Source organism: Dendropsophus ebraccatus, chromosome 9, assembly GCF_027789765.1.
Source record: "Dendropsophus ebraccatus isolate aDenEbr1 chromosome 9, aDenEbr1.pat, whole genome shotgun sequence".
NCBI classification, from domain to species: Eukaryota; Metazoa; Chordata; class Amphibia; order Anura; family Hylidae; genus Dendropsophus; species Dendropsophus ebraccatus.
In genome coordinates, this window is record NC_091462.1 from 59,169,765 (window position 1) to 59,312,376 (window position 142,612).

General features: G+C 43.5%; 5 protein-coding genes across 5 annotated transcripts in view; 1 reads left to right on the forward strand and 4 right to left on the reverse strand.

The window, feature by feature from the left end:
- Window positions 1–10,420: 10,420 nt before the first annotated feature.
- On the reverse strand, window positions 10,421–13,953 carry LOC138802121 (gamma-crystallin 2-like). Its single transcript, XM_069985274.1, has 3 exons — window positions 13,945–13,953; window positions 11,162–11,404; window positions 10,421–10,696 (listed from the first exon to the last, which is right to left on the reverse strand). Exons 1-3 carry the CDS (start codon window positions 13,951–13,953, stop codon window positions 10,421–10,423), a joined length of 528 nt encoding a protein of 175 aa, XP_069841375.1.
- Window positions 13,954–47,311: 33,358 nt separating this feature from the next.
- LOC138802122 (gamma-crystallin-3-like) lies at window positions 47,312–55,928 on the reverse strand. Its single transcript, XM_069985275.1, has 3 exons — window positions 55,862–55,928; window positions 49,800–50,042; window positions 47,312–47,587 (listed from the first exon to the last, which is right to left on the reverse strand). The coding sequence occupies exons 1-3, from the start codon at window positions 55,868–55,870 to the stop codon at window positions 47,312–47,314; spliced, it is 528 nt and encodes a 175-aa protein (XP_069841376.1). The 5' UTR covers window positions 55,871–55,928.
- Window positions 55,929–74,205: 18,277 nt separating this feature from the next.
- On the reverse strand, window positions 74,206–87,814 carry LOC138802123 (gamma-crystallin-3-like). The gene is made up of 3 exons (XM_069985276.1): window positions 87,748–87,814; window positions 83,201–83,443; window positions 74,206–74,527 (listed from the first exon to the last, which is right to left on the reverse strand). The coding sequence occupies exons 1-3, from the start codon at window positions 87,754–87,756 to the stop codon at window positions 74,252–74,254; spliced, it is 528 nt and encodes a 175-aa protein (XP_069841377.1). The 5' UTR covers window positions 87,757–87,814; the 3' UTR covers window positions 74,206–74,251.
- Window positions 87,815–116,017: 28,203 nt separating this feature from the next.
- LOC138802124 (gamma-crystallin 1-like) lies at window positions 116,018–127,768 on the reverse strand. The gene is made up of 3 exons (XM_069985277.1): window positions 127,660–127,768; window positions 116,469–116,711; window positions 116,018–116,358 (listed from the first exon to the last, which is right to left on the reverse strand). The coding sequence occupies exons 1-3, from the start codon at window positions 127,678–127,680 to the stop codon at window positions 116,083–116,085; spliced, it is 540 nt and encodes a 179-aa protein (XP_069841378.1). The 5' UTR covers window positions 127,681–127,768; the 3' UTR covers window positions 116,018–116,082.
- Window positions 127,769–127,982: 214 nt separating this feature from the next.
- The window catches only part of LOC138802125 (uncharacterized), a 31,967-nt gene continuing 17,337 nt past the window's right edge, over window positions 127,983–142,612 (forward strand). Inside the window, exon 1 of the mRNA XM_069985279.1 lies at window positions 127,983–128,007. Within this exon, the coding sequence (XP_069841380.1) occupies window positions 128,005–128,007 (3 nt within the window). The 5' untranslated portion in view covers window positions 127,983–128,004. The remainder of the gene's footprint in view (window positions 128,008–142,612) is intronic.

Here is a 142,612-nt window from a genome sequence, read left to right on the forward strand (position 1 = left end):
TACTAGAAGTCCCCCAGGAAGGCTTCTAGTATAAGTGTAAAAAAAATAAAAAAAAGTGTCATTATTAATAAAAAGCCCCCTCCCCTAATAAAAGTTTGAATCACCCCCCTTTTCCCTTGTAATAAATAAAAGTAAACAAATAAATAAACATGTTTACTATCCCTGCGTGCATAATCGCCCATACTATTAATTTTTCATATTCCTGATCTCGCACGGTACAAGGGTAAGCGCAAAAATATCCCAAAGTGCTAAATTAGGCATTTTTGGTCGCATCAAATCCAGAAAAATTGTAATAAAAAGTTGCATATTCGCAATCAAGGTACCAATTGAAAGAAAACATCATGGCACAAAAAATGACACCTCACACAGTCCCATAGACCAAAGGATAAAAGCGCTATAAGCCTGGGAATAGAGCGATTTTAAGGAACATATATTTGTTAACAATGGTTTGAATTTTTTACAAGCCATCACATAATATAAAAGTTATACATGTTACATATTGTTGTAATCGGAACGACTTGCGGAACATATATAACATGTCAGTTTTACCCCAGGGTGAATGGCATAAAAACAAATACCCCCAAAATAAACAAAATGCGCTTTTGTTTTTCAATTTCACCATGTGTTTATTTTTTTTCTGGTTTTCCAGTGTACTTTATGCCTGTCATTGCAAAGTACAATTAGTGGCACAAAAAATAAGGGCTCATGTGGGTTTCTAGGTGGAAAAATGCAAGTGCTATGGCCTTTTAAGCACAAGGAGGGAAAAAACGAAAATGCAAAAATCTAAATTGGCCCGGTCCTTAAAGGGGTTGGCCATTTTATAGTAAAATTGCTCAGTGTACAGTATTGGTAACTGTGCTCACTGTATATACTGACAGCAGCTCCCTGTGTACCTCATAAAGCTAATATCAGAGTCCCCTCCTCCAGGCTGGGCTGCCCTGCTCTGTGGTGTTTTGGTCCATAAGATTGCTTACACAGAGGAGCATGTGACCAGGCCCCGCCCCCCAGTGTCCACCACTGTGCCTGTATATGTCTATGGAGAACACATTGGACAGGGCATGGTCACATGCTCCTCCATGTCAGCCATTTTGTGGACTGAAACAAAAGAGAGCAGCTCTATGAGGTACACAGGGAGCTGCTGTCAGTGTATACATTGAGCACACTTACTAATACTTTTACTAAAAAATTGGCCAACCCCTTTAAGGGTTTAAAGTCAATGGGAGATGTTCAGGTTAATTTTGAAACATATATGGATTAGTAGAGATGAGCGAACACGCTCGTCCGAGCTTGGTACTCGTTCAAGTATTAGGGTACTCGATGGTACTCGTTACTCGGACGAGCATCTCGCAACACTCGAGAAAATCTCATTATCCATTTCCTGTAAGTTTGGGCGCAATTTCTCAGCCAGTCAACATGCAGGAAACTCTTTGGTACATCCTGTGATCACGTGGGACCCATACATGTCAATAGCAGTGATTGGTTGGCCAGATCAGATGACCCTGCCATTTAAAAATCTCCGCCACTGAGGCTCGCTGCTTGTAAGGTAGAGCGTTAGGGAGGGAATTAGCGTTCCAGTAGGCAGGGAATACTAGACAAATAACCCAACAGTCCTTTTAAGGGCTTAAAATCTTAATTTTTTTTGTATGCTGGCTGGGACTTGCAGTGCAGCTACCACGATTTTAGCAGCACACTGTGGTGATCGGCTGCTTCCAGAAAGGGGACAGCGGGTGTTGCAAACAGACCCTAAGAAGTCCTCACTACTGTTATATTATTTTGTGGCTGGTGCTGCTGCTGTTGTACATTATATTGCTGTGATTTGTAGTACAGCTGCATAGAACCTCACTGCTCATTGTCCTGTGTAACAGGTGGCACAGACCATTTACCACCACTTACACACAGACTATACGACAACCTCCAAAAAACTAGTGTGACCAGTATATGTTCTTATTTCTTAGTGCTGCCATATTGAATCTCACTGCTAGTTGCCCTGTCTAAGAGGGTGGCATCCACTATATACACCTCCATTTTCCAACAGATTGTATACCACAGCCTCCAATAAACTCGTGTGAACAGTATATGATCTAATTTCTAAGTGCTGCCATATCGAATCTCACTGCTAATTCCACTGTCTAAGAGGGTGGCATCCACTATATACCTCCATTTACCAACAGACTGTATATCAAAGCCTCCAAAATACTAGTGTGAACAGTATATGTTCTTATTTCTTAGTGCTGCCATATCGAATCTCACTGCATATTGCCCTGTTTAAGAGGGTGGCATCTACTATATACCTCCATTTACCAACAGATTGTATACCACAGCCTCCAAAAAACTAGTGTAAACAGTATATGATCTCATTTCTTAGTGCTGCCATATAGAATCTCACTGCTAATTGCCCTGTCTAAGAGGGTGGCATCCACTACATACCTCCATTTACCAAAAGATTGTAAACCACAGCCTCCAAAAAACTAGTGTGAACAGTATATGATCTAATTTCTTAGTGCTGCCATATCGAATCTCACTGCTAATTCCCCTAAGAGGGTGGCATCCACTATATACACCTCCATTTTCCAACAGATTGTATACCACAGCCTCCAATAAACTTGTGTGAACAGTATATGATCTAATTTCTAAGTGCTGCCATATCGAATCTCACTGCTAATTCCCCTGTCTAAGAGGGTGGCATCCACTATATACCTCCATTTACCAACAGACTGTATACCAAAGCCTCCAAAATACTAGTGTGAACAGTATATGTTCTTATTTCTTAGTGCTGCCATATTGAATCTCACTGCTAATTGCCCTGTTTAAGAGGGTGGCATCCACTACATACCTCCATTTACCAAAAGATTGTATACCAAAGCCTCCAAAAAACTAGTGTGAACAGTATATGATCTAATTTCTTAGTGCTGCCATATCGAATCTCACTGCTAATTGCCCTGTCTAAGAGGGTGGCATCCACTATATACACCTCCATTTTCCAACAGATTGTATACCACAGCCTCCAAAAAACTTGTGTGAACAGTAAATGATCTCATTTCTTAGTGCTGCCATATCGAATCTCACTGCTAATTGCCCTGTTTAAGAGGGTGGCATCCACTATATACCTCCATTTACCAACAGATTGTATACCACAGCGTCCAAAAAACTAGTGTAAACGGTATATGATCTCATTTCTTAGTGCTGCCATATAGAATCTCACTGCTAATTGCCCTGTCTAAGAGGGTGGCATCCACTGTATACCTCCATTTAACAACAGATTGTATACCACAGCCTCTAAAAAACTAGTGTGAACAGTATATGATCTCATTTCTTAGTGCTGCCATATCGAATCTCACTAATTGCCCTGTCTAAGAGGGTGGCATCCACTATATACACACCTCCATTTACCAAAAGATTGTATACCACAGCCTCCAAAAAACTAGTGTGATCAGTATATGATCTCATTTTTTAGTGCTGCCATATCGAATCTCACTGCTAATTGCCCTGTCTAAGAGGGTGGCATCCACTATATACCTCCATTTACCAACAGATTGTATACCACAGCCTCCAAAAAACTAGTGTGAACAGTATATGATCTCATTTCTTAGTGCTGCCATATCGAATCTCACTGCTAATTGCCCTGTCTAAGAGGTTGGCACTAACTATATACCTCTAGTTATCAAAAGATTGTATACCACAGCCTCCAAAAAACTAGTTTGAACAGTATACGATCTTATTTCTTAGTGCTGCCATATCGAATCTCACTGCTAATTGCCCTGTCTAAGAGGGTGGCATACACTATATACCTCCATTTACCAAAAGATTGTATACCACAGCCTCCAAAAAACTAGTTTGAACAGTATACGATCTTATTTCTTAGTGCTGCCATATCGAATCTCACTGCTAATTGCCCTGTCTAAGAGGGTGGCATACACTATATACCTCCATTTACCAAAAGATTGTATACCACAGCCTCCAAAAAACTAGTGTGAACAGTATATGATCTCATTTCTTAGTGCTGCCAAGGAGCCCAGATCCTCCCACACCACTTCAAGTGATAAACGTAGACCCTAATGGTAGATGCAATTGTGGTAATCCTGGAGAGCCAGGTGTTATATAGCTGGTAAACATGGTGATGTACCTCTGAGGCACATGTCACGGGGCCAGGAGTGGTAGGCACCCCCTCCCCCCGCCTGAATATACTAACATACACTTTGTGTGGGTGATGTGTGAAGAAATTACAGAGTCTTTCGTGAACAGGGAAACAATTAACTGTAGATACTCAGCAATGCAATACATAGGTAACAGTTCTCTCTTTCCAATAGAAGTCCAATAAATAAAGAAAATTCAATCCCTTGAGCTGAGCACTTGGTTTAGATCTCAGCTTCTCGTTGGAAGAATATTAGTTATTTATGTTAACAGTCTCTGTGTTACTTTAGCTTTGCTTGATCGACTAGAACTTGTCTTGGTTGGATAGACTGGCTTTAGTAAGAGAGGAGTGGACTGGTGGCTACTTCAGGGATAGTAGGGGCTTTACTGTACCTTGACCCAAAGGTACTCAGCTGTGGAGGCTTTCAGAAAAAAATGTACCTACGCCCATGGGTATTAACTTTCACCTATTGCTGTCTATGGGCACAGAGTGACATAAAAACAGTAACGTAGGCCCCAGCTTTGTGGGTAGAGCTAGCCACCGGGGGCACCCCCTAAGGAACCCTAGCAATTGCCAGCTTTCATCGCTTTTCCTTTAGTCCCCGTTTTCCTCAGCCTCCTCTGTGTGCTTTTAGACAGACATAGCAAAGATGGGGTTGCTTGAGAAGAAATAAAGAAGAAAATCTTGTCTTGGAGTCCTGTATAGGGGACCCATAGCAGGGGCTCCCTCACAGAAAATAACACAGGTCAGTGATCAGCGTGATAACATGAGGTACCCAGCTCAGGGATTGGTCCGTTGATATCACTCCATACAACAGTGGCAGTTGGGCAGTTAACGCTTTCATTAAGCTGTTCATACAATACATCAAATACAGTGACATATAGTGATAGAAAATAGGAAGGGCAGGTAGAAATAGGAAATACAGGTATAAATAGGAAATGTAGGTAGAGTGCAGATTCCCTTCACTCAGAGGGTCCTGTACGAAGGTACATTATTACAGGTGGGCAAGAACATAGCAGGGACCAAACCTGCTCTGGGACACTGACCAATGTGCTACAGATGGACCTTCCTTCAACAATATATATGCTAATTTGTTCTGTTTTATGTTTCAGCACCAACCGTTATGGAGTCTCCGGGGGAATCTTCACCTGGGCCATTCCAAGATCAGCCATTATCTGTGTCCGGTACAAACAAACCCCTAATCCTACAAACTTATATATGTCCAAGCACTAAGGATCATTGACACATTGATGTACTGACTGGGAATATCAGCAGTTGACTTTTTTTCTTAACCAGTAGGAAGAGGAAGATTGTGATTACGCTGTATGGAGCTTTAGTGAGACCACGTCTGGAATACTGTTCCCAGTTCTTGAGAACTCCCCTAAACAAGGATATTGATGAAATAGAACGGGTCCAAAGATAACCGACAAAAATGGTGGAGGGTGTCAGGCATAACACCTACCAGGAAAGACTTAAAGCGTAACTGTCACATTTTTTTTTATTGCAGAAATCAGTAGTATAAGCAATTTTAAGAAACTCTGTAATAGGTTTTGTCAGCCAAAAAAGCCTCCTTCTGTACTCAAGAAGCAATTTCCCAGCCTCCCCCCCCCCTGATTTCTTATCTGTACATTATCAGGCAAAGAAGTCTTCATTACAGAGAAGCCAGTGAAGACGGGCTTTGCTCTCTCCATTCTATCCTTATGGAGGGGAGAGGGGCTGAGGGAGATGAGGGAGCAGGAAGAGGTGACATGAAGGTCAGCTGTTTGTAGACTCTCTGGGCACCTAAACCGCAGGATTCTGGGCTCAGAAAGGTCAGTGCTTATCTATGAACTTACTGAGAGAAGATTGCAGGGTGTTGTGCTTTGCAAGACTGCTCCGTGCTCAGTCACTCCTAACAGCCCCTCCCCTCTCCATAGCCACATAATGGACACAGAAATCCTGCTGCTTCTGATGTGAGGGGGGAGGCTGGGAGATTGCTTTTTCAGTCCAGAAGGAAACTCTTTTGGTTTATAAAACCTATTACAGAGTTTCTTAAAATCGCTTGTACTGTTGATATTTAATGTTTTCAAAAAAATGACCCTGAAATGACAGTTACGCTTTAAGGATGTGAATCTATATAGTCTGGAGGAAAGAAGGGCGTGGGGGGGACCTGATATGAAATCTTTATATATGTTAAAAGAGTAACTGAGATTCAAGAGGGAAGCTTTTTTTTTAGGAAACAACTGAACTCAAGAACAAGAGGTTAATTGGTTGAAAGATCAGAAGCAACGTGAGAAAATATAACTTTACGGAAAGAGTAGTAGATGCTTTGAGGAAACTTTCAGCAGATGTAGTTGGCAAATCTAAAATAGCCTGCCTGGTGTATACATATATGTATCCTAAGATAATAAAAAGGGAAATACTAATAGGGCAGACTAGATGGACCCAGTGGTCTTTTTCTGCTGACAATCTTCTATGTATATTTCTATATAAAGCCCACAAGAAGAGCAAGTTAAAAATTACATCCGCATGTTATTATTGGGTTAATCAAGGCAGTGAAAGAGTTGAAAAATATAGTTTATCATACTAATTATATAACTTTTTTGTACTTCAACAGAAATACCCACTGACTTTGAATTGGAGGCAGCATGCCGGCGCATGTCCACCCGCCTTTATGCAAGGAGTCACCTGCTGAAAGGCCTGCAACTTGATTTTGCAGAAATGCAGGCAATGCTGGCAAGGCAACGCCAAAGGCAGAGTTAATTTTTTTTTCTTTTCTTAAAAATTCTTTTTTTATTGTTAATTTGTCTTTATTTTTGCAGTCCTTTTTTCATCTACCTAGCTGCATGTTTTCCTCACATGCCCCAAATCATCCAAGCACATGTTAATAATTATTTAATCCTACAGTACCAGTTGGAGGGTTATAGGTGGGGAGGAGTCTAATAATGCACAGTTCCCATTTGAGCTTATAGGAATAGAGCTGGATTAACTAAGCAAATGCACGTACACAAACAAGATGTACGTTTAATCACTGTATAACAGAGGTCTACTATTTCTTATTTTTTCTGATGGACAGAGGACGTTTTTCAGCTTTTAGGAATACAGCTGTAATAACTGAACAGATGCACGTACACAAGTGAGATGTACGTTTAATTACTGTATACCAGATATCTACTATTTCGTATTTTTCCTGACGGACAGAGGACATTTTTCAGCTTATACGAATACAGCTGTAATCACTAAACAAATACACAAATGAGATGTACATTTAATTAATGTATAACAGATGTGAGCAGACCAAAATACACTTTTGGGCACTAAGTTTGAAATGGCAAATCCAATATGCAGCCTGCAATACCACGGCTAAGTATTGCTGTGACTGCAATGCTGACTATTGACAGGAAAATGCTTGTTTCAAATATGCTAGTGTAACCTTGATAAACACCCCACCAATCTCTCTAATCTCAATACCTATCTCTGTAATATCATTAATCTCACTACCTATCTGTGAGATAGCTGTCTGTACAGCACAATGAGTGAGGAGACAATGGCGTCCAAAATACAGCACAGTGACTAATCGAAATGGCTGCATACAGGGAGATGATGATACACTGTGATAGCAATCTGCACAGCACAGTGAGTGAGCAGACAATGGCGTCCAGAATGCAGCAGAGTGACTAATTGAAACAGTAGCATGCACACAGACGATGGTACACTGAGATTGCCATCTGTACAGCACAGTGAATGAGGAGAAAATGGCGCCCACAACGCAGCACAGTGATTTTTATATGAGATGGTCATGTGATTTTAGCAGCCAATGAGACCCCTACACCTCAGCAATGACGTTTCTGCTCTGCACTGATTGGCTGGCAAAAAAGGCGCTCGAATGCTAACTCGAACTCGAACGCTAAATTGAACGAACAGTAAAATGTTCGGTTCAGTTCGAGTTCGAGAAAATCGAGATGTTCGACTGAAACCTAACTTATCTCAAACAGTTCAATCAACACTAATCACACCATGCAAAATAGATTTTTAAAAAACAAACAATGTTATTTTCTGGAATTTTTAACTGTCAAACACAGTTAAAGTGTAGATATGATAAAAATCCTTTGTAGGTGGGAATACTTGAAAAATCGGCAGTGTACCTATTTTCTCTACTGTATGCCACATGAACATGTAACACGAAGGGCCATACTTATGGCTTCTTTAACATGTGGTGGGGACTAGAGGTAATGTCGATACATCTACATCCCGGGGGGGGGGGGGGGGTTTGGGGGGGAGTGATGGAAGGAATTACTGTACGGTATTATATATATATGTATATATATATATATATATATATATATATATATATATATATATATATATGAAAAAATAAGTATTTGGTATACTGCTGATTTTGCAAGGTTTTCCACCTTCAAAGAATGGTGAGGACTGTAATTTTTATTGTAGGTACCCTTCAACTATGACAGACACAATCTATTTAAAATAATCTCAGAATATTACATTGTTTTATTTTTATAATAATTATTTTGCATTTTATGGCGTGAAATAAGTATTTGATACAATAGAAAGACAAAGCTTGATATTTGGCACAGAAACCTTTGCAATTACAGAGGTCAGACTTTTCCTGTAGTTGTTAACCAAGTTTGCACACACTACAGCACTTATTTTGTCCCTCTCCTCTATACAGATCTGTTCCAGATCTTTCATATTTTGGGGTTGTTGCTGTACAACATTCAATTTTAACTCCCTCCAAAGATTTTCTATTGGGTTCAGGTCTGGAGACTGCTGAAATGCTTTTTACAGAGACACTCCTTAGTTGCCCTGGCTGTGTGTGTGTTTCAGGTCATTGTGTGTGGAAGACTAATTTTCAATGCTTTTACTGAGGAAAGGAGGTTATTGGCCAATTATTAATACATTGCCCCATACATTCTCCCTTTAAATCGTTGCAGTTGTCCTATCCCCTTTGCAGAAAGGCACTTCCCAAATATGATGTCTCTATCCCCATGCTTTACAGTTGGGACTGTGTTGTTGGGGTTGTACTTATTCTTTTTCTTCCTTGAAACACGGCGAGTGGAGTTGATGCTAAAAGGTTCTATTTTCTGTCTCATCAGATCACATGACTTTCTCTCATTCCTCTTGTGGATCATCCAGTTCGTCATCAGCAAACTTTAAACAGGCCTGGCCATGTGGTGTAATCCCTGATGGTGTAATGCGTTACCTACAGTAATCTTTGACTGTGGTCAAAGCTCTCTTCAATGAATTGACCAGGTTCTCCTGTGTAGTTCTGGGCTGATTCCTTACTTTTTGCAGAATCATCCTTACCCCACCAGATTTTGCATTTAGCCCCAGGCTGAGTAAGATTGACAGTCATCCTGGGGGCATCCTCTACGTCTAGAGGAAAGACGATTTTTTTGAAAAATATAATATTACAAGTTATGGGCATTAGATTTCCGATGATACGTTGTTCCAGAGATTATTCTGATTGCCATTGGAGTCAGGAAGGAATTTTCTCCCTGTGATGGGGCAATTGTCATCTGCCTCATAGGGGTTTTTGCCTTCCCCTGGAATAACTCAGTAGGGTTTCTCTAGATTGAACCTGAGTGATTCTTGTCTTCTTTCAACATTATTAACTATGTTACTATGTTACTATCTTGTGTTTCTTTCAGTTTCTAATAATTGCTGCAACAGTTGTTGCCTTCTCACTAAGCTGCCTGCCTATTGTCCTGTATTGTCTTTGTGCAGGTCTACAATTTTAACCTTAGTTTTCTTAGACTGCTCTTTGATCTTGGCCGTGGTGAGGAAGTTGGAATGTGATTGATTGAGTGCAGTGTTTTTTTTTATATAAATAAGTCCAATGTGTCCGACTGATAAATGTGGTCCAATATGTAAATAGAAACTTAAACACCTCCACTTGTAACATTTTCACATCCTATATGGTTTGGAATGATGCCATTTATAATGGACAATGGGGGAGATTTATCAAACATGGTGTAAAGTATTATTGGCTTAGTTGCCCCTAGTAACCAATCAGATTCCACCTTTTATTTTCCAAAGGATCTGTAAGGAATGTAAAGTGGAATCTGATTGGTTGCTAGGAGAAACTGAGCCAGTTTCACTTTACACCATGTTTGATAAATCTCCCCCAATGTCCCTAATAGAATGTATTATATTTAAGAGGTGATGTTGTGAAATATTTAATAGAAACAGAAGTCAATGGAAAAAAGAAAATGTAGGAAAGCAATTATGCAGTAACGTTTTATCAGCCTTTATACAGGGAAATACATAAATATATTATTTGAATGACTAGTAAAAATCCTGAACTCTTCTCATGGAGCCAATTCTTGCACTTGATGCACCCCAATCACTGAATCTTCTGTACTCTCCAGGTTTCAGGTAATATTGACGTCCTCTGTAGTTAGGTTCCTCATAAAAGATCCAATGACCCTCAAGAACATTGCAGGAGTTGATTTCATGGCGATTAAAATCTTTGTAGATGTGTGGACTATCTTCAGTAAGTTCAACCATCTGGCCTTTGAAGTCTTCTTTTTCATACAGCTTGATCCTAAAAGATCCAGTGTGCTGTAGGGTTAAAAGGACATGCTTAAAATTCTAAAACTACATTTTAAGGAGAACAGAAAAGAAAATTAAAAGTGTGTTGCTAGTAAAGGCTGTACCATAAAAAATAATGTTCATGGCTATGTTTACGCAACATCTTATTTTGGATGTTTTATGGCCGTTATTTGGACGGTGTTATTTTGAAGCGAGAATGCAGCTATATTATGCAAATTATGCCCATACTTTTTAAGGTTTTGGGATTATAGATGTTTGTCTATAAAACACTATGGGGGAGATTTATCAAAGGGTGTAAAATTTAGACTGGTGCAAACTACCCACAGCAACCAATCACAGCTCCTCTTTCCTTTCACCAGAGCTAGAAGCTGAGCTGTGATTGGCTGCTGTGGCCAATTTGCACCAGTCTAAATTTTACACCCTTTGATAAATGTCCCCCTATGTACTAATTGGAGAAAATGTCCTGTAACTAACCGGAGGAATCATGTGGCAGGAACTGATTGTGTCATTAAATCCCATCCAGTGCTGGTAGTCAGGATATTCTCCTTTTTTAAGAAAATATTGGTGACCCTTATTGTTAGCCCGCTCATAAATCATCCAAGAGCCATTGTCAACTTTGATGGAGTTGCAGCGGCTGACATGAGAGTGCAGGTCATTATTGTCACTGCTGCACTCATAGGAACGGCCCTTGAAATTCTTGTCCTCGAAAAAGGTGATCTGTAAAAAAAAAAATATATAAATTACAAGAATAATTAGGATTTAATCAATGTTTTAGCTTGCACAAAAAAGGAATATATAAATACATTGAAACCTCTCTGACTAAGATAACCAGTCAATATTGAAAAGTGGTTTTCTACAAGGTGGTCTTCTCTATGGGGAGTATACATTGTATTTTGGTGGAACTGAAAATATGTCAAATCTTGCCTGGATAAGTGGGTGATCTTCCCAAGAGGTAAACTTGAGAATTTTTTTTTATCAACTTTCTTTTTATTGATTTTTCAAATATAACAGAGAAGACAAGCGCTGACAAGGCATGTGATAGATAGGAAAGGTTAATAATGCTTTCAGGAATCATGTCTTATGAAGAGTATATCAAGAGAGTTTAGTATACTGGTATGACAATATAACAACAAGACAATAAAAAGTAGGGAATGTGCCTGATTATGCAATTCCCATTGTTTACTGAGATTTAAAGGACAAGTGCCATGAAAAACTTTTTCCCAGTAATTGAAGCACATTACAAAGTTATATAACTGTGTAATATGCTTCAGTCACCTATCTGCCTCCCTTCCCTGTCTTTTCCCCCCTCCACCCCCCACCAGGAAGTGTAAGAAACTCACACAGACCTGATGACTGCCGTCACTGTCACCTGCCTGGTGACAGTGACGGCAGTCATCAGGTCTGTGTGAGTTTCTTACAAGAAGGAGCTGCCTGCTCCTTCTTGTGAGGATGAGTCATCAGCAGGAGGGCTGCTCTAGGTCCTGTTACAGCAGCCCCCCCTCCCCAGTCCAAGTGATGGCTTGCAGTTGTTCAGCCAATGGGAGCTGAGCAAGCCTATCACCTGACAAGGCAGGGGAGGGGGGAGGCTAGTGTAACAGGAGAAGGAGCTGAGAGAAGAGCCTGGTGACGGTGACGACAGTAATCAGGTCTGTGTGATTTAGGACACTTCCTGGCGGGGGGTGGAGGGGGGAAAAGACAGGGAAGGGAGGCAGATAGGTGATTGAAGCATATTACAGAGTTATATAACTTTGTAATGTGCTTCAATTACTGGGAAAAAGTTTTTCATGGCATTTGTCCTTTAAGACTCCATGGGATAGCGATCAGTGATGGATTGCTTTCGGCAATGGAGTAAAGTTGTGAGTGGGGAATAACGGTTTAGGTAGTGGTGGGGTGGGGTGTAGCAGGATGTAGCAGGGTGGGGGGAGGGGGAGAAAAGAAAAGAAGAAAGATAGGGGAGAGGAGAGGATAGAAGGGGGGAGGGGGGAAAGTTGTGGGGGGAGTGAGGTCTGAGGAGTAGGGTGGGGTGGGAGGGTTGGCAGAGTATAACGTGGTGGGTCAGTGGTTGGGGCGTCGTACGAGGGAAGTTAGGGTGAGATCTGAGATTGTGAAGTACCCAGGGAAGAAGGAACTTCAGAAATGTTTTTAATGTTTAATTGTAGTTCATACATATTTTTCCTAAATGCTCGACTATGAAAGAGTCAACTGTTGTTATCACAATAGAAGTTATAATACTAGTGCAACCTGTCTACTGACATTTGATGTAATGTTTTATATAAAATCTAAACTAACTGGTGTTTGTTGGATTGAAAAATTTACGTTTTCCACAAATTTCTATTTTTTTTTTTACTGATGTTGCGATAACTCCTTCTGCTGTAAACCATGATGTCTGCATATGAAACTGAAATTTTAACAAGACAAGTTCACTTTAAATATATCTATCTATATTTAAATCTAAGCAGGTAGTAAAGAACTACAGTAAGTCAAATCTCCTACTACACTAATAGTAACATAGTGGGCAGCTTGCAAGTAATTGAAACTAAAGAACAACATCAAACACTCAAATTTTATTTCTAGATTACAAACTTTACACACTGAGCTGCATATCATTAGAGGTTTTAAGTGGGCCACCATAGATACACTTTAAGGCTATATTCATACAGCTTTTTAGACAAGAACGACCATTGTTGGTAATTAAAACAACAGCCATTCTTGCCTTAAAATAATGTACTACTGTATATTAAAGTCTATGGGGAACAGTGGCAGTTGTTCACACATCGTATTGAAAAATGGGCATTGTTCCCCTACAGCCACAAAAAATTGACTAAATGATTTGTGGACGCTAGTACAGGATTGCTGTTCCTGCTCGGTTCACACAATGTATGGCTGTTCTGATGGCCATAAATTGCATGGATCTTAAAGGTTAATTAGATTGCAAGGACAGAAAAATGTGCCCTCAATCCAAATAAAATAAAATAGTATTGGCCCCAGGAACATGTCAAACAGCAGCCGTTATTTATACGTAGTATGAACATAGCCTAATATTAATAATTATTCTAAAGTACATATTTATGAGAAGATAAACATATACTTATAGTAATATAAACATTTTCTAACAAAATATCACAATAAAAAAAGCTTAAATGGTCTAATATTTAAAAGGTTGTAAACTCAACAGCAAATGTTTTATCACCCTAACTTTCTAAATATATCTACAGTTTTTTTAGTCACAGCAGCTTCTACATTATAGTAATACTTACCTTTCCCATTTTGACTTCACGAAAGGCTCAGTGATCTGTAATAAGAGAGCTAAGAGCTTCTATATAAACATCCCTATTGCTAGGTCAGCAAATACTAAATGAAAAACGCTCTCTGGAAAAAGTATCTTTTAGTTTAATCTTTTTATCCAGATAGTTCATTATTTTTCAGTGGTGGGCAAAGCTTTTGTTCTCAAATTCTTGGCACTGCTACTGACTCACATGATTGTGTAGTGCAGCAGTGGGAATTTCAACCAAGCCAAGTGAGTGAATATGCTTCTAAACCCTCAGTGCGCTGTTAATATGCTGTTTTGGTAAAGTACTAATAAAAAAGTCAATCTCGATGGAATGATGGTAAATTGGGAAATGATTATCAATGAAGTTCTTCAGATTTAAAGTAAATATTACTATATTTCTCACAGAATTTTATTGATTAGCACATTTGCCATATTGAGGCTCTATATGTAAGAAATACATAATTCAAAAGGGCAATTTAGGTAGATTAATAAGGTCACATGTCCTTAGAAAGAAATGAACTAGTAAATTTGTAATATTGGCTAGAATCTAGCACAAACTATACATGCAAAAGGAACTATTCGATGGTTTCAAATTTTTCTGGAAAAAAAAAAACTTTGAAAAGAAAATTCTAGCAAAATTACTTTCCTTTCAAATCAACTGTCAGAAAGTTATATAGATTTTTAAAATATATATATATATATATATATACTGTATATATATATATATATATATATATATATATATATATATATATATCTTTACTTCTATTTAAAAGTCTTCCAGCACTTATCAGCTGCTGTATGTTCTGCAAAAAAAGGTATATGCTTTCTAGTCTGGCACAGTGCTCTCTGCTGCCACCTCTGTCTGTGGGAGAAACTGCAGGACATTTCACAGCTGGTATAAACTGGAAGACTTAATATTTTTAACCCCTTAACGACATAGGGCATATAATTACGCTCTGATGCCGTTAGGGACGTTCAGAGCGGGGCCGCGCGGCGTCCCGGGTGCCGCTTGTAGCCCTGGACCGCGAGTATTAGCGGGCACGGTCCGATCGTCGTGCCCGCCAAAGTTGACAGCTGCATCCGATTACCGGACGCAGCGTCATCCCTGGTGTCTAGTGGGGAGATCGCTCCCCCGGGATGTTATCCCGGAGGAGCGATCTCCGTTTCTGAAGCCGGCCGGGGACCGCTCCAAGATGGCGCCGTCCCCGGCTCGGCACTCGTTTACTTCCGAGTGCTGCAGAGATCTCTCTGAGAGATCAGTGCACTTATACTAGAAGTCCCCCAGGGGGGCTTCTAGTATAAGTGTAAAAGTAAAAAAAAAAGTGTTGTTAATAGTAAAAAGCCCCCTCCCCTAATAAAAGTCAGAATCACCCCCCTTTTCCCAGGTTATTAATAAAAGTAAACAAATAAATAAATAGATAAATAAACATGTTTGCTATCGCCGCGTGCGTAATCGCCCGAACTATTAATTAATCACATTCCTGATCTCGCACGGTAACCTGCGTCAGCGCCAAAAAATCCCAAAGTGCAAAATTGCGCATTTTTGGTCGCATCAAATCCAGAAAAATTGTAATAAAAAGCAATCAAAAAGTCGTATATGCGCAATCAAGGTACCGATAGAAAGAACACATCATGGCGCAAAAAATGACACCTCACACAGCCCCATAGACCAAAGGATAAAAGTGCTATAAGCCTGGGAATGGAGCAATTTTAAGTGACGTATATTTGTTGACAATGGTTTGAATTTTTTACAGGCCCTCAGATACAATATAAGTTATACATGTTATATATCGTTTTAATCGTAACGACTTGAGGAACATGCATAACAAGTCAGTTTTACCCCAGGGCGAATGGCGTAAAACACATTTCCCCCAAATAAACAAAATGCGTTTTTTTTTTCAATTTCACCACACTTTGAATTTTTTTCTGTTTTCGCAGTGTACTTTATGCAAAAATTCTTTTATGCCTTTTAAGCACAAGGAGGAAAAAACGAAAAAGCAAAAATCGAAATTGGCTCTGTCCTTAAGGGGTTAAATAGAAGTAAATTACAAATCTATATAACTTTTAGAGAAGAGCGAGTAGAAAAATGCTTGAATGCTCGTTAATTCAGTCAAGTATTTTCTAATGCTCGAGTGCTCGATTTGCGTAACGAACCCCATTAAAGTTAACAAAAGACATTCAGGGGCCTCCTATTTGGCACAGGGAAGGATGTCTGCTTCACCTAACAACCTCAAAAACACCACAAAAATGGAACTGGAACAGCAGTGGGAGACTCCCAGGGTGCTGTATTAAAAGGGCTTATGGATGAGAGGGGGAAATATTGTAGACCAGCCTGTGCTGCAGGACTGCGTAAGAGCTCTGCCCAGAACCAAATCAAACTATTAGTGCCAAGTCAGGGGCCACAAAGCTACTCTCAGAATACCTCCTGGCATTACTCCTGCAACACCTTCCAGCATTACTCCTTCAACACCTCTTGGCATTACTCTACAAAAAATCTCCAAAAAATATTCCAGCAACACCTCCTGATTATACTCCTGAACATCTCCTGATATTACTTTTACAACACTTCCTGGCATTACTCTTACAATTCCCCCTAGCATTAATCCTGCAACATCTCCTAGTATTACCCTTAAAACACCTCCTAACATTACTCCTACTACACCTCCTGGAAATACTACTACAATACTTCCTGGCATTACTCACAACATCTCCTAGCATTATTCCTACATTGATTCCTATTGATTATACTTATGAACACCTTCTGGTATAACTATTGCAACACCTCCTGGCATTACTTCTATTACACCTCCTGGTTTTACTTCTGCAACATCCCTAACTGACCACACTAAGCCCTACACTTACTCTGTCCCTGCTCCAGCAACTCTGCCTGTTAGCTAACAGACTGCAAGGGAATCAAGCATCAGGAGACTTGGGTCTATGTACCCCCAGGTCAACTGATGTGACTGGCCAGCAGAGGAACATGAGCCCTGAGCCTACCCCAACCTCTGTCCCTGCCTATTGCCCCACCCACGCTAGACTGCGGGGCGACAACCACGATGACTGCGATATACACTGACTAGGGTGCAGGGGATGGGAGATAAGAGACAGACAAAACAAACACAGAAGAATGGTCAATAAGGCTGAGTCAAAACCAGGAAGGTTCATCAGTACAAAATCACAAAGCTAAGGGTAGTCAAAAACTAGCCGAAGTCAAAAACTAACTGGTAGCGAAGTACAAAGGGATTAGGCAAAGGCAATGGTTAGAAACACAGAGCAAGGTCAGAGATGCAGAAAATAACCACTAGACTAGCTGGTGCAGAGAAACTCAAACACTGGCAACTAGCATGCTGTTTGCAGGTCTTAAAGGGGTTATCCAGTGCTACAAAAACATGGCCACTTTCTTCCAAAAACAGCCCCACTCTGGTCTCCAGCTTGGGCGGGGTTTTGCTGCTCAGTTCCATTAAAGTGAATGGAGCCTAATTGCAAACCGCATCTGAACTGGAGACAAGAGCCGTGTTGTCTCTGAAAGAAAGTGGCCATGTTTTTGTAGCAATGGATAACCCCTTTAAATGCAGCCTGGAATCCCCACCCCCACAGGTGAGGGGAGGAGAAGCTCCAGAAAACAATTAACAATTACAACATAGCAATGGATTAACATGCTTGTGCTCTCCGGCGTGCACCTAATGACTGAGAATGCGAGCAAGCATCCACATCACCTGCAGAATCAGAGGCAGGACCGGCGGCACGGACGCCATAACGGACGCCATAGTCCTGACAGCTATGCTTGCAGCCAACATGGCTGTGGCATAATAGGATGTGCCAACCCCTTCCCCACATATTCATTTGCTAACTAAAGCCGCTAAACATGTGGGGAGGAGACAATAATTTTTACACGTGCATCACACAGTACTCGGTCAAGTATTGAGTACTTCCGAGTTCCCCAAAACTCAAATGCGAATAGTGAGTTTCAATGAGCATGTCACGATTTTGAGCTCGTTTTCTCGTGACATGTTATACTTTATTTTTTTCTGTAAAATTGAGTCAATACTGGTAGCCTATCTTTATGAAAAAAAACACAAATAACGTGAAAATTTTTTCTAGCTTTGAAATTTTGTGCTGGTAAGGAAAATGGTTATGCCACATAAATTAGATATGAAATAGCATTAGCAACATGTCTACTTTATGTTGGCAGAATTTATTAAACTTGCCTTCAATTGTTTAAGACAATAGAAAGCTTCAAAGTTTAGCAGAGTTTTTCCAAATTTTCACAAGAATTTCACAATCAGGTTTTTCCAGGGACCAGTTCACGTTTGAAGTGTATTTGAGGGGGCTGTATATTATGAAGCCCCACAAAGCACCCCATTTCAGAAACTGCACCCCCAAACTGTTCAAAATCAATTCCAGAAAGTTTTTTTTACCCTTTAGGTGAGTCACAGAAATAAAAGCTAAGTGTGTGAGAAAATTGAAAATTTCAATTTTCTTTGCAGAAATTATACTGTGATCCAATATCTCTCATAATAGAAAACCTATTTCCAGAGAAATGCACCACAATTTTATTGGTAAAAAAGTATAGTGAGCATTATGGACCCCACTAGTGACAGACACAAATGTGGAACAATGTGCCGTGAAAATGAAAAATTTAATTTTTTACACTAAAACGTTGGTGTAACTTTGAATTTTTCATGTTCACAAGGGGTTAAAAGAAAAAATAAACACCCCCCCCCAATAATAGAAATGCATTACATTCCCCATACACTATCAAACGTGAAACAAAAAAGATCAAAAACACAAATCCTATTCATATTTGGTATCGCCACGTCCGTAACTACCCAATCTATAAAACTATATCAATAAATATACCGCACGACTCAAGCTGTAAAAAATAAATAAATAAAATAAAAATAAAAATAAATAAAAAAAAAACAGTACCAGAATAGCTGTATTTTATCAATCTGCTTTAGAAAATACGTCATAAAAGAGATCAAAAAGTCATATACATAAAAAACTTGGTATCAATAGAAACTACAGATGTTCCCACAAAAAATAAGCCCAAAAGAAGCTCTGTCGCACAAAAGATAAGAACACTATGGATCTTGCAATGTGGTGACAGTTTTTGTGGGTTTTTGCTAGGAAGATAGTTTCTATAGCGCCAAAGTGGTAATAGTTAAAAAAAAGAAAAAGAGGGAGGTCTGCTACACCTGTTCCATAGAGATGGGATCCACCCTTATCGAGTGCACTACTGTCCCGGCGCTGACGGGATAAAAATAGAAATCAAATGTATAACAGTGTAGTAGGCTCTCAAGAAGTGGGTGAAATAATACTATAGGTGTAGCTATAATGATTATATGTCAACAAAATTGAATGAAAATATTTAATGCTACAATTCATAAACGGCAATAATCTAAATGCATAGAGAAATAATTAAAAATACCATAAAAAAAAAAAAAAAAAAAAAAATGGATAAATACACGTATATATATATCTGATAAAACGTCCACATGGACAATAAAATATCCAATGAATGGTGGAATATATATATATAAAAATAAGAAGAGAGCCAAGTGATGAGCACCGCGCCGGGCCCAGCGCGGTCACCCCACTTAAATAATGGTAGTCCCGAATCACGGTTTTTAACCTAGGCTCGTATTGTTGTTGAGCCGGTGTACTTGTACTTTAGATAAATAATACTCCTTTTAGAATGAGATCATGCAAGGGAGAATTAAAAGACAAGTAAATGGTGGTGGGATATCCACCTCTCACCCTGCTGGTGATATCATCTGCAGTCAAATGCGGTATTGTGATGGTAATCCGTGAACCAGTCTCTGCGGTCAGCTTGGGAGCCGTGCAATCGCGGTCTAGTGCAACATATGCGTTGACTTGAGTTGTTGTGGCGTCCGCGTGGATGGGAGCGCGCGCTCCTTCCGGCTGCTGTTGTATAGGGTGCCAGAGGAATATGGCTCCGGTTCGGGATCTACGTTTGTAAACCTAGGTATAGTTTCTGAAAGGCTCTGTTATCCTGAGTTCCCGGGACGCGTTTCAGGAGATCTGCTCGCTCCTTTCCTCAGCAAAAGGAATCTGGATAACTCTAATGTCACTTGTATCCTGTCAGCTTTTATATCCATTCTGGACTAATCCACAAAACCTGTGATGGATCCTTCCAGGTAATTCTCCACACCTGTAGATCATTTGCTGCTGCATAGTTGTTACTACCTCATATGGAGTTACATAGATCGGCAACTTAGCAACATTTATTGGTCTACATCATTACATCTCTATTCTGTTTTGCATTACTCCCACCGTACAGTTTGAGTGGAAGAATGAAATTAGTTTAAACACAATAATAAGAATAATGAACAATAATAGAAAATGGTAAAAAATGTAACACTACATGGAGAAATATGTAATAGAATGTATATGTGTCTGCAACATATAAGGACAGAGTAAAATACAATACAATAAATGTGTGAAATTATAGTTGAATTCTCTCTGTATTGCCATCTGATCTTACTTAGTATATCTGAACATATGAGTGTTCTACGTATTTCACACTGGGTGTGGCTTCTTTCCTGTGTGAGTTCTTTGTGATCTGATCTTACTTAGTATATCTGAACATATAGGTGTTCTGAACATATGGGTGTTCTACGTGTTTCACACTGGGTGTGGCTTCTTCCCTGTGTGAGTTCTTTGTGATCTGATCTTACTTAGTATATCTGAACATATAGGTGTTCTACGTATTCCACATTGGATGTGGCTTCTTCCCTGTGTGGGTTCTTTGTGAGAGGTTTGCCGATGTGGCTTCTTTCTTATGTTGATTATATTTCAGGTGAGACAAAGTGCTGATGTTTCAGGCGATATGGTCTAGGTACTATGTTCACTAGGGCACCAAGGACTAACCAGTTGTGTTGTTTGGTAGTATCATAGATTTACATATACGTAAAAATATGCCCATGTCCAAAAGACAAATGTATATATACACCAACAGATATGAGGAAATAAACTGGGAAAGAATAAATGGGTCAGGTAACAGATGAATAGAATAAAATGAAATGAATATGAAATATATGAATATAAAAATATATAGAATGTAGAGAAATATAGAGAAATATAGAAGGATGCCGGGAGTCACCAAGGGGCGGTCCAGGCACTGATGAAACAGTCTGGCACTGTACCGTCCATCGGTCACACCCCCACCATCCCTAGCCTGGCAGGTTTAACAGAATCCAACCAAATAATATCCCTTTCACATTTACCACTCACAGGAACCCAAAGATTTCTAGTTCAGCATTGAGGCCATAGGGTGTGATTGTCTGTAGTTCAAAAATGAATCTGGACTCCTGTCTTGACATTTTAGATATAAAATCACCTCCTCTCCACTCGTTCTCCACTTTTTGAATGGCTGCAAAAGTGGTGCCTCTCAGTCTACTCTGATGGACTTCTTTATAGTGGGCTGAGAGTGTATGTTTTTCATATCCCCTTTTTATATTGTATAGATGCTCTGTTATTCTTTTTTTTTTTTTTCAGTGTTCTAGAGGTCCTCCCTATATATTGCTTATGGCATGGACATTCAATAACATATATAATATTTTCTGAATTGCATGAGAGTGTGTCTCTGATCTTATGCTCATGTCCATTTGCTGTTGATATTATTGTTTCCGTGCGTCTTGGAAATTGTGTGGCTTTACAGTTATTACACATGCCACACCTAAAAAAACCATTTATTTCAGGACAGATAGTCGGTTGGGAACTACCAGTTCTTTTTCTTACAGTCTGAGCTATCTGTAGACCAAGGTTGGGTGCCTTAGAGTATACTATGGGGGGTCTCAGGGGTAATATGGGGCCAATCAATCTGTCGTCTTGTAAATGGTGCCAGTGTTTGGTAATGATTTTGCCTATGTGTTTATGGTTAGAGTTGAATGGGAGAACCAGTTTCACCTCCTGATGTGTATCTTCCTTATTTTCTGTATTTGATGGTTCCAGAAAAAAGGAACTCCTGTCTAACTCCCTCGCTTTATTAAGAGCCTTCTCCAGAACTGCTTCTGGATATTTCTTTTCCTTAAATTTTCCTTTTAGTACAGATGCCTCCTGTTCGAATCGGGCATCTGAGGTACAATTCCTCTTGAGCCTCCGGAATTGACCAAAGGGGACATTGAGTAGCCATTGGGGTAAATGACAACTATCAAATAGTATAAATCCATTTCTGGAGGAAGGTTTATGGAAGGTACTACATTGTAGTCTGGATTCATGAGTTGTGATTTGTAAGTCTAAATATTCTATGGAAACCTGGCTGAAATGTGATGTGAAGGTGAGGTTATATAGATTCTGATTGAGTTGGTTAACAAATAGTGAAAGATTATCTACTGTCCCTTTCCAAAAAATTAGTATATCATCGATATACCTTTTCCAGAGCACCAGGTCAGCTCCCAGCTGGGGCAAGATGTGATGTTCCTCCCAGTAGTTTCCTCTGGCACCCTATACAACAGCAGCCGGAAGGAGCGCGCGCTCCCATCCACGCGGACGCCACAACAACTCAAGTCAACGCATATGTTGCACTAGACCGCGATTGCACGGCTCCCAAGCTGACCGCAGAGACTGGTTCACGGATTACCATCACAATACCGCATTTGACTGCAGATGATATCACCAGCAGGGTGAGAGGTGGATATCCCACCACCATTTACTTGTCTTTTAATTCTCCCTTGCATGATCTCATTCTAAAAGGAGTATTATTTATCTAAAGTACAAGTACACCGGCTCAACAACAATACGAGCCTAGGTTAAAAACCGTGATTCGGGACTACCATTATTTAAGTGGGGTGACCGCGCTGGGCCCGGCGCGGTGCTCATCACTTGGCTCTCTTCTTATTTTTATATATATATATTCCACCATTCATTGGATATTTTATTGTCCATGTGGACGTTTTATCAGATATATATATACGTGTATTTATCCATTTTTTTTTTTTTTTTTTATGGTATTTTTAATTATTTCTCTATGCATTTAGATTATTGCCGTTTATGAATTGTAGCATTAAATATTTTCATTCAATTTTGTTGACATATAATCATTATAGCTACACCTATAGTATTATTTCACCCACTTCTTGAGAGCCTACTACACTGTTATACAATAGTTAAAAAAAACTACACAAATTTGGTATCGCTGTAACCGTAGCGACCCAGAGAATACATGTATGTATGTTATTAGTTACCGCCGATACAGATTTTTAAGGCGATCACTAATGGGCTCTATTCTGCTGCCATCAGCTCTTTATGGCGATGGCACAGAATAGTGCAGCAGCGCCGGTAAGGCCCGCAGCCCCTACTCTCAGCTATCAGAGGTAGCTGAGGGGTTGGGGCAGAATGTGGGGTCAGTCCCGGCCAGTCCCCTCACCGTTATTAACAGTATAACACCGGCCACCGGTAACGGACTTTGCCAGCGCAACTGAACGCTTTAATCTCTTCTCACTGTGAATCCACCGTGAGAAGAGATGAAAATATGTTCCCCCCTGTCCCCAGAATTAACCCTAGTGACCTGGTCACTGACCCTCCCCTCTGTTCACAGTGATGGATTTCTAAAAATGATCAAAGCTCCATTCTCTCCACCACCGGTATGGTCCCAGTACAAGCGATCAGCGGTATATACTATATACCGCTGATCGCTTGTTCGAAATGATGTCGGCACTTTTTTACTGTAACCACCCCAGATTACTCATAACCACCCCAAATTACCTGTAACGAAGCCAGATTACCCGTCACCACCCCAGATTGCCTGTAACCACCCTAGATTGCCTGTAACCACCCCAGATAGCCTGTAACCACCCCAGACAGCCCGTAACCACCACAGATTGCCCATAACCACCCCAGATTGCCACAGACTGCCCGTAGCTACCCCAAATTGCCTGTAACCACCGCAGATTGCTTGCAAACACCCCAGGTTGCTCGAAACCATTCCAGATTGCTCGAAACCACCCCAGATTGCCCATCGCCTCCTCAGATTGCCCGTCACCTCCCCAGATTTCCCGTCACCTCCCCAGATTGCCCGTCACCTCCCCAGATTGACGTCGCCACCCCAGATAGCCAGTGAGCACTATCAGATTGCCCATCATCACCCCAGATTGCCTGTAACCACCCCAGATTGCCCGTAACCACCACAGATTGCCCATAACAACACCAGATTGCCTGTCGCCACCTCAGATAGCCAGTAAACACCCCAAGATTGTCCATTACCACCCCAGATAGCCAGTAAACACCCACATATTGCCTGTAACTAAAAAAATGATACTCCTTCTCTTCTGATTTTATTTCTCCTATATAGACCACTATGATGATATAGAGGTATCTATACAACAATATATTCCTACAAAGATTGATAGCTTGCACAGCCATTAAATAATAATGTAAATTTTATTGAAACATGACATAACATACATAAAAACACATACTTTGATTAAAAATCTAGAGTGGTATTACAGATTTGCACGGATAACACAGGTAGGCCACAGAGATCACCAGAGCATATGTAGACAGTTTCTAAGGAAGCATGGTATAATGGCAAGGAGGGATGGACTTGCTGTGGCAGGCGACCCCCAGGTCGCTACCCCTGGCTTGGTTGCTAGTGACGGCAGGCGAGGCGTGGCAGGAGCAGTAGGCAGGAGATGGTGCTGGCAGAGGTCTGTAGGCGTAACCGCAGGTGACAGGCTGAACACAGGAGCAATAGCGTAACAGAGAGGCAGGAACCAGGAACAAGGACTAGGGACCAGGTAGCGGACAGGAATCAGGAACAAGGACTAGGGACCAGGTAGCGGACAGGAAACAGGAACAACAGGGAGCTGGGCCAAACGCTATGGGAAGCATGTAGAGGCTCTAACCCCTGGGAGTGTGATGTGCAGCAACCAATTAGGGGCGGACTGCCCCTTTAAACCTGAGACAGCCGGCGCGCCCCCTAGGAGGCGGGGACGCGCGCGCCGACAGGAGCGGGGCGAGGTAAGGCGCTCCCCGGGGCTGAACTAGTAGCAGCGCCGGGTCCCTGCACATGGACCCCGGCGGCTGCATGGAGAGGTCGCGGCGGCGGCCCGGAGCACGGGACGTGGACGCGGCCGTGACAATTAGCTATACTAAATAAATGGAGTAGAAATGAAGTACTAATTCCAACTTATAATTACCCCATTAAACAGGGAGTGTAGCATGTGCACATATAAGGACTACATAACCAACGAATATACAGTGCTGCACGGCTCTCATAGGTTCCCACGGTATCAGCCTCTATATCATCATTCGGGGTAGAGATCAGATGTTACGGCAGAGAATACATAAAATCTAAAAACGAAAAAAACAAACACACATATTAAAATAACTGAAAAATAAAAGCAACAACAGGAGTAATACCAACATCATATGGACTACCTCTGTTCTACAGAAAGGGGGCAAAGCTCAAAACTTCATTTAGACCTTTTGGACGTATACAGTCTATCCTCATGATCCACTTGGTTTCCAACTGGGCCAACCTTTTTTTCCAGTCACCTCCCCGATTTCCTATGAATACCTTGTCTATTCCACGAATCCACAGTCCGCCAGGGTCGCATTGGTGTGCCATCTTAAAATGTCTCGGTATGGGTTTTAAGTGTGGGTGTCAAGTCTTCCTCGTCTCGGGTCCTCATAATATCATGGACATGTTCTCTCACACGGACCTTCAATTGTCGTGAAGTGAGCCCAACATAAATGAAGTCGCAAGGACATTTGGCATAGTGGATGACTCCTTCAGACTTACAGGTTATGTGTTGGGTAATTTTAAAATTCTTCGTACCATCACTCAATGTAAATTCTTCTCCTTTTTAACATTTGGGCATGCCACGCACCTGCCACACGGTGAGCAGCCCCATTTGGGTCCTTTTGAGCCAAACACATAATGCTAACTGATGCCCCCCTGTGGTAGCTGTGGACTAATTCATCTCTCAAGTTTTTTGCCCGCTGATATGTAATGGTTGGATGATTCCCGATCCACCTCCTGAGAATAGGATCCGATTGTAAGATTGGCCAATGTCTTTCCAAGATACATTTCATTTGATGCCAATGAGCATTAAAAGGGGTAATGAATCTCACCACATTTTGTTGATCCGTCCTCTTCCTATTCGGACCCAATAGTTCTTTCCTTTGTACAGATTTGGCACGATCGAAGCCCTTTCTGACACTTCTTCTACTGTATCCTCTTTCATAGAATCTCTGTGACAGCTCATCGGCCTGTTGTAAGAAAGAGAGCCTTCGTGCCCGCAAGAACTGACCGACCGGGATCCCATGCTTGGTCGGCTCTGGATGAAATGAGGAGGCATGCAACAAGGAATTAACCGAAGTGCTTTTTCTGAAGAGATCAGTCTGTACATACCCACAGTTATCTCTCATAATTCGGATGTCAAGGAATTCCACACATTCTTGACTGTGTTTCATTGTAAGACGAATGTTCTTAGTATTCGTATTCAGTGCTGCCACAAACTAGTTATTCTTCCTCCGTGCCCTGCCAAATTAGGAGAATATCGTCAATAAACCGTGTCCAAAAATGGACCTTGTCAATATTGGCGACTGGATGTAACAGAAAAATATCTCTCTCCCACAGCCCCAGGAAGAGGTTGGCATATGAGGGCGCACAGGCCGCCCCCATAGCCGTCCCCTGGAGCTGTAGGTACAGGGATTCTTTAAAGAGGAAGAAATTGTGGGTTAGCACAAATTCCAAAGACCTCAGCAAAAATTCCACCACTGTAGTGTCCATCAAATTCATTCTCAGGAAGTACTCGGCTGCCTCCAAGCCATCTTTGTGTGATATGGAGGTATATAATGCCTCCACATCACACGTGACCAGCCACATATCCTTTTCCAAGTATACCTGATCCAGTTTTTTCAGTACATCACCAGAATCGCGAATGTACGAAGGTAAGTCTTCCACTAGTGGTTTAAGGTACGTATCCACGTACCTGCATAGGGGTTCACATAGGCTTTCGTTCCCCTTCTTTTCTGAGCCCGGCTGTGTGACCATACAGTGGTCTATGCCCACATATGGGGGACTATTGTACTCAGGAGAACCTGTTACAAATGTTTGGGTGCTTTTTCTCCCCTGTTTCTAGTGAAATTGAGAAATGTCAAACTAAGGGTATATTCACACGGACGGGCTCGCAGCGAGATTCTCGCTGCGAGTCCAGCAGGTCCTGGCAGTTCCCATACACTACATACTTGCTGCGGTCTAAACGACCGCAGCGAGTATGTAATTATACCGCCCTTAACCCCTTCTGCTCCCCCGCTGTGTATATACTTTACCTGTCCTCGCTGCACGGGTCCGGCGTCCTGCTCTCCTGTCCGGCCAATCAGTGTGTTGCCCAGCCGCAGCCACTGATTGGCCGGGCGGGAGAGCAGGACGCCGGACCCGTGCAGCGAGGACAGGTAAAGTATATACACAGCGGGGGAGCAGAAGGGGTTAAGGGCGGTATAATTACATACTCGCTGCGGTCGTTTAGACCGCAGCAAGTATGTAGTGTATGGGAACTGCCAGGACCTGCCGGGCTCGCAGCGAGAATCTCGCTGCGAGCCCGCCCGTGTGAATATACCCTAAACATGTTATTAGAAAAATTCTTTTTTTTTATTTTTACGGTCTAGTTTTGAATACTTTCCTCCAATACCTGTGGGGTCAAAATGCTCACCATACCCCAAGATGAATTCTTTGAGGGGTGCACTTTCCTAAATAGGGTTACTTTGGGGGCGGGGGGGGGTTCTGTTCTGCAGACATTACAGGGGCACTGCAAACGCACCTGGCGCTCAGAAACTTCTTCAGAAAAATCATGCACTGAAAATGCTAATTGGCGCTTCCTTCCTTCTGAGGCCTGCTGTGTGCCCATACAGTGGTTTATGCCCACATATGGGGTACCGTTCTACTCAGGAGAACCTGCGTTATATATATCGGGGTGAGTTTTTGCCTCTGTTCCTCATGAAATTGAGAAATTTCAAACTAAACAAACAAATTATTGGAAAAATTCTCTTTTTTCATTTTTACTGTCTTCTTTTGAATACTTTCCTCCTATACCTGTGGGGTCAAAATGGTCACACCACCCCAAGAAGAATTCTTTGAGGGGTGTACTTTCCAAAATGTATTCTGTAAACATTACAGGGGCTTTGCAAACGCACCTGGCGCTCAGAAACTTCTTCAGAAAAATCTGCACTGAAAATGCTAATTGGCGCTCCCTTCCTTCTGAGCCCTGCTGTTTGCCTACACAGTGGTTTATACCCACATAAGGGGTATCGTTCTACTCAGGAGAACCTGCTTTACATATATTGGGGTGAGTTTTCTCCCCTGTTCCTCATGAAATTGAGAAATTTCAAACTAAACAAACATATTATTGGAAAAATTCTATTTTTTCATTTTTACTGTCTTCTTTTGAATACTTTCCTCTAATACCTGTGGGGTCAAAATGCTCACCACACCCCAAGATGTATTCTTTGAGGGGTGTACTTACCAAAATGGGGTGATGTTTGGGGGGGTTCTATTCTGCTGACAGCAAAATCTGAACTGGAAATGCTAATAGGTACTCCTTCCATTCTGAGCCCCGATGTGTGCCCATGCAGTGGTTTACACCCACATATGGGAAGCTGTTGTACTCAGGAGAACCTGTGTTACAAAATTTGGGATGCATTTTCTCTCATGTTTATTATGAAAATGAGATACTTTAATCTTAAATATATTATTGGAAAATTTTTATTTTCCATTTTTTTCCGGCCTAATGGTGAATCCTTTCCTCCAGTCCCTGTAGGGTAAAAATGCTCAGTATACCCCTATATTAATTCCTTAGGGTGTATAGTTTCCAAATGGGGTCACTTATGGGGGTTTCCAGTATACAAGCCTCCTAAATCAACTTAAAAAAAGAACTGGTCCCTAAAAAAAAATCAGTTCTGGAAATATCATGAAAATTTCATAATTTGCTGATACATTTCTAAGCGCCGTAACACCCTAAAAAAATGAAATATGTTTACGAAATGAAATCTGAATAAAGAGGACATGTTGATAATGGGACGTACTAACTCATTTTTGTCATGTGACTTTCTTTTTTTTAGAAGCAAAGAATTTCAACGTTCGTGCAAATTTTTCATGATATTTTTATGTTTTTCACAAAAAAAACACACAAGACAGTGACCAAATTTTGCCACTAACATATATTGTACCATATGTTACGAAAAAACAATCTCAGAATCGCTAGTATATGTAAAAGCATTTCTGAGATATAAGCGCATAAAGTGAGAAAGGTCAGATTTTGAAAAATGAGCCTGGTCATTAAGGCCCAAATAGGCTTGGTCCCTAAGCTGTTAAGAGCGACTTGGGTCCCTTTAAGAGTGAAATGGGTCCCTTTAAGAGCGACCTGGGTTCCTTTAAGAGCGACTTGGGTTCCTCACCCAGGGGCCGTTCCTAGATGCCCCCCAAAGCGATCTCCCAGCGACCCCCATCCCCCTCCCTACAGCCCGCGGCACCCTCCCCCTACAGCGTGATCTCCCCCCCCCCCCCCCCCACAGGGGCAGACATCAGGTCCAGTCCCCAGCTGCCTGCCCCCACCACCCAGCAGCCCGCCGCATCTCACCCGGCCGGCCACACATTTGAGGGGCACTCCGAGATGGCATCACGTGTCCTCAGTCTCTTCAATGGGCCGGGTTAGCGCTTCTAACCCATCTCAATGAAGAGAGGGAGGACACTGAGACAGAGACAATGACAGCTGCTGCTGCTCTTCACTGTCTCCCCCTTTGACAGCACCCAGAGCTCACCCACCCCGCACCCTGTATCCCCCAACCCATAGCGTACCCCCCCTCACCCAGGGGCCGTTCCTAGATGCCCCCCAAAGCGATCTCCCAGCGACCCCCATCCCCCTCCCTACAGCCCGCGGCACCCTCCCCCTGCAGCCCCCCCGCATCTCACCCGGCCGACCACAGCTGCCCCCCCCGCCCCCCCCCCCACCCGCATCTCGCCCGGCCGGCCGCAGCACCCGGGTGGGGTGCAGACATGAGGTCCGGTCCCCAGCCGCCTGCCCCCACCACCCAGCACCCCCCGCATCTCACCCGGCCGGCCGCAGCAGCTCCCTTCCTCATCTTACCCGGTCGCCCACAATCGCCGGATCTCAGCACCACCATCTCAGCTTTGCTATATCCTCAGCATCACCATCTCAGCTCTGCTATATCCTCAGCATCACCATCTCAGCTCTGCTATATCCTCAGCATCACCATCTCAGCTCTGCTATATCCTCAGCATCACCATCTCAGCTCTGCTATATCCTCAGCATCACCATCTCAGCTCTGCTATATCCTCAACATCACCATCTCAGCTCTGCTATATCCTCAGCATTACCATCTCAGCTATGCTATATCCTCAGCATTACCATCTCAGCTCTGCTATATCCTCAGCATTACCACCATCTCAGCTGTGCTATATCCTCAGCATTACCACCATCTCAGCTCTGCTATATCCTCAGCATTTCCACCATCTCAGCTCTGCTATATCCTCAGCATTTCCACCATCTCAGCTCTGCTATATCCTCAGCATTTCCACCATCTCAGCTTTGCTATATCCTCAGCATCACCATCTCAGCTCTGCTATATCCTCAGCATTACCACCATCTCAGCTCTGCTATATCCTCAGCATTACCACCATCTCAGCTCTGCTATATCCTCAGCATTTCCACCATCTCAGCTCTGCTATATCCTCAGCATTTCCACCATCTCAGCTCTGCTATATCCTCAGCATTTCCACCATCTCAGCTTTGCTATATCCTCAGCATCACCATCTCAGCTCTGCTATATCCTCAGCATCACCATCTCAGCTCTGCTATATCCTCAGCATCACCATCTCAGCTCTGCTATATGCTCAACATCACCATATCAGCTCTGCTATATCCTCAGCATTACCATCTCAGCTCTGCTATATCCTCAGCATTACCACCATCTCAGCTCTGCTATATCCTCAGCATTACCACCATCTCAGCTCTGCTATATCCTCAGCATTACCACCATCTCAGCTCTGCTATATCCTCAGCATTTCCACCATCTCAGCTCTGCTATATCCTCATCATTACCATCTCAGTTCTGCTTACTTCACCATCTTTCAGGTAGAAGCATTGCATGATGGGAAATGTAGTTTTCTATCTTGATTATAGACCGGCTTTTAGAAAAACTTGTAACTCAGGAACGGCAGCAGCTAGAAAGACGAGAGATGGCTCAAAATACTCAGGGGGACTTGGTGAGTAAGACCAGATAGGTTTGGGAGCATTACATTTTTTTAGCTTTTGGGGGGAATACCCCTTTAAGGGTATGGGACCCAAGGGGCCAGCAGAATTACATACACGCAGCGGTCGTTCAGGAGTATGTAGTGACAGGGAACTGCCAGGACCTGACAGACTCGCAGGGAGATTTACGCTGCGAGTCTTTACGTGGGGACAGACCCTTGAAGGGAATCTGTGAGGTCCATACCAGGTTTAGGGCTGTAGATCTCAGCAGACAGTGTAAACTTTTATGATTGTCTTTTTCATTACCAACTAAAGTTTAACAACAGCAGCCACAGCACCACCCTGTACGTCCATCAGTCAGAACAGGCAGGGTGGGGGGCAGAAGGTGCTGCTGTGACTCCACCTCTGTGACATTTCAGTTGGTAATGAAAAGAATGATTATAAAAATTTACACTGAACTAAAGATCCAGTCCCTGACCTGTACGCTGGGATCTACAGCTGTGTACCTGGTATAGACTTTACAGGTTCTCTTTAAGGGCACGTTCATATTTAATCCATTGCGGTTTTGATGCTTCTGATCAGTGTTGGACTGGGATACCTGGGGCCCACCAGAGGAAATGATCTCTGGGGCCCACCAAAGAAGAATTGGTAAAAAGAGACATACTGACCAGGCCCTTTTCTGGATTCATCTGGATTTGTGACAACTCCCTTGTCCTCCACTCAGAGCAGGCTATAGAGATAGCACTCCAATGACTGACTGTATGTACTGGTAGTTTGTGCCCATATGATGCAGCTGCACCCCATATAATCATTTTATTCCCCCCCTTCATCCTCCTGCCCCTCTATCATCATACTACCACCTCATTCATCCTCCTGCCCTCCATCATCATACTACTACCCCTTTATCCTCATACTACTACCCCTTCATCCTCCTGCCGCCCATCATCATACTACTACCTACTTCACCCTCCTGCCCCTCTATCATCATACTACTACCTTCTTCATCTTCCTGCCCTCCATCATCATACTACTACCTCCTTCATCCTCCTGCCCTCCATCATCATACTACTCCCCCTTCATCCTCCTGCCCTCCATCATCATACTACTCCCTCCATCATCATACTACTACCTCCATCATTCTCCTGCACCTCCATCATCATACTACTACCTCCTTCCTCCTCCTGAACCTCCATCATCATAATACCATCTCCTTCATCCTTCTGCCCTCCATCCTCATACCACTCCCCCCCTTCATCCTCCTACCCTCCATCATCATACTACTACCTCCTTCTTCCTCCTGCCCTACCATCATCATACTACTCCCCCCTTTACCCTCCTGCACCTCCAAGATCATACTACTACCCCTTCATCATAATACTACCACCCCTTTTATCATCATACCACTACCCCCTTCATCCTCCTGCCCTTCCATCATAGTAGTTCCCCTCTAATCCTTTTGCCCTTCATCACCATACTACAGCCTCCTTCATCATTCTCCTGCCCCTCCATCTGTATTTAAAACAAAAAACAGCTATACTTACCTCACCAGTACAGTTCCACTTCCTCTAGTCCCCCAGCTACTCCTCTCCCTGCTCTGCATGAGAGAGATCAGTCACACCGACAGGGGGCGGGGCTCCCTGTGGCGGGGGGCGGGGCTCCCCACGGCGGGGGCAGAGCTTCCCGGGTGATACCCGGACATGGTTTTGCCGGGGCTTGAGTCCAGGAATCCTTGCAGGGCTGCTGAAGACCTGACAGCTGCAGTAGCATCCAACACTGGGACATCACTCTATGTCTGTCTGGGGGCCCCAGCTGCTGGACGGTCAGTAGTAGTGGGGGAGGGTCCCACCGGAGGATCCTCCGGTCCTCCGGTGGCCCAGTCCGACACTGTTCTGATTTAATCAGTTGAAATAAATGCATAAATATGCCGCATCAAATCCACAGCAGATCATGTTATAGTATTATTTTTAGGTGCTGATGGTGGGGTTCATTTGTTTAAGGGAGTAGTGGGGGAAACGGCTAAATGAAGCAGAATTTGCTACAGGGAATATTTTACACCGCTATCCATGATATGGTATGTGGGCTGCTGGGGTTTGACTGCCAGGGCTGATTTTAAGTCCCAGTCCGGCCCTGATATGAGTATTCTGTGGATTACATCAGATTTGTTGGACTACATGTATATCTAATTCTGTGCCCCCATATAGTAATAATGTCTCCCGCTGTACCCTTCATATAATAATAATTCCTCCTGCTGTGTACCAATATAGTATTAATGTCCCCTGCTGTGCCCTCCTCATAGTAATAATGGCTCCTGCTGTGCCTTCATTATAGTAATAATGTCTCCTGCTGTACCCCCATATAATAATAATGCCTCCTGCTGTGCCCTCCATATAGTAATAATGCCTCCTGCTGTGTCCTCCATATAGTAATAATGTCTCCTGCTGTGCCCCCATATAGTAATAATGCCCCCGCTGCTGTGCCCCCATATAGTAATAATGCCTCCTGCTGTTCCTCCATATAGCCCTTCAGTGGTGCTCTTGTAGCTGTTGTACCCCCCCCCCCCCCCCAAGTGATACCCTTGGTGGCCTTAGGGCTGATTTTAAGTCCCAGTCTGGCTCTGATATGAGTATTCTGTGAATTACATCAGATTCGTTGGACTACATCTATATCTAATTCTGTGCCCCCATATAGTAATAATGTCTCCTGCTGTACCCTTCATATAATAATAATAATTCCTCCTGCTGTGTCCCAATATAGTATTAATGTCCCCTGCTTTGCCCTCCTCATAGTAATAATGGCTCCTGCTGTGCCCTCATTATAGTAATAATGTCTCCTGCTGTACCCCCATATAATAATAATGCCTCCTACTGTGCCCTCCATATAGTAATAATGCCTCCTGCTGTGCCCCATATAGTAATAATGCCCCCTGCTGTGCCCTCCATATAGTAATAATGCCTCCTGCTGTGCCTCCATGTAGTTATAATATCCCCTGCTGTGCCCTCCATATAGTAATAATGTCTCCTGCTGTACCACCTTATAATAAAAATGCCTCCTGCTGTGCCCTCCATATAGTAATAATGCCTCCTGCTGTGTCGTCCCCCCCCCCCCCCCCCCCCCGCAGTGATGAGGGTAAAAAAACAAACAAACAAACATTCCACTCACCTTTCCTCGCTCCAGCACGGGCCGGGTCCTCTGCCATCTCCTGCAGGGCACACCTTCCCCGGCAGGCAGCTAATGAAATGACATCATTGCACAAGGCCCGCTGGAGAGAAAAGACATGCACCTTTCTGGCTTACAGAAGCTGGCAGGCACCGCACTCTCCTGTATCTATTGGCCACCGGACATAGGAAAGCGCTGTGCCTGAAGGCCGCATCAGGAGATCCCAGAGGGCGGGCGCAGCTTGTGGGCCAGAGTTTCCCCATCCCTGCCATAGATACACCAGCCTGAACCCGGAAACCTGCTTCCGGATTCGGGTGGTGGAGGCCCCTAAGTGGTGGAGGTCCCGGGGCACGTGCCCTCCCTTTAATTCGGTTCTGCATGTCATATTTGAAGATAGATGCTGACCTTCATGAACTTAAAATTGATATGAAAGTTAGCCTTCACCGCCAATGGACTGCAATAGTCCAGAGAAGTTCATTCCACCCAATTGTTAGTAACAGCTCTTGGACCATGTTACAAGCAGCACGTGAGAAGGCCCGGTGGGTGTCTGAGGCTAATTTGCATATCAGTAATGTACAGGTTTCGGGGTCAGAAGCCCTCTACAGGAGAGGTCTTAGCTTATACACAGTCTGCTTTAAAATACTACTACTAATAATCATCATAAATATCTACAGTAAGTTTAGGATCATAGATTAGGTTATAGATTTAACCCCTTCAGGATAATTAAAATTTTTGCGCTTTTATTTTTTTCTCTCCATGTTTATATGGCCATAGCTCTTGCATTTTCTCACCTACAGAGCCACATGAGTCCTTATTGTTTGCGCCACTAATTGTACTTTACAATGGAAGACTTAATTAATTTTTCCATAAAGTATGCTCTGAAACTTAGAAAAAAATTATTTGTGCAGTGAAAAAGAAAAAGAAAAGGATTTTTGTTTTCATTTTGGGGGTTTTTGTGTTTTTGCCATTTATTCTATAGTAAAACTGACATGTTATTTATGTTCCTCAAGTATGTACCATCAAGTATGTTGCTTTTATTTTATAGGACTCCTTTTAAAAAATTTTAAACCTTTAAAAAAAAAACACACAAAAAAAGCAAAACTAAATGTGTTTAAAATTGTTCTATTCCCATCCTTATAACACTTTTATCCTTTGGTCTATGGGGTTGTGTGAGAAATCATTTTTTGCGCCATGATCTGTACTTTCTATTGATACCTTGCTTGCGTATATGTGACATTTTGATCACATTTTATTACAATTTTTCTGGATTTGATGTAACAAAGAAATCTGCAATTTTGTACTTTGGCAGGTTTTTGTGCTTACGCTGTTTACTGTGTAAGATCAAGAATGTGATACTTTAATAGATCAGGTGATTACGCACGTGGCAATACCAAATATGTTCATTTATTTTAATTTATAAGGCTATGTTCACACTATGTAAAAGTATGGCCGTTGTTACCATCGGCAACAACGGCCGTACTTCCTGAGGCGTGGACATAGCCTGATCTTCTGTGGGATCCCGGCCGGAGCGTATACACATCGTATACGCTTTGGCCGGGATCCCATATGGGGCCGCAAATAACTGACATGTCAGTTTTCTGCGGCCGCAATTCAGTGAATTCCGGCCGCAGAAAGACCTGTCAGTTCACACAATGAAGTGAGCGGCTCTGGCACAGAACGTCCAGTCCCTTCACGTAGTGTGAACATAGCCTCAAATGGGAAAATGGGGCTGACTTAAACTTTTACTAGGGCAGAGGATTTTTTATTAATAACGTTTTTTATTTTACTGTATACTGTAACTTTTAGTCCCCCTAGGAGACTTTTATTATTACTGCAGTGTTCTCCCATAGAGATCACTGCAGTATACTTAATACAGCAATGATCGATTAGAGAGGTATCAGCTGCTGGAACGTCCTGAATGCAGCCCCATGGCCGGCAGTTTAACAGCGTCTGTTGCTATGCAATGGGAGCTGTTATACATAGTGTGGACATAGCCCAGAAATGAAAAGACAATCAATAGATTATATATCCTCAAAACCGGATTAAACTGGTATAAACTCCTAGGAGAATATCTGTACAGGTGGAACATTGTGCTTGGTGATGTCACAGGTGACAGATATAGGGAATATGATGACATCACCAAGCTGTAGACTAGATATCAGGGATCAGCAGCTCTAGCTGTCAGATTGAAGGAGAGACGCGGTTACTTGTGACCTCATCTTATTTCTTTACCTTTGGCTTGTGGTTTTTTTTAGGGGTGGTGGAAATGATTTTTAGAATCATCTTTTTTATTTTCTGGATTTCATTGGTCATTGGACGTCCCATATCTCCACCTGGGATGGAGGAAGATGACCAGTCATCAGATAAAGAACAGCAGCAGATCCTAGTCAGTAAGTATCCACCATATGTAATATAGGAATTAGATAAATGTATTACTAGCTGGGATGTTACTGCAGGCGGCTTATCCACTTATTACAGGTATTACAATGTTACGGTAAGGTGGGGTCTTTCATCTTCAGGGGAGTATTAGAAATACCTGTTTTAGTAATGAGATTTTGCCTTGTTATAGGAACACGCAGATCTTGGCTGCTCAATATGGAGGAGATGAAGGAACGCTGGAAGGACATCCCCAGAAGTGTGATCATTGGGTTCCCTTTCCTGATCCTCCTTTTCGCTCTGCTCTGCTTTTGTAAGTAAGTAATATTACATTCTTTTTCAGAACCAATAACCATGTGATGTCATGTTAATCTCTCTCTATATGTGTATACTAAAATGATAACATTGTGTTTATTACAGCATCTACCTGGATCTGGAGGAACCGGATGACATGACTGATGAAATTATGGATTGATCTCTTGGTTTGGACCTCGGCTTTGAAATACGGAAAACGATCTTGTCTCATCCTTCGGCCTAGTTCCTCTCTTTCCTGGTGATGAACCCTGACCTTTTTCCAGACTGTGATTTTGTCTCATCCTTCGGCTCTTCCTCTCCTGACTGATATTACGTGGATGACCCCGGCTACGTTCCTGAGTTCTTTGCTCCAGCACAACCACCACCAATCCCTGACTGTTCTAGGGACACAGAACTTCAGATTTTGATATATTTCTTTATTAAGGTTTTTTCCAGACCACAGAAATTATTGTCTTGATTGAATGGTATGGGGCCATAGGGGTGGTGGTGGTATACAAATGGTATGGGGGCACAGGGGGGGGGGTATACAAATGCTATGGGGGGCATAGGGAGGTTTATACAAACGATATGGGGGCACACGGCAGTTTATACAAACGGCATGGGGGCACAGGGACAGTTTACACAAACGGTATGGGGGCAAGAGGGGGGGTAATACAAATGCTATGGGGGCGCAGGGGGGTTATACGAACGCTATGGGGGCATAGAGGGGGTTTATATAAACAGTAATGGGTTTTTTGTTTTTTTTTACCAATAGTATGTGAGCACATAGGAAGCCAAAATAAAAAGCCGGCCTTAGGGTGAATGGCGCCCAGGGCCCTTCCCCCCCCCCCCGCCACAAACACACACCACCACCACACACACACACACACGCAGACGCTTACTACATCTTACCGCCTCCCACCCCTCAAGATGAACCACCTACCACCTCCGCCCGCACCCCCCCCCCCAGCTATACAAACAACTAGCCGTCCTCCTCTCAACAACTTTTAGCATGCTGGGAGCCACAGTTTCACAAAGCAGCATGCCTGGACAGCACTAATGCTAAATTACTACAACCCCCAGCATGCCTGGACAGCACTGATATAAAACTACTACAACCCCCAGCATGTCTGTATAGCACTGCTGGGAAGCTATTACAACACCCAGCATGCTTGGACAGCACTGCTGGGAGACTACATCAACCCCCAGCATGCCTGGACAGCACTGCAGCTGGGGGTGTAGTAGTTTCACAGCAGTGCTGTCCAGGCATGCTGGGGGTTATAGTAGTTTCACAGCAGTGCAAACAACTAGTTTCAAGCCAGCCCAGCCCAACCCTTCAGCCCAGCCAACACCCTCCCAGCCCTCCAAGCCCCAAAGTCCCTCCAGCCAGACTCCCCAACCCCTTTGCCCAGCCAGCCTGCCCTCCCAGCCCCCAAGCCCCTCCAGCCAGCCTCTCCAGCCCCCCAGCCCAGCCAACCCCCCACCAGACATACACTGGTTCTTACCACAGTGCACCAGGGGAACACATGGAAGACGACGTGCACTGCGGGTGCCAGGTGATGTCATGCTACGTCGCCGGCACCGCAGAGGAGCAAAGCAAACCCCTGCGGGAGGAGGGCGGCCAGGAGGACTCCAGAAGACAAGCGGCACACCTAGAAATAACTAAGTTAGATGTGCCGTCTGTCTGCCGGAAAGCCCAGAACAAAAAGCTATGGAAGGAGATTGAGGGGGGAGCTTTGGCAGACAGACGGCACATGTAACTTATTTATTTCTAAATGTGCCGCTTGTCTGCTGGAGCGCCCCTGCAGCTGGACGGGAGTTTTGCGCCCTGTGCAACCGCACAGGTCGCACACCCCAAAGGCCAGTCCTGTTGGCATCACATCGGGGTAGGGAGAGAGGGAAGAGAAGAAGCTGCAGCAACGTTGGCTGCAGTCGTGTCACAGGCATTTCCTGCATCAATCTTTCAATTTGTATATAAAAATGCCAAGAGAGCCCCAAGGGGACTCAGAGTGTATATGGATACATCTCAATACCAAGATGATGATGTTTTTTTTTTTTTTTTTTTAGTAGAATAGGCAAAATTGCAATTAGAAAGTTCATTTAAATTTCTGCTTCTGACACTACTGAAGAATGAGGAGAAGTATTAGAAAATAACCAGAGAATTATGCAAAACAAAACCTGGCATCAGAACAAGACAAACAGAACAACAGAATCAAGCGTTTTGTTGCTATAAAGAAGCAGTGTGTGTATTATGGCATAGAGCAGTGTTATTCAATCATTTTCAACTTGAGGCAAAAAACAAAAAAAAAGTAATTCAGTGACTAACAAGTGAAGTCTACTTTGACCTAGACCACCATGATGATTTCTTGCAGCTACAATGCATCTCTTCTGAACCTGCCACCAGCACCCCATAGCTGTCAGCCCCCCATGCGGTTGCCCAGCCTGCCCACTGCTAGAAACGGCCCAGGTCAAGAGACTGAAACTCACCCGCTTTTGTCGCTGAGTTTGTTCTTTTTGCATGTGAAGTTTCAATATAGACCAAATTTTGGATGTATCCCAGAATTGCCGGCTTTTATCCTATTCTTCGTTGGTGAAGCTTGTACTGCTGTGCACCAGGCAGGTGAGGCAAGTTGAATAATCCTTTAGGGTACAAATACACACAAGGCGAATTCCGCTGCAGATCCCTGGCCTGTAGTTTGAATGGGGAGATATACTAGCAGCGGGATGGACATCCCACTGCAAGTATGTAAGAAGACCGCCCCGTTAACCCCCCACCGGACGGAGCATACTGTACCTGCTCCCTGCTCCAGCTTGCTTTGGGGGTTCCCGGCTGGACATCCCACTGAGCAAATCAGGGGGCTGCCCTGCCGCAGCGCACTGATTGGCTGAGTGGGATGTCCAGCTGGGAATGTATGCTCTGTCCGGCGGAGGGTGGGGGGTTAACGGGGCGGTCTCCTTACATACTTGCAGCAGGCCAGAGATCCACAGATTTCGCTACAAATTCGCAGCGAGAAATCCGTTGCGGATCCGCCCTGTGTGTTTGTACCCTTACTTTGTATACTGCAATTATTGCAAATACATGCAGCCAGAAAAAAAACAGTACAACTGGGAGCATACAGAGTAGAAGTCCGCCAACTCATAAGCTGTAGAAGCGACTACCTGATATGCGACATTAGTGTGCCCATGTGAGAGATTCTACATCGGATCCACAATCTAGTTTTGTGTTTGTGTTCCAGGAGCACCTTAGGTTTACAAAAACAGGCACAGGGTGGCACAGATTCTGAGCACATAAACACCGCACATCAGGGGGACTCAAAAGCCCTGACGTTTGCCGGCATTGAAAGAATCGGCACTTGGGCAACAGGAACAGATAGACACGAACTTCTTCTGAAAAAGGAGGCAAAGTGGATAACTAGAAGTGATGCTCTAGGAGCTCGGTCACTGTCAGCTCACTTCTTCAGTCCAGGAGGGCTTGCTGCTACACACATTGTTATAATGTACAGAATGTGTATAGTAACACTGTGTCTCCTCTTCTTTACCTGTTTGTATCAGCAGCTCCACTAGATGTAAGGGAGACCAGGGCTTACTGCTGGAGCTTCTCACTGCATTAACTCATTCCTGCCAAAGGGCCAGTTCACATGGAGTAAAACTGGTGGAATTCCGCAACGGAACTCTCCGCTGTGGACTCCCACCAAACTCAGTGTAATACAGACTGTCTATGGGAGGGCTTGCGCACCTCCTCTCTTTCTGTTCGGAAGAATTGACATGTCAATTCTTCCGAGCGGGGAGAGGAGGCATGCGAGCCCTCCCATAGACAGCCTGTATTACACTGAGTTTGGTGGGATTCTGTTGCAGAATTCTGCATTTTACTCTGTGTGAACTGGCCCTAATACAGTGCTGTTTCTGTTACTCTTGAAAGCCTCAACATATCTGTAACTGCTAGTGGCCAGGTGAAGCTGGAAATGCCTGTGACACGGCTGTAGCCCACGTTCCTGCAGCTACTTCCCTTCCCTCTCTCCCTGCCCCGATGTGATGCCTAAGTAATGTACTGAAGACTCCACAATGAAGAATTGGTCCATTATTGTACATTGTAGTATGGATATCTTGTATATTGTACTAATTGGTCCCGTTTTTAAAACATTACCTGGTTGCTGTGATTGGTGCCGGTTTCTTCATGTACACTTTGGACGGTCTATGCACCGGAGGTGGGCCCAGCAACCCCAGTGTAATGATATCCCCTCCCTTCGGTGATCCGGTCAGACTTGATTCTGATGGAGGGGCGTCATAGGGGAGAGGATATTGTTACACTGGGGGCGCTGGGCCAACCTCCAGTGCGTAGACAGGAGTTTTGGAAAATGGACCACGCCACCAGGATCTCAATAATGTAAAAAATAACTAAACGAATTGGTACATTTGCTTTAAAAATAAATAGAATTAAATAAATTACTGTACAAAGTCAACACTGTCCCCTTTTCTGAGAGAAGCCTGTGCCCTATTTTATTCAAGAACACACTCAGCTTAAATACAGAATATTTATTACATGGAGCCGTATCCTCCACATATCACTCTACATAACGACAAGAGATTCACAGAATCCACATCACAAAATGCCATTGGATATGACAGCGACCACTGATGTCCAAGTCTTTTTACAAACTTAAAAACGTCTGACATTTTACTTAAAATTGGAATTAAAGTCGTAATCATCATTCGCTGCTTCGGCTGGTTTATCAAAGCTGATGGACTTCACCGTTTCCTGTTTTGATTCTAAAAGCAATTTAAAAAATCAAATAAGGAAGCAGCTATGTCAACAAAGCACACACACACGTCAGAGTGGTATTTACATAACAAGCAATCTTTTTCTCAACTGCTCAACTGCTTTATGTCCTGCAGGAAGTGTATTCTTTCCAGTCTGACACAGTGCTCTCTGCTGCCACATCTGTCCATGTCAGGAACTGTCCAGAGCAGGAGGGGTTTTCTATGGGAATTTGCTGCTGCTCTGGACAGTTCCTGACATAGACAGATGTGGCAGCAGAGTGCACTGTGCTAGACTGCTAAGAAAACAACATTTCCTGCAGGATATACAGTAGCTGATAAGTATGGGAAGACTTGTAATTTGCTTCTATTTAAAAAATGAAAAAATGAAATTCCACAGATAAAAAGCCCTTTAAAAAGAGCCCTAACTTGTGTGGATATCTTGTGCGGTTGCTGAGATATCCCCAGTTGTTCGGCTTAAACAAATAAATTAATTTTTCTCCTGGCTGACAGAAAGTGGGTGTGGCCTCCCCTCTCCCTCACATCACAGCTAGCTCTACTATGAATCACTGGGCTGCTGGTGGAGGATCAGTTGATGGAAGATGGGTGATCTGTGATGACAACTAGCTGGGATGACTTATTTATATACTCCAGGGTTCTCCAACCTGTGCCTCTCCATAACTACAGCTCCTAGCATGCCCTGCTAGCCTTCATATGGCAGGACGTGATGGGAATTGTAGGAACGCTGGTATAGTCAGTCACTATGACAGATACAATTCTACAAGACATGCAGGGATGTGTATACATCACTACAAAGATGGCTGCACAGTGATAGCGGAGAATAATGGCTGCACACATGTAGCGGTATGATGGTTGGATCAGGGCAACCTTACACCAGACCCAGGGGTGTAGCTAGGTGTTCAGCCTAGGGGGAGCGAGCGAGTCTGAGCGAGAACCTCAGCAGGCATCTATCTATCTATCTATCTATCTATCTATCTATCTATCTATCTATCTGTCAATTAATTATCTATCTACCTTCTATCACATATCTGTCTAATATCTATCAGGCAGCCCAAGGATCTTAGTAAAAGATGCTGGGAAAGCTGAGTGACCTCTATTATACTGGCTTTAGGGTTCTGGGAAAGCTGGGTGACCTCTATTATACTGGTTTTTCGGGTTCTGGGAAAGCTGGGTGACCTCTATCATACTGGCTTTCGGATACTGGGAAAGCTGGATGACCTCCATAATACTGGCTTTAGGGTGCTGGTAAAGCTGAGTGACCTCTATTATACTGGCTTTAGGGTTCTGGGAAAGCTGGGTTACCTCTAACTGGCAGAAAGAGTTAATACTACACGATGTACAGCCCCTTTGCATTCTGCCAGAATACTCACCCATCTAATTCATCCCCCCAAATCCATACAACCCGAATCGCTTTGCGCGTAGACTCAAACTGCGTTTCGAAGCCCTCGGCGGTGAGAGATGTCGCTCTTAAAGGGGCCCAGGTCACAATTAAAGGGACCCTAGTCACTCTAAAAGGGACGGGACCCATGTCGCTCTTAAAGGGACCAACGTCACTCTTAAAGGGACCCAAGTCGCTCTTAAAGGGACAGAACGCATGTCGCTCTTTAAGGGATTCATGTCGCTCTTAAAGGGACCCAGGTCGCTCTTAAAGGAACCCAGGTCACTCTTAAAGGGACCCATGTCGCTCTTAAAGGGACCCAGGTCGCTCTTAAAGGGACCCAGATCGCTCTTAAAGGGACCCGGGTTGCTCTTAAAGGGACCCAGATTGCTCTTAAAGGGACCCAGGTCGCTCCTAAAGGGACCCATGTCGCTCTTAAAGGGACAGGACCCAAGTCGCTCTTAAAGGGACGGGACCCATGTCGTTCTTAAAGTGGCGGGACTCATGTTGCTCTTAAAGGGACCCAAGTCGCTCTTAAAGGGACAGGACCCAAGTCGCTCTTAAAGGGACGGGACCCAAGTTGCTCTTAAAGGGACATGATCCAAGTTGCCCTTAAAGGGACGCGACCCAAGTTGCTCTTAAAGGGAAGCGACCCAAGTTGCTCTCAAAGGGACGGGACCCAAGTCACTCTTAATAGGACGGGACCCAGGGTTAAAGGTTCTATTAAAAGGAAGTCACTGGTAAAGGGGCGCTCTTTTCAAGCATTATGTATTTCCCTGGAAATGCAAATCTAGTTGGAAAGTGTTAAGACTCATTTTAACTCTCTGTATTGCTCTATGTTTAAGTGCCGAAATTGTCCAAAGAAGGGTCAAGAACCAGGTTTAGGTCTCCCCCAAGCACTACCATCCCCTCCAAAAAATCCTCGACTCCCCGTAGACAAGAGTCAAATACCTGTTGCTGACCCAAATTTGGCATATGTACCGTTCCCAGGGTAAATGAAGTACCCGCCAACTTTCCCTTCACAAAAAGATATCAGCCATTCGGATCCGCCATCTGGCCAATATACTCCAAATGGGCTGAACGTGCCAAAATTATTGTGACCCCTTTTGTCTTAGTGTCCTGTGAACAACTATAATAAACCTCTGAAAAGCGATAGTTAGCTAACTTCAGTACCTGGTCCGCCAGGGCCGGCTCCAGGGTTTTGTTGGCCCTTGGGCAACAGAGCCTCAGGGGGCCCCTTCATTGAGCAAATCACATGGCAACAGAACAACAGTAGGTCCCCCTCTGTGAAGCTCCCTTATAGATGCCCCCATCTGCCAGACAAACATCTTAGGCACTTCAGCACCTTCCTCTATAAAGGCTCCCAACAGTAACAGGACTCTCTTGGTGTCCCTAAAGTTATGTGCTTTCTTTATGCTTTATTCTTTAGTTGGGATCCCATCTGTAGTTGTGCCCCCTCTCTTTACGCCTAACTATATGTGTGCCCCCTCTTAATGCGCATATCAGTAGTCAGGCCTCCTTTGTGCCCCTTATCTGTAAGTGCCACTGTGCCACTACTCCCTCCAATAAACTGTGCCACTGCCCCCCCCTGATAAACTATGCCACTGCCCCCCCCCCCCATAAACTGTGCCACTGCCCCCCCCCCTCCATAAACCGTGCCACTGCCCCCTTGGTAAAATGTGCCATGGTCCCCCTAAATCAGGGTTTCCTAACCAGTGGCTCGACAGCTGTTGCCAAACTACAACTCCCATCATGTCCTGCAAGTAGTGGATGATGGAAGTTGTAGTTTTACAGCAATTGAAATGTGAGTCACATGTTGGAGAACACTGCACTAAATAAACTTTGTTTCCCAATCAGTTGCTTTTCAGCTGTAGCCAAACTATAACTCCCATTATGCCCTGCCAGCAATGCATGGTGGGAGTTGTCGTTTTTCAGCAACTGGAAAGTCACATGTTAGAGAACACTTCACTATTAAACTGTTCCACAAGTCACTGTTTCCCAACAAGTAACCCTTCAGTTGTTATCAAACAACAACTCCCATCATGTCCTGCTTGCAGTACATGGTTGTAGTTGTAGTTTTTCTGCGATTGGAAACTTATATGTCAGAGAACACCACACTAAATATACAGTCCCACAAATCACTGTTTCCCAATAAGTGACTCTTTAGTTGTTATCAAACTATAACTCCCATCATGTCCTGCTAGCAGAACATGATTGGAGTTGTAGTTTTGCAGCAATTGGAGAGTCACATGCCCCCCCCACCCCTTTCCCCTTTGTACACTCATCATCTCCTGGCCTGGAGCTGAGCTTCTCTGCTGCTCTGGCCTCCTCTAATCAGATCTGGGCGAGGGCAGTAAGGTGCATGGAGTGCAGAGCAGGCTGATCTACAGCACGGAGAGCCAGTCTGAGTGAGGAATGAAAGCAGCCCCTAGAGATGCTTTTGGCCCCGTCACTTGCCCAGGTAAGCCAGGTGCTGACGCTGGCCCTGTGGTCTGCCCTAAAATGCATCCCCTGAATGAAAGCAACTGTAACTTGTTTGCTCCATAGAAGATTTAACAATGAGGAGCGCTTCTCAGGGATATTAGGACCATGAGCATTTAGAGAGACGCATTTTACAGTGGCCAACGGGCGGGCGGCGGGGGGAGGCAGAAGGAGCCCGAGAAGGTCTCAAAAAGGAAAGAAACCCCCCCCCCAAAACAGTACATCAACCGGACGACCCATAGGTCACAGAAAAAAGACAAAAAAAAAGAAAAAAATAATTAAACCTTGTGTATATCTCCAGCGACCCCACCCCACCCCCACTGCATTTAAATGCAAACCCTAGTCAGTTCTCTGCCAAGAATCCGATCCAAGGAATCCAGAAAAAGGACTGCCAAAAACATCCCTATGTCCAACCCCGATCCTCCACATCCAGCATTTATGCAACATACACTAGGGAAAAAATCAATAAACAGTACACTTAGTGGGGTGCTTCAAACTCAAGCTAAAGGGACGTTCTATCAGCACTAGGCATCCCAAAAAGAACTTATCGCTTGGAATATAATCCCTTCACTCCCGTAGGTAGCACTGGGAGAGTCCAGTCTGGTATGTCCACAGCCTGGGTCCCAAGAAAACCGAAAGCACCAGGTAGATCTGCCAGGGTGCTGATCACATAAAAACTCCAGGATTGTCGCAATGTCAGATTAAAGGGATAGCCCCACTGGTGTGTAACTCCTTTCTCTTTGGCCACTTGTAATAATGGTTTTAACAATCTCCTCATAGTGAGAATCCAACGCGATAGATCTGCCAAAAGGCGATCAGGCGATCTGGGACCAGCAAGTCTATGCATTCTGTCAAGTTCAATACTCTGTATCTCTGAGGTAGCTTTTAAGAATAGTCCTCACCGTCTTTACCAGTTTCTCTGGGCCAATATCCTCAGAAATACCCCATATTTTAATATTATTTCTGCGGCCTCCATTTTCCAAGTCGTCAACCTGCAAAACTAATTGCCGCAATGTAGTCTCATGATGCGATACTTGCTCAGGTAATTTCACCATGACCGATTCTATGGACATTTGTCTAGATTCCAGAGCTGCTATTGCTGCAGCTGCTCCAGCAGAGGAGGCTTTGATATCTGCCAGATCCTAGTTGTACCTTGCTTCCATTAGCTCTAACTGAGCTGTTAAATCAGTTTGTGTAGGGAGCGCCTGTATTAGTGTCCTAACCTCCGCTAGCAGCTCAGCTGGACTACATATGTGTGGCTTACCTGGTCCCTCTTCGTTACCACTCTCTGGGGATCCAGGAGATCTCACCGGATTCGACTTCGGCTTTGTATTGCTGGGCTCCACGTAGGAAACCCCAAGAGACATGCTGTCCCAGTGTTTGCCTGCTTCACTACTAAGCTGCTGCGGAGGAGTAGAGACAACTTGGATTGGTGAGCGGAGAAATAATGCCAGCTAACTTCCCGGATATTGAATGTATCTGCGTGCCAAATTTGGGATCAAATGGGGGTCAACTCTATAGACGACAGACAAACAGATGGATGGACAGACAGACAGACATTCATTTTTATTTTATAGTTATATAAAAATGAAAGCACATTTTTTCATGAAAATTATTTAATAGGTAATTTGTAAATATAACATTTTCATAAATCAATAGAAATGCTGTACACGTCTGAATGATCCTACTCTTGGGTTATTTGCTCCCCAGCTGCTGTATCTCCTGTACTCTCCAGGTCTCAGATAATACTGACGTCCCTTGTAATTGGGCTCCTCATAGAACATCCAGTGACCATCAAGGACATTGCAGGAATGGATATTTTGATAACGGAACTTCTCATGGACACAATGACAATCTTCAGTGAACTCCATCATTTGGCCCCTGAAATCTTCTTTCTCGTAAACCTTAATGATGAAAGGACCTTGGTGCTGTAAAAGAAAGCAAACCATTTATGTAAACCTGGCTGAAATAGTGTGCTGTACATATAATGAAGTGCTTAATTATTTATTCATTGTAATAATGCTAAATAACAAGTTAGCTTTAGGTAAAAAAAAAACAAAAAAACATGGACATATTTGATCTAATAATGTGCTACAATAAAAGGGGAATTCCACTCAGGTAATATACCTGCTGAATCATCCCCCCTCCTGGAGAATATCAATTTATTGCACTTTATTCAATTTATTTTTCCCAATTATGAGCTTGCTTCTTTGTGCTGAGGAGCTGAGGACACAAAAAAACTGTATAAAAACTGTTCTCTTTGTCTCCTCACCCTAGCCCCTCCCTTCCGAGATTGTTTATGTAAACAGCGTTCCTGTTTTAAGGGTCCATTTACACAGAAAGATTATCTGACAAATTATTTGCCAAAGATTTGAAGCCAAAGCCAGGAATGGATTTGAAAAGAGGAAAAATCTCAGGCTTTCCTTTATGACCTGATCTTTGTTTATAGTCTGTTTCTGGCTTGGCTTAAAATCTTTGGCAGATAATCTGTCAGATAATCTTTCTGTGCAAATGGACCCTGAAAAAGTAAACGGTTTTCCTGGACGGCTAATTATGCAATCTGTAATGCGGGAGACCTAAAGGGGAAAAAATAAAATGCATAAAAATTATATAGATGCTCTCACCATTCCCCCACCTTTATCCAACTTCCCAACCTTCACTCATGCTGCTCCTAGGGAGGTGTGATTGCCAGCAATTAAACCTCCCTGAGCAATGACGCTCTCAGGGAGGCATCATATCTGGCAATATTTACCACCAGCCATGACCAGTTAGAAGCTCCGCACCGCCCACATGACTGAGTAAGTTTTAAAAAGTACTTTTTTGGGACATATAAGTAATGCCCATAGCATTTACTCATATGCCTGGAAACAGTGCTGAGCGACATATAGGAGCTTATTTACATTTGTAACAGCGATTTTAGCATGATTGGTTCCTTTTACCTAGAGTTCCCCTTTAATCTAAGGTCAAGTTACTTTTGTCTTTACAGTGATTAAAGGGTAACTCCACGTAGAGGTTAAAAAAAAGAAACTTCTGCAGAAGCATAACGCATTACTTACCTGTCTATTCCAGTTTTGATACTACCAAAAATCCATTTGTTTGGTTTTTTTTGTTCTGTATTGTGTTTCTGTCCTTCCTGGTTGAGCAGTTCCCAGAATGCAATGCTTTCCCTCAGCTGATCATCACAGTCCCCCACCCATCACAATTAGTAAAATTAGTGCTGCACCTGCTTCTGGCCAGTAAGAGATGGTGAATCGCTCAGGGGATTGGGGGATCCAGCCAAACCTCCTGTGACATCACACCCTGCCCCCTGTCTGCATCATCAGCCTGTGCTCAGCAAACACACACAATGTGAGACAGAGACATGGAATATTTTTCTCCAAAGGGGGAGAGCAGTGGGAGCAGGAGACAATCTGAATTGGCACAGGGGCCATTTTTTTCCACTTCCTGGATTTCTATCAGCTACCAGTGTGGCAGAACCGCACAGATACGGTCATACATTGTATAGACACATCTATATAACTTTTAATGTACTTTTAATAGAAAACAAGTTTTTCTTATCTGGACTTCCCCTTTAAATCTCCTGGCCTTACAGAGAGCAGAAATAGGGCAGATACAGTTGGCTAAGGACACTGTTTACATGAGCTGTCTTGGAAGGGAAGGGGGGAGGGGACAGAGAGAGTAGCTCTTATACAGTACTCAGCACAAAGAAGCAGGCTTGAAACTGAGGGTAGGAGACAGAAATAACAATGACATGTATGGAATGAATTGTTTGGCTCTGCTCCGGGTGCCTGGAAAAGCTGGATGGAGTCCTTGGAAACTCCTCCCAGGACTGCATCCAGCTTTTCCAGGTGCCCAGAGCAGAATCTAGAAGCAGCTGGCCTAAAAGCCGACAACCAAGTGTAGCAAAGCGCTTCACTTTGCTAAGACTGTGTATTCGCTCATCTCTAGTTGACACTTTTTTTCACCTGTAATTTTCTCTTGTGATTCTTTATTCATGTGATTCATGTAAGAGGGGAAAAAATCCTTTTCATTCACATTGAATATTCACAGCTTTTCAACATTGAAAATTCAACATTGAATAATCATTTCTAGGGCTTCATAGTTTTAGTACCTTATATGAAACTTTATTAATATACATACCTGAGTGGTTAGGTGACAAGATCTAATGGAGTCATTAAAGCCCATCCATTTCTGGAAATCAGGATACTCCCCTCTCCTCAGATAATATTGATATCCCTTATAATTAGGTTGTTCATAGAGAATCCAGTTTCCACTCTCCACTCGGATGGAGTTACAATGACTAAAATATGAGGACAGGTCAGAGCAGTCAGAGTTGCACTCATGGGAGCGTCCCTGGAAGTTCTTGTCTTCGTAGAAGATAATCTGTAATGTGTTAATTAAACATTTATGGTTATCTTCACCATCTTGTTTTTGATTACAAAATGAATATTTTAGAAAACTCCAACAAAGATGCCTAACCATCTATTTAAGTAATCATGATGATATTTCCATAAATGTTCACGCAGACTTTTTTATTAAAGTAAGTGCCGCTATTTTAATTTAAAATGACGGCCATTGTTTTTATTCTTCAATGATTCCCGTTGAAGCCAATGAAAACAACGGCTGTCAATTCAGACAATGCATTAAATTACGACCATTGTTTGTAGTGGTTATCAGATTAATGTTCATGTTATTAATTTGTGGCTGTTATTTAGCGCACAGCTTCAGTTTATTTAAGTCGTTCACACACAGATATTTTTTAGATTGTCCTTTCACTGTAATTTACACAACATTTAACCCCTTGCCTCTGCAGCCTGTTTTGGCCTTAATGACCAGGGCCTATTTTTCAAATCTGACCTGTCTCTCTTTATGTAGTTATAACTTTGCGATGCTTTTACCTATCGCGGTTATTCTGAGAATGTTTTTTCGTGACATATTCCTCTTTATGTGTGTGGTATACTTTGGTTGATACACTAAGTATTTTTTGTAAAAAAACACAACATTTGCGCAAAAATTAGAAAAATGTACTATCCTTTATATTTAAAATTCTCTTTTTCTGAGAAAGATAGTCATGATGCATGAACTAATTATTACTGCAACATCTACATCATGTCTACTTTATGGTGACGTCATTTGGTTAACGTCCTTTTACTTGTTAGGATGTTAGAGGGCTTCAAAATTCTGCAGCGATTTTTCTAATATCAGGAAAATGTCAAATTCTGATTTTTTTAGGGACCATTCCAGTTCTGAAGTGGATTTGTGGACCCTGTATGTTAGTTACCCCCATAAATCTCTCTACTGTAAAAACGGCACCTCTCAAAGTATTCAAAGAAACATTTTATAAGTTTTTTAACCCTTTGTGTGTTTCGCTGAAATTTAAGCAAGTTGGAGGGGGGATTTAAAATTTTCATTTTTTTGGCAGATATTCCATTTTAATCCATTTTTTTCCTCTATTAAAGCAATTACTAACTGAGAAATGGAACTCAGTATTTATTCCCCATATTCCAATGTTTCTAGAATTCCCCCATATGTGGCCGCAGTGCGTCACCTGACTCAACCACAGGCTGCAGACATGACAGAGACCTGGGGAATTTTCGGGTCTTTTTTTATTTCAGGTTTTTTTAGAGCCATTACACCATGTCACAGGGTCTTGCGGTGCCAAAATATTTGTGTAAGACAAGTTGACGTTTCCATCGGTACCATTGTGAGGGACATGTGACACCCTGATCGTTTTTTATAACATTTTTTATGAGGTGGTATGAATAAAAAACACAATTTAGCAGCTGTTTTTCACCATATTTTTGTACGCCGTTTACTATACGTCACATATGACATGTCATTTTTATTCATCAGGTCGGTACGATTACAGTGATATCCATATTATATAGCTTTTGCTATAGTTTATGGCATTTATACTATAAAAACTGTTTGTGTCTTGCATATTAAAAGAGCAGTAATATTTTAATTTTTTCGCCAATGGAGTTTTGTGAGGGCTTTTTTTTTGCGGCATAAGCTGACATTCTTAGTGGTACACCTTTTGGGTACATGTGACGTTTTTATAGCTTTTTTCTATATTTTTTAGGGGGCGGGATTAACAAAAAATTGTCATTTTGGTTAGTTTTTTATTTATTTTTTAAATGGCGTTAATCTGGCGGTATAATTAATGTAACAGGTTAATAGATGGGGTCATTACGGACAAGGCGATACCAAATATGTGTATCTTATTTATAGGGGATCATTTATAAAGGGGGATGGGGAATGTGTATATTTATTTTAATTATTTATTTTTTATTTATTTAATTATTTAATTTATTTGTTTTATTTATGTATTTGTGTGTGTGTGTTTTTTTACTTTTGCAGGTGTATATATAATACATTACAGCACATATTTAGTGCTGTAATGCATTATATAGAGAATGAGTGTCAGTGTTACACACTCAGGGAGAACAGCCAAATGACAACACTGCCGGCTGCTAATGAAAGCGCTCAATGCAGTGAAGTCCTAGGTGCTTTGCCCCCTGGGAAACATGAGTATGCAACATGAGTATGTTACACACTGACACTCATTCAAACGATCAGGTCCCCGTAGCTGATTCAAACGATCAGTGCAGGGACCTGATCGTTCAGAACGGGGGGAGCTGAATCCGGAGGGGGGGGGGCAAGGGGAGGGAGAAAGACGGGACCGGAGTGGAGCACGGGGGAGGGGGAGCACGAGCACGGGGGAGCACAGGGGAGCGGAAGCACGGGGAAGCACGGGGGAGCACGGGGGAGCGGGAGCACGGGGGAGCACGGGGGAGTGGAAGCACGGGGGGGGGCACGAGCACGGGGGAGCAGAATCACAGGGGAGCATGAGCCCGGAGGGGTGGGGGGAGCACAAGCACGGGAAGGAGCCGAATCCGGAGAGGAGGGGGACAAGGGGAGGGAGAGGAGAACAGGGTAAAAGAGGAGAATGGGGGGGGGGAGCGGGGGGAGCATTACAGCAGTGACAGGAGGAGGCAATGTGCTGCAGCCTCCTCCTGCCGCCTGATCAACCTGCTGCACAGAATCACCCCATAGACGCTGCGGTCGCACTGACCGCGGTGTTTATGGGGTTAACTGCGCGGGGGGGAGCACGGCTCCCCTCCGGGCAGTGGCAGCAGGAGGAGGCTGTGTGACACAGCCTCCTCCTGCTGCCCGATCTCAGCCAGGGACAGAGGGGGGAGGCAGGGAAAGCATGACGTCCAGGGACGTCATGATGCGTTCTGCCACTGCTTTTCATGACGTCCCTGGATGTCATATTGGGGGAAGGGGTTAAAACTAGCCAAATTCAAAAGGGTCTTAAAGAGCGTCCATCTTGAACCTAAACGTGAATAATGAACCAACGGCTGTCATTGCAACAACGGCCGTCAAAGTGTGTCAAAAAACAGCTGTTATTCTAGACTTAAAACGACTGCCATTGTTTTGAGTCAAAAATATTGGCAGTAGAAAATCGTTAAACATGGCCTATACATGTTTAACTGTATAATAAAGGTAACTTGTAAGCTGCAATTCATGTTCCAAACTATTCAGACTGAAGTATCACTGTCGTGAATTTTTTTTTTTACAGAAATCAATAATCCAGGCGATTTTAAGAAACTTTGTAATTGGGTTTATTAGCCGAAAAATGCATTTTTATCATGGAAAAGCAGTTTGAAGCTCTCCCCCCGTCTTCATTGTTCTCTAACGTCCGGGGCTTACATTTGTATATGCATTAGGCTGGAACCACCTCTCCTTCCCTCCTCCCCACCATCCTCAGCATTAGTAATGATCCAGGAACATGTACTGCTGTTTGAGCTTTGCACAGGTGTCTTAACAATCCAGCCCATGTTCATTATGCACAAAGCTGGGGAATAGGATGCAATCTGCCTGGAGCATTCCTAATCATAAGGAGGGTGGGGAGAAGGTTGTGCCAGCCTAATGCATATACTAATGTAAGCCCCGGCCGTTAGACACAGCGCTGCTGCTGCTGTTTAAGGGTATATTCACACGGACGGTCTCGCAGCGAGATTTTCGCTGCGAGCCCGGCAGGTCCTGGAAGTTCCCATACACTACATACTTGCTGCGGTCTAAACGACCGCAGCGAGTATGTAATTATACCGCCCTTAACCCCTTCTGCTCCCCCGCTGTGTATATACTTTACCTGTCCTCGCTGCACGGGTCCGGCGTCCTGCTCTCCCGCCCGGCCAATCAGTGGCTGCGGCTGGGCAACACACTGATTGGCCGGACGGGAGAGCAGGACGCCGGACCCGTGCAGCGAGGACAGGTAAAGTATATACACAGCGGGGGAGCAGAAGGGGTTAAGGGCGGTATAATTACATACTCGCTGCGGTCGTTTAGACCGCAGCAAGTATGTAGTGTATGGGAACTGCCAGGACCTGCCGGGCTCGCAGCGAGAATCTCGCTGCGAGCCCGCCCGTGTGAATATACCCTAAAAGTTGTTTTTAAAACAATAACTGCATCACCTGCCGAACGGACACCAGGACAGATCTTGGATTAAAAGCAGCTATCCGAAGGTACAAGTGATTTGGGGGGGACAGATTGTGGGTACAGAGTCACTTTAAAGAGAAGAATATTCCATGTTCATTCTCAATTTTCATTCTCACATAAGGCTGTGCTCTTTGATAGGAACTAGAAACAGCTTTAGGGTAGCTTCACACGTACCAGATTTGTAGCAGATTTCACGCTACGAGTTTGCAGCGAAATCCGCTGCAAATCCATGTAGTGTGAAGTTTCATGGGGTACATACCCGCAGCAGAATTTTCATTCCGCTGCAAGTACAGCATGTAACCTGGTCCCTTTAATCCCCTGCAGCCCACCGCCCGGAGCATACATTACCTGCTCAGTGCCACAGCTGCGTGTGCACTGATTGTCTGATGGGGATCAACGGGAGCTGTGAGCCTTACACGCAGCTGCGGAGCCGAGCAGGTAATGTATGCTCTAGGGGTAATGTATGCTTCGGGCGGTTAAAGGGGCCGGGTTACATACTCACAGCAGAATGAAAATTCGGCTGCAGGTATGTAACCCCATTGAACTTCATACTACATGGATTTGCAGCGGATTTCGCTGCAAACTCGCAGCATGAAATCCGCTGCGAATACAGTATGTGTGAAGGCACGCTTATTCAGAGTTGCATTTACCTTCTTATTGCTAACATACCAGATACAAGCCTAACGTTACCAAAAATTAGGTAGATAGAGAGTACTGTATCGGTAAAAAAGGGGTCAATCAGTTAACTCTCTCTCCATACACAACTTCCAGGTGGCTACAAACTAGTGCTGGCTGCTTGGAACAGCTATGGCTGAAGTGGTTAATCCAGGGGTCAAAGGAAAACAGTGGTGACATGGATGGGCACATGAGGAGAGCCAGAAGGCATCTGATCAGGTAGCAGTGAGTTAAATTGAGAGGGCTTTCTACCCAGTACTGTGTCAGGATGGGGACACATGGGTGCTTGTATTAAAGTGTCACTCTCATGAATTTTTTTTAGCAGAAATCAATAGTCCAGGCGATTTTAAGAAACTTTGTAATTGGATTTATTAGCCGAAAAATGCATTTTTATCATGAAAAAGCAGTTTGAAGCTTTCCCCCCTGTCTTCATTGTTCTCCTATGGAGAGAGCTAAATAAAAGACCAAAACAGGACAACAAAGAGTTAATCTAAAAATACCTCACCCTTTATCTCCTCTGACAGTCACCACTGACCTCTCTGAGCTCTGATTACAGCTGTCACCCAGCTCCTGCCTCTAATCCTCTGTTATCTGCTTTCTGCTGCCAGCTAACTCCCTTCTTCCCCCTCCCCTCTCCCTAGAACAGACAGAGTATGTCTGATGCAACAAGTCACAATTTTCTGATTTTTTGCAGTGGATGGAAAAGAGGAAGGAGGGGGGTGGGACCTGGGAAATGCATTTTAAATGCAGATAATGGCATATTTGGCTAATAAACCCAATTACAATGTTTCTTAAAATCGCCTGGACTATTGATTTCTGCAAAAAAACAACAACAAAAAAACGACAGTGAGTCTTTAAAAAATCTTGCTTATTAAGTTTCACTGTATATAAATGCAACTTTGTTTTATGTGTGACATATAGTTGTAATTGTAAAACAAACAAACAAACAAAAAACAGAAATGTATTATGATAAAAATGTCAAATTACAAAGTATACCTTCTAACATATTAGACATCACTCACCTTTCCCATTTTGAAAGGATAGTTGTTAAGAGAGCTAAGTACTGAAAAAAGAAATTCTCATCCTTTTATATACATTGATAATTGCTGCATTCAGCAGATCTTTAAAGAGGCTACTATTTCTGTTTAGTAGGTTAAACATACACTATAGCTTTATTCATGTGTGTCCTTTGTGTTGCTTTTGTTTTTGTTAATGTATGCTTACCAAAAGCAGTTGCTAGAGCTTCACAAGTTTTTTTTTTTTTTTGCACTACCTTTATTTAACAAACAACTATTTGTTTGCTTACAACATATACATATTAAAGTGATCAGCCCATCAGGGGGCGTGTCCTGGCAATGGCTGTGTGAGGTCGCATTACTCCTGAGCTCCCGCCATTAGGGGAAATTCATCTGCATTTCATCCCTCCTCACCCGCTACAGCCGGCTCTATGAGCAGGAAAACTAAAGGGCTCACCCCACAGACTAGATTGCTCCGTTCCAGAGCCCGACAAGGCAGCTTGGACAGCTTTTTCTCCCTCCCTGCTTCCCGCCAGTACTCCTCTGCAGTGCGGCCGCCATCTTCATCAGAAGCTTCCGCATGTGGTGCAGGTACCGGGACACCTAGAGGCCATACTATTGCCCCTAGTGATCCGCCCGGCCAGTCAGCTCCTCCGGCACCCGATCGGCTCCCCACGGCCTCTGTGCTGCAGCCCGCTCCCTCATTGCCTGCCACGGCCCAGCCGTCATCGCCACTCACAGCACCGACGCCATTACTGTGTGCCACACTGGACCCGCTCCCACAGGAGACAGCTGGCGGTGAGTCAGAGCCCCGTTCTGCCCCCCCTGACCCCCCGGTGCTGCTTACCTGCCACCCCGCATCCCCTGGGCACAGCGGTGTCGACTCCTGGCACAGCAGAGGGTACAGCAGCGCCCCCTTCCCGCGCTTTCCCTGAGGGACGGGCGCCATCTTGCCTGACAGAGCCCGGCTCCCTTACTGATCCGGCATATACCTGCTCTGCTCCCCAGCTGCACCATTGCCCTGAACAGGGCCTGAACTTATCAGCAGAGGATTGGCCACCTCTCCTCTCACCCTCTCTCCCCTACACAACAGGGCCAGTAGATACACTGAATATGTCTGTTAAGGGGCCTACACATAAGCAGAAGGACACTGCAAATAAGCAAAATGTTCCCCTCAACCCCTCTGCAGCTCCATTTAGCGCATCCCAGGCTGGGGCCCCCTCTTCTTCTGCTCCTGACATGGACACTGAAAGCTGGGACTGGAAGGATCATGTAAAACAACTGCCGACCAGGCATGAAATGTAGAAATTTATTGAGCGCCTGCAAAATTCTTACAAACAAGAGATTTCATCTGTCAAGGCCGCTGTGCAGGAATTAGATGCTAAGGTGGATGAACTGGCCTGCGGCCATAATTCTCTTTCCTCTCAAGTCTCTGATTTGCAAGCTAAATGTGATGAGCATGATCAACATATCCAACATTTGTATCGCCTGCAAGATGATGCTGAAAATCGTAGTAGGCATAACAATATTAGGGTGAGAGGACTGCCTGAGGCGGTGAAAGCTTCTGATCTGGTCCAGACCCTCCAAGATATCTTCAGCGATATTCTGAATCGCCCTATCTTAGATGACTTGGAAATTGATCAGGCGCACAGAACCCTGGATCCAGCTAGACCTCGCGATGTCATCTGCCGCCTGCACCACTACAAGATCAAAGAAGAAATCATGCGGGCTGTCCGCAGCGTAGACTCTGTCACCTATGGGGATTTATCCCTGACTTTTCTTCAGGATCTGTCCCGCAGCACGCTATTTCAGAGAAAAGCCCTGAAACCCTTACTGGAACTTCTGAGAGAAAGAGAAATTCCTTATGCATGGGGCTTCCCATTTCACCTGATTGTACGCAGGAATGGTCGGCGCGACGAGCTTCGTGATCCAGTTGGGCTACCTGATTTCCTCTCAACGCTTGATCTGCCACCGGTGTCTCTCCCTATGTGGTCCCTGACACCTCCAATATCGGGTCGCTCCGGTGCTGGCGTGGCGGCGGAGCCTACTGTGGCGACTGATTCTGCCCACTGAAGCAATTATTACTGCAGGGTGTAATGTCTATCAGGCGTTCTCTTGGACGGAGGGGGGGAGGATTTTTCTCTGCTCCTTCCTACCAAAGCAGTTATAAGAATGTGCCTTACTCTTTTTGATGTTTTTGATTTCATTGTGGCACTGTGTGTGAGTTTTTTCTGCACTCATGTTTTGTCCTCAGGAGGGACTCCATTGTTGGTTCTTTGATACATTCCTACAGGGCACTGCGGGGTTGTCGTGGTTGGGGGTGGGCCCGCACTTGTTCATTAGTTTTGCATACAGCTACTGTTATGTGTTTTATTGGATGATTGTACTATTACACTGCAATTAAGTTTCCCCTAGGCGGGGGCTCTGTCTTCCCATTGTTAGACAGGTCCCCATCTAGGTTGGCGCCTGAGGCGTTGTTCCCGATTCAACGGGAGTATCTTTCTGCGAGAGGTTAGCTCTCTTGCAGCTGAGAGAACCAGTCTGTTGGCTCTCCTTACCCTATTATGTTTCCCCCCTTCTTTTCTTCTTTCTCCACGCTTTTCTCTTTGTTTGTGCTTAGTCCTTCAATGTATTGTTTCTTTTTTGTGTTGTGGTGTCTTCGTTTGTCCTTTCCTCTCCGTCTGGGGTTCTGGTGGCTGATAATGGTCCTCCTATCGCTGAAGCTTGCCTCCTTGAACGCCTGAGGGCTTAATGAACCCTCGAATCGCTCTCATATCACATACTCCATGCATAGACAGCGAGTACATGTTTTGCTTCTCCAAGAGACGCATTTTCAAACTAACCACATTCCAACAATGCGCTCCCCTCATTATCCATACTGGTTACACAGTTCTTTCCCTGGTTCTAAGTCAAGGGGTGTCTCAATCGCCCTGTACAAATCCTTACAACATCAGGTCCTAGACACACTGGTAAGTCCGGAGGGTAGATTTGTGTTTCTAAAGGTCCTAATAGCCAACATCAAATATACAATAGGTAATGTCTACCTTCCCAATGCTAACCAAGGATCTGTTTTAAGAGACATCTTGTTAGAGGTAGATCACTTTGTGGAAGGTGTGTTCATTCTGGGGGGATTTCAATATGGCTTTGGATCCCCCCTTGGATACGTCCACAGGGCGATCAGTGGTACCGCGCTCATCTAGAGCCCAGGCATATAAAGCGCTCCACCTCCATCGCTTGGTTGACGTGTGGATCCTCCACCCCAAAGACCGCGATTATACATACTTCTCTCCCGCTCACAACACGCATAGTAGATTAGACACGTTTTTTATTTCTCAACTAACTCTTCTCTCTCATCCTTCCGCCTCGATAGGGACAGCGGTATGGTCGGACCACGCTCCTATTTTCCTATCAGTTGCCATACCTGGTGGAGAGCCGCGCGAATGGACCTGGTGTCTCAACGAGACCCTACTGAATGTAGAGCCAAGGTTGAGAGGACAATAGCCACATTCGTAGCCACACATGAATCGGACCAGACTCCCCCCCCCCCCTATACAATGGGAGGCCCTCAAATGTGTTCTTAGGGGCATTTTTATTCAGCAGGGGGCACGGCTTAAGAGGGAAAGAGGTGCTAAACTCAAATCTCTGTGTGAGAAATTGAACGCTGCAGTTAAGTCACACAAGGCTTCTTCCACCCCAGACCTTTGGGCGCAGATTTCCTCCCTTAGGGAGCAGATTAAAGATCTGGTCTCTCTGACTGTGGATCGGAGGCGGGAGAGGTTTCGCAGTTATTTATATGAACAGGCCAACAAATGTGGCAGAGCTTTAGCTAGGTACCTCCATCCTAATTCCTCTTTCACATATGTCCCATCTCTGCACCTCCCGGGCGGGGAGTTGATTCACAACCCACGGGCTATAGCAAATGCCTTTGGGGCTTTCTACAAAGACCTGTATGATATATGGGGAGCCTACTCTGATATGCCCTGCTCCGCTTTGGAGGCCAGAATTCGGGACTATGTTCACGAGACGGCCCTGCCCACGCTTGACTCTGAGGCAATAGAACTGCTGGACTCTCCTTTCTCTGTTGGAGAGATTGAGACGGACATTTCTGCCCTTAAAAATGGCAAGAGTCCTGGACCCGATGGGTTTACCGCTCCATTTTATAAGGCCTTTAAATCCACACTGGCGCCCTTGATGTTCAGGGCCTTTAGCAGTATATCGCCCTTGTGTCCCTTTCCCCGCCAATCCCTGGAAGCCCATGTGGTGGTCCTGCCCAAGCCGAACAAAGACCCCTTGGTGTGTGGGAGCTATCGCCCTATCTCGCTGCTCAATTGCGACATTAAGCTCTACTCCAAGCTCTTGGCCAGCCGCTTGGGGACCGTGATCCCTAAGGTGATCCATTTAGATCAAGTGGGATTTGTAGCTGGCCGTGAGGCTAGAGACAACAACCTGCGAACAATCACTTTGATGGCACACGCCCAGAGGACGAAAATCCCTCTTTGTCTTCTCTCTGTCGATGCTGAGAAGGCTTTCGACAGGGTGCACTGGCGGTTCCTTTGTTCCTCCTTGGCTCTGATTTGTGCCGGCCAATCTTTTATAGATCGGGTTATGGCCCTATACACAAACCCCAGCGCTAGAGTACGGACCAACAGCGTCCTGTTGAAGGCCTTCTGCATTCGAAACGGCACGAGGCAGGGCTGCCCCCTGTTACCCCTTTTGTATGTTCTCACCATGGAACATCTTGCGATTGCGCTAAGGCGTAACTCCAATGTAACTGGACTCGTCATTGGGCAGGACCACCATAAATTAGCCTTGTATGCAGATGATCTGCTGATTTATGTGACTTCACCCCAGGTGTCCCTTCCCACTATTCTTTCTGAATTCGATCGGTTTGTTAGGTTGAGTAATTTTCAGGCGAATCTCTCCAAAACTAAGGCGCTTAATGTGTCTCTCCCGTCCAGCACTCTAGATGGCCTTCGCCATGGTTTTGCATTTAAGTGGAGGGAGGAATGCATTATGTACCTCGGCGTTCAGATTCCTGCTCAGCTGCACCTTCTTTTCCCTCTTAACAATGCTCCATTGCAGTCTAAAATATTGTCTATGCTGTCAGCCTACCACACAAAATACCTGACGTGGTTTGACCGCATGGCTGTTCTCAAAATGGATATGCTCCCGAGGTTCTTATATCTGTTTCAGACTGTGCCCATTCATGTGTCCGCTTCCTATTTTAAAACGCTCCAGCGCGCTTTTACACGCTTTGTATGGTCAGCATCACGTCCGAGAATAGGGCGCGACACCTTATCTAAGCCAAAGCAGCTGGGTGGCACGGGTGGCCCGAACCTTCAGTTGTATCATGAGGCGGCTATCCTCACACGCCTATTGGACTGGGCGCATGCTGACCGGTCAAAGCTGTGGGTGAAGGTGGAGAGGTCGCTTGCTAGCTACAGTATTCTCATGGCTCCATGGATATCTCCTGGCGACTGGGGAGATTCCACCTCATGGCCGTTTCTGGTCCCACATGTCCTTTGAATCTGCGATAAATGGGTAACCAGACATAATATTTCCTCTCAACCTGGCTTAATGTCCCCACTGTTCGGGAATCCTGGATTCCAACCTGGAATGTCGAGACGCTCCTTTTTGGTGTGGAATAGCTCTTCAGAAGTGCGTCTGGCTCAGGTGTTTCCTCAGGGGGCATTGCCTTCCATGGAGTCACTTAGATCCGCTCATACTAATGCTCTAATTTCCTGGTTGGAATACAGTCAGCTTCAATCCTTTTTTCAGGCTCTCGCGTCCGGAGCGGCTCTCTCCAGGCCTCTCACAGAATTTGACAATTGGGTTCTCTCTGATTATCCGGGACCAGGGGTCCTCTCTAGACTGTATCAGCATCTCCAAACACTCAGTAATGCAGGCCGGGCCCATTTCTTTAGTAAATGGGAATCTGACTGCTCCATGACTTTCACAGAGGAACAGATCCAGAAGATCTGTACTTTTACTCACGGTCTCTCCATGGCCTCGCATGCAAAGGAGAAGAACTATAAAATTCTGTCGAGGTGGTACAGGTGTCCTACTGACATTCAGCGTATGTATCCATCTGCTTCTGGAACATACTGGAGGTGTGGGTCTCCGGATGGAGGAATTTTACACATATGGTGGGCATGCCCCATAATAAAATCCTTTTGGGATAAAGTGTTCCAGGTGCACGAGGCTTATTCTGGGAAACGGACTGCCAATACACCACAGTGTGCCTTGCTGAGCCTCCTTCCGGGCTCCATCTCAGCGATCAAGAAGGGCGTTTTGAGGCACTTTTTGACGGCTGCACGCCTGGTCATTCCCAGGCATTGGAAGACCACGGAGTGTCCCTCTAAGCTAGGACACGTATCGCTAAAGCACACCAATTAGCACGGGGTGCGGGGGTCTTGCCCGTTGCCCGGATAAGTCCACCCGTCTTCGGCATACTGTAACCCACGAGGTATAACCGCATACGAGTCCAGACACCGATTCCCGTGGGGACTATAGGGCGATCTGTCCAGATCCATTCATTCTTCACCGTAATAAGGACCAGTGTAGACTAAATGAATAACGCTTGGAAAACGCATGAAAAACGCAGAAGGCATCTCGCAAGTAAGGATGTACAAAATGAATATCTGATGAACAATCGTGGTGATTATCCCATTTCGGCTCCAATGAAATAGCTTGATTTATAACTAGAAAAGATGAAAAAAGAGAAATTAGAATCATTTATAAAAAATTAGGTTAGTATGATGTACTCAATTACTCCGAAGGCAGGTAAGTAAAATGAAGGTCAATCATTAGGGAGTACACATACTGTAATTCATACACGACAATATCTTTGTAATATTTTGAATTCCACATTGAGTCCGGTCGGTGCGGGGGTCTTGCCCGTTGCCCGGATAAGTCCACCCGTCTTCGGCATACTGTAACCCACGAGGTATAACCGCATACGAGTCCAGACACCGATTCCCGTGGGGACTATAGGGCGATCTGTCCAGATCCATTCATTCTTCACCGTAATAAGGACCAGTGTAGACTAAATGAATAACGCTTGGAAAACGCATGAAAAACGCAAAAGGCATCTCGCAAGTAAGGATGTACAAAATGAATATCTGATGAACAATCGTGGTGATTATCCCATTTCGGCTCCGATGAAATAGCTTGATTTATAACTAGAAAAGATGAAAAAAGAGAAATTAGAATCATTTATAAAAAATTAGGTTAGTATGATGTACTCAATTACTCCGAAGGCAGGTAAGTAAAATGATGGTCAATCATTAGGGAGTACACATACTGTAATTCATACACGACAATATCTTTGTAATATTTTGAATTCCACATTGAGTCCGGTCGGTTGTAAAGTTCTAAGTTTATGTATCCACATTAACTCTCTTTATTCAGCATGGCATGTCTATCACCACCTTTGGACAACACAGGGATCTATAATGAACACTCTCAGATCGTGTTCACCATGGCCTACTTCACAAAAATGTCTTGAAACGGGTAAGTCACCCCGTTTCTTCCGTATCGTATACCTATGTTGTGTAAGTCGAGTTCTCAAGTCATAGGTCGTCTCGCCGACATACAACAAATTGCACGGGCATTGGAGGATATATACTATCCAGGAGGAACCGCAATTCAGATATCGTGTAATCCTATATTTGTTTCCTGTCGAGGGATGTGTTAACCACTGACCCTTCTGTATGTACCTGCAACTCACACAATGGCCACAGGGAAAACAACCAATTGTCTTTGGTCCTAGAAATGTAAGGGCCGGGGGACTGACAACTAGGATTTCACTTCTCACCAACTTGTCCCTTAGACTGCTGGCACGTCTATATGACATCAGTGGTCTACCTCTAAGTTCTTCTATTTCAGGGTAACTACGCTGCAAAATGGACCAGTGTCTATTTATAATTCTTGCTATGTTACCACTTTGAGAGTTATATGTCGACACAAAAGGGATTCTCCGTTGTTTACGTCTGTCTTGTCCTGTCGTCAGTAAAGTCTCTCTATTTAGTTCCGTCACAGAATTCACATGTGTAGTGATTAGTGATTTGGGGTAGCCCCTTCGCTGGAAATTGTTAGCTATTTTATCGAAAGCTTTTTTCAAAGCTCTGTCATCCTCTACAATTCTCTTTGTCCTCATGAACTGTGTTTTAGGAAGCCCCCGGACCATGTTCGGTGGATGATTAGATGTAAAGTGTAGTAGAGTGTTCTTGTCCGTCTCTTTTGTGTAAATGTCTGTCCTCAGTTTGTTACCATCTTTATACACCACTGTGTCTAAAAATGTCACCTGTTTGTCTGATTTTGTCAGTGTGAACTGTATGTCGTTATCAATGGAGTTCAAATACTCCCAAAATTCCATGAGTTCATTCTCATTACCATTCCACACCAGGAAAATATTGTCTATGAATCTCCACCAGCCAACCAGTTTGTTGGCATGGTGGGACCCATAGACGTAATTCTCCTCAAATTGTTCCACAAATAAATTGGCATAGGCTGGTGCCATGTTGCTGCCCATGGCCGTACCACAAAGTTGTAGAAAAAACTTCTTGTCAAAAATAAAATAATTACTGGTTAATACCATTTGTGTAAGTTCCAATATCAACGATTGGCATCCTGTTGACATGTTCGTTCTTCTCAATGTATTCGCTATTGCTGAGAGCCCTTTCTCATGTGAGATCGATGTGTATAAGCTAGCAACATCCAGTGATGCTAGGATGGTAGAATTTGTAACAGGGATATTGTTAATTTTGTTGATAAAATCTGATGTATCCTTGATATATGATTTGATTTGTAAAACATGTGGTTGGATTACCCTATTTAGGAATATCGCAACTTGACTCATCAGTGACCCCCTCCCGGAGACGATAGGTCGGCCAGGTAGGTTCGTAAGTGACTTATGGATTTTTGGTAATGTATATAATTTCGCTATGACTGGAAACTCCACCCACAGGAAATCATATCGTTTCTTATTAATGAATTTGTGTGTAAGTGCCTGGTCAAGAATGTCTTTTAGCCGTTTTTTAAAAACAACTGTGGGATCACTGTCTAATTGTCTATAGACCATCTCATCTTCCAATTGTCTGTATATCTCTGTTTTGTACATAGATGTATCCATTACTACAATTCCACCCCCTTTATCCGCGGGTTTCACTGTAATGTCATGATTCTGTGTGAGTTTGTTCAGGGCTACCAATTCCGTGTGTGTAAGATTAGGTTTTTTGATAAAACCCTGTGGGATGTCATGTTGTAACTTATCAATATCCTTTTTTACTAATGAGATAAATGTCTCTATGGAGTGTAATGTGGTTGCTGGAACAAAATCACTTATGGAAAAAAGACCCAGATTATTAGCTGTTAATTCACAAATGTTCATATTTACAGGTGCGTTTTTTTCCAGACAGTCTCCCCACACACATAGTTTTATCCATCTAAAAAATTGAAATAAGTCAAGTTCCAAATTAAACCAATTCATGGGTACATCAGGACAAAATGATAAACCTCTACTCAATACTTTCAACTGCGCATCAGTAAGAGGAAAAGTAGAGATATTTACCACCAATGTTTCAGTCAGTTCGTTTTGTCCCTCTTGGTGGTCTTGTTCTTGATCTGTGTCCGGGTACCCTTGGTTGACTGGGTCTTTGGTAAATCTTCTCCTCCTGCGGCCCCCTCTTCGTGTGGGGCGACGTTTTGGCTGGCCGCTCTGGTTCTCTGTCCTAAAAAAACTGGAGCCGGAGATTCAGTACTGGCAGACATAGTTTGTTTCCTCTCTTTCTTTGGCATATTTCTCTTATTGAAAGCGTCTGTGTTCCACAGGTAAATATTGCCACTATCATAATCCCGTTCATCACGGTACCATTTGCGTTTGTTTATTTCCTCAGTGTCCCTTTTGAAGCGTGCAAGAAAATCTTGGTGTTTAACATGGTACTGTAAGTGTTAAAGTCCTCCTCCCCCATGCAGCTCATCAGTGTAGTTTTCAGTCTTTCAACTTTAGCCGTTAGGGTTACAGATTCCTTATGTAGATAATCAATGTTCAGCATAATAATGTTAAGGGCATATTCATTTGAAATCTCCTCAAAATGAGCTTTAAACTCTGTATTTGTTGTCATCATAGTGGGTCTAAGATGTGATCTCATCCCCCGTGGAATCCTCTGGTGTTTGTAATAGACTCCCAATGTATTCATATGTAAATCCAGTCCAATTAATCTCTTTGTTTCAGACTCATATTCTCTCTTAATGTCTATAAGTGGAGGTGCATAAAGAAATGTTGTATCACCCCTCAGATATCCCATCACGCGCTTTACCTCTCCTTCAGAGTAGCCCGAACCTGGATAAAACCTGCCGTCTCTGGATTGCATGGGGGTAGTAGTAGGTTGCTCGGTGCCAGCGTCTTGATCCATAGTCAAAACACAATATTGACGCGGCACTCGTGGAGGTCGGTGCACGCTGGAGATCACCCGGTGTTCAATGTATAAATCAAATACTGCTGCAGCACTCCAATGTGATGAAAAAAGTGAACAGAGGTTTATTCAATCCATGAACAGGGTATGCGACGTTTCAGTCTTTCAATCAAGACTTTTCTCAAGCATGTGAATACATCAATACATAAACTTAGAACTTTACTACCGACCGGACTCAATGTGGAATTCAAAATATTACAAAGATATTGTCGTGTATGAATTATGTGTACTCCCTAATGATTGACCTTCATGTTACTTACCTGCCTTTGGAGTAATTGAGTACATCATACTTACCTAATTTTTTATAAATTGTTCTAATTTCTCTTTTTTCATCTTTTCTAGTTATAAATCAAGCTATTTCATCAGTGCCGAAATGGGATAATCACCACGATTGTTCATCAGATATTCATTTTGTACATCCTTACTTGTGAGATGCCTTCTGCGTTTTTCATGCGTTTTCCAAGCATTATTCATTTAGTCTACACTGGTCCTTATTACGGTGAAGAATGAATGGATCAGGACAGATCGCCCTATAGCCCCCACGGGAATCGGTGTCTGGACTCGTATGCGGTTATACCTCGTGGGTTACAGTATGCCAAAGATGGGTGGACTTATCTGGGCAACGGGCAAGACCCCCGCACCCCTTGCTAATTGGTGTGCTTTAGCGATACGTGTCCTAGCATGGATGAAAATATGTGTGTATATCACCGTTAATTATCAATTTCTCTTGACTTTTCAATACATGGACTCATTGTTGCCAATAGGACCTTGCATATCATGTAATATCATGTAACATTTTGATGGCCGCACATTGCCTTTGATTGGTCCGCATGATGCTGACGTACTATACCAGAAGCCTTACGGGGAGCGTCTTTTGCGTTCCACGGGAGTCTCTGATGCACAAGTACGGAAGCAATCTGCGTTCCAGGAAGGCGTGCGCCGTTTGGTGGTGTGCGTTCCACTGAGGCATCTAGCGGATAGGGATGTTTAACAGTTGCTTCAAGTTTTACTGATGACGTGTGGTGATGAAGACCCAGGTGCTCTGTTAGAATATATTTATTTCATTAAGTACAGTATTTTCAATTCACTGTTGCCACGTCCGTGATTTATATATTTTTACTACCACTATGGATGTGGAGAAAGATCATGATACATCCCTGATCACTTTTATATTTAACACTTGATTTTTTGAGACACGATTACAGTATTTTGCACTAATTATATATTGAATTACACTGATTTTGTATTGATTGATTAATGTGATTTAGACTATAAAAACACGTGTGTATTGATGTATTCACATGCTTGAGAAAAGTCTTGATTGAAAGACTGAAATGTCGCATACCCTGTTCATGGATTGAATAAACCTCTGTTCACTTTTTTCATCACATTGGAGTGCTGCAGCAGTATTTGATTTATACATTGAACACCGGGTGATCTCCCGCGTGCAGTTTGCACCAACCGACCTCCACGAGTGCAGCGTAAATATTGTGTTTTATCTATCTATCTATTTATCTATCTATCTATCTATCTATCTATCTATCTATCTAATAGATAGATAGATAGATAGATATTGTATAGATATTGTACTCTCGCTAGGCATTTTATTTCTTCAGACATCTTTTCAGGTATAAAGGTTGGCTCCCAGATCATTAAATTAACGTGTTTTACCGATGACACCTTAATATATTTAGAAGATCCAGATTTACATGTCCCAGCTGTCTTAGATACGCTGACATTTTTTGGTTCTTTTTCTGGTTACAAAAAAGTCAACTTCTTTACCTTGCCCCACATGCAAGGACATCCATAGGCCCTGCGGGAGTTTCTGTCGCCAGATCTAGTCTTTCCTATCTTGGTATTCAAATTGGTCGCACTCCCTCCTCATTGTACTCATTGTTGAATTATCACCCACTATTCAAAAAAATAAACATGATTTACAGAGATGGGAATCTCTACCCCTCACGATATTGGGTCGTACCCATTTAATTAAAATGATGTGTTCTGGAAAATTATTGTATCCAATGCAAACAATTCCGCTTTTGCTTCAACACTCTGATGTCTCCCTGCCCCAATCCTATTTTACTAAATTTATTTGGCAATCTAAAAGGCCATGTATAGCCTATTCTACTCTTTGTCTTCCTTCACTAAAAGGTGGTGCTCAATGTCCAGACATTGGACTATACAATCTTTCTGCTCTCTTTCGGCATGCCAAGAATTGGATTATGGACACATCACATTTCTCTTATATTTCCATTGAATCTGCTTTAGCAGACCCTTGGCCTCTTTCCACCCTGTTACACGCCAAATTGCCAGAACTTCCCCCTGCTATTAAGAGAAATGTGATTTTTAAAGACACAATTGCTACATGGAAGGCAGTTAGAAAGTTATATGAGCTAATTTTTGTCTTTCAAAAAGATTTCCTTTGTGGGACTCCCCACTTTTCCCACCTAATTCCAACAACCTAGACTATGCAGAGTGGCGGAGTGCACATATCTCCTCTATAGGGGACTTATTAGATACTACTTCTGGTACCTTCCTGTCATGGGACACTGTCCAAATGAAATTTAATCTTCCCTCCTCTCACTTACCACAATACAACTCATAGAATATTTCACCAATAGATTACGGAATATTGCCGAGGCAGAATGTAATACGGATTTTGACAATCTTTTTCCGTTACCATTTATACATAATTCTTCACATATTTATGGAGAACACGATCACAAAGAAATTTATCTCAACAAATATTTCAACACAAATGGTCCTCCATACTTCCTTCTACAGATCTGACAAAACAAATTCTGAGAGGGTATCAATTTGTGCATTCTGCCACTCCTAATGTTGTGTTACAGGAAATACATTTCTGGGGTTTTTTTTTTCGCGTTCATAAGGCCATATACGCTTTTAACTTTTCTTCTTCTACTTCACCTGCCCATTACCTGAAAAGCTGCCCAAAATGTGCACTACCTAAGGCACTTCCTGTGTACGTGTTCAGGAATTTTGGGATTCAGTACGGCTCTATCTTTTATCCACATGGGGTCATGCAATACCTCTTCTCTCTCTTAGCTAACTTCTATGAACCATTTAATCTCTTCAAAAGGGATTCACCTAACATTATTGGTTTCCCTAAAATGTTTACTAAGACACTGGTTGCTAGACACTATACCTTCTATATCCGAAATAATATCTACCTTAAAGGAAATATTTCATTGGGAACTCTTAGATATACTACGTACTAAAGAAAAATCAACAAAAACATTTATGACTAAATGGAAACAATTCCTAATTCATGACTTCACTACCGAAGAGAGAGAACCTATTGTGAATCTGTTTAAAGACACTGACTAGTATTGCTTGGCCGCTCAAAGAGGTACCCTGGGAGCACTCCAACTTACATAATCTTTCTTTTTCTTCTATTACAAGATACTTTGTTATGATATATTGATAGTATTAGTATATATCTGTCACATATACTATGTTTGAGGTGATACTGTTTGTTAGAACAGTTTTTCTAAGGTTTTCTAATGATTCTTTATGGTATTCCATGTAATTATATAACTTTACATATTGTTAAATGGCTCCTATTATTGTTATGAAATACAAACATACTGCTTATGTTGCCTGCGCGTGACTTTTTGGGCATTTTTCTGTTGATGAATACCATTATGTATGTTCCATACTTTAAAAATGCCACTAATAAAACATCTTTGAAAAAAAAAAAAAAGATGGATGGATGGATGGATGCGTAGATCAAGATGCACCCCTGAGGTATATCACAGTAGTGGTGCAGATTTTTGCCTTTTCCGTAGTGTAAGCCCTGCTTGCTCCAAGGTAGGTGTAGATTTATGAGTCCGCTGTGCAGCAGGCACAGATCCTGCTGGATTTTTTAACAGGCCTGTCTTGAAATGGGTATATACTGTAGATTGATGGCAGAAATAGACACATATGAGATAGTCAAAAGTGAAGTTTATTTCATTATAAAAATGTACACACAGTGCATAGTTGCCAACATTTGAATTTTTTTTCCAGGGACACTTTAGCGTTGACAACAAGGGGTGTGGCTTATTGTGGGTGTGTCTTGTCACTAGTGTTTTTTTTGGTTTTTTTCCCCAGAATTTTCCAGTTAGAACTTTACAGTCACAACCACACAAAAGGATGAGGGGGGTAGTAGTAGTACAGGAATAGATGAGGGGTGCAGTAGTAGTAGTAGTGCAGGAATAAATGAGGGGTGCAGTAGTAGTAGTGCAGGAACAGATGAGGGGTGTAACAGTACAGGAATAAATGAGGGATGTAGTAGTAGTAGTTCAGGAACCGATGAGGGGTGTAGTAGTATAGGAACAGATGAGGGGCCGGGGTCTAGCTAGGAGTCATGGGGCCCCATTAAATCTTGAAAACATTGTGGCTGGGGCAGATTGGGGGAGACTGGGGGTATCTGGGGCAGACTGGGGGTGACTGGAGCAGACTGATGGTGACTGGAGCAAACTGGGGAAGACTGGGAGTAGTTGGGGCAGACTGGGGGTGACTGTAGCAGATTGGGGGAGACTGGAGCAGACTGGGGGTGGCTGGGGCAGCCTGGGGGTGACAGGAGCAAACTGGGGATGACTGGAGTAGACTGGGGGTAGCAGGGGCAGACTGGGGGTGACTTGAGCAGACTGATGGTGACTGGAGCAGACTGGGGAAGACTGGGAGTAGCTGGGGCAGACTGGGGGGTGACTGTAGCAGACTGGGGGAGGCTGGAGCAGACTGGGGGTAGCTGGTGCAGCCTGGGGGTGACAGGAGCAAACTGGGGGTGACTGGAGCAGACTGGGGGTAGCTGGGGCAGACTGGCGGTGACTGGAGCAGACTGAGGGTGGCTGGAGCAGACTGAGGGGTGACTGGAGCAGACTAGGGGGTGACTGGGGGTGACGGGAGAAGACTGGGGGAGACTGGAGTAGACTGGGGGTGAAAGGGGGAGATAGGGGGTAGCTGGGGCAGACTGGGGCTTTACCTCCTTTAGCACCCTCATGTGGGCCCCTCATTATACACCAGTATAATACAGTGTGTCGTGAGAATGCTGGTATACTGAGGAGCCCACATGAGGGGGATGCTGCTGCAGGAAGTAAAGCTATACACATTGGTGTGAAAGGCTGGGAGACTGATAATCAGAGCTGTATATACAGTGTATACCACAACAATTTATATATCTTTACTTTTTCCACCATCATCCCCCTCATGTGGACCCCTCATCATTACCTGGCCTCCCTGCAGCACACGGCCAGCTTCATCCTTCAGGCTCTTTTAGCCCAGAGGACATACCCGGGACATTAATTTGCTGGGTCTGCCCTGTCAAATCCGGGACAGTCCCGGCAAAATTAGGGCTGTTGGCACCTATGACTGAGCCAACTGAGCAACCTCCGGTAGGCCCCCTGCACCTGCAGAAGCACACGCACTGATTGTCCCAGGCCCCAGTAGCAGGGTACAGTTAGTGTGTGCCACCACTTGCATTACTGAGGGCCCCCTACACGCTCCCATCCTCACCATCCCGATACAGGAATCGACTGCTCTCTTGTTTCTCTCATGCAGCGGTGACAGGAAGAAAAGGCGTAAAAGATGCTGGGAAAGATGGATGACCTCCATCATACTGAGTACAAGATGTTGGAAAGCTGTGTAAACCCCATCATACCGAGTAACTCATCCAGCGAGCGAGGATTACAGCTGGTGTACACCAGGTAGAAGGCAAGAATCTGCCTTGATAAATCGCTTCCATAATTTGTAGTCCTTTCATATTGGGGCAGCCACTGAGGTCTGCAGTGATTCCTAGAATCGGGGAATGGGAATCTGATCCCTTTAGTATCTATGTCTGACCCCATTTGTTGTAATAGTAGTCTGGGGGCCAAGAATAGTGGTGTGTTGGTGGTGTACTTGAATCATTTATCTCTTCTTTGTTTCTTATATTTTTTAGGTTGCAGCCCGTATTAAGTTTGGATTGCAGGCCATTTTTATGTGTACTGGGGGAATGTTTACACAGAGGTCAGACTAGATGGATGGACAGAAGTGCAGGTCAGATTGGTTAGAGGCTTGAACTGGTCAACTTAGTGGCACCTTTTACAGGTATCAGGGAATTACAGTGTACTTGGAATCTAACAACGGAATTGGCTGATGGTCTTACCAATAGAGTAGAAGCCACAGGGATAATATATAATGTACACAACATATGTGGGTGTTACATGTGATAAGATTTTTTACTTTCCAAGAAACGCCCCCCTAAGGTTATCTCACGAGTAGCAGTGTTAAACTTATAGAAGTTGCATTGATGGCATTTCCTATTACCTGATTTAATTCTGCTAACAATCCCTGTGTCAAGTGATGGATTCAAAATGCATTATTTAGAGTCACCAATAGTGCAATTTTTTTTATACACTATTAGGGGTTGGTTAACTGTAGCCTCCTTGAGTATAGGGTCTCTTTCCAGAATAAACCAATATTTCATAATTGCTTTATAGATGACATTATTCTGAGAGGTGTTTTAAAATAAAAAATAAAACTTTTGACATTTTCATTACAGGAACTCACACAAGAGCTTTCTGCAATAGTTTTAATAGGGTATTCTCTCCTCTGAACATGTATCTCATTAGGGGTTATTAGAAACTCATTTGTATCTTTCGGATACCGGGTTGCCTTGGAGATGGGGGCGAAAAGGCAGTCCTCAAATTTGGATTTAGTTGCTAAGCCAATGCCTGCCACAATGGGACGACCAGTGGGTTGGCTCAGTGACTTAAGGGATAAGTGTTTCGACAGACAGTATATTTTTTTCAACTGCAGTCCTAAGACTAAGGTGAATCTCTAGGGAGTATTCCGCATACCTCAGTAATCCCTAATTGTCTGACTGCTTCATTTGCATAATATTTTACTGACACCACAGTCTCATCCCCCTTATCAGCCCTTCTCACTATAAGATCCGCAATTATAGACATGTGAACATGTGAATGTAGCCTAAAAGGACAACAGCTTCTCATTGTGTGAGAGAAGGGTACTATGTCTCATGAGATGCACCATTTTGTATATATTCTCTGTGCATTGCTGGGTGGTGAAAGATTGCTGCAGGACAGATAGCAGGGGCATATATGGCTGAAGATAAGTGGTTCTGCTCTCCATGCATCCCTTCTGGTATTTAACTCCTTGAGATATAGACTGCTCCAACTGCATTGTACAGAACAGGAGAACAGTGAATGCAGATTTCCGGATCACTCTCCACTCTGCTATTCTGATACATGAGCTGCAGTGACCAGGAAGCAGGAGAACAATCCTATAAGAAGTCTAGTCCCAAACACTGAACATTACAACAAATTCGTAATAAGGCAAGGTTCACATTTCTGCAGGGGCTGAAGGGAGCCAGAAGGTCTGTTCAAGAATGGACACTAATTGATGCAGATACACGAGAGAGCCTGTTAGTTTTCCATCAAATGTCTGTTTTCTTGCATGCAGTAATGCAGTAATTTTTGTCTGCTGAGATCTTGCTAAAAAAAAAAAAAAAAAAAGTAACTGCTGATTGAACACCCTGAATGTAAACCTGGTGTAAGCTTGAAACCAGTCTAGGTCCTTTTACACGGGCCGATTATTGGCCATAAGCGTCCCTAAAGAGGCTCCTGCAATGGATCATTGGCCTGTGTAAAAGGGACAGCAATCAGCCGAAGACCGGGCAAACACTGGTAAACCCCTTAGAGAGAGCCACTGTGCATTCCTGAATATGGGCTCAGAATACCTCTCAGTTTTCTTCAAGTGGCAGTGTTGCATATTTTCAGCCAGTGTTAAGCTTCTGCAAATTTATTGGAACTTCAATCTGAATATATAGACAGGTAACATCAAAACACAAAGAAAGAGTCAAGTCATCACTTCTATTTTATTTATAAAAACAAATTATTTGTTTTTAAAATTGAATATCTTAGTACACATGTTGTACTCTTCTAAAGGAGCCAACTCTTGAGCTTGTGGCTCCCCAGTCACTGTATCTCCTGTACTCTCCAGGTCTAAGGTAATACTGACGTCCTCTAAAGTTAGGTTCTTCATAGAAAACCCACTGACCATCCAAGACATTACAGGAATGGATGTCATGGTAGTGGAATTGCTCAAATACATGGGGGCAATCTTCAGTAAACTCCATCATTTGGCCTTTGAAGTCTTCTTTTTCATACACTCTAATTATGAAAGGGCCACGGTGCTGTAAGAGACAAATATCTGTGAGAGACGTATATCTTTAAAAAATAAAAAAAGCAATCACGATGGGGGACATTTATCAAACCTATGGCCAGGGTGTACACCAGGGAGAAGGCGGGGATTCACCACTTGTCTTATCCCCCACTCGCCCGATGGTCAGGCAGGGGGGAATGTGGGGGGGCAGCAAGGCGGGGAGCAGGTGAGGCCTCCCCCCGTGCCTCATTTATTATGATTTATTCCTGTGAGCAGGCATACATCATGATTCAAACCTACACCTGCTGGAAGATTTAGTATGCTGGGTGCAGTGTTTGGTACATGGGCAGCTGGATTCGGTAAGAGGCGTGCTCCTCTGAGTGAATTTGGCTGGGGAAAAGGTAGTGGAGCCTAAGTTAAGACCAGCGTTTGAGTACGCTGGTCTTAATAAATGTCTCGCAATGTATCTATAGTTTTTCCAAAATACCTTGCATCTTCCTTTCTATATCAATCTGTTATATGGAGTGGTCTAAACTGTATTATTACAATGAATAAATTGTAGTTTGAAAGTCTTGCATGAAAATTTATGGAGGGAGGTATGATTCATGACGTGATCCAATCTGTCCTTTCTATTTTAATTGCTGAATATTACAACATTTCTTTTCATGTAAGCAAGGCCATATTACCAGCTGCTGCTGCCCTAGACACTACACCTGAAGACGCCCCATCTTCACTCACCAATTAGCATCAGGATTTTCTAGTTTCTGAACATCGTATTAATATCTGATCAGTTTTAGGCCGCTTTCCCACATTTAGGGTATATTCACACGAACGTGCTCGCAGCGAGATTCTCGCTGCGAGCCCGGCAGGTCCTGGCATTTCCCATACACTACATACTTGCAGCGAGTATGTAATTCTGCCGCCCTTAACCCCTTCTGCTCCCGGCCGGCTCCCCCGCTGTAAGCATACTTTACCTGTCCTTGCTGCACGGGGTCCCGGCGTCCTGCTCTCCCGTCCGGCCAATTAGTGTGTTGCCCAGCCGCAGCCACTGATTGGCCGGACAGGAGAGCAGGACGCCGGACCCGTGCAGCAAGGACAGGTAAAGTATGCTTACAGCGGGGGAGCCGGCCGGGAGCAGAAGGGGTTAAGGGCGGCAGAATTACATACTCGCTGCGGTCGTTTAGACCGCAGCAAGTATGTAGTGTATGGGAAATGCCAGGACCTGCCGGGCTCGCAGCGAGAATCTCACTGCGAGCCCGTTCGTGTGAATATACCCTTACTGTATGACACCACATGCAGCCAAAACCAGACCCTCATGCGGTAACCAATAGGCGTATGGCCAATAATCCCGGTAACAGCACTGGGGAAGAAATGGGAGCGTGGTTTCGGCCACATGTATCTTTCTACATGTAGAAACATCATCTAAATTGTGTTTTTTATGTTTTTTAACTGCTTCAAACATAAACAAATTTCCACATAGAATCAATGATTAGAGCGGTCTGCAAATTTTCTGAAGCAGGGGAGTAGCTAGGATTCACAGGGCCGCATAGCAAAAAATATATATACTCTGTGCCAAAAAAATAAAATCTCTAGTGGTCAGAGACAGAATCCTGGCTGCAGCTACAAAAATGACAGGCAGAGCTGAGAGCCAAGGGCTGCTTGCTCTGTCAGTCCACTGTTTTTAACTAAAAGGGCCCATTAGGAGCCATTATGGTTAAAAGCATAGGTGCAAGAGAAGACTACTTTCTGCTTAACCCCTTTTGTTCTGCAGTGTGTAAGTGACCCAAAGTTCAAAAGACTAGGCGATCTCTGCTTTATTGCTGGTGCACTGATAACCTCTAATCTCTGCACAGAGCTTACACACATTTTCCTACTTGATTGTGGCAGGAGGAGAACAGGGGTCAGTGGTTTTTGTGTTGCAGCATGTAAGTGAACATTGGGTTACTTACACAATGCCGTACAAAAGCGGTTAAGCAGAAAGACACAAGAAGGTGCTTATCTTCCCCCCGGGGCCCTTCTGCTGCACAGGTCCCATAGCAGCTGCCTACCCTGCCTCTATGGTAGCTACGCCACTGGTCTGAAGGAATTCTCACCACAGGATTGGTAGATTGGTAGGTTATAGCTCCAGGCGTCACATTTAATACCGCCATAAGAGAAACAGATCACTGATCTCAGGGAGACCAGCCAAACAACACTTCCAGCGAACAACAACACTTCTAGTGAAAGTGCTCAATGCAGTGAAGTCCTAGGTGCATTGCCCCCTGGGAAACATGAATATGCAAAAGAAGAGCCCGTGGAGCCTCATCAAACAGTCTCGAAACACAGGACTTGCCAGATATCGCTCCGTGAAGGACCCAGCCAAGGGGTGGCTCCTGTAACGAAACCACCAAAACCACCATATTAAGTGGCCTTATAAGTCAATGTAATGACAAGGAAAAAACCAAGGCCAGGTAACCATCCACATACAGCTATTTCGGGGTGTTGCCCCTCATCAGTGTGGAGCAGGATTCTGGCTAGGTGGGAGCAACGCCTAGTAGACCCATAAGAGAAACAGATCGCTGATTACAGGGAGACCAGCCAAACGACAACACTGCCGGCTAGTGAAAGCACTCAATGCAGTGAAGTCCTAGGTTTAACACTGCCACACCAGAACCTGAACAATACACCCATACTGTGACTAGATAACACCATCACACCAGACCTCAACAACGCCACCATACTGTGACTGAATAACACCGGCATACTGGACCTGACCAATACCACCATACTGTGACTGGGTAACACCGCCATACTAGACCTGACCAATACCAACATACTGTGACTGGATAACACTGCCATACCAGACCTGACCAATACCAACATACTGTGACTGGATAACAACGCCAGACCCGACCAATACCAATTTACTGGCAAGTCTGAACAGGAGGTAAGACTAAAAAAAAAAAAAAAAATTGCTTCCTTCCCCCTGCTCTATGGTGCTGCACACCTGCAAGGTGCTGCCCCAGGCACCGGACCACGGGTGCCTAGTGGTAAATACGGCCCTGCATGTAAGCAAAAGGCAAGAATGTTACAAGTCTTAAAAAAAAAAGCATCACAGTTATCCATCACAGTTATTACAACATATGTTGTAACAGCAACATATGTTACATATAGTGCAGCTTGAAATATATATAACCTATATTTTTTCCTCTCCATTCATTTTAACCCCTTGAAAACCCGACCCAAAGTGACCCAAAGGACGGCGCCAATTTTTATTTTTGCGTTTTCATTTTTTCCTCCTCCCCCTAAAGAGCTCTAGCACTTTTATTTTTCTATCTACAGGGCCATGCAAGGGCTTTTTTTTTTCAGGAAGAAGTGTACTTTGTAATGGCACCTTTCATTCTACCATAACATGTATGACAGAACCCCCAAAATATTATTTATGAAAATATAAATTGGTGAAACAGAAAAAAAGAATGCACTAGTGTAACTTTTAGGGGGTTCCTGTGTCTACGTAATGCACTATGCGGTAAAACAACATCATTATTTTATAGGTTAGTGTGAACACAACGATATGCAGGTTTAGACAGATTTTCCAATGTTTTATTTTTTTTTTTAAATTAACCCTTTGAGGACCAGGCCCAAAATGACCCAGTGGACCGCGCAAATTTTGATCTTAGTGTTTCCGTTTTTCCCTCCTCCCCTTCTAAGAGCTCCAGCACTTTCAGTTTTCTATCTACAAGCCATGTAAGGGCTTATTTGTTACAGGAATAGTTGTACTTTGTAATGGCATCATTCATTTTACCATAACATGTATGATGGAATTCCAAATATATTATTTATGAAGATATAAATTGGTGAAATCGCAAAAAAGAATGCAATATGGTAACGTTTGGGGGGTTCCTGTGTCTACGTAATGCACTATATGGTAAAAGCGACATGATACCATTACTCTATAGGTCAGTACGAACACAACCATATGCAGGTTTACACAGATTTTCTAATGTTATATATTTTTTTTAAATGAAATCCTTTTTTTTGGCAATTAATTATAAATAAAATGGGACTATTGTGACGCTTATAACGGTTTTATTTTTTCACCTACGGGGCTGTTTGGGGTGTCATTTTTTCCGCCATGATCTCTAGTTTTTATTAATACCATATTTGTGAAGATCGGACGTTTTGATCACTTTTTATTAATTTTTTTATATATATAATGTAACATAAAATCGGTAATCCGCGCACTTTTTTCCCTCTTTTCGTGTACGCCGTTTACCGTTCGCAATGACGCTTGTTATATTTTAATAGATCGGACAATTACGCACACTACGGTATATTATATGTTTATCTATTTATTTATTTTTATATGTTTTATTTATATAATGGGAAAGGGGGGTGATTTCAACTTTTATTGGGGGAGGGGTTTTGGGGTAGTGTGTTAGTGTTTTTAACTTTTTTTTTTTACACATTTGAAGTCCCTTTGGGGGACTTTTACATTCACTACTTGGATTTTTACACTGATGAATGCTATGCCATAGGCATAGCATTGATCAGTGTTATCGGCGCTCTGCTCATTGAGCCTGCCTGTGCAGGCTCAGTGTAGCAGATCGCCGATCGGACCGCACGGAGGCAGGTGAGAGAGCTCCGGCGGCCCGTTTTACCGATCGGGACCCCCGCAGTCACACTGCGGGGGTCCCGATCGGTAAGTGACAGGGGACTCCCCCTGTCACTTACAGTTAAACGCCGCGGTCGCGCCGCGATCGTGGCGTTTAAGGAGTTAATGACACGCGGCAGCGCGATCGCTGCAGCGTGTCATTACCGGTGAGGTCCCGGCTGCTGATTGCAGCCGGCCCCCACCTGCTATGAAGCGCGCTCCGCTCCGGAGCACGCTTCATAGCGGGAGAAACACCCAGGGCGTACAGTTACGCCCTAGGTCGTCTGGGGACAGACTTCCATGGCGTAACTATACGCCCTGGGTCGTCTAAGGGTTAAATCCTATTTTTGCAATTAATTATTAATAAAATGGCCCTATTGTGACTCTTATAACGGTTTTAGTGTTGTTGTTGTTTTTTTTTTTTTACCTACGGGGCTGTATTGGGTGTCAATTTTTGCATAGTGATCTCTATTTTTTATTAATACCATATTTGTGTCGGACATTTTGATCACTTTTTATACATTTTTTAAATATATAATGTAACAAAAATCAGCAATTCTGGTGCTTTTTCCCTGATTTCATTTACGTCGTTCACCGTACAGGATGACAATTGTTATATTTTGATAGATCGGACAATTACGCACGCTACAGTATATAATATGTTTATTTATTTATTTTTATATGTTTTATTTATATTTTGGCATAGGGGAGTGATTTAAATTTTTATTGGGGTGGGGCTTTGGGGTATTTTTAAAAAACACCCTCACGCTAACTTTATTTACCTTAAGCCTAACCTCTAATTTTACCGGTTTCTTCATATGCAAAAAGGACCGCTTTATATATAGTGAAGCCTGGCCCAGCGCCCCCAGTACACCAATATCCCCAGTTCATTGATTAAATTACTTGGCGTTCATGCGCCCTAGGAGGCGGGGCCGGGCGCGCTGGACCAAGACACAGAGCTGGGAAAGACAGGAACTAGGGCTGGTGAGGCCCCAGAGAGGGCTAAAGAGATGTTGGCATCGGGCCCCTGCACATGGGTGTCTGGGACACGGACCGTTGCCTGTTGTTATTGCTGCGGGCTAATATACTGTATGATACAATGTATGTATACGGAAAAAAAATATTCAAGTTTTATGCTTCTGTGCTCTGCAGTAAAGTTCTGAACACTTTGGTGGTGCCTTATACTTTGTTGAACCTTGGACTTAAAAAGTTTTTAGAATTAGTTCCCAAGGAACAGAGGTGGACATATCACTTGCGCAGCCTGTTCAGCTGCGCAGAGGCCCAGGCCAAAAGAGGGGCCCGCCAGGCTCAGACTCTAAAGTGTCAGCTCAGCATGGCACATGTCTGTAGTGGGCCCCACAGGTGGTGTCAGCACTTGAGAAGTGCAAGCCCCCTGCTCCACTTAGGGGCCCACTTAGTGACCGGAAGCTGTGCCCGGCCGGGGCTGGTTCTCCTCTCTCCTCCTGCTTGGTGCTGCTGACACCCCCTCCTGTACTCCCCTGTCCGGCATACCTTGTGTGAGGAGGAGAGAGCATGTGATGACAGGGGCTGGAGGGATCCTGCAGGGATTATGGATGCCAGAGACGGGATTGTTCCACAGGACTGGCGCATAGCTAATGCTAATATTCAAGAAGGGGTCAAAGAGCGATCCTGGAAACTACAGGCCCGTAAGTCTAACATCTATAGTAGGTAAAGTATTTGAGGGGTTTGTAAGAGATGCTATACTGGAGTATCTTAATGAAAACAATCTTGTGACGCATCATCAGCATGGATTTATGAGGGATCGATCCTGTCAGACTAATCTGATCGGGTTCTATGAAGAGGTAAGTTATAGACTGGACCTGGGGGAGGCTGTGGATGTTGTGTATCTGGACTTTTCAAAGGCATTTGATACTGTGCCGCATGAAAGGTTGGTCTACAAAATGAGGATGCTGGGACTCGGGGAAAACGTATGCAAATGGGTAAGTAACTGGTTGTATGATAGAAAACAGAGGGTGGTCATTGATGGAACATATTCAGATTGGGTTTTAGTTACTAGTGGGGTACCAAAGGGGCCAGTGTTGGGTCCACTGCTTTTTAATATTTTTATTAATGATCTTGCTGAGGGGCTACAGAGCAGAATCTCCATTTTTGCAGATGATACTAAACTGGGTAAAGTAATCAGTACAGAGGAGGATAATATCATATTACAGAGGGATTTGGAGAAGCTAGAAGCTTGGGCGGTGAAATGGCAAATGAAGTTTAATGTGGATAAATGTAAGGTTATGCACTTGGGCCATAGAAATAATAAATACAGTTATGTGCTAAATAATAATACACTGGGTAAAACTACTTCCGAAAAGGACCTGGGGGTATTGGTGGACAGTAAACTCAACTTTAGTGATCAGTGCCAGGCAGCAGCTGCCATGGCTAATAAAATAATGGGGTGCATCAAAAGAGGTATAGATGCTAAAGATGAGAACATAGTTTTGCCTCTTTATAAATCACTAGTCAGACCACATATGGAATACTGTGTACAGTTTTGGGCACCGGTATACAAGAAGGACACAGCTGAACTAGAGCGGGTGCAGAGGAGGGCAACAAAGGTCATTAAGGGAATTGGTGGGTTACAGTACCAGGACAGGTTATCACGCTTGGGGTTATTTACGCTAGAAAAAAGACGTCTTAGGGGCGATCTGATCACAATGTACAAATATATAAATGGACAGTACAGAGATCTTTGTAGTGGTCTTTTTACTCCTAGGTCTGTAACCATGACAAGGGGGCATCCTCTACGTCTAGAGGAAAGAAGATTTTACCATCAGCATCAACGCGGGTTCTTTACTGTACGAGCGGTAAGACTGTGGAACTCTCTGCCACATGATGCTGTCATGGCTGATTCATTAAATAAGTTCAAGGGAGGCCTGCATGCTTTTCTTGAACAATATAATATTACAAGTTATGGGCATTAGATTTCCGATGATACGTTGATCCAGGGATTGTTCTGGTTGCCATTGGAGTCGGGGGGGGGAGTTTTCTCCCTGTGGTGGGGTGGTTGTCGTCTGCCTCGTGGGGGTTTTTGCCTTCCCTGGATCAACACAGTAGGGTTCCCCTAGGTTGAACCTGATGGACTCTTGTCTTCTTTCAACCTTATTTACTATGTTACTATGTTACTATGTGGTGACGGGCTGGAGGGATCCTGCAGGGTTATGGCTGCCAGGGACAGGACTGTGAAGAGGAGCAACAGCAGCAGCTCTGACAGTGAGTGATTATTGTCAGTGTGTCTGCCAGGCTGCTGGGAGTTGTAAGATAGAGGGTGGACTGAGTAAGAGAAAGCACAGAGCCACCTCCCCCTATTCCTCTAATGCTGTACGATTGTAAGTTTATGACTTTTTTTGCCAATAACTGTGCCCCCTTCCTCCTGCAGCATGGTTGTATTTTTCTTTCATCTCCCCCTTAAGCAGCCATATACAGTACATGCATCCTACCTGTGCAGCCACATACAGTACATGTACCCTACCTGTGCATCCACATACAGTACATGTCTCACACCTGTGCAGCCACATACAGTACATGTATCCCACCCAGGGGCGTAGCTAGGATTCACGGGGCTCCATATCAAAAAATTTTAAGGGGCCCCCTCCCCTACACACAGCACAAAGCACTGCGCTAGTTGTGGTCACAGATACATCAGTGCTGGATGGGACCAGGTCAGCATGTCGTTTCTGATTCTTTATTTGGGTGCTCCACATGATCAGTTCTATTGGTGGGCCACAGGTTCCCCAGTCCCACACTGGGGCCTGCACAGACTGCAGTACAGTCCTTTAGTAGCATCTGTGCTGTGCTGTAGGGCCCTCCCTAGAAACCAGGACAAATGTACCGGATACCCGGGCATACAAATGTGTGCGCCTTTAAGCCAAAAAGGTGGAGAAACGAATAGGTTATGGGAGCCCAAACAAATTTTTGGCACAGGGGCCCTTTGCACTCTGTGTTCGCCCCTGCCAAGGAAGTATACCATTCTTTACTTTGGGGACACACATTACATCTGCTCAGCATAGTTTGCCTAGGGGAACATGACATGACAATATTTACCTGAGGAGTTAGATGGCAAGACCTGATAGAGTCATTAAATCCCATCCATTGCTGGAAGTCAGGATACTCTCCTCTTCTTAAATAATACTGATGACCTTTATAATTTGGATGTTCATAGAGCACCCAGTTCCCATTCTCCACCCGGATGGAGTTGCATCGACTAAAATATGAGGAGAGATCGGTGCAGTCTGCACTGCACTCATAGGAACGGCCTTGAAAGCCTTTATCTTCATAGAAGATTATCTGCAGTAAGGAAAATATAACAAAGATTATTTATATATTTTTTTTATTTAAATATTTAAACATAGAACTGGAGATTATAAAAGCCATACCATAATGTGGGAAATTAGGCTATGTTCACACACATACACACATTTTGGTAATTTTTTTTCAACCAAAACCAGGAGTGGATTGAAAACACAGAAAGGCTATGTTCACACAAAGTTAAAATAGAGAAAAGAAACCGCTTTTGAAATTTAAAATAATGTCCGTTTTGCCACGATTTAACTGACTGCAATGGCAGTGCATTGAAGCCAATGGAAAGACGCATGTCCAATGCACACAATGTATTGAATAACAGACATTATCACCACGGACGTCAAAATAATGATCATGACAATTATTATTAGTTGTTCACACACAGTTTTTCTTTTGTCACTGTTCTTACTTCGTTTTTACTGTTAAATTCAATGGACTTTTCAATTAAGCCACATCCAAAAGCCAATTATAAAATACAAACTAGAAAAATGTACCAACAGCCGTCATTGCACTAAGGGGAGGCCAGACAGCTAAATGACGTCTGTTATTTTAGACTTAAAATGATAGATTTCAATTTAAACGGAGCAGAAGAAACGTTGTGTGAACATGGCCAAAGGCTATGTCCACATACTGTTAAAATTGAGTGAATGGTCATCATTAGAGATGAGCGAACCTCGAGCATGCTCTAGTCCATCCGAACCCGAACTTTCGGCATTTGATTAGCGGTGGCTGCTGAAGTTGGATAAAGCCCTAAGTCTATGTGGAAAACATGGATATAGTCATTGGCTGTATCCATGTTTTTCAGACAACCTTAGAGCTTTATCCAACTTCAGCAGCCCCCGCTAATCAAATGCCGATCGTTCGGGTTCAGATGGACTCGAACCCGAACCCAGTTCGCTCATCTCTAGTCATCATTTAATTGCAAATAATGGCTGCAACTTTAAAGCATATGCCATTGTTTTAAAATAACTGCAAATATTTGACATTAAATGGTGGCCATCCATTAAATTTCAACAGTGTGCGAACATAGCCTTTCTGTGATTTCAATCCACTTCTGTTTTTGGTAGAAAAATACTGACCAAAATACCGAGCAAAAATACTGTGTGGGAACGTAGCCCAACGCTATGTTCCCACACAGTATTTTTGCTCAGCATTTTGGTCCCATTGAAGTGAATGAAGCTTAACTGTAATACCACCACACATACGGTTCTGTCATACTGGTAGCTGAAATCCAGGAAGTGAAAAAAATGGCCTCTGTGCAAATCCACATTGTCTCCTGCTCCCACTGCTCTCCCCCTTAGGAGACAAATCTTCCATGCTTCTGTCTAACATTGTGTTTGCTGAGATCAGGCTGATGATGCAGACAGGGCGCAGGGTGTGATGTCCCAGGAGGCTTGGCTGGATCCTCCAATCCCCTGAGTGATTCACCATCTCTGACCAGCCAGAAGCAGGTGTTTCACTGATTTCTCTAATTGTGCACAAGTCTGCAGTGAAATTAGGGCTGTGTTCACACATAATGGAGTGTCATTGCAGTACTGCAGCATATTCACAAAAATGATGCAGTAACACAAGTAAATGATGCTAGGTAAAGAATAGAGCATGCTGTGTTTGTGGGTGGGACCACAATGAAATCATAAAGTACTGCAAATAATTCAGTAACACAATGAAACTGCAATGTGTGAAAACAGCCTAGATGTTCTGCAACAGCTTTGTGCGGGAATTTGCAGGGTGGAGGACTGTGATGAACAGCTGAGGGAAAGCATTGCATTCTGGAACCTGTAGTCCTGTGTACAACTGATAAACCAGGAAGTGCAGAAACACAAAACAGAACAAAACCCCCCAAAACAAATGGATTTTTGGTAGTTTCAAAAATGGAATAGATAGGTAAGTAATGCTTTATGCTTCTGCAGAAGTTTCTATTTTTTTAACCTCTACCTGGAGTTTCCCTTTAAGGTAGAAAGTAGCTGTGCTTTTTTCAATTCTGGATAATCTCTTTAAAGTGGTTGTTTTAGGATGGGTTGACACACAGTAAAATAGGTATGAAATATGGCTACATTTTTAATCGAATAATGTATTATATTAAAGTCTATTGGAAAAAGTCAGTCTGTGCACACTTTGTAAAATAAATAAATAAATAAAAGCAAATTGGCCAGGCTGCGTTCACACTACGTATATTTCAGTCAGTATATTTCAGTCAGTATTGCAACCAAAACCAGGAGTGGATTAAAAACACAGAAAGGCTCTGTTCACACAATGTTGAAATTGACTGGATGGCCGCCGTATAACAGTAAATAACGGCCATTATTTCAATATAACAGCCGTTGTTCTAAAATAACAGCAAATATTTGCCATTAAATGGCGGCCATCCAGTCAATTACAACATTGTGTGAACAGATCCTTTCTGTGTTTTTAATCCACTCCTGGTTTTGGTTGCAATACTGACTGAAATATACTGACTGAAATATACATATACTGACTGAAATATACGTAGTGTGAACGCAGCCTATAAATGTAAAAAAAAAAAAAACTAGAAAGAAAGCTTTATATTTTAGGGAATGAACACACTTCACTAAAATATACCAAACAATTATTTATTGTATACAAAGGACATAGATAACAGGATTCACAAAAGAAGGACCCTGAAAGTCTCCTGGACCTAACAGTCTAAGGCTATGTTCACACAATGTCAAAAAAAGAGAAAATACATCAACCTTTTCTATTTAAAAAGATGTCCATTATTGCCAAGATTTAACTGACTGCAATGCAAAGCATTGAAGTCAATGGAATGGTGGACGTCCAATGCACACAATGAATAAATTGACGGACGTTATCTGTGTGGATGCCAAAATTATGATCATGACAATTATTTTCCGACGTGTTTTGGAAACAGCTGACGTCAGTTTTTGTTGTTCAGACACAGTTTTTCTTTTTTCACCATCCTTTCACCATTTTTACTATTAAATTCAAAGGACTTTTCAATTAAAGACACATCCAAAGGGCAATTAGTAAATCCAAACTAGAATAATGTACCAACAGCCGGCCAATCCTCAAAATAACAGATGTCATTTTAAAAATTATAAACAGACAAGAACAAAAGTTGTGGGAACATAGCCTAACTGTGTGCAACAACACTGTGAAACAAGATTGAAAATACTTCAAAAACACGTCCCACCTTGTGTGCACAGATGACTGTTTTTCTATAGATTTTAATGTAGTTCACTTTATAGTAAAATTGTTCAGTGTACAGTATTAGCACTCACTGCACTCCCTAAAAGCAGATCCTTATGTACGTCATAGATCTAAAAATCAGACTCCTTCTCCTGGTTGTGCTGTGCTGCTCTGTGGGGAGTCTGTCCAAAATATGGCTGACATGGTGGTATGTGGCTAGTTTTACCATAGGGTGAACAACGTAAAGATGACCCCCCCCCGCCGCATTTTTTTTACATTTCACAGTGCAAATAAATTTTTTACGGTTTTGCAGCATATTTTATAGAAAAGTTAGGCATGTCATTGCAAAGTACAATTGTTGTAATTAACATAACGCTGGGGGAACACAGCGGGCGGCATTGCATTGACTACATTGATACCCTTGCAGTAAAGAACGGATGCTAATTCCACGGCAATCAGCATCCGTTCTTTACTGAAATATTACGTTGTGTGAACATAGCCTATCTATGTACCCATTTCATGTATACTAATAATAATAGAAATAAAAATAATTCTCATTATCATTATTATTTATACAGATGTAGCCAAGTTTAACTTTTTACAATGTGATAACTCACATGACTTAAGACAAGAAAAGTATTTGAAAAGAGATTAAATAAGTTGAGCTAGCACTCTGTGCCACAGTGCTGTAACGTGTTGTGTTAAGTTAAATTTGGCTATGCCTGTATACAGCTTCAACATAATCTGCAGTGCTTTACAATTCTGCAGAATACAATTTTGACATGCTGTATGCACACTGCAAAATGCTAGAGAGTTTTTTGGAAACATAACGGAGAAAGCCGGCTGTCTCGTAATATAGACTGCTTATAATAATAATCATTATTAGCGACTGTGTATATTACAAGACGGCTGCTTTCCTCCGCTATGTTCTCAAAGCGGGTACATAGGCATTGTATAGAAATGCCCTGTAAGTGATGTTAAAACATCTTCAACAATTTATAGTTTTGTTCATGAAAAATGAAGAAAAAAAAGAGCAGTAATTGGTCCAGACATAGGTTAAATTTTCTTATCAGCAGGGTCCCAATTTCCCCTAAAAGGAAGAAAAACAAACATCCACTTACCTTCCCCATGTTATCTGGAGTTTAGTACAGGTACTTGCACTGGGCTTCACTGTAAGAGAGGTTTTTATATTGAACTTTTATTGGAATGTGCATCGAAGTTTGTTCTATTTTTTTTCCCCTTCAAATAAGGCAATTCTCTGAATCGTATATAATAAGGCCTTTGTTCATATCTGCTTACTAAACAGGGTACTGTACTCTGTTTATTCAGAGAACACAGGAGAGGATTTGTTGAATTAGCAGAGAGTACAGGAAATTTCTTTAGTTTCGCACATGACATTGAGTGATCATGTGAATATGAGGCCACCAGACTGCTTTAATATCATGTTTTTTTGTCTAAGTTACTGTGTAGTGTTTCCCCCTTAGTAAATAAGTTTTGTCATGTAGTTCTTTGACAGATATTTTCTTGGCAATTAAAGGTTTTATAGCTAAGAAACACCAAAAAAGTTCCTTCGACTTGTCATAAAGATGACCAACTATTCAACTGGATAATTTATCATTTCTTACATAATACACAAAATATTTTGTCACTTTTTCTATCTTAAATTTTTAAGGTCAAAACTATACTAAAGGCATTCACTTATAATGACAGGCAGGCTCAATGAGTAGAGCGTCTATTACACTGATCATTGCTATGCCTATGACATAGCAATGATCAGTGTTTGCAATCTAATGATTGCATGTAATAGTCCCCCAGGGGGACTTAAAGGGTATTAAAAAAAAAAAAGGAGAAAAACTAAAAACACTATAAGAATCACAATAGGACCATTTTATTAATAATTAATTGCAAAAACAAAAGGATTTCATAAAAAAAAAATACATTAGAAAATCTGTGTAAACCTGCATTTGGTTGTGTTCGGACTGACCTATAGAGTAATAGTATCATGTCGCTTTTACTATATAGTGCATTACAAAGACACAGGAACACCCCAAAAGTTACCATATTGCATTCTTTTTTTCCAATTTCACCCGTTTATATTTTCATAAATTATATTTCTGGGGTTCCATCATACATGTTATGGTAGAATGAAAGACACCATTACAAAGTACAACTATTCCTGAAAAAAAACAAGCCCCCACATGGTGTAGATAGAAAAAGGAAAGTGCTAGAGCTCTTAGAAGGGGAGGAGAAAAAAAAAGAAAATGCAAAAATGAAAATTGGCGCTGTCCACTGGGTCATTTTGGGCTTGGTCCTCAAAGGGTTAATATCTTAAAGGGAGACTGTATACAGCTCCTGATCATCCCTCGTAGCGTGGAACAACAGAAACCTGTCAAGAAATGTATTAACTAGTGATAAGTGAACATGGTACTCGTTCGAGTATTAGAATACTCGATGGTACTCGTTACTCGGACAAGCATCTCAAGCATCTCGGACAAGCGATACTCTTTGGTACATCCTGCGATCACGTGGGACCCATACATGTTCATAGCAGCGATTGGTTGGCCAGATCAGATGACCCTGCCATATAAAAATCTCGGCCGCCGAGGCTCGGCTCACATAAATGCTGAAAGAGATTAGGGATAGAGCCGCTGCTGGTCAGGGAGAGCTTTAGAGAGGGAATTAGCGTTCCAGTAGGCAGGGAATACTAGCGAAATAACCAAACAGCCCTTGTTCGTTTTTAAATTGTATTGCTACAGAATGCTCTCTGGGACTTGCAGAGCAGCTACCACGATTTCAGCAGCACACTGTGGTGATTGGCTGCTGGCAGAAAGGGGACATTAGGTGTTGCAGACAGACCCCTAAGAAGTGCTCAATACTATTTTATTGGGACCTCTACTATATTTTCTGATTTCTGTAGTTCTTATGCAAGGCATATCTAAGTTCACTACTGCTTGCTCATTGTAAAGGGGGTGTCACAGAGTGTGTATAGGTGCAGCCACCAACAGATTGTATCCCACAGCTGTTGGCCAGAATTTGGCATAATGGTGCGATTAGTCAGCCTCAGAGGCATCCATACATGCTGCCCCTGCTGTTTCCTGTCCATTTCTGTGGTGTTTCCATCATTTTCTGAGGTTGACCGGTTTTCACACGACCTTCGCTCTACCGAAATTGGGTCCCCTGCATAAATGCTTGAGTTTCCTATTGACTTCAATGGGGTTCGTTATTTGAAACGAGCACTCGAGTATCGGGAGATATTTGTCTCGAGTAACGAGCAACCAAGCATTTTAGTACTCGCTCATCACTAGTATTAACAGTTTATTATTTTTCCGGGAGGGAAAGGGGGGCAACTGTACACATCTGATAAGTAATTTTGCAAGAGCCAAATTATTGTGATGACTGGGTCAGGAAGGAGGGGAAGAAGGTCCAGGGGGAAGGCAACAGGGGTGAGGGAGGTTTGAGGGGGTAGAAAAGGGGGGGGAGCGAGGTCCAGCGGGAAGGAAAGGGGGTGAGGGAGGTTCTAGGGGTAGGAATGGAGGGGGGAGCGAGGTCCAGGGGGAAGGGGACAGGGCCGTGGAAGGTTCTAGGTGTTAGAAAAGGGTGGTGAGCGAAGTCCAGGGGATGGGGGCAAGGCTTTTGTTGGCTGTGAGGTCCAGGGGGGAAGGGAGGTGTTTGGGGGCATCAGATGGCTGCGAGAGGGGGGGATGGGCAAGGTCTGATTAAGGTGCACATTTTTAATATTTCAATTACAGTGATCAGAGCTGTTTTGTTTCCTGACAGTACAGCTCCGATCTCACTGACAGTTATGAAGAGATGAAAGCTGTGCTGTCAGGGAAAGAACAGCTCTGATCATTGTGGCTCCCCCACCTCCGACCTCACTGCCTCCCTGGACCTGGCTTATCCCCCTAGACCTAACCCAACCCCCCCCCCCCCCCAAGCCAGACCTCACAACTGCAACCCCTCTCCCCCCCAAGACCTGACAATTGCCCCCCAACCTCGCTCACCCCCCCCCCCCTTTTCCCTCAGTACAGCTCCGTGGCCTCTGCACTCTGTTCTCCCCCTGACAGAAAAGCTCTGCTGCCTCCACACTCTCCCCCCTGACAGCACGGCTCCAATCTCTTCATAGCTGTCAGTGAGATCAGAGCTGTGTTGTCAGACAACAGAGAAGGCATAGATTACAGTGATCAGAGCTTCTCTGTCGTCTGACAGCACAGCTCCGATCTCATTGACAGCTATAAAGAGATCAAAGCTGTGCTGTGAGGGGGAGAGTGCAGATGCTGCTAAGCTGTCCTGTCAGGGGTAGAGCAGATTGCAGAGGCCAAGGAGCTGTACAGAGGGAAGGGGGGGGGGGCAAGCTTGGGGGGTGATTTTGAGGTCCTGGGGGGGTGGTGCGGTTGCGAGTCTGGCGCGGGGGGAGGGGGGACACATTTGGCAGCTGCAAGGTCTGGGAGGATGAGCCAGGTCAAGGGGGGTCGGCGAGGTCGGAGGAGGGGGGGGAGTTCCGAGGTCGGGTTGCGGCGGCCTGGCAGGGGTCTTGGGGAGGAGGCTCCGGTGTTAATTAAAGGTCTGAAGGTCTGAGTGTGCCCACCCCAGCAAGTAAGGGGGTGAGAGTTGAGAGTATGAAGAAAAAAAAATTTAACAATTCTGGCTTTCTATGGAGTTCACAATGCAAGCTAAATAATGGTACAATTGTATAGTTCACGATGAATTGATACCTTTAGTATACTTTTCTTTTCTTCTTTTTTTTGTATTAAAATTTTCTTTACCTTACAGGGGTTCTTGATAATGCTGGATCTCTATAGTATACTTTACTCTGGCACAGCCTTATAGGTATTCAAAGACCTGGGGAGATTGACCTAAAGAATCATGTTTTTCACAGTTATCAAGGCACAGACAGCAAAAAAAAAAGGTAAATGGTGCTCAGTACATTATATGCAATCTTATATTGTCATACGTTTATAATAGAAATCTAGCTCACCAGATAAAAGCACATCTTAACCCTTAGAGGACCCTGCAATGACAGGCTGAATTTTTTCATAAAGTACACTGCAAAACCAGAAAAAAATTCAAAGTGTGGTGAAATTGAAAAAAAAAAAGCATTTCTTTTATTTGTTTTTTTTTTTTTCATTTTTACGCCGTTCACCCTGTGGTAAAAATGACTTGTTATGTATGTTCCTCAAGTCGTTAAGATTACAACGATATATAACTATCGTTATATATATGTATAACTTTCATTGTATCTGATGGCCTGTAAAAAATTCAAACCATTGTTAACAAATTTATGTTCCTAAAAATCATTCCATTCCCAGGCTTAAAGCGCTTTAGGTGTCATTTTTTGCGCCATGATATGTTCTTTCTATCGGTTCCTTGATTGCACATATGCAACTTTTTGATCGCTTTTTATTACAATTTTTCTGGATTTAATGCGACCAAAAATGCGCAATTTTGCACTTTGGGATTTTTTTGTGCTTATGCCATTTACTGTGCGAGGAATGTGATTAATTAATAGTTCAGGCGATTACGCACGTGGCAATAGCAAACATGTTTATTTATTTATTTGTTTATTTTTATTTATAACATGGGAAAAGGGGGGGGATTCAGACTTTTATTAGAGGAGGGGGCTTTTTACTAATAACCACACTTTTATTTTAAGTTTTACACTTTTATACTTTACACTTTCCTACCCACTAAACACCAGGGAATGGCTGCATTCGGTAATCGGATGCAGCTGTCAACTTTGACAGCTGCATCTGATTACTGTATTAGCGGGCACGGCAATCGGACCGTGCCCACTAATACCTGCGGTCCCAGGCTATGAGCGGCACCCGGGACCGCGGCGGTTCAGAGCGCGGCCTCCGCTCGGCCCCGCTCTGAACGCGGTGAGGCGGCCCTGGACGTACGGGTACGTCCAGGGTCGCCTAAGGGTTAAAGTTTACCTGTCGGATCGGTGAAATCCACAAGTTTGGGTCTCCATGCATACAGAGAAGAAAACAATAGATAATATATATGTGACCCCCATTAGATTCAATGGGAGTTGCGTGCATTATGAACTAATTGCATATTCGTGTCCATGGAGAACGGAATTTCCAGATTAGTAGTGGATTTTATTGCTAATTTGGAAGCGCCTATCGCAAAAGGCTCACTTTCATAAAGACAAAAAGTGAATGCATATTTTTATGTATAATCTGATTTTATTGACAGCCAAGCGCATAACAGTAAATGCATCATCAGTAAGGCAATAGTAAATAGCGGCCTGTAAGTCGCAAGGCGTCACTTTTTCATATAAAGTATGAAGAACAGAAAACAAGAACAGTGTACTATCAGCAGTTCTAAACATCCACACCACCAACGCGGCAGTGTCATACAAGGCAAAACAGAAAGCATAATAAATGTCATGCAGATTATAAAAGAGGCAATAGAAAGAGAAAAGAAGGAGAGACTGGGGTAAAGAGCAGGAGAATAAGGGAAGCGGAGAGGAGGCAGGCAGAGGGCAGACCATGAAATGGTGTCAGGGTGTGTGAGACCGACCAAAATTTGGTACAATACAGATATGCAGTGTGGGATAGGAGATGCGGAGAGAACCAGAGTGTCAAAGTTCGTGAGTGCAGAGGCGTACGTACCCCTAGGGAAAAGGTCCCGCAAGAACGAGGTTAGCTGTTCGTACTCCAGCAAGGACAACCAACGGTCCGGGGACTGGGCCTGGAGCGACAACATAGTAGATACAGCGTCACCAGTCATGCAGTCCCTGACTCTTGGGCAAGCAGACCTTTCCCACAGGAGGAATCTGTGCGAGCCCGGGGGGAATCCAGGGCAAGAGGGAGGGTGCAGTCGGACAGAGCGAGAATTCCAAATCTACCCACCGCTTAGAGCCCCAGCTATGCACCCAATCCAGAACCTTACGCAGGACAGCCTCCTCATGATAAAGACGCAGGTCAGGTAAACCCATACCTCCCATAGATTTAAATTGGGTCAGGGTAGAGTACGCAATCCTGGGTTTGCTGTTTCCCCAAATGAATTTTGGGATAGCCCTGCACAGGGTCCTGAAGAAGGCAACAGGGACTACTATAGGAATAGTTTGAAAAATGTACAATAGCTTAGGAAGGATGTCCATCTTTATAATGGCCACCCTGCCAAACCATGAGATCGGTTTCAGAAAGTAAGAGGTCATGTCCATAAGGACCCTGTTCAACATAGGGGTATAGTTCAGATCAAAAAGAGAGCTAAGAGCAGGCGGGAGTTTTATTCCCAGGTAGACAATGAAATCTGTGTGCCACTGGAAAGGGAAGAAAGCTCTGACCGCATCAAACACAGCCTGCGGGAATGAGATGTTAAGCTCCTGGGTCTTTGTCAAATTGACCTTAAAATTACTAAGGTCGCCAAACCGTTGAAACTCCTGCAGAATAGAAGGAAGTGACGTGGTGGGGGATGAGAGATAGAGCAGGAGATCATCTGCATATAATGCGAGCTTGTGGTGGTCCCGTCCAATCACGACACCCTGGATTGCAGTACTCCATCTAAGGGCGACCGCCAGGTGTTCCATTGTTAGGCTATGTTCACACTACGTATATTTGAGGCTGTATGTTTGAGGCTGTATAGCAAACAAAACAAGGAGTGGATTGAAAACACAGAAAGGCTCTGTTCACTTAATGTTGTAATTGAGTGGATGGACGTCCTTTAATGGCAAATATTTGCTGTTATTTTAAAACAACGGCTGTTGTATTGAAATAATGGAAGTTATTTACCGTTATATGGCGGCCTTCCAATCAATTTCAACATTGTGTGGACAGAGCCTTTCTGTGTTTTCAATCCACTCCTGGTTTTGGTTGCTATGAGGACCTGACATGAGGACCAAATACAGCCTCAAATATACATAGTGTGAACCCAGCCTAAATATGTAAAGCATGGGAGACAAGGGACAACCTTGGCGCGTACCATTGTGAATGTCGAAGGAGCTGGACAGCAGGCCATTAGCCCGTACACGCACCGAGGGACAAGAATACAATGCCATTATTCTGTCCACCATAAGCGGACCAAGTCCCACTCCTCGTAGGGCCAGCCGCAGGAATCCCCAATGCACTCGATCAAAAGCCTTCTCTGCATCGATGGAAAGCAGGCACAAAGGGGATCCTGAACGGCTAGCCCACGAAATCAGTGTGAGAGTCCTCAGCGTGTTGTCCCTTGCCTCCCTGCCATGGACAAATCCCACCTGGTCGGTATCAATGAGTTGAGAGATATAGCCATTCAAACGAGTGGCCAGCATTTTGGATTAGAGTTTGAGATCACAGTTAATGAGCGAGATGGGACGATAATTCTTGCAGTATTTAGGGTCACGCCCCGGTTTGTGCAGGACCACCACATTTGCTTCCAGCGACTGACAAGGAAAGGGGCACGTCACAGAGATGCTATTAAAGCACTTAGTCATAATCGGCATTAAGAGGTCCTTGAAAGTTTTGAAAAAGCATGCGGTAAAACCATCCGACCCCGGGCTTTTCCCACCCTTAGTATCAGAAATAGCACTCTGGAGTTCATGATCAGTAAAGGGAGACTCTAGATCCTCAACAGAGTCCTCAGGCACCTTAGGTAGTTCTGTTTCTGACAAGTACGCAGATATCCTAGACTCCAAGGCCGACGCTGGCATCTCCAATAGCGCCCCTTGATGTTATACAGAGACGAGAAGTAAGATCGAAACATATAAGAGATCTCCCTAGGATTGTGTATAGCGTTTCCAGATCGGTCAAAGAGGCTAGGAATGTGCGTAACCTGTGTCCTCGGGTGAATCAGTCTAGCTAGCATTCTGCCACACTTATTGGCATGCTTGTAAAGATAGCCGCGTTACCGCTCCTGTTGGGAAGATGATGAAGAGGAGGTCTTTTAGCTGTTCCCTAGCTAGCGTCAATGCTGCCAGAGCTTCGTCAGTGGCATTCTGCTTGTGCACTTTGGAAAGAGCATCAAGTTTACCTGCTAGTTGGACAATTTTGGTACTCCTGTACTTCTTGATCCTAGCCCCCTGCTACATCAGGGTCCCCCTAACAACAGACTTCAATGCCTCCCATTGCAAAGGCAGGGCAGTAACATCATTAGAGTGGTCACTGATGAAGTTAGTGATTGTCTGAGCAACAGCCGCCTTACATGCTGTGTCTTTAAGGATCGACTCGTTCAGCTTCCACGTCCATTCCCTGGGCACCACCCCCAGCAAAGTCAATGACAAGAAGACAGGAGAATGATCAGACCACAAAGCATTACCTATTGTGGCCGTGGGAGTAAACGTGAGAGCATACTGAGCAATGAAAAACATGTCCAGCCTGCCATAGGTGCGATGCGCATCTGAGTAGTGGGTAAAGTCCCTGTCCCTGGGGTGAAGGATGCGCCAGACATCCACCAGACCATGGAGACCAAGGACTGACCGCGCCATAGCATATTCGGAGCGTGGCACAGCAGTTTTGCCGGAGGAGGTATCCAGGGAAGGGTCCATGACCAGATTGAAGTCCCCCTCCCCCAGTATCAGAACGCCGTCTATAAACGCAGAGGCCGCTCTGAGTATGGCCCTCAGGGTACTGCCCTGACGGGAGTTAGGGAGGTAGATGTTGCCAATGGTATAAATCCGGGCCTGAATCTCTATCTTAATGAAGGCGTACCTCCCTTTAGGGCAAGTTAGTGTATCAAGCAGTGTGTGTGACAGTGACTTGTGCAGTGCTATGGAGACCCCCTTGGATTTGGCATCAGGGTTAGTGCTATGTGTCCATACATTATAGTAATTAATCCGCATACGAGGGGCATGGGCAATCTGGAAGTGTGTTTCCTGTAAAAGTAAGATATGCACTCTCTGTCTATGCATGGAGTATAGGATCTGAGACCGTTTTTGTGGGACATTCAGTCCCCTAACATTAATAGAGGCAAGCTTGACAGCCGCACCTGCCATGTCTCCCCCCTCGCCCACCACATAGGACAAAGAAAGAAAAGGAGGGTAGGAAAAGAAAGGAAGGGGTAAATAAAGAAAAAAGAAGATAGAGAAGAAGGAGAGAAAAGTGGAAAAGAGACTGAACCTGCAGTCAGAAAAAGAGGATTACCAAGAAAGATAACCCCCGTATCCGGGCAGCTACATACTGCCAGGAGCAAACCAAATGGGTACAGCAACGCTCTAGGCGTCTATTCTAGAGAGGGACGGACTAACAAATGAAGGTCTGTAAATCCGTGAAAGATACCAGAAATGAAAACTAAATATGTAACATGAGCACACTCTATACGCATATGTAACATTCAAAATTAGAAAGCACCCCATAAGAAACTAGCTAAATAGGCACACAGAAGATCCCAACTCCACCTCTCCCCCACATCCCGAAACACAGAAACTAACATAATCACCATTCTGAAATACCGTAGCCATGTGGCCCTGGACATATGTCCAACAAGCAGCAAAAGGCATAAAAAGATCAAATCAACAATCAAAAACTGAAAAAGATACAGAAGATAGATTAAGGCACTTTAAGGCAGCATGAAACCCGCCTCCCGGAATGCCCTCAGTCACCCGATGTTGCCAAGCCAGTAAGGCGAGAAGAACTTCCCAGGGTTGTCGGCGGAACTGGATCCCAATCCAGTAGAGTCATCTGAGGAAAATCCAAGGCGGATAGAAAGGCAGGCAAATCCTCTGGTGTATGCAGCTCCAATCGTTTGCCGCCCCTACAGACCACCAGCTGAAACGGGAAGCCCCAGGATTACTGAATTTCACGCTCTCTTAGCAGTTCCAGCAGGAGTTTAAGAGCCCGTCGTTGAGATAGGGTAGCTCTGGAAAGGTCCTGGAGAAAAATCAGCTGAGCTCCATCAAAATCAACAAACTCCATGCCGCGCACTGCCTTCATAATTTTGTCTATTATTCGGCAGTGGTGAAGCCTGCAGATGACATCACGAGGCCGGTTCACATCATTAGAGACTGGTCCCAGAGTACGATGGGCTCTATCAATCTCAAACTCAGCCCCCGGCGGTCGACGTAGAATAGTAGCAAACAAATCCTGAAGTGACGCAATGAGATCAGCAGCTCTGGTCGCCTCAGGAAGCCCTCTAATACGGATGTTGTTCCGTCTGCTGCGATTCTCTGCGTCATCATGAAGCCTGTAAAGATGACGGATTTGCCTCTCTTGATTAGCAAGTGTAGCCTGGACATCATTCACTGTGGTAACTAGGGAATCATGTTCAGTAGCAATATCAGTAACTTTCGTCTCCAGAGTGTGCACATCAGATTTGAGGGAATTTAATTACTGTTTGTATGAGGTTTCCAAGCGCTCCACAAGCTTTTCCATATCTGAGCGCGTAGTTAGCAGTTTCATGTATTCTTTCCAGTCCCACTCTGTACCATCCTGCATAGGGTTAACAAATGCAGCAGAGCTGGTGGGGTGCAGATCACTGCCCCTAGTGGTGGAGAAGGGAGGTGCAGCATGGGACAAGGAAGACATGTTGCCTGCCAATTCTGAACCTGTAGCTGGGGAACAGGCTGTGTCTCTGCAGGGAGCAGGATTAGGGGATCCCTCAGCTACCCTCTGAAAGAGGCTGGGGGGTGATGCTGAGCTGGGACTGAGGCCGGAGAACACTGCCACACCAGGATGAGGGCCAGGGGACACCGCTCCCCAGAGGTGAGGACCGGAGGAGACAGCTTCCCCAAGGTGGGGGCTGGGAGATATTGCCGCTCCGAGGTGGAGGCCGGGGGACACGGCTGCCCTGGGAGGGGGGCCAGGAGACGCCGTATCACGGAGGCTGAAACCAGGAGGCTCCGGTCCCTTATCAGCAGCCAGAGGCCTATTCAAGTACTGGTGGGAGGGCTGTGCTGCGTCTGTGTCAGTGCGGCCGCCAGAGCCCGGCAGAGTAGATGGAGACAGGACCGAGGCCGGAGCTCTTACCGCGGTGTCCAGGAGGCAAAACCGGCTGGTGGAGGCTGTCTGCGGCTCTGGTCACGCGGGTCACGCGGGAGCCGGAAGTCACGGAGGCTGCAGGCTGGGCAGGTAAGCCACGACTCGCGGTGGTGAAAAAGCGGTCCAGGCTACCCTGGGCGGGCTGGGGGTCAGATGGTGGTGTGCCTACCTTGGTCCTCCTTCGGCCCCGAACCATTTGGGGTGCAATCTAGCAAAATTAGGGTGCTTATGAAGGCTGTCTGGTGCTTTGTCCCTGGAGATCACAGAGGGTGAATGCTCACTCCTCCATAGCCAGGCCACGCCCCCGTGAATGCATATTTTTATTGTATGTCACAATGTTAATAAGTTTCTAATAAGTTATCCTTTTAAATGAACCAATTTTGGGGTACATGGCACCCCATTCAGTATATCTTTTATATTCTCCGGATCTCAGGTAATAATGAAGCCCTCCAAAGTTAGGCTGTTCATAAAACATCCAAGCTCCAGCTAGAACATTACATGAGTGTATTTCATAGAAATGAAACCGCTCATAAACATGAGGACAATCTTCAGTGAACTCCATCATCTGACCCATGAAGTTTTCTTTCTCATAAATTCTCAAACGGAACAGTCCATGATGCTTTAGTAAGGTGAATAGAAAAATAATAATCATTATAAGTAAAATTATTTAGAGCAACAAAAGAACAATGCTTTCTAATGCTTGAGCTTGTTTATTGCCCATATGGCCCATAGCCCTATACTTGCCAATTTGCAGTACTAAGGCTGGGTTCACACTACATTTTTGCAAAAAATGGATGAAAAAACTGATGCATTTTAGTCCATCCGTTTTGATCCTTTTTTCTATTGACTTCCATTAAAAAAAAAAAAATGGATCAAAACGCATTGATTTTTTTTTTAATGTACAAAAAAATAAGGTCAGCTACGTTTTTGTGTACTTAAAAAAAAAACAGTTAGATTTTGTTCCTTTTTTTATAATGCAGGTCAATGGAAAACCGATTAAAATGGATGCACACAAATTCATTCGTTTTTCCAAAAAGATGGATTGCAAAAACGTAGTGTGAACCAAGCCTAAGTAACTTATATTTCCATGAAACAAATTTCCATGCTCCAATATTTTAAATAACATTTAAATACTTATCTAAACTTTATATTTTGTGGCTTGAACAGTATTCAAATTATGACTGGTATTATTCAGTTTATGGCTATGTTCACACGTCTTTTGAGCTCCGTTTAATGTTACGTCCGTTATTTTGAAACGTCATTTAGCAGTCTAGCCTTCCCTTAGTACAATGACGGCTGTTGGTACATTATTCTAGTTTGGGATAACTAATTAGACTTTGGGTGTGTCTTAATTGAAAAGTCCATTGAATGTAATGGTTAAAAAGGGGAACGAATGGTGGAAAAAGAAAAACAGTGAGTGAATAACTAATGAAAAATGTCCGCTGTTTGCAAAAGACGTCAGAAAATAATGATCATGTTCATTATTTTGATGTCCGCGGTAAAAACATCCGTTATTCAATGCATTGTGTGCATTGGATGTCCGTCTTCCCATTTACTTCAATGCATTGCCATTGCAGTCAGTTAAATCACGGCAAAAACTGTGATTTTTTTAAATATCAAAATCGGGCGCCTTTTTTCAATTTTTGACATTGTTTGAACATAGCCTATTACTGGTATTTTACTCACTTGTAAAGTTATCCGACAAGGTGTAATGGAGTCATTGATGCTCATTTCTTGATGAAAGTCTGGATATCCCATTCTTCTAACCAAATACTGATGCCCTCTGAAGTTTAATTGTTCATAAAGTATCTAGTTTCCATTTTCTACTTGGATGGAATTGCATTTGTAGGAATGACCATGGTAATTTTTGTTCCTGTTGATGATCTAAAAATAATTTTACATTAGAAAATTATGTAAGATATCACCATTTAATGTTATCCTTTTGAGGTCAAGGGCAGCAAAAAAAATTAAAAAACAAAATAGAGGATTTTTATACTCCACTGGTTGCTGATGCTTGCTCAAAAGTCAAATAGTTGACTTTTTCTGTCAGCTACAAACATCTTTTGTTAATGTTTTGTTAGCTGGTTGGATTGTTCTCGCCTTTCTACATGTGTTTACACAAATATCTTGTCTTTTTGATTACATGTTGAATAGTTCATAAGAGCCATGCTGTTTTTGTCCTTTTTAAAGCCCTGGCAACAATAAGTACATTTGAAATCTCATAGAGACAGAAGGGTCTGGGAAAACAAACCCATAACAAACTTCGACCTACTCAAAACTGAAAAAAATGCATTAAATGGATTTATGGTATTCTACAACACTGAAGAAATGTTGCCCCCTCAGACCTTGTAGGCAGTTATGGACCAGACCTTGATCAGAGGACAATCTGAAAGTGAAGCAGAAAGGCAATCCTTATTGCAACAACTTTAAAACCTCCACCAATAAACTGTGTGAGAAGACACACAGGCTACTAAACTGTTGGTGTTGTACAAAAAAAAAAAAATAGGTACAGCCTTTACTACATGTGGCTACTGCACAACAGGTGGCTCTACTATATAGGGGCTACTTAACAGCTGGGAGCTATACTATATGGAGATTGTTGCACAACAGGGGACTATACTATATGGGGGCTACTGCACAGAGAGGGCAAATACTATACAGGGGCAAAGAAGGGGATTTTACTATATGGAGAAACAGAGGAGATTTATAGTATACAGGGGCCCAAACAGGGTACCTCTACTATATGGGGGCCTATACTTTATGCAGGCCCCATGGGGACCTATACTATAAGAAGTTCCATATGGAGACATGGGGGGAGGGTATACTATATGCAGGCACAGAGGGGGATTATAGTATGTGGGATTACATAGAGGGTATATGGGCACAGAGGGGACCAAACTACTATATGGGGCACCAGATTTAGAAAATTTGGTGCATCATGGCTTAGTTTTACACCGAGATATGTACACCAAAATATGTCATTTTTGTATGCAACAAAGCTCTCACCCACTTGCAAATAAGATCTTCTGCTTTAATGAGAGAGGTGAAAACGTGTCTAAAACGTGTCTAAACACATTACTGATATTCCTTTTATTCATTAGCAATTCCTATTAGACAGATTTTTGGCACAAATTGCACAGATTTTTGGTCCAGGCCATTTTATTCATCTCAAGCATTATGTGATCATATTAGGTTGTGTAAGGAATTCCAGTGTTTTTTTATGTCTGAATTGTTTGCTATAGTTTGATAGAAGGGTTTCAACCCCTTGGCACAAAAAAATGATATTAGGCTTCAACTGATAATAATAAATAAGGGTAGTTAGTTGGAGGAAGGATCAGAAGCAACATGAGTAAATATTACTTTGCTGAAAGAGTAGTAGATGCTTGGAACCTATTTCCAGCAGTTTTGGTTGGTAAATCTACAGTAAATGAATGAAATGAGTCCATGGGAGGGCTTCTTTTTTTTTTTTTTTTTTTTTTAAATAAATCACATTTACCTTGTATCAGTAAGTTTACTCAGCTGTAGCAGTACACAGAGGCATGTTGGGCAATCAGCATTCATTTTCACTGAGCCAGTCTGTGCAGAGCTGAGAGTCAACTGACATCACTTCCCGCATTTGGTCTCTGTTCTTGCTATTATAAAGGACCAAATGGCATTAGTCATGTTACCTTGAATGCAATTGTCCAGAAAGATACCTAGTGGATGATTTTATAGCATTGTATTTGATGTAGAAAACAGTCAAAATAAATTGCAAAGATAATTGCAGTATATTACCTCCCTGATGATTTAATATAATTTATTGGTAATGACCGTGCCCATTTAACCCTTTAACCCCTTGCCGCAAAATGACGTTTGGGGAACGTCATGTAAAACAAGTAGTTCCCGCAACATGACGTTCCCCAAACGTCATGGCTTCCCTGCCTCCCCCCCGCTGTCCCTGACGGTGATCGGGCAGCGGGAGGAGGCTATGTCACATAGCATCCTCCCGCTGCCTCTGCCCGGAGGGGAGCCGCGCTCCCCGCATGCAGTTAACCCCATGAACGCCGCTGTCAATGCGACCGCAGCATCTATGGGGAGATTTGTGAACGATGTTTGTTCGCAGGGATGGAAATGAATAAATGATCAAAGCCCCATGCTCTCCGCCACCGGAGGTAGCGGAGAGCATGGGGCAGTGATCGGGGACCCCCCCGTGTGGTCCCGGAGCAGGCGATCGGCGGTATATACTATATACCGCTGATCGCCTGTTCCCAGTGCAAAGAAGCACTTTTTATCCCCTGTCACCATAAATCATTGGTGACAGGGGATAAAAAGTGTCAGTGTGTCACCCCCCAAGTCGCCCCCCACCCCCCAGTCACCCCCGTCCCCCAGTCACCCCCCTTCCCCATATACGTTACCTGCTCCTGGAGCTCCTTCCTCTTCGGTGTCCTGGCTGGTTATGAAGTGCGCATGCGTTTCACAACCAGCCAGCTCTGAAAATTTAAAGTGACAGAGACCAGTTTGGTCTCTGTCACTGAACTATGATTACTGTGATAGAAAATATCACAGTAATCATAGTAATATAGTGAAAATGAATGTATAAAGTACAAAAAGTGACAAACATACAAAAAAATAAAACACACACTTTTTATTATAGTAATAATTGCAGTTTACTCCTAAATTACCCGTAACCCCCCCCCCCCATATTACCCGTAACAACCGCAGGTTGCCCATATCCGCCCCAGGTTGCCTGTAATCACGCCAGATTGCACGTAATCACCGCACGTTGCCCGTAACCACCGCACGTTGCCCATAACCACTGCACGTTGCCCATAACTACCGCACGTTGCCCATAACCACCGCACTTTGCCTCTAACCACCGCACGTTGCCCATAACCACCGCACATTGCCTCTAACCACCGCACGTTGCCTCTAACCACCGCACGTTGCCCCTAACCACTGCACGTTGCCCCTAACCACCGCACGTTGCCCATAACCACCGCACGTTGCCCATAACCACCGCACGTTGCCCCTAACCACCGCACGTTGCCTCTAACCACCGCACGTTGCCCCTAACCACCGCACGTTGCCCCTAACCACCGCACGTTGCCTCTAACCACCGCACGTTGCCCCTAACACCGCACGTTGCCTCTAACCACCGCACGTTGCCTCTAACCACCGCACGTTGCCCCTAACCGCCGCACGTTGCCCCTAACCACCGCACGTTGCCCCTAACCACCGCACGTTGCCTCTAACCACCGCACGTTGCCCATAACCTCCGCACATTGCCTATAACCACCGAACGTTGCCTGTAACCACCACATGTTGACCGTAACCACCCCGAATTGCCAGTGACCCCCTCCAGATGGTGCGTAATCAGCCCCGATTGCCCGTAACCCCCCAGATTGCACGTAACCACAGCACTTTGCTTCTGACCACCGCATGTTGCTTCTGACCACCGCACGTTGCCTCTAACCACCGCACGTTGCCTCTGACCACCGCACGTTGCCTCTGACCACCGCACGTTGCCTCTGACCTCCGCACGTTGCCTATAACCACCGCACGTTGCCTATAACCACCACACGTTGCCTATAACCACCCCAAATTGCCAGATTGCCTGTAACGACCCCAAATTACAGGTACCCCTCCCAGATTACCTATAAGCACTTCAGTTTATCCGTAATTACCCCACGTTGCCCGTTACCACCCCACGTTGCCCATTACCACCCCACGTTGCCCGTAACCACCCCATGTTGCCCGTAACCACCCCACGTTGCCCGTAACCACCCCAGATTGTCTGTAACCACCGCAGGTTACCCATAACCACCCCAGGTTGCCCGTGACCACCCCAGGTTGCCCTTGACTACCCCACATTACCTGTAATCTCATTTTTTATTGTATTTTAGTAACTGCGCTATTCTAATAACTATTACTAGCTGCGGTTTTGCTCCAGCAAATTGGCGCTCCCTTCCTTCTGAGCCCGGCTGTGTGCCCATACAGTGCTTTATGCCCACATATGGGGTACCGTTTTACTCAGAACAAGCTGCGTTACAGATTTTGTGGTACGTTTTTTCTCCCATTCCTCGTGAAATTAAGAAATTTTTAACTAAGCAAACATATTATTGGAAAAATTCGAGTTTTTCATTTTTACTGTCTTATTTTGAATACTTTCCTCTAATACCTGTGGGGTCAAACCGCTCACTGCACCCCACGATGAATTCTTTCAGGGGTGTACTTTCCTAAATGGGGTGACTTTTGGTGGGGTTCTATTCTGCTGACACTACAGGGGCGCTGCAAACGCACCTGGCGCTCAGAAACTTCTTTGGAAAAATCTGCACTGAAAATGCTAATTGGCGCTCCTATCCTTCTGAGCCCGGCTGGGTGCCCATACAGTGGTTTATGCCCACATATTGGGTACCATTCTACTCAGGAGAACCTGCGTTACAGATTTGGACATGCAGCTTCTTCCCTGTTCCTAGTGAAATTGAGAAATTTCAAACTAAACGAACATATTATTGGAAAAATTCTAGTTTTTCAATTTTACTGTCTTATTTTGAATACTTTCCTCTAATACCTGTGGGGTCAAAATGGTCACCACACCCCAAGATGAATTCTTTGAGTGGTGTACTTTCCAAAATGGGGTGACTTTTGGGGGGGGGTTCTTTTCTGCGGACACTACAAACGCAAACGCACCTGGCGCTCAGAAACTACTTCAGCAAAATCTGAACTGAAAATGCTAATTGGCGCTCCCTTCCTTCTGAGCCCTCCTGTGTGGCCATACAGTGGTTTATGCCCACATATGGGGTACCTTTGTACTCAAGGGAACCTGCGTTACAAATTTTGGGGTGCAGATTCTCTCATGTTCCTTGTGAAGTTGAGAAATTTCAAACTAAACGAAAGTATTATTGGAAAAATTCAAGTTTTTCATTTTTACTGTCTAATTTTAAATACTTTCCTCTAATACCTGTGGGGTCAAAATGGTCACCACAGCCCAAGATGAATTCTTTGAGGGGTGTACTTTCCAAAATGGGGTGACCTTTGGGAGGATTCTATTCTGCGGACACTACAGGGGCTCTGCAAATGCACCTGGCGCTCAGAAACTTCTTCAGCAAAATCTGCATTAAAAAAGCTAATTGGCGCTCCTTTCCTTCTGAGCCCGGCTGTGTGCCCATACAGTGGTTTACGCCCACATCTGGGGTACCGTTGTATTCAGGAGAACCTACGTTACACATTTTGGCATGCTTTTTTTCTCATGTTCCTTTTGAAAATGAGAAACTTTTACCCCTAGATTAATTCTTTAAGGTGTCTAGTTTCCAAAATGGGGTCACTTATGGGGGGTTTCCAGTATACAAGCCTTCTAAATCCATTTAAAAAAAGAACCGGTCCCTAAAAAAAAATCAGTTTGCGAAATTTTCACAAAATGTGATAATTTGCTGATAAATTTCTAAGCCCCGTAACACCCTAAAAAAGTAAAATATGTTTCCAAATTATGCCAGAATAAAGATGACATATTGGTAATGTGATTTAGTAACTAATTTATGTGCTATGACTTCCTTTTTTAGAAGCAGAGAATTTCAGAAGTTCATAAAATGCTAAATTTTCTAATTTTTAATGATATTTTGACGTTTTTCACAAAAAATACACAAAGTAGTGACCAAATTGTGCTACTAATATAAAGTGTCATAGGTGACGAAAAAACAATCTCAGAATCGCTAGCATACGTTAAAGCATCACTGAGCTATAAGCGCATAAAGTGAGACAGGTCAGATTTTGAAAAATGAGCCTGGTCATTAAGGACAAAAGAGGCTGCGGAGGCAAGGGGTTAAGGATGGAGCCAATTTTCATTTTTGCGCTTTCGTTTTTGACTCCTCATGTTTAAAAGGCCACTGTGCTTGCATATTTCCCCCTAGAGACCCACATTAGCCCTAATTTTTGCGACAACAATTGTATTTTGCAAATACAGACTTAATTTTTTTTATAAAATATGCTGAAAAAACTGAAAAAAATTATATGTGCAGTGAAATTTGAAAAAATTTGAAAAATTTTTGAGGGGTTTCGTATTTACGCCGTCAGTACGATTATAACGATATGTAACATGCATAACTTTTATATTATTTGATGACTTTTAAAATTTTTTTAACCTTTTAAAGAAAACTAAATGTGTATAAAATCGCTCTATTCCCATACTTAACGCTTTTATTGTTTGCTCTATGGGTCTGTGTGAGGTGTCATTTTTTGTGCCATGATCTGTTCTTTCTTTTGGTACCTTGTTTGCAAATATGTGACTTTTTGATCACTTTTAGTAAATTTTTTCTGGATTTAATGTAAACAAAAAAAGCGCAATTTTGGACTTTGGCAGGTTTTGCGCTTACGCCGATTCCCGTGCAAGATCAGGAATGTAATCATTTAATAGTTCCGGTGATTACGCACGCGATGATACCAAATATGTTTATTTATTTATTTTTATTTATAAAATGGGAAAGGGGGTGATTCAAACTTTTATTAGGGGAGGTTTTCTTTTATTAATAAAAACACTTTACTTTTTTTTCTCATACAGTAATTAGAATCCCCCTGGGGGACTTCTATATACACAGCACTGATCTCCCATTAAGATCAATGCTGTGTATATAATAGAGCAATGATCCATCAGATCGGTGCTCTATTATAATGGTCTGCTGCAGACCACATACATGGATTGCCGGCTCATTTCAATGGATCTCCCTGCCGCGATCGCATTGTGGGGGGAGATTCCCCACTAGACACCAGTGACAGGGGGCACATACACTATTCAAATGCAGCTGTCAGCTTTGAAAGCTGCATTTGAATAGTTAATTAGCCGGCAGCGGCGGCTAATACCCACGGTCCCTGGCTACACATAGCAACCGGGGACCGCGGGCTGCAAAAAGAGCTCACGCCAGGAGCGCTCTCTGATCCCCCCTGATGTATCATTTTCTCAATCAGGTCCAAATTAGTTTTAAAATCCAGTTTTTTTTATACAATGATGGTAAAAATTAATAAATAAATAAATGGCTAGAGGGGCAACCAATAAAAATAACTACTTTACTGGTAAAACCCCAGTGTTAATGAATTGCATGCACTAATCGGCTGTCTAGTAGCACCCACCCTACAGTTCACCCACTGCTCTTTACCTGGGTCAGGATGAGCTGCACTCATCAGAAGACCTTCTCCTCAGAACACACACCACTTTTGGTTTCCCTCTACCTCATTCATGGATGAGCCTGCCTTTTCTCCCTTCATGCTGCACTACCTTATTACTTTGCTCCCTAAGCCCCACAACCCCTTGCAGTGTTCTAGCTACAGAATGATAGTCTTGTTAACCTCTAATTTAAAGCTTTGTTCTAAAATTATGTTCCGAGAAAGATGGCCGCTGGACCTGACCTTTTATTTGATACTTAGCACATGTCCATAAATCGAATTGGTGCACAAGCTGGTAAGTATAATAGCTCCAAACAAGGATGAAAGCTAAATAGCATGGCACACACCGAAGCGAATAAATCAGTACACTTTTATTAGTCATTCTTCAGATATTTCATGCAGGAACAATGAACAAACACGGGACATTCCACGAAAAGGTTTCCATAAGTATGAACTTAAATCTATCCAAACAGCTTTTTTTTTTTATGGAATTCCAAATGCCACAGGATGCCAAAATCTGTCATGATGTCTAGCAAAACTCAAGGAGGTCTAGCAATCGTTACTATTGTCCACTATTATTTTGCTACACACTTGCGTCATGTCCCTTTGTGGTTGAGGTACTATGCTTATAACAAATGGAGAGAGACTGAGAAACTGTGTCTGGCACCCATCCTCTTTTTTTTGGCATTCCCAGCTACGCCTCCTGCTCTTGAGCTATTAGGTCCTTTTTAGTGATGAGTGAACATCTCGATGTTCGGTTTGGATCCCAAACATGTAAATAAAAAAAATGATTGTGATCGATTCATGTTTGTGTTCGGCGAATATTAACGAACGTACAGTAGAAGCGTACAATTTGGTCTACACACGTGCGTACAGTCATTTGGTGCAAAGTGTAAATAATGCAGTTGCGTACGCAGTTGCATACAGATTGCGTATGTTTTGGTCTAGAGTTACGCACATGCATTCAGGTTATCAGGTGCAAAGTGTAAATTATGCCGTTTGCGTACATTCGCAAGTTCGAATATGTTCTAAAATGATTGTTATAACCATTCCGATCATTGAACAAATATTTTGTGACCGACAAATACAAACAATTAGCGTATGTTCGTACGAACATACAAACATTTATGAACATGTTCGCTCATCACTTGTCCTATTGCCTTTACCAAGCACATTTGGTCCACTTGTGCCTCTAAATTCAAATTATATTCCATGGTCTCCCTTTTACTATGATTCCTACTTAATCAATCTTTTCCTCCTGGTGTTAGGAACCGGACAGCAGGACAAGACAAGACAGTGAGCCCTAAGGTCAGCCCCGCCCACTGTCCTCTACCTACTTGCCACTATCCGCCCTAAGATGGCGGCGAGCAACTGGGCGGCAGTCCCTGCACTGGCTAGGTGGGACACAAATACAAAACAGACAAACACAATAAAGAATAGTCCACAATCCGGGTCACAACAGTCGGGCAGCAAAAGTACAAAATCAGGATCCAAAGGCGTAATCAGAAAACAGGCAATATGATCAGGGGCAGGCAGCAAGCAAGGGAGGTCAGAGATACAAAGCAGTAGTCAGGAGATGCAAGAAACAGAACCCACAAGCAGGCAGAGACTAAGTCAATAACCAGCAATAAGTGCACAGACTGAGGTTTGTTATATAGGAGACCAGGGCTCTGGTCCAGAACATAATTGGACCATCCCCCAGAACTCCAAGCACAGACACCTAAGAACAAAACACATCTACTGGCAGGAAGACCTGTCAGTCACAGCAGAACCAAAACACAGATTAACCCAGACATAGCCAGACAGAACTCAACAGGTGAAGTCGGGTGTGTCTCCCAACAAAGGTGAGCATATAAACCAGTGTTCACACACTGCAAACAAAAACACAGAAACAGAAGACAAGAATATCAGCGCCTTCTCGGCCGCACAGCACGAGCGGAGGGGCGCATAATGCTCTGTAAAGATACCATCCTGACACCTGGTTTGGATTTCTCAGTGGAACAGACTTAGGAGCATAGGGGACTATATAGAATTATTCAATTTAATATAGTACATCAATTATATTACACCACAATGTTCCTTTGTAGAATAGGGAAGCGAAAGGATGGAAAGTGTCCAAGATGTGGTTGTGGGGAGGCAGATTTTGCACATATGCTTTGGACATGCAGCGTCTTGCAAGAGTACTGGGGGAGAGTGCACGAAAAAATTGAAGGGAGGAGTAAGGTGAAATTTGAGCTGAACCCGGTCACTGCTTTGTTGGGAGACACCACTAACATCATTGCGAGAAAAAGGAGTAAGAAAACTGTACAAAAAATGCTTTTCTATGCTAGATTTATTATAATTAAACAATGGATGGCTCCGGGGACTCCAAGTTGTGAAAAATGGGAAAGATGTTATGAAATGTATGAGGGAGTAGGGAATTAGAGGGGAGGGGGCGAGGCGAGCTTTATATATATATATATGTATATGTATATATATATATTTAATTTTTTTTGGGGGGGGGGGGGTCAGACCAGGGGGGGGGGGTGGAGGGGTAATTTGGGGTATTTTTTTGTATGGTGGTTAATTTGTATTACGTGCTTGTATATGTAAAATTGCTATGATGAAGTAATGATGTCACTTTTGTATGGGAACATATTGAAAAATAAATAAAAAGATATGAATTTAAAAAAAAAGATACCATCCTGACACCTGGTTTGGATTTCTCAGTGGAACAGACTTAGAAGCATAGGGGACTATTTTAATTTGCGGACATAGTAAACCCTGTAACTCTCGGCTCTAAGCTCTTTGCTTTCATTTGAAGACCTATTTGCTAACTTCAGAATTACATGTCTTAAGCTGGGTTTACACGGAGCGATAATTCGCCCGATTGTATGATTAACGATTTCGAAGTAACGATTTTTTTTTAATAACGATCAGCGTTTAGATGGAACGATATATTGTACGGAAAATTTGTTTTGCGATCGTTTTGTGATCGCTTAAGCCTATCTCGCACATAGGTAAAATTGGTGAACGACTGTTTACACGGAACGATCTGCAAATTTTTTGCGAACGACTATTTAAGAACATGTTCAAAGATCAAAATGAACGATTTCTCGCTCGTCGCTTGATCGTTCGCTGCGTTTACACGTACGATTATCATTCTAATTCAATCGTTATCGTGAAAATTTGCACGATAATCATTCTGTGTAAACGCAGCGAACGATCAAGCGACGAGTGAGAAAAAGTTCATTCTGATCTTGGAACATGTTCTTAAATCGTTGTTCGCAAAAATTTTGCAGACCGTTCCGTGTAAACAGTCGTTCACCGATTTTACCTATGTGTGAGATAGGCTTAAGCGATCGCAAAACTATCGCAAAACGAATTTTCCGTACGATATATCGTTCCATCTAAACGCTCATTGTTATTAAAAAAAATTGTTACTTCAAAATCGTTAATCGTACAAAAGGGCGAATTATCGCTTTGTGTAAACCCAGCATAAGGCTTTGTCATTATATATTGTCACAAATGGAGACCACTATGGTGTCCATACTAACAATGTTAGAGCAATTAGCAAGGGCAGAGACTTCAACAAAGGGCCTAATTTCTGCTATATACACAATATTAGGCTTGCCAAAAAATGGCTCGCAGATCTGGCATTCATATATTGGAGATAATAGGAGCATACTTTTCCTGGGCGAATTTCACCTGAGTGAAGGAGGATCATTTTGGACAGAGCAGCAAAATCTTGGATTTGCACAGCATATAAACAAACCCAATATAAACTACTTATGTTGTATAATAACTATCTAAAAATGCTTCACAAGTTGAATAGGAATATCTCTCCATAGTGCTGGAGATGTTCTAGAACAGTCATGTCAAACTCTGGCCCGCGGGCCAAATCTGGCCCACGGTGCCAATATTTTTGCCCCGCCAGGCAATTCAGTTTGAATTGCATCTGGCCTATCATGGCTACTATATAAAAGTCTATGGGGGAGGAATGGCTACTATATAAAAGACTATGGGGGAGGGCTGGCTACTATATAAGAGACTATGGGGGAGGGCTGGCTACTTTAAACAAGACTATTGGGGAGGGCTGTCTCCTTTATGAGACTATGGGGGAGGGCTGGCTACTATATGAGATTACTGGGGAGGGCTGGCTACTATATAAGAGACTACGGGGGAGGAATGGCTACTATATAAAAGACTATGGGGGAGGGCTGGCTACTATATAAGAGACTAAAGGGGAGGGCAGGCTACTATATGAGACTATTGGGGAGGGCTGGCTACTATAAACGAGACTATGGAGGAGGGATGGCTACTATATGAGACTATAGGAGAGGGCTGGCTACTATATAAGATTACTGGGGGGGCTGGTTACTATATAAGACTACTGGGGAGGGCTGGCTACTATATAAGAGACTACTGGGGTGGGCTTGCTACTATATGAGATTACGGGAAGGGCTGGCTACTATATGAGACTACAAGGGAGAGCTGGCTACTATACGAGACTATTAGGGTGGGCTGGCTACTAAAGGAGACTATTTTGGATTGCTGGCTACTATTTGGGCACAACTGGGAGGGCTGGCTATTATGTCGGGCAATTTAGGTTGTGTTGGCTACTACATGGGGCAATATTGGGGAGGTTGGCTATTACATGAGTTGGGGTTTAATCATATCATAGCAATTTATCATGTAATTTATCATAGTGCACAGCGCTGGGAGGCGCACACCACTGAAGACCGCCGAATTTGCGCTTTAATAATGATCAAGGTTGGCCTGCGACTTTGTCTAATTTTTTAATTTTGGCCCACTGTGTATTTTAGTTTGACACCACTGTTCTAGAACCATAAAGAAAATGTATTACATCTTTTGGGAATGTACCCTAATAACAAGTTATTGGACCATTATTTGCAGCATTGCTTCTATAATTTTCCAAAAAACCTGTCGTCTGTGATCTTCTGGCATGCCTCTTGCATTTAACTCCATTTATTTTATCTGCAAGTAAGACACTTATGGCTAGGCAGTGGAAACAAGCTTCCTCGTCTACTTATTTGGATCTGGTTTCTTAAGTAAAGAAAATAAAGTAATTGAATCACCTCACAGTATCTTTAAATGAAAATCTGGAGGCGTTTAAAGTTATATGGTCCTCTTGGGATTCTTACTGTGCACAGAATAGATTCACCTTCTGTGTTCCCCTTTGTCATTTTTGCTCCATAATCGTTAGTAAAAAAAAAAAAATAGTTAAAATGTATCAGTCACTAGTGCTGCTTATGGGTCTAGATACTGTGATTTACTTATTCTATTTATTGTTTAACGCTTAAGGACCCATGACATATCTGTACATCATAGCGTCTCTAATGGGATACAGAGCAGGGTCACGTGACCCTTTTCTGTATCGCGTCACTCCCGGCGGCTATCAGCAGCTGGGGATCGCAGCTAATAGCCTGCTAAGCTGATCAGCCAATCAGTTGTACAGACTAATTAATCATTAAAATGCCACTGTCAAAACTGCGCCAAAAATTACACCTCAAATTGCCCCTTAGACCAAAAAATAAATGTGTTATAAGGATCATAATAGAGCAATTTTAAACACATTTTTTTTTGTTTGTTTGTTTTTTTAAAGGTTAACATTTTGTAAAAGCAGTAAAATGAAATAAAAGATAAATAAGTTTCCTATAGTTGTAATCCTACTGACTTGAGGACATAGGTAACATGCCAGTTTTATCACAGGGCATAAATATAAAAGTTTTCCAAAATTAAAACAAACAACAAACAAACAAACAAAAAATAGCTATAAACCTTACAAATAAAGTTTTTCCTTTTCCTCTTCCACCCATACCCTATGCGTCCATATAAGCTTTGGCATAAAGCATCATGTATTTATTTCGAATTATACTGGATACAAGAGAACCTTCTATTTTTCCTTAGCATGGCATCAAATAGATGCTCTAAAACAAAAATTAATAACATTTGCTAGTTTGTAGACTGCTTTCAAATTTGTTATTTGGTGTTATGCTGAATATAAAAAAAAGTAAAAGTGTATGATAATATAAAAAAATTATATGCTTTTCCCTAGAGTTAAAAGGCAGTGATAACGGTGTTTACCCTGTTTTCACTATGACATTCCTGATGCCACAAATGCAGAAGAGTATTTGCAGCTGCAAACAGATAGGGAGGCTTAGGGGCAGTTCACACTGAGCAAGATCGTCGGAATTCCGCGGTGGAGATTTCCGCAGCGGAATCTCACCGTGCTCAGTGTGCTGCTGTAAGTGAATGGAGAGGGCGCGCGCTCATCTGCTCCCTCTCCGCTTAAAGAATGAACATGTTAGCACTTAGAGCGGAGAGCTGCGGCAGTGGACAGGAACGCGCTCTTCCATTCACTCAAAGCAGGACACTGAGCGCAGCGGGATTCTGGAATTGCGCTCCCTCTCCCCCCCTCCCTCTCCGTGATTGTCCCGTGCTGCTCACATTAATCCCTGTGCCGTTCACCTCTCACCTTCTCGATGCCGCTCACCAAACTCCCATCCTATGCCGCTGACCAATCTCTGCTGCTCCGCTCCGTGCCACTCACTACTGTCCCTCCCCTGCATTTACCAATCTCCCTCCCCGTGCCACTCACCAATCTCCCTCCCGGTGATGCTCATAAATCCCCTACCCGGAATCGTTCACCAATCACTCTCCCGGTGCTACTCACCACTCTCCCTCCCATGCCGCTCACCACTCTCCCTCCTGTGCCGCTCACCACTCTCCCTCCCCGTGTCACTCACCACTCTCCCTCCCGCTGCGGCTCACCACTCTCCTTCCCATGCCGCTCACCACTCTCCCTCCCATGCCGCTCACCACTCTCCCTCCCGTGCCGCTCACCACTCTTCCTCCCGTGCCGCTCACCACTCTCCCATGCCGCTCACTACTCTCCCTCCCATGCCGCTCACCACTCTCCCTCCCATGCTGCTCACCACTCTCCCTCCCGTGCCGCTCACCACTCTCCCTACTGTACCGCTAAACAATCTACATCCCCATGCTTGGTGCCACTCCCGAAATAAGGCATCCCCCGAAAACGAAAATGAATATAAGGTACTGTCTTATTTTCAAGGGGAAACACAGTATTACATAAATAATTTCTTATTATTATACAGATCCCCATAATTATTATACAGATCCCCATAATGCAGTAGCGCAGTACAACAGGCTAGAATAGAGAAGCAGGGCTGCTGTCAGAGGTCTTTGTGGTGATATGACAGCAATGGGGAAGGGGTTTTCAGCTTGGACCAATCAGGAAGTGAGAATCACAGAGCTGTGCAGGAGGACAGTGACAGAAACCTTTCTAGACAGCAGTTTGTATAGCTAAATGTAAGTGCAGGCACATTATAGCAGCAGTGTATACAGCTGAGTGTAAGTGCAGGCACAGGCAGGAATGGAGAGGATGGAAAATACAATTGCTGACAGAGAGTGCAGGGAGCAGGATAAAGCAGGGCAGATGTAGGCACATAATGCAGCACTCTCTGTCTAGGGAGAGAGGGGTTACAGCTATGAAGAGATTACCTCCACAGTCCTGTCCCCTGATGCAAGCTCCAGCCTTAAAGCGACTCTGTACCCACAATCTGTCCCCCCCAAACCACTTGTACCTTCAGATAGCTGCTTTTAATCCAAGATCTGTCCTGGGGTCCATTCAGCAGGGGATTCGGTTATTGTCATAAAAATAACTTTTAATACGGCAGTGCTGTGTCTAACGGCCGGGGCTTACATTTGTATATGCATTAGGCTGGCACAACCTCTCTGTCCTTCCTTTCCACCCTCCTCAACATTTACTGCTGTTAACGATCACGTGTATTAACGATCCAGGTGGGGAATAGGGAGCAATCTGCCTTGAGCATTCCTAATGCTGAGGAGGGTGGGGAGGAGGGACAGAAAAGGTGTGCCAGCCTAATGCATATACAATTGTAAGCCCCGGCCATTAGACACAGCGCTGCTGGATTAAAAGTTATTTTTACGACAATAACTGCATCCCCTGCTGAACGGACCCCAGGACAGATCTTGGATTAAAAGCAGCTATGCGAACATAGAAGTGGTTTTGGGGGGTTAAATTGTGGGTACAGAGTCGCTTTAAGTGGATCTGCTATGATTTGGAAGATGAGGGAGACTTCCTGAATCAGAGTACAGTGCTGTAGACCACCCTGTGCAGGCTATGCCCCTCCCCTACTCCCACTCTATCTCAGTACAGAGAGCTCTTAAACCAAAGCAATGCTTATATACCAAGTTACAATTTTGAAAAACTGTGAGCTCTTCTTTCAAAACGCTCATCCAAGGTACCACTGTATTTATAATTTTCCCATTTGGGTGGCATTTAACATTTTATTACTCTTAAAAAGACAAGCAGAAGATCATTTTGTGTTGATTTATTTAGTTTTTACTGTAAAGTTCATAAATTTATATTTTTATCCTTTTTTAATACAGGTACTGAACTCGTCTGAAAGAACCGATTCTAGGATTAGAAGCTCCCCAGTCACTGTATTTTCTGTACTCTCCAGGTCTCAGGTAATACTGACGTCCCCTGTAGTTGGGCTCCTCATAGAATATCCAGTATCCATCATGCACATGACAAGATTGGATGTCATTGTAACGGAATTGCTCGTGGACATGAGGACAGTCTTCAGTGAACTCCATCATCTGACCTTTGTAATCTTCTCTCTCATACACCCTTAGCCTGAATGGTCCACGATGCTGTATTAAGGCAGAATAAATTATACAGTAATACAAAATAATCACAAAAACATTTAACAAAGATTATACCTCTTACAGAAGAGGTTCCCTTTATTGGGCCCAGTATATACCTGAGGGGTTAAACGGCAGGATCTGATGGAGTCATTGTAACCCATCCATTGCTGGAAGTCAGGATACTCTCCTTTTCTAAGGAAGTACTGGTGTCCTCTGAAGTTGGGATGTTCATATAAAATCCAGTTTCCATTCTCCACTCGGATGGAGTTACAACGATTGAAGTATGAAGACAAATCAGAGGAGTCAGAGTTGCACTCAAAGGAGCGACCCTGGAAGTTTTTGTCTTCGTAAAATATAATCTGTAGAAACATAGTTTTCTTTGCATGAATTTCTTGGATAACATAATTTAACTTATAACTGGTTAAACATATATAAAACAGTTCTGTATAGTTGGCAGATGTAAACTAGTCCCTGTCTTTATCTGCAACATTGTAGCTTCTTTTCTTTGTAGTGCTGGGAGGGTTAAACTAAGGTCACATTGTTGACGAACCATGATTAGGGATTTGTTTACATAAGGGAGGAGGTAGGAGGAGAAGACAGAGAGAAAAGCTCTCATACAGATTTTTATGTCTTCAGCAGAAAGCAGCAGCTGAGAACTGAGGAGATGGAGACTGAAGAGGTACTAACAAGTATGGAAGGAATTGTTAGTCTCACCAAGGACAACAACATATGAAAAGTTATGTTTTGAGCAGAGTACCCCATTAAGCCCCACAGGCTGATCAGCAGGCGCAAGTGAGGGCCGACCTGTCAGTGCTCACTTGCTCTTCATTCCCCACTCACCGCCAATGCTATTACATGCACCGACAGCGAGTGGGTAAGTGCGGGGGGGGGGGGGGGTAGTCATTGATAATCGCTTCTTGTCATAGGGCCTTCAAGATGCATTGCTTGGGAGCAAAATGGCTCACCAGGTCAGCGTGTCTGGGGTTAAAATTTTTCCAGGTGAAGAAATTCTCATTCCCAACACAGTGGTTAAACAAATGACAGTAGGCAGTTTTGTTGCCTTTACTCAGTAAAACAGTTTTAAAGTACTAGACACTGTGTAACACAAGACCATTTTTCTAAAGGTCCTTTTACACTGGATGGTTATCACTAGAGATGAGCGAACCGGGTTCGGGTTCGAGTCCATCCGAAACCGAACGATCGGCATTTGATTAGCGGTGGGCTGCTGAACTTGGATAAAGCTACAAGGTTGTCTGGAAAACATGGATACAGCCAATGATTTCCATGTTTTCCACATAGCCTTAGGGCTTTATCCAACTTCAGCACCGCTAATCAAATGCCGAAAGTTCGGGTTCGGATGGACTCGAGCATGCTCAAGGTTCGCTCATCTCTAGTTATAACTAATGAGCGTTCCTAGAAAAACTCATTCAGCAGGTAATCATTCCATGTAAAAATGCCAGCGATCAGCCAATTAATTTGCCTTTACTCTATGTACAGTAGAGTACTATCGATTTTCTTGTGATTGTACCCAGATATTTTTAAGGTACTAGATTGAAACTAAGTGTATCTTACCTTAACCATCTTGTTTGGAGATGTGTTGCAGCAGCTCAGTACTGTTTCATGCTGTGCACTGCTTCCTTTTATATATCTGGCACTGCTGATGTCTGCAGTACAATGTATGCTGACCCTGGTTTTGTCTACTATAGAAAATGTATAGGTCTTTTGTCTACTTTTGTGTAGGTTACCCGTGTTACAAAGCTATTATAATTTTTTGCAATGATGTCTACAAAACTACGGGTTACAGTACATCAATTCTAAAATGTGTGTGCATGTGATCTATTAATAATGGTGATACCATCTCGTAATTGGTAGGTGGTCTCAGTGTTGGGATCCCTAGCTATTATTCTTTTAGCCTTTATTCTTAGGGGAGATGATAACTTAGATATGTTGGACAAAGCATTTTTAACCTGGGAAAACATATGCCTTATGTGTTAGCACAATAAATACAGGCATATAACTAAAAGAATCCCAATACCTCAAAAGAAACCTGTGGCACCCACTAACTGGGCATTAAAATGGCATATCTTTATTTATTTGAAAAGAGAAGGCTAGAAGTCCACAAGGACATCAGTCAGGAGACAAAAAATATGTATCCCATCTTGCTTTCCCATTTCAGTAAGTAATTGGGTGAGCGGGATGTCATTGCTGAATCGAGTCCTTCTGCAGAAGGACCTTGGTTGAGCATGGTTACGTAAGAATAGGATCCTTATTATGTTTTATGCAAGGACAAAAATAAAAAATATGTTTAAAGGGCCAGAGTTTTCCTATTAAGTCTAGAAACAGATTGGAGATTTTTCTATCCATTTTGTTGGCAAAATATTAGCTCTAAAAAAAACAAATATATTCTCCGATAAGTGAATTGAAATATCTCTGATATGCCAATACTATTCTGCCATTATACCAGTACTCTACACTTCTCACCTCCACCAATGAACTATTCATTCAACTCCTACCATCAAATAATCCCTTTTTTCCATAATAACTATGTAACATAAATATATAGTATTGTCCACAGTTTATGTTTAATAGCCCTTGCTTTCCTCTCCTTATAGGTTGTCTATACCTTAGAGCAGTGCTTCTCAAACTTTTTCTACTGGAGCCTCACCCAACAGACCAAGGCAATGCCTGGGCCTCACCAGACTGACCAAGAGGATGCTGGGCCTCACCATCTGTACTGAAAGTCCATTTAAAATCTGAAAATAATGCTAGGGCCGCCTTTCACCCGTCTCCCAAGCTCTATATACTAATAAAGCACAAAATAAATTAATCATTTTGCTAAAATGGAGATTTTTTTTCAAACAGCAAGAGGACTGTGCAGATCATAGTTACTGTGTGAAAACTGACCCCTCAGCTGGGCCTCACCAAAACCTAGGGGGCGCCTCACTAGTGAGGCCCGCCTCACAGTTTGAGAAGCACTGCCTTAGAGCAGTGCTTCCCAACCTTTTCCACCTCGGGGGACAAAAAAAATTACCTCGGGGCACCCCTACTAAATAATGTTCTACAAAATAAGAAAACCGTCATACAGTGACTCACAGGTGACGTCTTCTTTGATCTGAGGAGTCACTTTCCCTTTTCCTCTCCATCCAGTCCAGTCCTCCATGATGATTTTTTTCCAGCTACTTTTCATCTCTTCAGAACCTGCGAGACAAACAATTTAGGCTCCACACATTTCTAGCAACTTCCTTTCCTTTCTCCCTCCTGTCGGCTCCCAAAGTAACTGCGCTGTTTGGTGTTATGTGCAGTCAAGCGAATAGGAATGTGGGATGCCCCCTGTATGTGGGATCCCCTGCTCTGATGAACTAATAATGACCCCAGAGGTGCCCCCATGAACTAATAATGCCCCCAGAGGTTCCCCCATGAACTAATAATGCCCCCAGAGGTGCCCCCATGAACTAATAATGCCCCCAGAGGTGCCCCCATGAACTAATAATGCCCCCAGAGGTGCCCCCATGAACTAATAATGACCCCAGAGGTGCCCCCATGAACTAATAATGCCCCCAGAGGTGCCCCCATGAACTAATGCCCCCAGAGGTGCCCCCATGAACTAATAATGCCCCCAGAGGTGCGCCCTATGAACTAATAATGCCCCCAGAGGTGCCCCCATGAACTAATAATGCCCCCAGAGGTGCCCCCATGAACTAATAATGCCCCCAGAGGTGCCACCATGAACTAATAATGTCCCCAGAGGTGCCCCCATATACTAATAATGCCCCCAGAGGTGCCCCCATGAACTAATAATACCCCCAGAGGTGCCCCCTATGAACTAATAATGCCCCCAGAGGTGCCCCCTATGAACTAATAATGCCCCCAGAGGTTCCCCCATGAACTAATAATGCCCCCAGAGGTGCTCCCATGAACTAATAATGCCCCCAGAGGTGCCCCCATGAACTAATAATGCCCCCAGAGGTGCCCCCATGAACTAATAATGCCCCCAGAGGTGCCCCCATGAACTAATAATGACCCCAGAGGTGCCCCCATGAACTAATGCCCCCAGAGGTGCCCCCATGAACTAATAATGCCCCCAGAGGTGCCCCCTATGAACTAATAATATCCCCAGAGGTGCCCCCATGAACTAATAATGCCCCCAGAGGTGCCCCCATGAACTAATAATGCCCCCAGAGGTGCCACCATGAACTAATAATGTCCCCAGAGGTGCCCCCATATACTAATAATGCCCCCAGAGGTGCCCCCATGAACTAATAATGCCCCCAGAGGTGCCCCCATGAACTAATAATGCCCCCAGAGGTGCCCCCTATGAACTAATAATGCCCCCAGAGGTGCCCCCTATGAACTAATAATGCCCCAGAGGTGCCCCCATGAACTAATAATGCCCCCAGAGTTGCCACCATGAACTAATAATGTCCCCAGAGGTGCCCCCATATACTAATAATGCCCCCAGAGGTGCCCCCATATACTAATAATGTCCCCAGAGGTGCCCCCATATACTAATAATGCCCCCAGAGGTGCCCCCATATACTAATAATGCCCCCAGAGGTGCCCCCATATACTTATAATGTCCCCAGAGGTGCCCCCATATACTTAATGCCCCCAGAGGTGCCCCCATATACTAATAATGCCCCCAGAGGTGCCCCCATATACTAATAATGCCCCCAAAGGTGCCCCCCATGAACAAATAATGCCCCCAGAGGTGCCCCCATATACTAATAATGCCCCCAGAGGTGCCCCCATATACTAATAATGCCCCCGAGGTGCCCCCCATGAACTAATAATGCCCCCTGCTCTGCCCCTAAAAAAAAAAAAAATCCTACTCACCTAATCTGCACTGTGGCTGCAGGAAGCAGCTCTCCTCTTCTTCGGGCTCCATCTTGCGAGCCTCGGGGACGGGACTTCCGGCAGGCGTGATGACGTCACATCATCACGCCTGCCGGAGAGGTCACGTCCCGGCCTCCCATAGGCTGCTGGCATGAAGCGCCGGCAGCCTATGGGAGTGAATATAGGAGCAGGACGCTGACACTTCCTGCTCCTATATTCTGCTTACTTTAATGTTCACAGTGCGGGCGGAACATCAAAGTGATCTGTGCATCCCGAGAAGCTGCGCGGCTGCAGCTTCTCGGGATGCCTAAAGAGACAGCGCACATTTCCCACCGGGATCCCGCGGCACCCCTGGCGGGTTCTCCCGGCACACCAGTGTGCCGCGGCACCCCGGTTGGGAAACGCTGCCTTAGAGGACCATGACAATCCTGTGCATACATTGATAGATAACCTTTTTAAAATTTCTATTCAAAATAGCTAGGCCACTAACACCCTGCAGCTGGAACAATCGCATGGTAATAACAAAGGCTAAACTATAGAAATGGCACCATAGGGTGATAACATTAAAAGAAGGAGATGTCAGGCAAGGGTGGAATTGCTCACCTGTGGGTGTTGTGCTAAGTACACAACATCTCTAAGGGCTGTCAGTGGAGATAGGCAAACGCCGTAACAGCCGGTTCCAAAAGTATGATCATAAGCCACAGGATCGGTAGTAGGTAAATGGAGATTAGGTGTCAGATCCATGGAGCTCACCGGAGACCGTAGGAACCAATGGTTGGCGCTTCATGGCTTCAATTAGCAGATACGGTGATTGTTTCTGAGACCAATAAACAATGTTTTTCAGGCCATACACACCTTTATCAAGTTAAGAGAGACATCTAAAGGGGTGTATGCCCTGAAACGCGTTGTTTCTGAAACCAATAAACTACACTGTTTCACCATATCTGCAAAGGAAAATCCTGTTTTCTGCATATAATAATCTTCTCACAACTTCCTCTTGGTGAAATAATGACCGTTGCCTTTAAAATAATGGCCGTTATTTTATAATGACGGACGCATATAATAATTATGAACATTACTTGTGGCTGTTATTTGTTGAAAGACAGCCATTCTGTTGTGTGAATATAGCATTATACTTCTGATGCAGAGGGGTGGCCTCACTATTAATTAGACAGAATGCTAGAAGAGTGGACCATCGTATCAGTGCTCCGAGGTGCACTGAACTGTCTCATTAACATATTTATAATACACTTATTACATGAATACAGTTCACTAGAGAGCCTTATTAAAAGGGGTATGTGCCTCTGTATGATCCCCTGTTACGCTCTATCAGCAGGTTAGGATGCCCTTTAAAGGGAACATTAAAGAGTTTTGTAATGTCAAAAAAAAATTAAAAAAAATGTTATCAATTTTTTAGCCATCTTTTGGTCTACAATAAATTATGGCCCACAATATGTGCCAAAACATGCTTAATTTTACAACCATAACAATTACTGTTGTAAAGTTGATATGTGTGAGAATAAAGATTCAAGAGACTCCAGTGAAAAAATACACTGCTATTTTATATTGTAACAGTAGATGGCAGCAAAAACTGTTGGAGCACAATACATATTAGGCTATGTTCACATGCTGTATAAATAGCGTATTTAATGCTACCTATTTCTGAAATTAATGATCATTAATTCTGTCCATAGATAGTGTTGAACAATGGCCGTTCCACATGAAAGGCTGTTGTTTATATGTTGTTTATACAGCATGTGAACATAGCCTAAAAGGTAAGCCATAGTAACAGAATAATTGGGGCTGGGCAATAGGGCTGGGCAATAGAAGAAGAAGGGACGCTGCCCCCCCCCCTCCTCCTATGATGTATACTGTATACTGCACAATATACATATAAAGGACTACACAACCACTGCTGAAATGCATCAAAACACATCAAGGTTTTTTTAAAACATAGCATCTCACAACATCTGCTATGTGATCATAATAAATATTTTGATAAAATGAAGATTTTCTGCATAGAACAAATTAATGAAGAAATAAATGACAGATGGGCCACTTTTGTGTTATGTAAGGATATAAGAAAAATTAACTTTCAAATTTTTCAGATTTCCCAGTGATGGCCACCAGGGGGAGCTCAAGCAGGAAAAGGGCAAAAATAACCTGAAATAAGTCTGCTGAAAAAAGAGGCAGTCTCTGCTCAACTGCTGTGACATTATCACCTCCTACCTCTTTTCACAGGAGAATAAAGAGGGGAAAGGAGCAGCGCCATTTTGTTGTTGTCTGCATAGCAGAACACATACAACAAGCACGTCCCAAACCAACTTGATAATACAACTTAGCTCTTCTCCAGATGTCTCGGAAATCTAGATACAGTCCTGCAAAACTTCACCCAGGACTTTATCCCACTTTTCCAGACACCCAGACGAGAGCTCAAATGCAGCCAGCTGACAAGCTGATGACCTTGCGAAGTGAAGCACTTCACTACTACAATTAATTTGCTCCTCCCTGATGTACACTAATACAGACAGCTCATACATGTGCACTCATACAGGCAGCTCATACAGACAGGCGGGTCTTCTGACAGAGAGTCTCCTTACAGCTGCTCCCAGCGCTCCACAGCTACCCTCGGATATCTGTTCTCATGCAGCTCCCAGCTTAGGCTCCAGTAGCCACTGACCATACCACATACTTCAGCTTCTGTAGAACCGCGTGCTATACACCTCAGCTGCTGCTGCAGATCATCATACACACCTCAGCTGCTGCAGAACATTATAATACACCTCAGTTGCTGCAGAATCCCATACCCCACACCCTAGCTGCTGAAGAACCTCATACCTCAGCTGCTACAGAACCTCATCATACACCTCAGCTGCTGCAGAACCTCATCATACTACTCAGTTGCTGCAGAACCCCATAATACTACTCAGCTGCTGCAGAACCTCATCATACTACTCAGTTGCTGCAGAACCCCATAATACTACTCAGTTGCTGCAGAACCCCATAATACTACTCAGCTGCTGCAGAACCTTTATACCACACACCTTAGCTGCTGTAGAACCTCATCATACACCTCAGCTGCTGCAGAACCTTTATACCACACACCTTAGCTGCTGCAGAACCTCAACATACACCTCAGCTGCTGCAGAACCCTATATTACACACCTCAGCTGCTGCAGAACCTCATCATGTGCCTCGGCTGCTGCATAATCCCATACTATACACCTCAGCTGCCACTGCAGATCATCATCATACACACCTCAGCTGCTGCAGAACATCATAATACACCTCAGCTGCTGCATAATCCCATACTATACACCTCAGCTGCCACTGCAGATCATCATCATACACACCTCAGCTGCTGCAGAACATCATAATACACCTCAGTTGCTGCAGAATCCCATACCCCCCACCCAAACTGCTGCAGAACCTCATACCTCAGCTGCTACAGAACCTCATCATACACCTCAGCTGCTGCAGAGCCCCATAATACAACTCAGCTGCTGCAGAACCTCGTACTTCACCTCAGCTGCTGCAGAACATCATCATACACCTCAGCTGCTGCAGAACCTTTATACCACACACCTCAGCTGCTACAGAACCTCATCATACACCTCAGCTGCCACAGAACCCTATACCACACACCACAGCTGCTGCAGAACCTCATCATATGCCTCAGCTGCTGCATAACCCCATACTACACCTCAGCTGCCACTGCAGATCATCATCATACACACCTCAGCTGCTGCAGAACATCATAATACACCTCAGCTGCTGCAGAATCCCATACCACACACCCTAGCTGCCGCTGAACCTCACACCTCGGCTGCTACAGAACCTCATCATACACCTCAGCTGCTGCAGAACCTCATCATACACCTCAGCTGCTGCAGAACCTCATCATACACCTCAGCTGCTGCAGAACCTCATCATACACCTCAGTTGCTGCAGAACCTCATCATACACCTCAGTTGCTGCAGAACCCCATACTACTCAGCTGCTGCAGAACCTCATACTACACCTCAGCTGCTGCAGAACCTCATCAAACACCTCAGTTGCTGCAGAACCCAATAATACTACTCAGCTGCTGCAGAACCTCATCATACACCTCAGCTGCTGCAGAACCTTTATACCACACACCTCAGCTGCTGCAGAACCTCATCATACACCTCAGCTGCCACAGAACCCTATACCACACACCTCAGCTGCTGCAGAACCTCATCATATGCCTCAGCTGCTGCATAACCCCATACTACACCTCAGCTGCTGCTGCAGATCATCATCATACACACCTCAGCTGCTGCAGAACATCATAATACACCTCAGCTGCTGCAGAATCCCATACCATACACCCTAGCTGCCGCTGAACCTCACACCTCAGCTGCTACAGAACCTCATCATACACCTCAGCTGCTGCAGAACCTCATCATACACCTCAGTTGCTGCAGAACCCCATAATACAACTCAGCTGCTGCAGAACCTCATACTACACCTCAGCTGCTGCAGAACCTCATCATACACCTCAGCTGCTGCAGAACCTCATCATACACCTCAGCTGCTGCAGAACCTTATACCACACACCTCAGCTGCTGCAGAATCCCATACTATACCTCAGCTGCTGCAGAACCTCATGCCACACACCTCTGCTGGTGCAGAACCCCATAATACACCTCAGCTGCTGCTAATTGTCTGGAAGTTAAAAAGAAAATTTTTGCCAGGTCATATATAAAACCCATCTATATCATGTTATCCTTGCATTATATATATATACAGATACAGTGTAGTATCCATAGGCAGTGTCCTGACATTGGGAAGGAAGGGGTATACACACTGACAGCTTTTATCTTTATTACTGCAGTCAGTGTGACACTTTTTTATCTCCCCACTTTTATCTCCCCCAGTGCAGTACCTTATTGGTAATTTTACAAAAAACAAAAACAGAAATCAAAGTCTAACTATTTTTAAAGATATTAATTAAATGAATCCAAAAAAAAATATAATAGTAATAATAATAATAATAACAACAATAATAATAAAAAGTGACACATACCCTTTAACCCCTAGACGACCCAGGGCGTATAGTTACGCCATGGAAGTCTGTCCCCAGACGACCTACGGCGTAACTGTACGCCCTGGGTGTTTCTCCCGCTATGAAGCGCGCTTCATAGGAGGTGGGGGCCTGCTGCAGCGAGCAGCCGGGACCTCCCTGGTAATGACACGCTGCAGCGATCGCGCTGCTGCGTGTCATCAACTCCTTAAACGCCGCGATCGCGGCGCGACCGCGGCGTTTAAGTGTAAGTGACAGGGGGAGTCCCCTGTCACTTACCGATCGGGACCCCCACAGTGTGACTGCGGGTGTCCCGATCGGAAAAACGGACTGCCGGAGGTCTCTTACCTGCCTCCGTGCGGTCCGATCGGCGATCTGCTGCACTAAGCCTGCACAGTCAGGCTCAATGAGCAGATCGCCGATAACACTGATCAATGCTATGCCTATGGCATAGCAATGATCAGTGTAAAAATCCAAGTACTGGATGTAAAAGTCCCCCAAAGGGACTTCAAATGTGTAAAAAAAAAAAAAGTTAAAAACACTAACACACTCCCCCAAAACCCCTCCCCCAATAAAAGTTGAAATCACCCCTCTTTCCTATTATATAAATAAAACATATAAAAATAAATAAACAAATAAACATATAATATACCGTAGCGTGCGTAATTGTCCGATCTATTAAAATATAACAAGCGTCATTGTGAACGGTAAACGGCGTACAGTAAAAGAGGGAAAAAGTGCGCAGATTACAGATTTTATGTTACATTATATATAAAAAAAACTAATAAAAAGTGATCAAAACGTCCGATCTTCACAAATAGGGTATTAATAAAAACTAGAGATCATGGCGGAAAAAATGACACCACATAAAGCCCCATAGGTGAAAAAATAAAACCGTTATAAGCGTCACAATAGTCCCATTTTATTTATAATAAATTGCCAAAAAAAAGGATTTCATTTAAAAAAAATATATAACATTAGAGAATCTGTGTAACCTGCATATGGTTCTGTTCAGACTGACCTATAGAATAATGTTATCATGTCGCTTTTACCATATAGTGCATTACGTAGACACAGGAACCCCCCCAAACGTTACCATATTGCATTCTTTTTTTACGATTTCACCTATTTATATCTTCATAAATAATATATTTGGAATTCCATCATACATGTTGTGGTAAAATGAAAGACGCCATTACAAAATACAACTATTCCTGTAACAAATAAGCCATTACATGGCCTTGTAGATAAAAAACTGAGAGTGCTAGAGCTCTTAGAAGGGGAGGAGGGAAAAACGGAAACACTAAGATTAAAATTTGCGCGGTCCACTGGGTCATTTTGGGCCTGGTCCTCAAAGGGTTAAAGGGGTTATCCAGCGTTTGCTAAAAAAAACTATTCATTCTTAGCTTGCTATGAACTTAACATACCATTGTATCAGACTGATTCATCGCCGTCTATACCACTATTTTGTCCATACAGTCCCCCCTTTCCTTCAGGCTGTAAATCTTGCTTCTTCCTGTCTGGCCATGTCATCACCCATCATCCTCTGCACTTGTTAGTCACGCCCAAGTGCTGGAATTCTTTGCCCACATCGACGGCCCCTCATGCTAATTATTCCGCCCACATTACTCCCTGCCACTTGTACACGCCCCCGCAGCTAGAATGGAGGCGTGTCATGCTAGTTCTCAGATAATAACAGTCACAGCGTGTCCAGGAAGTGGTTCCCTGCTTAGATTGCCTGTGCAGAAAGACGGTCCAGAGTCATCCACAACATGGTAAAACACACAGAACACACACCATTCCATATTGTTATACCGAGGGGAGTTCATAGAGGGGCCCCACTGTGAACTGCGCTCCGGGCGGCCGGACACAGAGGGAACACATGGATGACAGCATGGTAGCAAGCGTGACTATGCTGTCATCCCTGTGATGCCCCTGTGAAGGTCTGGCGAGCTGGACGATGGTGCCAATCCCCGCTGCCCACAGGACCCTGCTTGCCCCTTTCTCCTTGAACAACGCCACCCGGCCCCCCCCCCCAAAAAAAAAAAACAGCTCCCCTCACAGGCTGAGCAGGCGGGCACAGAGGGAACACATGGATGACAGCATGGTAGCAAGCGTGACTGTGCTGTCATCCCTGTGATGCCTCTGTGAATGTCTGGCGAGCATGTGAGTGTTGCCATTTGGGGGGGGGGGGGGTTATGGAAGTAGAAGGGGGCAAGCAGAGATAGATAGAGAGATAGATAGAGAGAGAGATAGATAGATACGAGATAGATAGATAGATAGATAAATAGATAGATAGATAGATAGATAGGAGATAGATAGATAGATAGATAGATAGATAGATAGATATATAGATAGGAGCTAGATAGATAGATAGATAGATATGTACATAGATAGAGAGATAGATAGATATATAATAGATAGATAAATATATAATAGATAGATAGATAGATACGAGATAGATAGATAGATAGATAGATAGATAGATAGATAGATAGATAGATAGATAGGAGATAGATAGATAGATAGATAGATAGGAGATAGATAGATAGATAGATAGATAGATAGATAGATAGATAGATACGAGATAGATAGATAGATAATAGATAGATAGATAGATAGATAGATAGATAGATAGATAGATAGATACGAGATAGATAGATAGATAGATAGGTAGAAGATAATCCACAGCACTCAGCAGATACGGTGAAAAAAATGTGGGTTTATTCCATGTACAAACGGTGATCCACGTCAATCAAATTCAAAAGCAAAGTGCAGCATACAAAAAGACCGGAGCAACGTTTCAGCGAACCAACATCGCCATTTTCAAGCACGGTGAGTGAACACATGAGCAATCTATATATACAGGTGTGATACAAAATACAGTGTTTCCATTGGTTAATCAAAGTGTCAATCAAATGTCCATGTGACTATGGGTATTAACTCCATCGTGACCCATTCAGTGTCCTATACGGAGTAGATACTTCATGATTTCTACTCTTTACACCTCTAGTGCATATAGTGAGTAATAAGAGGCTTGTAAATGATGAAGTCCATTCATTTCTAAGAAAGTCCATACGCAAAAACATCTGTGACAGGTTCCACGGTTTAGGAAGGTCCTCGCTGAATGCAAGACATGACTAAAGCCTCCATGTTTCAGTGGGTGACCAGGAAGCAGTGTAATGGATTCCTCCGTGCTTGACCTCGGTACGGGCAACCGCATCGTGTGAATCAATCTGTGATCTGTGGCTTTACAGCTGTACCTCATCGGGCATCAAGGGAAAGGCTCCATCACTAAAGTCGATCCCCTGATGGGGATTGCGCTAGCTCAAACCGCAAGGGAAACCACCTGCAGTGTGCACAGCGACAACCCTCACCCCCAAGTAGTATAGCCCCTCCGGGCGTAGTCGCAGCTTACCTTGCCACTTGTCTGAATACGGTCAAAGCACAATTAGGATAATCTAGATATTGTAAATACATGTCCGTCTTGCATCACGAGAATCCTCCCATCGTGGTCAGTTCATTACTATAATTAAAAGATATACAGAATAGTTGTTAGACATAATTACAGTCAATCTTTATAGGCAATATGTAAAGAAAAATTTTTTTAAAAAAATTCTCTCAAAAATCTTTGTTCACTCAATTTCACTTTCCTACTGATACACGGTTATGGGCAAACCGCGGGCAAACCATCATTTCATTTACTAAACATGTCAGCATGTACTTTGTATTCAATATTCAGTCCAGCAGGACCCAATGCTCCCAACTCATATATCCAATATAGCTCCCTTTTTTTTTAGAATCAGTTGTCTATTACCCCCTCTTTTAGGTTGATCAATATGGTCTATGACCATGCATTTTAAGTCAATCTCACTGTGCCCGGCTTGTGCAAAGTGACAAGACACTGGAAGGTCCAGGCGTTTTTTCCGTATTGAGTACCTATGTTGATTCATACGTGTCTTGAACTCTAGTGTGGTTTCACCCACATAGAGTTTCATGCACGGACAAAGTAAAACATAGATAACCCAGTCTGAAATACAAGATAAGTAATGTTTAATTGGATATTTTTTGTGTGTTACCGGATGGACAAAACAGTCTGTTTTAATCATATATCTGCATGTGATACAATTTAAGCAAGGAAAGCACCCCGTTTTTCTTACACCCAAATATCTTTGTGTGTCGGTTTTCCTTGTCGACACATCAGTCCTTACTAGGCGATCCTTGAGGTTATTACTCCTTCTGTAAGATGGTAATGGAGGATCCTGAAATACCTCAATGTTAGTATAACTGTCTCTAACCACATGCCAATGTTTTTTAATAATACGGTAAATCATAGGGGAGAAATGATTATAAGTACTAACGAAGGGTATTCTATTCAGTGGTTTTCTCTCTTTTTTCTTCAGTAAGTCAGTTCTAGATAGCGATTTAACCTTGTTTGTGCATTTCTCCAATACAGTATTAGGGTACCCCCTATCCTGAAACTCCGATGTCATCCTCCCCAAGGCATTCTCAAGCTGCACTTCATCTTCGATGATCCTCCTGGCCCTAATCATCTGTGAAAAAGGTAAGGATTCTATCATTCTTGTGGGATGACAACTCTGATAATGCAGCATGTTATTACAGTCAGTTGGTTTCCTGTACAATCCTGCCCTTAACCTCTGTCCCTCCTTGTGTACCTCTACATCAAGATAATTCATTCTCCATTGGTCAGAGGATACTGTAAACTTAATTGTCTCATCCATAGAATTTAAGTCCATCACAAAGTCATTTAAGGTTTGGGGGTCACCCCCCCAAACTAGAAAAATGTCATCTATGTAACGCCACCAGGCAAGCACATGGCTAAACCTGGGGGTCACATAGATGCACTCTTCCTCCAATCTCGCCATTACCAAATTTGCATAGGTCGGTGCGACATTAGCACCCATCGCAACTCCGCGTAACTGTAAATACATTTGATCATTAAAGGCAAAATAATTATTAGTAAGAACTAATTCCAAAAGTCTCAGCAGAAAATCATTCACCATTGCTGTATAACCCAATTCACACATCGACATCCCTATTGCTCTCATACCCCTATCATGTTCTATGGATGTATACAAGCTTGTAACATCAAGAGTTACCAGTAGGGCTTTATCAGGTACAGTAAGTTCTTGTATTTTGTTCAAAAAATCAGTAGAGTCGTGTAGGTAAGATTTAGCCTTTACTACCAGAGGTCTCAATATATGATCTAAAAATATAGAAATGCGACTAAGTATGGAGTCTCTACCCGACACTATCGGTCTTCCGGGCGGGTTATTCAGACTCTTGTGAATTTTGGGTAGAAAATATATCAGTGGAAGTCTAGGATGTGCTACCGTCAAGTATTCAATCAGATCCTCATCAATAATGTTATGAGTCATGCCCTCCTGTAATAGGTGTTTAATTTTTCTGGCAATAGTGAATTTGGGATCCTGTGTCAGTGATCTGTAAACGGCTGTGTCAGATAGTTGTCTTTCAGCTTCTACCATGTACGCTCCCCTGTCCATGACCACAATAGCCCCACCCTTGTCAGCGGGTTTAATGACAAGATTGAGGTCATGGACAAGGGAATCAAGAGCTTGAATGTCATCGTGTGTTAAATTGGGGTATCTGACGTCACCTTCCTTCATATTCTGTCTTAGTTGCGTTAGGTCATGTCTTACAAGATGTTGAAATGTCTCTATGGCAGGTGTGAGTGGTGGTGTAAACCCACTTTCTGGTCTAAGACCCAATTTTCTAGAAGAAAAAATTGCATTAGTATCTGAGACATTAGTTTTTTGCATCGGATTAAACTTAAACCATACTTTTAGACTCAATTTTCTCACAAATGACACTAAATCTAAGTCAGTCTCAAACCAATTAATTTTAGGGCTAGGACAGTAGTTAAGACCCTTATTAAGTAAACAAATCTGCATCTCACTGAGATTATGTGAGGAGATATTTACCACTATATGTTTGTTGTTGTCGTGCCCTTCTTCTTGGATTGGCCCCTCTGTGATACAGTCCGACTGGAGCCTGTACGTTTGCTTCTTCCTGAGGCGGTGTCTCTTTCTCCCTCCTCTCCTTGTCTGTCTTGTCCTGTCGTGGGTTTGTCTAAAAAAACTTCAGTGTCGTCAGAGCCAGCCGGTGTAGACTGTTGTGTTGACTCTCTCTTTTTATTCTTTTTAAAGGCACCAGCAGAATCTCCTCTCGTAGTCCAAAGGTAAGTACGTCCTGTGAGATAGTCCTGTGTGTCACGATGCCACTTCTTCTTTTTCTCCTCCTGTATGTCCTTACGAAATTTCTCCAAAAATCTGTTCTGTTTAAGCATAAATTTATTATAATCTTCCTCCGACAGTGTCTCTTTAAGTGTGTCATCCGCAGCCTGTAATTGTACAGCTACTGTGTCGAGCTGTTTCTGCATACAGTCAATATGTAATAGTATTAAATCTAGTCTTCTATTCCTGAAAAGGACTATTCTAAGTTGAAATTGGACTATATTTCTTTGCAACTTATAGATTACTATTATGGAATCATCTGCAGCATATATGTTTTCATATTCCATATTCTATTTCATATCTGATACTGATCGGATTTTGGGCAGAATTGCGGGAGATACCACATTTCTGGATTCTCCATCTATTGTTAATATACAGAGAGACTTTGAATATCTATCTAAGAAAAATGTTTCCCTACAACTGCATATTTCAACACTGGGCCGATACCATCAAGCCCATCGCATACCGCGAGGCATGCGATCGAGACTGAAACCCAATATGTTGTTAGAAGACCCTGAATTTAAACGGACATTTGAACTTCTTTCTAACAAATATGCACTAGATTTAATACTATTACATATTGACTGTATGCAGAAACAGCTCGACACAGTAGATGTACAATTACAGGCTGCGGATGACACACTTAAAGAGACACTGTCGGAGGAAGATTATAATAAATTTATGCTTAAACAGAACAGATTTTTGGAGAAATTTCGTAAGGACATACAGGAGGAGAAAAAGAAGAAGTGGCATCGTGACACACAGGACTATCTCACAGGACGTACTTACCTTTGGACTACGAGAGGAGATTCTGCTGGCGCCTTTAAAAAGAATAAAAAGAGAGAGTCAACACAACAGTCTACACCGGCTGGCTCTGACGACACTGAAGTTTTTTTAGACGAACCCACGACAGGACAAGACAGACAAGGAGAGGAGGGAGAAAGAGACACCGCCTCAGGAAGAAGCAAACGTACAGGCTCCAGTCGGACTGTATCACAGAGGGGCCAATCCAAGAAGAAGGGCACGACAACAACAAACATATAGTGGTAAATATCTCCTCACATAATCTCAGTGAGATGCAGATTTGTTTACTTAATAAGGGTCTTAACTACTGTCCTAGCCCTAAAATTAATTGGTTTGAGACTGACTTAGATTTAGTGTCATTTGTGAGAAAATTGAGTCTAAAAGTATGGTTTAAGTTTAATCCGATGCAAAAAACTAATGTCTCAGATACTAATGCAATTTTTTCTTCTAGAAAATTGGGTCTTAGACCAGAAAGTGGGTTTACACCACCACTCACACCTGCCATAGAGACATTTCAACATCTTGTAAGACATGACCTAACGCAACTAAGACAGAATATGAAGGAAGGTGACGTCAGATACCCCAATTTAACACACGATGACATTCAAGCTCTTGATTCCCTTGTCCATGACCTCAATCTTGTCATTAAACCCGCTGACAAGGGTGGGGCTATTGTGGTCATGGACAGGGGAGCGTACATGGTAGAAGCTGAAAGACAACTATCTGACACAGCCGTTTACAGATCACTGACACAGGATCCCAAATTCACTATTGCCAGAAAAATTAAACACCTATTACAGGAGGGCATGACTCATAACATTATTGATGAGGATCTGATTGAATACTTGACGGTAGCACATCCTAGACTTCCACTGATATATTTTCTACCCAAAATTCACAAGAGTCTGAATAACCCGCCCGGAAGACCGATAGTGTCGGGTAGAGACTCCATACTTAGTCGCATTTCTATATTTTTAGATCATATATTGAGACCTCTGGTAGTAAAGGCTAAATCTTACCTACACGACTCTACTGATTTTTTGAACAAAATACAAGAACTTACTGTACCTGATAAAGCCCTACTGGTAACTCTTGATGTTACAAGCTTGTATACATCCATAGAACATGATAGGGGTATGAGAGCAATAGGGATGTCGATGTGTGAATTGGGTTATACAGCAATGGTGAATGATTTTCTGCTGAGACTTTTGGAATTAGTTCTTACTAATAATTATTTTGCCTTTAATGATCAAATGTATTTACAGTTACGCGGAGTTGCGATGGGTGCTAATGTCGCACCGACCTATGCAAATTTGGTAATGGCGAGATTGGAGGAAGAGTGCATCTATGTGACCCCCAGGTTTAGCCATGTGCTTGCCTGGTGGCGTTACATAGATGACATTTTTCTAGTTTGGGGGGGTGACCCCCAAACCTTAAATGACTTTGTGATGGACTTAAATTCTATGGATGAGACAATTAAGTTTACAGTATCCTCTGACCAATGGAGAATGAATTATCTTGATGTAGAGGTACACAAGGAGGGACAGAGGTTAAGGGCAGGATTGTACAGGAAACCGACTGTAATAACATGCTGCATTATCAGAGTTGTCATCCCACAAGAATGATAGAATCCTTACCTTTTTCACAGATGATTAGGGCCAGGAGGATCATCGAAGATGAAGTGCAGCTTGAGAATGCCTTGGGGAGGATGACATCGGAGTTTCAGGATAGGGGGTACCCTAATACTGTATTGGAGAAATGCACAAACAAGGTTAAATCGCTATCTAGAACTGACTTACTGAAGAAAAAAGAGAGAAAACCACTGAATAGAATACCCTTCGTTAGTACTTATAATCATTTCTCCCCTATGATTTACCGTATTATTAAAAAACATTGGCATGTGGTTAGAGACAGTTATACTAACATTGAGGTATTTCAGGATCCTCCATTACCATCTTACAGAAGGAGTAATAACCTCAAGGATCGCCTAGTAAGGACTGATGTGTCGACAAGGAAAACCGACACACAAAGATATTTGGGTGTAAGAAAAACGGGGTGCTTTCCTTGCTTAAATTGTATCACATGCAGATATATGATTAAAACAGACTGTTTTGTCCATCCGGTAACACACAAAAAATATCCAATTAAACATTACTTATCTTGTATTTCAGACTGGGTTATCTATGTTTTACTTTGTCCGTGCATGAAACTCTATGTGGGTGAAACCACACTAGAGTTCAAGACACGTATGAATCAACATAGGTACTCAATACGGAAAAAACGCCTGGACCTTCCAGTGTCTTGTCACTTTGCACAAGCCGGGCACAGTGAGATTGACTTAAAATGCATGGTCATAGACCATATTGATCAACCTAAAAGAGGGGGTAATAGACAACTGATTCTAAAAAAAAGGGAGCTATATTGGATATATAAGTTGGGAGCATTGGGTCCTGCTGGACTGAATATTGAATACAAAGTACATGCTGACATGTTTAGTAAATGAAATGATGGTTTGCCTGCGGTTTGCCCGCGGTTTGCCCATAACCGTGTATCAGTAGGAAAGTGAAATTGAGTGAACAAAGATTTTTGAGAGAATTTTTTTTAAAAAAATTTTCTTTACATATTGCCTATAAAGATTGACTGTAATTATGTCTAACAACTATTCTGTATATCTTTTAATTATAGTAATGAACTGACCACGATGGGAGGATTCTCGTGATGCAAGACGGACATGTATTTACAATATCTAGATTATCCTAATTGTGCTTTGACCGTATTCAGACAAGTGGCAAGGTAAGCTGCGACTACGCCCGGAGGGGCTATACTACTTGGGGGTGAGGGTTGTCGCTGTGCACACTGCAGGTGGTTTCCCTTGCGGTTTGAGCTAGCGCAATCCCCATCAGGGGATCGACTTTAGTGATGGAGCCTTTCCCTTGATGCCCGATGAGGTACAGCTGTAAAGCCACAGATCACAGATTGATTCACACGATGCGGTTGCCCGTACCGAGGTCAAGCACGGAGGAATCCATTACACTGCTTCCTGGTCACCCACTGAAACATGGAGGCTTTAGTCATGTCTTGCATTCAGCGAGGACCTTCCTAAACCGTGGAACCTGTCACAGATGTTTTTGCGTATGGACTTTCTTAGAAATGAATGGACTTCATCATTTACAAGCCTCTTATTACTCACTATATGCACTAGAGGTGTAAAGAGTAGAAATCATGAAGTATCTACTCCGTATAGGACACTGAATGGGTCACGATGGAGTTAATACCCATAGTCACATGGACATTTGATTGACACTTTGATTAACCAATGGAAACACTGTATTTTGTATCACACCTGTATATATAGATTGCTCATGTGTTCACTCACCGTGCTTGAAAATGGCGATGTTGGTTCGCTGAAACGTTGCTCCGGTCTTTTTGTATGCTGCACTTTGCTTTTGAATTTGATTGACGTGGATCACCGTTTGTACATGGAATAAACCCACATTTTTTTCACCGTATCTGCTGAGTGCTGTGGATTATCTTCTACCTACACAGTTTAGCCTTTGGTCAAGGCAAGATCCGCTGGCACCGTTGTTGCCTGGAGTGCTGCTGAATTATACTCTACATAGATAGATAGATAGATAGATAGATAGATAGATAGATAGATAGATGTGTAGATAGATAGATAGATAGATACGAGATAGATAGATAGATAGATAGGAGCTAGATAGATAGATAGATAGATAGATAGATAGATAGACAGGTTATGGATAGATATGTACATAGATAGAGAGATAGATATATATATAATAGATAGATAGATAGATAGATAGATAGATAGATAGATAGATAATAGATAGATAGATAGATACGAGATAGATAGATAGATAGATAGATAGATAGATAGATAGATAGATAGATAGGAGCTAGATAGATAGCTAGATAGATAGGAGATAGATAGAAAGATAGATAGATAGATAGATAGATAGATAGATAGATAGATAGGAGCTAGATAGATCGATAGATAGGAGATAGATAGATAGATTGATAGATAGGAGATAGATAGATAGATAGATAGATACGAGATAGATAGATAGATAGATAGATAGGAGCTAGATAGATAGCTAGATAGATAGGAGCTAGATAGATAGCTAGATAGATAGATAGATAGATAGATAGATAGATAGGAGCTAGATAGATAGATAGATAGATATGAGATAGATAGATAGATAGATAGATAGATAGATAGGAGCTAGATAGATAGATAGATAGATAGATAATCAAAGAATTCCGCAGCACAACCATGTGGTGAAAAAATCCAAAATTGTGTTTATTCCAAATCAGTAGAAAATTCCATGCAACGTTTCTGTCTCTTCTCGAGACCTTTCTCAAGCATAAACATAGTGAGTAACACATCCATTTTATACACACGTGAAGTCAGCTACAATTGATTGTCAATCAATGTGACGTCATAGTAAAAGTGAGATCGTTTACAGTATAAGGTCCAAAAGGACAAAGTGTACATTGTGTGGCATGGTGGGGCTGTAAGAGGCAGTTCTATGCCTCTGGAGTGGGAATTGGAGTTCAGGTGGAGCTCCTGCTCCAGATACTCCACTCCAGTCCAAGAGCTAATGAGGCTCTGAAACCACCTGGTGGATCTATTAGAGACTCCAGAGCTTCCCAGGTGATGGCTCCCAGGTGAAGACTCCCAGTGTGGGAGAACACAGGCAGTGCTAGGCCTGTGGGAGCTGCAGACAAGAAGTCTGGGTAAGACCAGTGGAGCTGGTGATATTGAGCATTAGGCTCATAAGTGACAGCTAGGGAAGCTGTGGTGTTAGTCAGTGGCTAGACGGCCTAGGTTTTATTTTATTGGCAGTGTTGCCTATGTCTTGTGTTTTTTTGAACGGATAAATAAAGCTGACTGAGGTCAGTATAAAGCATACAGCACTGACTGGACTGCAATTTGTGATGTGCCAACCGTCTCAGGCCCAGGAGATGGCGATCCCAGCGAGTGAGTAACCCCCAGATTGTCACATATGGTGGAGGATGCGGGCAGAAAAATGGCACATGAAGTTTGTGGCTGAATTTAAAGAGCCTGAAGCCTTACAGAGATTGAGTCTCTGTGGAGAGAGACATACAGAGACTGTCTTGTCTGGATAAGGCCAGTATTGCTTATGTTTGAAGCTGGTGTTTCTGCTGCATAAAGAATATAATTGCCATGGGTCTAGCAGAGGACTATGTCAGACGCATATGGGACATACAGCGACGTGAAGACATGGCTAAACAGATGGGTTATAACCTTGCGCAGTTTGAAGCAGAGCGGGAGGCTGTTGAGGCCCAACTGCAAAGGACATTGGATAAGCAAGCTCCTGTACAAAGTGCATGTACTGCTACACAGAGCTGGTGTCCAAATACCCGCACTGCACTGCAGGGGGCTACTAACCAGAAAGCACAGGGGTCCAAGCCAAGTGGTTGCTGTACCAAGGTCCCAGGTGCATCCTGGTCTGATTCCCCAGATAAAAAGCGTGAGGGTGCCGTCCCGAAAGCCAACCAGCCAGAGCCAGGCTTGAGATGTATGAGAATGGACTGTTGTGTAATTGGATGTGCTTTTGCCCAGTGCCCAAGTGTTAAAAAGTCACTTTTGCAGAGGCGCCATGATGTTGTTGCTAGGAGCAACCAACCACACCAGCAAGTGGCCGTCACTGAGCAGAGGGAGCCATGTTGGAGGTGCATGGGAGCGGGGGTCTGTGCATCTTATTGTCCTCTGGTCAGGAGATCAGAGAAATTTAAACCAAAAACCTGTGAATTGCTGGTGGGTGGCATCCCACTGCTGGTTGACCTGGACTGTCGCCAGGAGGTGTCCAGGGTCCACCCGGATATTATACTGTTTGTGAAGAGTCGACCAGAGCCGTATGGTAAGACTATTCTAATTGACTTTAAAACCTGTTATGGGACAGTAAATCATGTGCTGGAGGTCTGTGCGGAGCTTCAGGTGGAGTTCATACTTGGCAGAGACTTTCCTTATTTCTGGCAGTTGTGGGAGGGAGAGTCCCCAGTAAAGTGTACTGTACCACTGCCTAAGGGGGAGGAACCAGGAGAACCATATACACACGTCCCAGAGTTACCAGTGGGTGGAGCCTCACTGTCTTACTGTGTGAACTGTGACCAAAATAAGTCCAAATGTTCAGCAATGCTACCAAGTGAGGAGAAGAATCCTGTGGCTGACAAGACCATCCTGATGTCTGATGAGATTATTGCACAGTCTGAACATGGACTTGAAAAGTCAGATGAAATAAATGATAATGTATTGCATGCAATGTGTATTGAAAATGTCACCCAGCAGTTATATGATAGCAGTAAGGTCACCCCGCAGTTATGTGATAGCAGTAAGGTAATGTCAGATTTGCTGCCTAACATGCATTTAACCCATAACTATGTCCCACAACCTAAGCAGGTAAATGATGGGTGTACTACAGCGTTAGTTCCAATGAATGCAGAGTGTGAACTAACCTCTAAAGCAGAAAAAGCAGCAGAGGGGATTCGCTCTAGTGTGCCCCTAAAGGTCATGATGTGTAATGACGAGAAGATTGCATGTGATGAATGTGCTGTGCTGCCCCTAGAGGTCATGGTGTATAATGACCAGAGGATTGCATGTGATGAAGGTGCAGTGCTGCCCCTAGAGGTCATGGTGTGTAAGGACCAGAGTATTGCATGGGATGCATGTGCTGTAGTTGAAAGCAATACAGAGAGTTTGGTGGCCTTTACTGAGTCAAGTGAGGCCAATGTGGTTGCTAGTGGCAACCAGATATCTGCTGAAGATAACAAGGAGGGTAAGCAGACTCACAAGCCCATGGGTTCATATTATGCCAGGAGAGTGACCTACAAAGTCAAACAGCATGTGAGAAGTGACTGTGGCAGTAAGCGGTATGTATGCTGGGTTTGTGGGGCGCGTTTTTCCCAAAGTGATGCAGTGAGAATGCATGGGGTGAGGAAACATAGTGAAAATGTGTTGTGTATTCTCACACCTAAACTATGTTCCTACAACAGCTGTGCTGTGCCCAAAAGATATCTCCGAAATAAAAGAAGGGGAAAAAGTGACCAGTGTGCATATGGTTGTAGACTGAAATGTTGCATGGAGATAGCCAGATGTGCTTGGCCTGGTAGGAAGCCGTATGCACGTGGTTTGTCTGAGAGCGCCCCCTGTGTCTATGACAGTAAGCCTGGTGTGGGTGACTGTGTTACAATGCAGAGCCAGATAGACCTGAGTGGTGCATCCAGTAGGGTTAGTGAGGGTCACACAGTAGCAGCATCCAGTGAGGTTAGTGGTGGTCACACAGTAGCATCCAGTGATGTTAGTGAGGGTCACACAGTAGCAGCATCCAGTGATGTTAGTGGTGGTCACACAGTAGTAGAACAGCCACCGCTTATTGTTATAGAATCTCTTCTTTGTCAGGTCCCAGAAGCTGTTCCTGTGACTAATGTGAACATGCCTCAAGTAGCAGGTGATGAGATGGTGGCCAGAGAAGGTCAGGCTGAAGAGCTTGTGTTTGCTCACACATTACCTCTTACAGGGAGTCTTGAAGTTACTGAGGCTGATGTGAATAATGAAGAGGTAACTTTGGAGGAATCATGTCCTCAGTACCAAGATGTGCATGAAGGAGCTGGTATGAAGACTTTCACTTTGGAGACTGAAAGTGAATGCAGTCTGTATGTTGCCCTGTCTGAAGTGAGAGGTAGTGAGAACTGTCAGTCAATGTCTGAGCCGAGTGTCACTCATACAGTCCCCTCCAATGTAGCTGGAAGTGAGAGGTTTCATGTTGCCAAGGGTAACAGCCTGGATGTTACCAATAAGGGAACCCAAATTACATATGAGAACAAGGACTGTGTGCACGCTGAGAGTGGTTCTCAGTACAGCCGTCCGATGCATGTCTCCACTTATGGACGTGGTCATGAAAGAAATGAACGGCAAAGTGAGAAAGTGGGGTACGGTGGTTCTGTGTTATGGAAAATGCTGGGAAAACAAAAACCTCATGAAAAGTGTGATGTGTGTCCCCAGAAAAAGAAAATGAGGCATGAATGGTGTCACATCTTACCCCAATGTAGGACCTTTGACCCAGGAGGGGGTGTTAATAAAGTGACAAGTCCTATGGCCTTTGTCAGGGGGGGAGGATATGTGGCATGGTGGGGCTGTAAGAGGCAGTTCTATGCCTCTGGAGTGGGAATTGGAGTTCAGGTGGAGCTCCTGCTCCAGATACTCCACTCCAGTCCAAGAGCTAATGAGGCTCTGAAACCACCTGGTGGATCTATTAGAGACTCCAGAGCTTCCCAGGTGATGGCTCCCAGGTGAAGACTCCCAGTGTGGGAGAACACAGGCAGTGCTAGGCCTGTGGGAGCTGCAGACAAGAAGTCTGGGTAAGACCAGTGGAGCTGGTGATATTGAGCATTAGGCTCATAAGTGACAGCTAGGGAAGCTGTGGTGTTAGTCAGTGGCTAGACGGCCTAGGTTTTATTTTATTGGCAGTGTTGCCTATGTCTTGTGTTTTTTGAACGGATAAATAAAGCTGACTGAGGTCAGTATAAAGCATACAGCACTGACTGGACTGCAATTTGTGATGTGCCAACCGTCTCAGGCCCAGGAGATGGCGATCCCAGCGAGTGAGTAACCCCCAGATTGTCACAATTGGTATACAATTGCTTGTGCATTTATATATACATATCACACAAAACCATAGTGAAAAAAGTGCTACATTTAAAAAAAATTTTTGTAGTTTGCTGGGCGGAGTCAGCCACCACTCTCCACTGCTATTGGTTCTTCATTCACATGCCTTCATTACAGGACGTCATCTCCCTGGTGTAAAACAACCTCTCTATGCAGGTGTGTGCAGACTCTCACTCTGCCCGTCCCTGTGGGTGGATACATGGGAGGACCTATGGGGGCTCGCTTCTGTAGCTCCAATCTCAGTAGGTAAATATGTTATTATACGATCATACTGAAACTTAGTAAAACATCTGTGATTTTCAAGGAGCAGGGGCCATAATACGTACAACTTGAAAATCCAAACGGACTGTCACTATTCGGAACTCCATCCTTCAAACTTCGGGTTATCCGGCCTGACGCTCTTAGCTACGTGTTCACACACAGCGCTAGAGCGAAAGTGTACCTGGGTATCTCAACCACCCTCCAAAAAGAGTGGGAGATTCCCATACCTGCCCAAACCCAATAATAAGTTGTGAAAAAGTCCTATTGTACTATATCAGTGTACTAACCCCGTAGTTGGAATTAACCCCATCCTGTTATTACTGGTTAGCA

What these genes read in the sequence shown, in the direction of transcription:
- LOC138802122 (XM_069985275.1), bottom strand. An exon ending in CTTGTCACCTAACCACTCAG is followed by an intron (nt 47,588 to 49,799) that starts GTATGTATATTA and finishes TTTCTTTTACAG; the next exon opens with CACCAAGGTCCTTTCATCAT.
- LOC138802121 (XM_069985274.1), bottom strand. An exon ending in CCTGCCACATGATTCCTCCG is followed by an intron (nt 10,697 to 11,161) that starts GTTAGTTACAGG and finishes TTAACCCTACAG; the next exon opens with CACACTGGATCTTTTAGGAT.
- LOC138802124 (XM_069985277.1), bottom strand. Translation starts at nt 127,680, where the DNA reads ATGAATCAGTCTGATACAATG. An exon ending in TGAATCAGTCTGATACAATG is followed by an intron (nt 116,712 to 127,659) that starts GTATGTTAAGTT and finishes ATGTTTCTACAG; the next exon opens with ATTATATTTTACGAAGACAA. An exon ending in CCTGCCGTTTAACCCCTCAG is followed by an intron (nt 116,359 to 116,468) that starts GTATATACTGGG and finishes GCCTTAATACAG; the next exon opens with CATCGTGGACCATTCAGGCT.
- LOC138802123 (XM_069985276.1), bottom strand. An exon ending in CTTGCCATCTAACTCCTCAG is followed by an intron (nt 74,528 to 83,200) that starts GTAAATATTGTC and finishes TGTCTCTTACAG; the next exon opens with CACCGTGGCCCTTTCATAAT.